Source organism: Ischnura elegans, chromosome X, assembly GCF_921293095.1.
Source record: "Ischnura elegans chromosome X, ioIscEleg1.1, whole genome shotgun sequence".
Taxonomy (NCBI): domain Eukaryota; kingdom Metazoa; phylum Arthropoda; class Insecta; order Odonata; family Coenagrionidae; genus Ischnura; species Ischnura elegans.
In genome coordinates this window covers 51,774,744-51,907,736 of record NC_060259.1, presented here as the reverse complement: position 1 = coordinate 51,907,736, position 132,993 = coordinate 51,774,744, and the positions used below count along the sequence as shown (strand labels likewise).

Here is a 132,993-nt window from a genome sequence, read left to right as displayed (position 1 = left end):
TCTGCCCCCCTTTATCGCTCGGTCCAGATAACCTTTAATCTTATAAGGTGACAGTACAGTAGTATTGCTCCGTGTAGTATTGGAGCAAGTTGATGGGAAAGCAAGCATCCACGCGAGCATCTACGATTCACTGTGTAGAACGACTAATACGTGTAGTGGGGCACCTAACGATTTGCAAGCTAGACAGGGCCGGATCAAAGGGAGGCCCAACGGGCCCGAGCCCTGGGCCACCCACCAATCATGAGCCTTCCGCCTATAGCGGTAAATCTCACAAAATCGGAAAAACAGAAAAAAAACTCGCATAAGGGTATTCGAAGTGAAGCAGGGTTGTTTTGTTAAATGCAGTCGTCAACGTGGCATCATCGCCGAATTTGCAGCACGAAAATCAAGAGAAGTTCCTGGATTGTAATTCATTAGCTATAAGTATATATTGCTAATAACTTTGCTGAAAATTGTGTTACTTACATAGGGGCGCAGCTAGGAATTAAGGCTGGGGGGTTTAGATGCAACTAAAACCGGGGTGTGTGGGGGTATGGAATACCCACCAGGATAAGCGGTAGGTGCGAGATTAATAAATTGCAGAACTTTAAGATAAATGGTTCAAAATGGTGAGCTTTACGGCTTTCTGCGAGATATTTTATTAATCCTTACACTATTCTATTAGTAACATCTGTCCAATTAAGTAAAATGGATTAAACTTAAAAATTTCTCTGAGCTCGGGGGGGATTTTATCTCCCAAAACCCCCCTCGCTTCGCCACTGACTTGCATATCCTGTTATTACATAAAGAATTGAAGAAACCTTGAAACAGGGGGCCTCCCATCAAAATGGGTCCCTAGCGACCCACATCCTAAAGCCGGCCCTTAAGGTAGACCTTTGGGACGGGTCTTACCGACACTATTTGAACTAAACCCAGGCGTTACATGAGAGTGCGGGCTTTGCGTGCGTTTTCTTCAGTGGCGGATAAAGAAAAAACTCAAGGGGGGGGGGGGGGGGGGCGCAACATATCTTGAGTTGTCTTTACTTTTATCGTAATAAAATATGATCAAGTCACAGGCAAAGTCTATGAAAATTTTATTTAAAGTGATTATAAACATGTAAATGACAATGTCATCTTATGATATAAAAAAGCTACAATTGTGGTTTTGCAATGTTCGGCAATACAGGCGGACCCGCAAGGGCGGGGGGGGGCGCGCCCCCTGCGCCCCCCATCTGTATCCGCCACTGGTTTTCTTGCATCTCACCCTGCATCATCGTGCAGAGGAAAATATCTGCGTTGGGAGTTTATGGATTCTTGCTTTCATCAGAATAAATGTTGACAAAAGCGCTCAACAAATTGAATACGCAGTAGCTGAAATTCGAGGCCAAGATTGTAATCCCCAAATTAACCTACCCCATGGTTGGGCCTGGACTAGGAAATTGTCATTGGAGGCATAGATCAGTTTTCCGCTCCCCCTCCCCTGATCTCTTTTCACTCTCTCCCCCCAAAAAATATAATAAATACCCATAAACTATATTTTTTAGATGCGATAGTTGAAATTACCCACTGTATGTTTGCTTCAATTTTTAAAATTAATATTATCGTTTAATAAATTGTAAATTAATAATTATTGACAAACAATTTATTAACACTTTTTTGAGTAAAATTTTCTAATTTTGCCACCCCTTGAAATCTGTCACCGAGGCCACGTGCCCCCTCTACCTCGCACTAGTTCTGCACCTGGCCATCAGGAATGGTAAACGTTCATAAATGAAGTACTATAAGATAAATTTTATTATAAAGTAATCATTTCTTTTTCTGTCAGGATTAAGTTTACCGAGAATAAAATTTACAATCGAGATACATTACAAGTCAGCAGAAGCTTTAATCGGAGACAGTCCCATCAGAACATCACGTGATCTCGGATTTTGGCATTTCAATCCTGATCTCATGTGGAGAAGATGAAAATCAATTGTGTTTTTATTCACTCTGAGCCTGTACACCACGAATAATACAGTAGAGGATTTTTCACACAACCTCTAATTGTGTCAATCAGCGCGAGTTTAAATGTGTTTACAAAATCGCCACTCGCGTCTCTGACAGACATGGTGATCCGTTAAAACTGGGCCTGTTAACCAAAATTAATATTTTTTATATTTTAACATAACATACATTACTTTTCAATTTTTTCCCTCGCGATTGAATATTCCATAGTTTAGGCATTGAAATTAAACGGATCACTCTCATTGGTTAAACGGATCGCTCATGCACTCATCGCCGCGGTGTGGACATGTTTGAAAACAGATTAAAACGCGTCCGCCGTGGCAACATGAATCAATCTAAGTTTAGGCATTTGGAGGAGGCGACCGACAGCTGAGGACATTTACACCGTAAGGGAATGGTAGGTAAGGAAGGGTGAAGAGAAACCTAGCGTCGGCATTACCTGCTCTAAACTAAAGGCGCCAAGGGAACCACCGACGGACGGAGTGTTGCGCTTGAAATGTCCTCCACACACTATTCTAGCAGTGATCTGACACCAGTGGCGCATCGAAGGGGGGTTTTTGGGGATAAAACCCCCCCAGAGCTGGGAGAAACTTTTAAGTTTAATCCATTGTACTTAATTTGAGTAATATATTTATAGAAGAGTGTAAGGATTAATAAAATATCCCTCAGAAATCTATAAAACTCACCATTTTGAACCATTATCTTAAAAAATTTCTGGGGGAGGGCTCCCGCTCCTCCTGCTTATCCTGGCGGATATACCACACGCCCCAGGTGTAGTTGCGCCTAAAACCCCCCTAGTCTAAAATCCTACCTGCGCCCCTGTCGGACACTATCTGTAAATTCTGTGCCACCGCCGGGATTTCAGCCCCAGCCCAACAGGGGGGAAGAAAATACTGCAGCCACCACACCTACCCTATCCCCAACTTGAATCAAGCTTCTACGGGACCGACAGGGCCCCTAGATGTGCACATACCACCATATTCGAAGCCACTTCGGTATGCCTGGATGACTCCTACTTTTTTCGTGGAGATGCTAATGCCTGAATCGGAGGCGCAACTACGGGCAATGGAAAGGGAGCACTGCTCCACAGAAGGCGATTGATCGGAGTAATCACCTAATTATGGGCACAGATTGCAAAATTGCTTGCATCTTCATCGCTAGTAGGTAACTCCGCTCCTAATTTGAAAGAAGCGCGAAATTTTACGTCGATAAGATGCAACTTCCCCTCCTCATCCCCTTGGCTGCCTTGTACAGCAGACCAGAGAAGTAAGTGCTCACCTGCGACGAGCCACTCAGAGCTAGAACAATCCGCTTCAAATTCGCTTTCTTTGTTTGGCAATGTTTTTGAAAGTAGTCGTAGCAAGAGGTGGATTGAGAAGGAGTGACCGGGAGAAATTCGGATGTAAGAACACGGGGTATGGTGAAGTGGGCATTACATGGAATTGAATCGACTCATCGAAGGAACTGATAGCTTCTGTGTAAAGCCTTGGGATTTAATGTCTCCCAGTAGCACCTCTTGGGTAGAAAGGGTTAACATACTCGCGATATGAGCCAAAATAACTATTACTAATTTAAAAAGCTACAATATTTCAGTAGCCATCTGCCATTCGAATTCTAGGTATTTAGTGGCTCGAGCCTTCTCGCGAGATCTTCTCACGATCGTATGTACTCGAGTATGTCAACAGGCAATCGAAGCAATTAAATCTGTCTCTTTCATGGTTAAAAATGCTGGAATGATCGAAGAAGGTATTTAACTGCAAAGGTCGCGGGCGGCGGTGCTCGTTCGTCGGTAATCTGTAATAATATCTAAATTAAAAATACATCTCCGTTCGAAAAAAATCTATCTTATTTTACAGTTTCCCCCGGACCTGAGGTTGTAACATTACGCTCACTATATCCATGTGAAAGAAATCTGATTTTATTTGCTCAAGGAATCTAAAACTAGCGCGTAGTCTCCGAGTCTCTAAGGCCCTCACGCATAATTCGCGAGAAGCTGTGTTTTGCACTCTGCTCACTAGTTGCAGTTTTTGACGAATCGCTCCGCTTTCCTTTGTACATATTTGAATTAGCCCACGGATTAAATCTTTCTGCCCCGGACTCAAGGTTGATTCTCCTCCCTTGGCCCTGCTATCTCACTTGCGGTTCTCCGTATCAATTTGAATTGAATAATAGGAGAAGATTGGGAATTGTGTGGCACCACACGCCAAAGAAGTCCCCGGTGAATAAGCCATGTTAGTAAGCACTATGATTAGTTTTAAGCATACCGGGACTAGTCACAGTGATAACTTTTACGGGAGTTACCCGCAATCGGGAGATCGGGGGATCCGGGTTCGAATCCTGGTCAAGGCGAATGCTTTTTTCTCTGTGGATTTTTCACGCAAGCACTTTGATACCGGGAGGAATACAAGGAGTAAAATTTAGGGTGAGATTACTTGCCTTAGTAATGGTATAAATGGAGGGCTGTCTTATACCAATATTAGCATTGCAGCAGTATAATTAAATGAATCGACTCTTAACTGGAAAAATAATATTATGCCTAAAATAATAAAAATTCCCCCTCCCCCCCAAAGCCAATTAATTTTAACAGAAAAATATTAACCTATAAAACAAATTTATTCTACTCTAAAAATATGTTTTAGCAAAATAGCTCCCCGACGACCCATCAATTGTGAAATTTTAAGTGCCAAAATAGAATAAAATGTGATTTCTAGAGATAAAAATTCTCACAGTTCACATTCTCCCAGAAAAGGGTTCCATCCCTCCTTGCCCCCGAGTCGTCCCCCAACACATCCTACTGGCCATAGGCAGATTTGGGGAGGCACGGGGGCAAGTGCCCCCCCCTCCCCCAGACGCTTAAAAAATAGATATTTTTTACACGATTATCATTACATTCGTTTTGTGTTTTGCATAACGGAGCACCAATCATTTAATTTCATATTGATAACTTTCATATCAAAATAAAGATACTATCTCGAACGGTAATTGTTGTATCTTTTTTTTCATCTCAAGTATGAGAAGATCGTTTGCCTGTCAGACCCTTGAGCCCCCCCCCCCCCAGAAAAATATCCTGGATCCGCCCCTGGTCCTGGCTACGCCCCTTACTGAGTTCATAGACGAACATGCATCTCAACGCTCCCAGCAATGGAGACAATCTCTTCACATGGTGGCTCACCAAATAGACAATGGAACCCGGCATCCACATAGATCTGTAGGGTCTATGGGTTCCCAGGGTAGGGCCTTAAGGGATACCCCTTGCGAGTTCGAGCATTAGTCCGACACTTTTAGCACCTATGTACCGTAGAGGGGGGGAGGACAAAAGGAAGGCAAAAGGGCGTAGGCGCCGCGCTGCCGCAATAGGAACCCGACGGCGACTTCGAGGTAAGGATAGGGTAGGAAGGGTTTGGGATGGGTGAATCCCGATGCCAACATTTAGGCGACGCAGGCTACCACTAGCGAAACCGAATTCGATGTATCTAGAGAAATGGAAGATGTTTATGAGAAGAATCATCCAGAAAATTTTCCCTAGATAGCTCTCAGAAAATACATTAGGACACAATCAAAGCAACCAATAGGTATCTTCCTGATGCAATACCAGTAGATAGCAATTAATTAGAAGTAGATTGTTTTTTATGGTGAAATTCACGGTAAGGCCGTCCCCGTAATAAAGGAATTTTGTAACTTTCGGAACCCAAAGCCAAAGATTCGATTTTGTTTCAACATACAGTTAAATGTAGCCCTCTCTCCTAAAGTAGCCTTCTGTTAACAGGCTTGATGTGGGAAGGGTATGCTGAAACGATTCTTCAAGTAAATACTTGGTGCCCATGGGGGAGTTCCAAGGCTTAAAGAACACCATTGACGGAAGAGGTAAGGAGCTCGAGAAAAAGTATTTCTAAAGGGTGCAAAAATATAAGTAATGCAACCAACGACTTCATAAAAATGTCATTAAAAATGGGCAAAAAAGGCACCTGATATTAAAAGGGCGCAAAGTCTGTATGTACTCCCACTCGTTTCTGCTTTTTTCTTGGCACATCATTTGCTTAAAATTTACGCTGTCAGCTTGAAATTTTCGGGGTATGTGGAGAAGGATCTTATCAAAATCTCCCTTTAAATTAAATGCAAAAATTTTACCACGATATTTCTGGAAAGTATTATTTTTTAAGTATGGGCGGATGTTAAAAATAGTTTATTCTCTGTATCCAGAATATTTTCTAGATAATAGCATCATATTTTAACAAGTAGTGTATCACGAGAAGCAGAAGCCCTGAGGTCTCGGGCAAAAGGAGGAGAAGGGTCGGCCATTTGAAACAAGGAAGTGGGGAAATTCCAAAACTGCTATGACAGAATCTTTGATTATCCAAGCTGGATGTAAGGAATCGACATCAATGGAGGGGGTGAGAAGCCAAGGGGTAAAATATCACTATAAAACGGCGGACGGAGAGAGCCTCCAGGCGAGAAATTCTAGTTTGGTCGACGGGCGACAAACGCTATCCTGATCGACGCAGAAAGGGATTGATGACGTGCCAGACTGGTCGTCATTTTTCTGGGTGTACCCAAAGAGTGCAGTTAGCGGGACGAGATTGTCTACGGAGGTAGCCAGCAGCGGAGAGCAACATTGCAGACGAGCGACAGAAAAGGACCAACGCCCAGAGGTCGGGAGGAAGATAGCCCCCGATCCCACGGACATTTGGGGTCCAACGTGTCGCATCATCGACGCTCCTACTGCTCAAGGCTCCGAGAAACCGTAAGAACGTCGCAGTCAGCGACCCGTCCCCGTGCTCGTTCGCCCAGACCCGATTTAATCCCCAAACTGTGTATCCAAATTATTTGGGTTTTTTCTCTCTATCCCGGTGCGCCGCATGTAATCATCAAACTGTTGACTCCTTGTCAGAAATCTGATTCAGTGTTACCACGAGAGCAGCCTAAAAACTTAATTTGGGCAAATTGTAAACTCGGCCCACGAATTCTACCAATCACAAATTGTTGCTTTTTTTGTATTTCTTTTGGAGGGGGGGCAATCGAACCATATCATCTTGTGCACTTTTCATTCACCTCATTCTCATCAGGGTATTTAATTTCAATAAGTGTGTGTGTATGCTATGTTCAAAGTGGAAAATATATTTTTTTTATGTTTCAATGTACTCAATAATCGTTCGATCATTCCGTACTCGGGACCATTGATGCCCTCCCCACCCAGTAAAATAGGTGGCGTTTTCATGTTCCGCCACAATATGTTTCCTCTATCAATGGCTATACCTAACTCTGTTTAGAAAACAAATAACTTGTACCCCTAGGCTTCTCATCCCCTCAATGGATGGTGCTCTTGCACTGAGCGAACAATAATTTTGATGTCTTGTAATAGTGTGTGATCAACAATTGGAGGTAAAGTACATAGCACATATTATACGTTTTTTCATAATACCCTATCAAATTATTCCATTGTTAATTAAAATTTAAGAACAATTTTACATGGATGTTAAGATTTTCAACATATTAATCCAGCCATTTCAGTCACAGAAAACTGGTGGTCGTAACAAGCGGTGCAGCGAGGGGGGGTTTTGGGGGATAAAATCCCCCCCTGAGCTCAGAGAAACTTTTAAAGTTTAATCCATTTTACTTAATTGGATTAAGATTACTTATAGAATAGAGTTAGTATTAATCAAATATCCCTTAGAAAGCCGTAAAACTCGCCATTTTGAACCATTAATCTAAAAATTTTTCTTGAGGAGGGCCCCCGCAAATCCCACTTACCCTGGCGGGTATGCAATACACCCCACACCCCTTAGTATTAGTTGCGCCTAAAACCCCCCCAGCCTTAATTCTTAGCTGTACCCCTGGCCATAACTATGGAGCTTCACAAAAGCAGTAGAAGGAAAAGAATTCTGTGTGTTATGTGGGTTGCACACTTTAATGGCTGAATTGTCACCCTCAAAATCTTTTCCCATCTTTTGCAAAATACGTGAAAGGATGAAATTTTATATCCCCTTTAGTAACACAAGGGAATGCGAGATTATAAATGTTGAGATTTGAGTTCACTTCAAATCTTTAAATATAAATTAATATGTTTAATTCATACTAATTAAATATTTAATTAAATTTAATAATACAGTGGATATGTTTTCTTTCCACGTCAGCACCCCAGGTTTATTTTTATAATAATTGAAAAAGAAAGTTAAAATTATACCCCCTTATGCTTTTCATATCATCTAAACTGTCCCGGTACCATAGACCTGAAGAAATGTGTGAAGTCAGGTACTAATTGCCACGGATGCTCAATTTCTCATTCACAAACAATGCCTTGCATATATATAACAATTGCATTGCAAGTGCTTCGACCCAAAGACTGGCTTGGATTCATACATCTATGACAAACTGAAAGCTCTGCTCGAAATAAATATCCTTTAAGCAACCACATGTATTCATGGCACAGCATCCACCTTTCCGTCGACCTGTACTTTGCTATACACTACACCACTGGCGTAACTAGGAACATGCTTTGGGGGGGTGGAGACGCCTGGGGGGTGACCCACCCCCCATGCAACTTGGGTTCCAGGAAAATTTTCGTAAAATGACATGCCTGGAAATACATTTTACATAATTTTGACACTTAAAATTTAACTTTAAGCAGGTACAGTCTTTATATGTAAAAACTATATAACAGAATTTAATATTTATTTTTTGGGAATCGGGTCGGTGTGGTGGTTAGTGTGTTGGCTTCCCACCCTGTGGGCTTGGGTTCAAATCCTGGAAGTGGCAGAGAATTTTCAGAGACTGCCCCATCCCTGCTTCAATGGTGTGTGGAGGACTTTCCAAGCACAATACTCATCTGTCGGATGACACGTTAAGATGTGGTCTCCTTGGCACCTTTCCTTATGAGCAGGCTAATGCCGACGCCGAGTTTCTCCCTACCCTTCCGGCCCAACTCTTCCCTCATGGTGCAAATGACCTTAGCTGTTGGTCCCTTCCTTCAAATAACATACCTTAAGACTTTGCTTACTATGGGCGTAATATTACGCCACGTGAAATCCTTCAATTTTTGCTACAGGCGTAGTATTACGCCATCCGTGTCTTTAAAAAATCATATTTTGCATTGTTCAACAAAGTGGTACTATTGTCTAAATAAACAAGTGGAAAAAAACAAAAGCAATATTCATTTTTATTAAATGATACCAAACACCTATTCCTTGCATTAAAGGCTGGTGGTTACGAAATAACACAAAAGTATTGAAAATGGCCAGCACTTGGGTACAGATCTACAGTAATAAGGTCAGCACGGTAAGTGTTAATATTTTTTTCATTTCTCGGAGGCTTTGGGGAGGATCTATCCCCCCCCCAGTTACACCACTGCACTACACCATAGCACTGCTTTATGGGTGTTTAATTGCTAAATTACTATATGAAGGACTCCTTAAGGATATAAGGAAATTATTGGACAGTTCTGCTCTTATACTGCAGAATTACAATTTTACAATTAAACACTAAAGATCTAATACATGCTAATGCTGAACTTATAAGCAGGAGTATGAAATAGTAGCCACTATTAAACTGGTTCTGAATCTAGTACTAATAGCTCGCTGAGATGCTGACTTTGCAAGGCATGTATAGGAAATTCTTATGTCCTATACTCACATAGCATGAGGGGGCAAAGACTAATGCTGTTCAAGAGGATTCTCTGTTTTTCATTTACTGTTCCTTGATTTTTGGCATCCTATTTTTATTAGTTATCGAATGTTTTTTTGTCAAGAGGTTGTTAAACCCTTTCCCCACCAATGACAAAAATATACAGTGGGACGTTTCTTGACCCGGGAGATGAAAGCCGCAAACTTTCGTCAGAGATTTTTCCACGCAGGAAGATTGAATGCCGAAAATATATGTTTCCTTACTCTGCCCCTTTTATGACGGTCCCGGGTTTGCGAAGTCTTGTTTTCAGGACCTAACAAGGCGGGACATGGTCCCTACCCTTGAAATCCGGGAAAGCAGGTACATACCCGGAACCCTCGTCTTATTTTACCCCTCTTTGTCGTAAGGGACCTCAGTCATTCAATTGTTCATTCAGTTTTTGAAATAAATATTTGTTTCTTTCTCAAAAAATATATTCTAGGAATTGAATTCTTTGTCTTTAGTGCAGCATTTACAATTTTTGAACGAAATTCTACAATGAATATCAACTTATATCTCGATTTCAGAACCTATAAACATCAACATGGAAATTGTTGCTGCATTGAATGCATTAATATTGACAGCAGAGCTTTGTTCAAAATATGACCATTCTTAGAATTAAAACGAGAATAAAAAGAATTCAATTCAAAGTCTGCAATTTACGTGCAAGCAACAATTATCCATATAGCTAATTCATACAAACAAAGCATGATTGACCATGAACCATTGCCACTGGTAGGGTTATAAACTCCGAAAGGAGGGAGACCAACTACCCTCGGAGTCCGAAATAATACGGTGTCCCCGCTAGGAAGGGTCGAAAAAGGCTGGTGCTGAGTGTGTGATTATCTGCGGCACCCTTCTTAACAAATGTCCTGCAAAAATGCTCCGCACAGTGGGGATGTAAGAGTCTCTTAGGGCTCTGTACATTAGTCATGCTAAAGAGAGAACTCCACCATCTTGGAAGGGTTAAAAAGGAGCACGGCAATTGTTGTTAGGGAGACGAGTGAGAGAGACTTGAGAATGCATCAACATCTAATTAAAATGTGTCTGAAGATTTAGGTAAGTAAGTGCTTATTTTTTTAAAGTCACAACATCACACTTTTTACATCTTTATACATATGTACAGCCAAAACATCATGCAGAATTCACACAGAATTTTTGCCAATGCAGGGATAAAACCGAGCATGAGTCAAGATAGATTATGCAAAAACAGGTCTCTCATGGGTACTTCTTATTTCCTACTGTAATTGATGACATAAAAAGTATGCAACACAAACATGATTCTTATAGAAAAATCATTCCAGACTTGATAAGGTGAGTAGCATAGCAAATATTAGTAAAAAAAATAAAAATCAGCCATCCACTTCATATTTGTAACATTTGACACTATCTCTATTGCATATTCTCTTGAGTAAAGTACCTATAGTATTTGGTTAGTAAACAATATTAGTTTGCAGTTCTTTGAAATAGATCTTAAAGATACATCAGTATAAATAATTCATATAATTGATTATAGAGTACCTTGCTCAGCTATGACATTCAAATGTTCTCATTGACAGAATTTCATAGTGTACAAAAATTGTACTTCCAGCATTACAGTTGGATAATTCCATATCTGATATCCTTCACAGATAAAAATATTCACATCACAAAACTATTATCTTGAACTATATTTTAATTTATGCCAAATTTATATAAGATTATGTGCCCATTACATTACTAAAAGTTTTCTAGCAATTATAGAAAGCATTTCAGTTTAATATCCAGCCACCAAAATTTTCAGGAAATAACAAGCATTAACACATGTTATTGAATTTGTCCCATAAAGATTCACTATGGTATGAAGGGTTAAAATTAAATATGTATTGGTATGACCATGAGCAAGATAAATAAATATTATGAGGCATGTAACATGAAAGGTTTATTTTATCAAAGCTTAAGCAAAGCAGAAATTAGAATATTAATCAATTTAAGTAAATACGGTTGAATAAAACATACGGTCATGAAAGCATAGGAGGCATATATCAATAACTGAATACTGATTACAAACACAGAAATATTTTAAAATATATTATGCCTTTACCAAAACATTTTGACAGTAGCTCAGTATGAAAATGATGTCTTTTTCTTGTGGTTCAATATGAAATATACAACGACGTCTATGCATCTTACAACAGATAGGAACAGTCCACAACTATGTATCTCACCCAAATCATTTCACATGCTGAAGTTAGTTCATAACCTAAAACCACTACACTACACTTGGCTCCTTCCACCTGGATATAGCGAAACAGTACTCCAATGATTGAGATGAAGCTGGTGTTAGTGCTCCCCAGTACAAGTATTGCAGTTTGAGGTAGAGTTGAAAGGTATATTGAACAGAAATACTTTACTGCTGCTTCAGAAGAACATATTATTTTAGAATTTCCTACTCCAACAGATTTCCATTATCACACAAGGTTATGTTTGCAGCGAAATAATTATTTTCAATTTGATGAAAGAGTTTTGTGCATATACTAGTTACAAGTTGAAAAAGAAGCTTATGGTTAACATAAGCTAACAAAATATCACACACCACTACAAGCTATGTAACTACAAATATATAAAAAAATATGCTGCATACTTTCTTAGTAATAAATGTATAGAAAGGTGGTGTATAGATAAATACAAAAGCTATCATATTGAACACTATTTACAAATTCCAATTGCAATTTTAGTTGCTACTTGTTTTAGACTGTGGTATGGCCAAATTTTATTTCTCAATACTGAACATCCCAATGTCCTGTGGGAGAAAAATATCCAGACAGAGTTAAAACTTGTTCTTTATCAACAGAAATTTTATTCATAACAGCAAATTGATAGCACACAAAATTAAAATATGGACTTGAAATCAATAACAAAATTAAAGATATTGCCAACTTCCATCCTTCATGTTGGTTACCTAATATTGACCCCAAAGGAAGGACGAAAGTACATAATAAGATTGAGTAGAAACATTGGATCTTAAGGGTAAAAAATATTTATATAGCCTAGCATTGATGTGATGAAATGAAATGCTGCAATTATTGCTTAGTGTTAATTAGAGATTAATACTACATATTTTCACTTCACTGAACCATATCATACACATTCAAACATTGCATTTCAACTACCTAGAGAATAGGATGAAGAAGATGTAATTAAATTTTTCAACCACAGACATTTAGCGGCCAGGAGACACCTTTCTAAAAGTAAGGAGAGAAATTCCTCATTTTTAGATGCAACAAATTCTCAATTGGATTCATCATCAAATAAATTAGATGGAGCAAAAATGCACATCATCAAATAATTTTCAACAAACATAGGCTAACTTCATTCACCTAAGTTTGGTTGCAAATGTAGGTATCTGGAATAATTTTTGGTTCATGTGACTCTCCCAAAGAGTACTACAATAGAGCAGCAGGTGATTTTTCTGGCAGTGACAAATAATGAAAATATTCTGTTGTTTTTTTTTCAATCTCATTTTTCCTTCATTAAATATGATTCATATTTTCTGAACATGCATGCACATGTACGAAATATGCTTAGAAAATAAATTGAGTTCCAGGAGGTACTCCATCTCCAAGATATATGGTCAAAATAGGAAGACCAGGATTTGCTGATCGTGAAATAGGCATTAAGAATAATATATGATAGCTTCAGATTTGAGACCAGTTTGTTTGCAGACTGATAGTGGTGGCACAAAATTTGTTGCAATACTTTAATTCCCCATTGAGCCTCTTCCACATAGACTTGATCATATTTTTTTGAAAAAAAAAAAACTATTTAATTCAGACCTGAAAAAATGAAATTGCCTAAACGTAACTTGATATTTTCCCTGACCTTAAAAGTTCACCCAGAAACAGCCTCTGAAAATTATAACATTGAAAAACTAAATTAAGTTTATAAATTAAATAAAGGGGCCCTCCACGGAGTCACATATTGATGAAGAGAGTGATGGTATGATCAATGAAAGGGATGTGCGAGTACTCGAAAATTCAAGTCGAGTCGAGTATGTAATTGGTACTTGACTCAAGTGATTCGTTTAGTATTACGAATGCCAAGTCAAGTAGTTTTGGTTACAGAGCTTTCGAGGCCACTAAGTTCAGAAATCTGCCGACAGAAAGCGCTATGATGAAACTCGTGTTGAAATATCATTTATATAAAGTCGTTCTAATGCCTTGGCCTAGGAGTTTCAGCTTTTGCATACATAGCAGTCAACCACTACAGTAGTCGCTGTGGGTGCCGAATACCTTTTCGTCAACCGTCTGACGGTCTTCCAACCCGGTAGCATATTCAGAGTAATTGGAGAGGACCACAGCATTGCTCACACTTTCTTTTGCGATACTTTTATGCCCTAACATACTTTCTTTACTCAAGCACCGAGGGAATCTGTAAAAATTGTTAGGATTTCTTAGGAAAAATGCAACTTTTACGTTTCAGCGGGCAATGCCGGTTTTTCCCGGTGTTTGACGTCACAAGTGGTGCCATGTCTTAGCCTTTTTGAGCACTAAGTACGTCCAATGTTAATTTTTGTTTATTCCTTTGTAACCAGTGGCAGTTGGGGGAGTGTCAGGGGGATCCGGACCCCCCCAAACTATAAAAACATAATTATTTTCCTTCAAAAAAGAAAACGAAATATTGAAAATTCGTGGATTAAAAAAAATATTTACATATTTAACAAATGAAGTTTTTTCCATTTTTAAAACAGTTAAAATTTGTTTAAAAACCATGACTTTGTACTCTGTTTTTCAAACATTTTCCCCCATGCCTTTGGGCCCCCCCCTCCCCCCGAACGAAGTTGCTGGCTGTGCCACTGTTTGTAGCGTTTAATTTCCCTCTTGAACTAACAGAAAATAGTCTATGGTTGATTAAACGAAGTAAGAAATAAAGAAAACTTCTTTTTTGATCTACAAAGCTAAAGCTAAGTCGTTTACTACGTTCGCTTCGTCCACTAAAATTCGATGAAGATTCAATATCCATATAAATCATTGATGTAACTTTTAATAAAACTTCCCAAGGTTCCCAAACCTAGTAACTTTGGAAAGAAAGTACCTACTTGTCCAGCTACACAAGTGTGTTGTGGAAGACATTTTTCTGGAGGCAGTAATACTGTAACGTGGAGACGTCAAAACCTGCTGCCTGAGCATGTAGAACGAATAGTTATTCTGCAAGAGAATTTGAGAGGTTCAAATATTACATGATACAGTTACGTATACAATCTTAATTACAATTGTACAATGAGGGTTCTTCTGAGCAGTATGGATATATACATTGATGACATATTACTAGAGGTTAATTCATTTCAATTGTGCTTATGGAACTGTTTAAGACACATTAATTTTCATTCATCTCCTGATTGTGACTCATTTACCATCAACGTTCCTCTTTCTCTTTCCAGTTTTACATCAAGCTAAGCATTCAAAGTAGAAAATTCGCAAGGGGATTGCAAAAAATGAGAATATGTTGGAGTATGCATTGCTGTATTGCCTAGGTCAAGAATTACCATACTCGACTCGACTTGATACTCGCGAGTAGTTTACAACTCGACTCTAGATCAACAAGTACTACTTGGACATCCCTAATCAATGAGTTTCGAGGAAACGAGATGGTGATAGGCAGTAACCATGGAAAAATGAGATCATTTATCCATTTCAATTAATGTAATTCCAAAAAATATAATGTGGTAAGGGTATTTGGTAACTAAAGTGTAAAAGAGCATCGTTAAAAGAAGGAAAAATTCATTCCTTTCACAGTAAATTTACAAATGCAAGGGCATGATTAATTTCATTGAGTGCACGGAAATGCAGACAGACTTGAAGATTGGAAAAATAACAAGAAGAGGAGTAATGTGTGGGTGAGTAATGCCTCAGTACAGTTCTCGCTAAATTTGATGCCTTCAGATGTGCATGATAACGGGGGTGAATTGAGGTGTAAGAAAGATGGGGGAAGTGAGCATAAGGCAGGCAGAATGGCAGCACAGAACATCTCGGAACATGTACGGAATTAAAAGTCGCAGTTAACATTTCGACTATGTACCTGTGGAGTATGGAGGGAAGGAAAATGCCACCTGGGAAAACTACAAATGACTCTTAGCTTCTCAAATTTGTATGAAAATTGGTTCACTCATTTACCTATTGCATAAAAAAAACCGTTCAACGTGTTTTTCAAACATTGAAAACAGCTAATTGATGGGTACATGCATACAGCATTGTGGTTTTCATGAACATTTGATGTACATTCAGCCAGTCAACTAATTATGATGAAATCAAGTTGATACTAAATAACATCAGCAGTGGTAAGTTCTTAATTCCATACTAATGATGGATAGAAAATTTTCTGTAGACGCTGTTGGGGGAGTGGAACTTATAAGGTGAAAAGTCACAGAAAGAAAACAAGGAGAAGCTCAGGGTATGAATGAGATGGTAGGACAAAAATGAAGATAAGTACGGTCAATGAAATGTCCACAATAAACAGAGATAGTTATACCAGCTGTACACCAATTCAAAAAAGCAGAAAACAACATGGTATTATTGATTCCTGACATGCATAAATATTGTCGCAAAGGAATCTGAAATGAATTTCACTCTGTTTTGAAGCACTGCAGTCATTACGACAATTTTGATCACGATCCTTGCCCAAACAATCAGTCCATCCCCTTACAATGGTAGTCCCTATGACCAGCATGATGGTCATCAAGTTAGCTGCATACTTGAAAATTGAAAATTAATAGCAAACAGACAAAACTTTTGCAATGAAGAAGCTTCAAATAAAAACAATTTGACACACAACGTAATCAAATCAACCCCATAGACAACCCATTCACAGCCAAGCCTACTGATCATCAGGCTGAGCAGGTACCTTCACCCAGGAGCAGAGTCCATGGGCAGGCTTAAAATTTGAAGACTTTCATACATCATTTTCCTAGAATGTAAAATTTTGGCTCTGAAGCAAACATGTGCAAAGACTTATTTTCTACCAAAGATAATGTTTTTTTATGAAGAAAATATTTCGTAACTTCCAAGAAATGACATGTAATACTGTAACAGTATGAATCATAGATTAATAAGTTTCTTAGATGTAGCATGTAGTTCAAAACATCATTAGGAGAAAAAAACAATTGCCAACAAAAAGCAGCTTTCAATTGGCATTGAATAGCATACAAATTGAAAATTTAAGTCTTGAAATAAATAATTATTAAGGAAACCTATTCATGCCAAGCACATTTTCCCCTAAAAAAGTGCAAACAGCAACTTCAAACAGGTATGAACTGAAATTCCCACAAGTACTTATTAACAAATCCTGATATTGACAGGTGAAGAACTTAGCTTCTAATTGAAAGATGAACCTGCTCCTCTCCATAATTAGAATGAAAAATAATACCATCTTCTGTTAATGCAAATACAGTAATTCCCCAGCAACACAATCATGCATTTCATTAACAGAACACATATATTTACACGTAAGGCTAAGTGATGCTCCAAATTGACACTTGAACAATGATTAAACTCTTTCCTCACAAGGTAGGTAGTACTCAGTACTTACAAAATACAATTCCCAACTGAATAAGCAAAACAATAGATGTCTCTTTTATAGTTAATTTACAGTCAAGGCAATCATGCAAGCACAAAGTTCCAAATTACAATGGCTTCAATAAACATGCAGCACCTCTGACTATTCATGTTGAGATGGAATAGTCGCAGCAATAAATCCCAAGTTGTAATGGATTTAACAGAACATAGTCTTGTACATTTTTAAGGCAGAGAGGTATAAAATGGATCGAGTTTCTAAAACATGCCTGTCAACATTACATTACAGAACTAGTCATGATTCTAGTGCTAGATGAGTCTAGTGCCACGATACTTATTAATTATATTCAACCAAGACAAACAATGTATGCATTGTGAAGCCATAAGGTGCCATCGTACATTAGATTTTTGCTTGGATTTTCATGAGGTAATCTCTTGGCTTCATTTATGAGTTTTCTAAGTAACTCAAAATGTACCTACAACAGCCAACAATGTTCATTCATCTGTGAGAGAAAGCACTGGTAGCACACATTCAGAGCTGGTGCATGGATGAAATAAATTTAGCTAACCTTCAATGCCCACTCACATTAAAGGAGGAACGTGAAAATGCATGAGATGCAAATTTTATTTTTGACAACCTTAATAGGAACAGCCCAATTTATCCTTTTCTTTCATACACCTAAATGATATTCAGCTAGCAGTGCCTGGTTTGTGCCATGATTCAATCATATTATGCTCATCATAAGTAATCTGATCACATACTAAAAAGCAAAATGTGAATTAAGATTTCTGAGGTCCCTATTCATTGTAAGGTGTCATACCTTTTGAAAACCTTGAGAGCCACAAACATTAAGAAAAATTAGACAAGAGCCATGAAAATTTACAGAGCATCCTTTCAAATATATTAAAACTGTAGAAGTTGAGATGATACGCTAAAAAATTCATGCATTTGGCAATCTCAAAATCAATACATATTGGCATTTGATAGAAGATTCAATTTTCCTTCAAAGCTAGTGAAATGCCTCCACCCCACGCTATCTGTCATCTCTGCATACATGTCTTACATATAGAATAATTTATAAGTTTAAAAGTTCACTATAGAGTATTTCTAAATGGAGCCCACACGTGGATTTTGCCACAGGGGATTGTGTAATTACAGAGGTTAGTAACAGGAGATTTTAAAATGGCATTTAAAAGAGTTAACTGGATAAAATTACTGGGTATTCTTAAGAAAATAGGTACGATTGTATGGACAGACAACTCATACAGTATATATTCTGAACATGGGGGAACATATTCTGAACAAGACAATATGGACTAGAAACTTCAGGTAACGCAAACTGCATATATCACATTGCTGCGCCATTGCCCCTTCGCTTTGAAGGCAACACGTCACATCATCGATCGGACTTGTTCTTCCCTTACTCCTTCCCTCGTAGCCTTGTTGCTTGAAAGATGGAGGGAGTGCGCTCCTTCCCCTCGACCTCTCCTTCAGCACTCTTCATTTATAAGCATTTCCAATTTCTTCTATCTACCATTTAGTCCAACAATGTACACACTCGTTCGAATTTTTTAACCCCAGGTTTTGACACCAATATAATTTTCAGTTGCAATAATCCTTATAATAGTGTCGGAAGATGATTTTTGAAAAATCAGGTCCTTAGTGTAATAGAAATTACTCGGAAAGATAGATGTTGACTATTAACCAGGCATTGTCCTTCAAAACTATGCATTTCTCTGTTTGATATGCGATTAATATTTGCAGTATAAATGCTGTGGGATGCCCACTTGTGGCAGTAAATATAGCGTGCCCTCCGGAGCGTAAAACCCCACGCGATCTTTTCCATGTTCACCTCTGAGGTACCAATGTGACGGCACGATGCTTGCAAGTAAGAAAAACAAACAGGAACATTTCGCAAACACGCCACTAAGGGAGAGACTCCCCTGCCTGCCGCTTGTTTTTGACCTAGGGTTTCAGATGACTGACTCATGCTGAAAACCAAGGCCAATCAGTTCCCCTTGGACTTTGGACCGGTGAAGGGGAGGGGAGAAGATAAGAAGTTTGTGTAAGAGACGCACCCCCATTTTCGGCTGCAATTTCTGGGAAAAAAGGTGCACATCTTACACGTGCTTATGCAGTAATTTTACCCGACCCACAATACTGCTGGGAGGTTACCCCCTGCTTAGACCCCCCTTGTCCCTATCCAGGATCCCCCACTACATGAGCAGCAATATTACAATTATTTGTGATATTTTCTTCTAAGAAGCAGGGCACTTTGCTCTTTATGGGGCAAGAAAAACCAACAATCATATTTCACAGAACTTTTACTTAACAATCTAAGCTTCAAGTCATCTTTAGCTGCTTCATATCATAGGTCAAAAATATATTCAGCTACCTTTATCACACTTCCATTCATGTGATTAATGCTCTGGACACCCTGAAACTCTTATTTCACTCAAAAATCCAATCCCACATCTCATACGGCATTTTAATCTGGGGAAATGACGAACTTTCCCAAAAGATTTTTTCCCTTCAAAAACAGGCCATTAACGCAATGCTTCGCCTCCCTCTCCGTACCTCTGGCAGATCTTTATTCAAGAACCATACCATCCACACACTTCCCTCCCTTTATATACTTAATTGTGCCTTATTTGTCAAACAAAACACCCAAATATTCTCCTCTCACCATGATGTGCACCCTTTACCACACAGGAAATAATATGTGCTGACATCTACCTATCCCAAGCCTCTACTTCCCTTTCTCTACATAGTCCACATCATTCAGCCTCAATCATCTATAAAAAATTACCATCTGATATTAAATCACTTACTTCTCTGCCAGTGTTCAAAAACCGTGTAAAGAATTAACTTCTTGAAAAAGCGTATTATTGCATTTCTGAATTCTTGGTATTAAACTGTGACTGTTGTCATACTTGAACTTATTGTGCTTGTTTTTTTACTGAGTCCTGTTATGTTTTCTTTATTTTCTGATATTTAACCAATGCTGTTTGCTATTATCTATCATTTTTGTTTTTTCCCCTTTGATGATTTCTATGTTACTTGCTAACCAATAGAAATAAAAATCATCATCAATATTATTATTACCTATGACTTTACCCAGGAAATGATTTCATTACAACAAGCACCACTCATTCTTCGCCATGTAAATACGTACTTTATTTTGGATTATTAAAGGAATATGTATACACATATTAAAAGCTTTAAATGTTGATGATTTCTTGCGACAAATAATTCTCAATGGCTACTTCAACGCAAGTTTTTGAGAGCACCATCTTTCATAGAACTGTGGCTTAATCTAGGGTGAACTCTACCCCTACCTATCCAGAACAACCTACGGGTCGAATAAATGAAAATAATTAGAAGAAAAATGGATTGTTTCAGCCTCCTCATTCATATTTACAAGTTCACCATCACATCATACTGGGACCACGTTTCACAAAAAACATAGAAGACAGATATGAGGTAGGAATTTACAATGGATACAGAACTAAGAGTCGAACAAGGAATGCTTCAAAAGTTGGACAACTTGGCAATCTCATTTCCATTGCTTCTCATAGAAAATATATACAAGAACGCCCATAGAAGACAGGAATGGAATCACATTTCATGTCTTTTTTGACGAGATGGGATAGGCATACAGAAGAGTGGAATAAATTAATGCATAAAATGTTTTTATATTTACATAAAATATGACCTCTACAAAACAAAAAATATATAGTTATTAAATTTTATAAACTGAGCAAAATTTAGGTGGATTAAGTCTTACTTTTTGACTAGGACATTAATTTTTACAGGGCAATTTTATGAATACATATATTCTTCATTAGGAGGTATTACTGTAAAAAAGTCTACGGTTTTTACCCTTAATTATGAACTGAAAAATTCACAGTTATGCGATACTAGATAGAAATTTCTCAACTTATTATGAAAGGTAATCTTCATCTCCATAGATGCCCTTGCATAGCTGCTCAGGTGTAACAACAAACTGGTGTTGATTCCAGTATAACATTCAACAGAACAAACACCAGCACACAAAAATATACCCAGCATGCACAGCTATGACAGTACTAAAGGCCATGCTTTGCATCCAATTTATACCAATGATTAATCACATATCCAAGCTGCCAAAGAGAGACAAACCAATCAAATAATTCACAACTTACACTTCGAGGTGTTAAAATAATTGTGAAAATATAAATTATAAACACTTCAGATAGAATCCAAATGTCCAATTTCCAAGGCACTGCATAACACTAATTAATGTAGATATTTTGATCTGCCTTCTCCCTACTCAAATCAAGACGCATGATCACATCAGATTTAACAAACATCTAAAAGAGATGCACTTCTCTGGATTGGAAAAAAAAATCCTAGAAAGCAATCTCACCAACACCTTAGGAGCAACATAAAAAATAAACCACAACCAATTTCAAGCACTTAATACTCAACACATTTACGATAAAAGATGAGAAGATTCATGCATGGCTTGAGTTGAGACAGTACACTTTTAAAGTGTTTTCATAAAATTATGAAACATAACTACTATTCAACTGAGTTACTCAAAACTAAGTCACTTCCCTTGAATGATTCATCTCACTTTTGTCTGGCCTTTAGGAGGCACAATTGTCTTAACCAAGTACAACGTACAATGAGATCAAAGGTCAGCATCACTGCAAGTAAAGTCTCATCCAACAGTTGCTGTTTCATTGTATATGCTTCCCAGATATGCCAGAGCCAGGAGATTGAGAATTACCAAACTTCTCTGCATTAAAGTTTAAGCAACCGTCTGTTAGGATAAAATGAGAAAAATAAAAGAACGAAATGAAATGAGCAAGAATGTTAAAAAATCATTAAAACTAAAATTTATCAATGAAACTAGACTATTCTTCATGCAAATGAAAAAAATTGCAATTCAATATAAATTTATAACCTAAAGAAAAGTAGCTTGTTAACAAAAGTGAAACTGAACATCCAATGGGATGGTTATACATTTAAAAAATAATTTAAGTGCATTGTTAAGAAATCGTGAGTAAATTACTCACAACGGTATTAGAGTCTGTGATTAAATACAATTGTGAAGCCATACGTGTAAAAATTAACTTAGTCAGCACCAAGGAAGTTGGCGCTTTTCATGGCATAGCAAAATTAATTTGAGGCCATGACAAAGGAACTGCTCAGAGCATTTGCAAATGCACAAGGCTACCATGGAAAGGCCAGAAAACTGTTACAAAAAGTTAAACTGTTACAGGTTAATGAGCGCCAATGAAAAGTGATGGGCTCAAAGACTATCATGATGAGTGGAACACTGACAAATAAACATGCTAACAAAAATTCATACGCATTAGTGGGGTGAAATAGATATGTCCCTAGTATTCTACTAATTAGTTGAAAATACCACTCTCAGAAATGAAGCACGAAAAGATAGTATGTAAGCATTATTTTAAGAGCTCTTGGCCAGATAGTACAAAGTTGATACACAGATATCTCTGGGTACTACCTTTGAATATCCTCATGAAGTAATTCTAAGGTCTTCAAAATTCCATGGGGCATTGCCAGACATACAGGGAAAGGAATTTGCACCCAATGCCTAACTGCTGGAATTGCATATGCCAATGCCTAACTCAAATTAGCCACTATGCCCATGGCACTGGGTCAAAATTCCTAATATGTACCGCTTTTGGCACTAAGCAGCCATTAATTTTCAATTTCAATCCAGTTTACCAAAAATATCCCTCAATAAATTTAACAAATTTCTTTTGATACCAAGTAATAATAATATTCCTCAAGGCAAATCATCAGCCTGGATGCTAGCTAAAAAATTGTACCGTCAGTAACAAGATATTTCGGTAATTGTGAGATTCTGTATTTCTAACAATTGGACTGCCTAATTATAAATCAGGGCAATTATAATCAGTACTTAAGTTCTTCCAGGAAAAATTTAAACTTTAATTAATAAATGATAGAGGTAGTCCATCCTTGGAAGAGAAACACAGGTAAAATTGACACACATCATTTTTTCAGTTTCTACAAGTTCAGCTTTATACATAACCCTCAAACAAGTTTTGGCCTTGAATGACATGAACAGCAAAGAAGGCTAAAAATATCCAGTGCAACATAAGTGCACTCCTAAGTAGAGATAGAGTGAGAGGAAACAAACAGAAGTACTGTACATTAGGAAGTGATGGCTGGTTCACATACATGAGCTTACAGAAATTAGGCACAGTTCACCAAAAAGGGAAGGAGAGGCAACACAATTTCTTAACCTTTATTCTCATGCCATCACGTAATTTATGAATCTTTACCAAAAAGTAAAGCAAACATTTTCATGTTCTATGACAATAGAACTTTAAACCACAAAGCAGTATTTGAAAATATGAAACGAAGCTACAACCAGATAGGTAGTGTGAGAAGACTACTAGGCCAAGGGCAGCTATCATCTGACACTCAATTTCTCGACACACAGTGGTACCTTCAGATATGACTGCCCTAAAATACCATATATTTGAGATATGAGTCGTCGAGCTCGCAAAGTTTTGCCCTGAAATACGAGCGAATACACGGAACAGTCGCCTGTGGTGCTGCACACGGCCCACGAGGCTACTGTACCTCTGCATCCCCCATTATCTCACGGATCCCTCCAGTATGCTTGTTTACCTCGCTGTCGAAGCGTATTAGCTAAGTTTTTCCAGGGCTTAGCACTTTTTGTGCATTTTACATCTATACTTCATCACATTCTTTTTATAACCATGGGTCCAAAGAAAGCGAGTGGAAAGGTCAGTGCTCAGAAGAAGATCATGCCTATTGAACCAAAGTGGCAAATCATATCACTTTTGGGGCTGGAACCGATGTCATTTCAATTAATTTCAATGGGGAAGATTGCTTCGAGATATGACCAAATTGACATACAAACAATGTTACAGACCGCATTAAACTCGTATCTCGAGGTGTTCCTGTAGTAATATTTTATAATGTCTGCCAATAAACACTGACGAATTTAAGCATCATCACAATCAGCATAATGAGAACAAAATATGTATACCGCTGATTTTATAATATGTATGTTTTTCTGATCCATGTGAACAGAAAAAACTATATCAGCATAGGCAACCCACACACCACCCATACACCCCCATAAGCAAATTTCTGGCTATGTGGCTTGTTACGGCAAAGAAGAATGGAGATATAAGAAATTAGACGTAGGAGCCATGTGCTGAAGATCAAATGACTCATTTCCACAAAAATTGGGGAAGTCAACACATGAATGGGAAATGCACAACTTTCTATGTTAACTTGGGAGAGTGCCAACCTCAAGTGCACAGATTAGGGTATTCGATGGTGATAAAAACTACGATCAAGGAACGATATAGTGAACTTTTACGCAGTATTCTCTGTGACAAAAAGTAAAGTCTTACTGTAAGGTTATGATAAAACAAAGTTTTAAATTTTCTGGAATATATCTGCAGGCAATCATACTTTTTTATCTATTTATCTTAATTACCCCTAAAAAAGCACAAAGAGGCCTTTACTTAAAAGGGGTTTCAACAACTAACAATAAACAATCACTCACACCCAAATCCTGGATACCAGGCGGGACTCGAACCCACAACCTTTGGTATGGCAGGCGAGGATTTATCCTAGCTTCTACTGAGGCCAACATTGTTGCATGCTTTGGACCTGGATCTTTCATTAATAGAGATCCGTAAAATTCCTGAGACACGATATTGTGAAATAAAGCGAAATAACATGAAATATCCTGAAATCCATAAATAAAACAAGATTTCACCTTTTCAGCTAATGTTATTTAAATTAAAGAAAAAGTCGGATGAAATAAGTCATAATCAGCCCTTCATTGTTTAATGCAGCTGACATTCACTTGCTCTATCTCATTATGATTCAAAGTTCAATTAGCTTGCATTCCCTCGCACATATCCTATTTGCGTAAAATCACGCATTGTAGTGATGTCTCCGCCGGAATTTGCCTTTAAATTTATCATAGCCTCTATTCGATTCACATTTATCAATTCTAAAATTCTCGGAAATAACTAGAATAAAGTCCTTTTTCCCACGAAGAATTACATATTTTGTATCAATAATGAGTTGAAAGAAATTTAACACGGCTGCAGAAGTGCGGAAATACGCTTTCAGACGAGCCTACTTTTCACCACTCATAGGATCGCGCCGTGCTTTCCAAAGGTCCCTATGGATGTCTTCAAATGAGTTGAATCGCTCCGTTGATGGCACAGCACCCATTTCTATCTGGTCCAACGGCGGTGCACCGTCATTGGCATGAAATACACAGCGTTACATTGAAGCCGCTTTCAGATGAGATGGCTCTCTGCATTTCAGTGTCATAACTTGAACGGCGGCCGGCGGAAAGTTGTCTTGTCTGCTTAGCAGCTTAAGTTCACGTGCCCAGAACGCATCAATGTCGAACAGTAATTCTGGTAACTCACCGTGATGCGGTAGACAGCATTATTATTGAATGACTTGTAGCAGGAAAACCTTATGTGTGGGCCTAATGTAAGAATTTTGAAGACTTAAACACAGCCACTGACCGGAAGCACTAGCAGCTGGACTAAGGGGGAAAGGAACAGGGAGGATAGGAGGAGAAGGGTGCTACTTATTAGCAGACGTATCCTCTGATATTCGGCGCTACTCTGAGCTTCAATGGAAAAAAGGAGAAGACTGAAGTCAGAGAATGCTGAAATTCTCACGATAGTTGTATTTTTCTGGTATTTGTTTCTATTTTGCAGAAGTTTGGATCCATGGAATTCATCTCTGTATTTTTGCAGTTGAATAAGTCTAACTTGTTTCACAGATTTGCCCCTGATAAGCTTTTAATTGAAATGACAGTATTCACTGAAAGGCGTTTTTCTCCTCACATTGGTCCAAATTAATACTACAAAATTGAAAACAAAATTCAATAACATTTGATAATTTTTGCTATTGTCTTCCAAACAAACACAATTATTTAAGTGAAATGTTCAGTGCACCTTTTTTGCTCACCCTATGACATTAACGAACTTTAACCACTTCCTTCATTTGGTTTAATCAGAAATTCAACACAATTGAAATTGTATTAAATGTTACTCTTGGGAAGCAGTACTGGCATATGGGCACTAAATTTTTTTCTAAAACATTTCTAAACAAACGGTGGTAGGAAGTGCCACACAGAAAACCATACTGCCCAAAGAGCACAGACCAACCATCACTCTTTCATCTTTACAAAATATTTCACGGAAGTCATGCACATGCATATTAAAGGTCATCGAGGATGGAAATTTGATTGAAAATGTAAATATGTAGGTACTGGGATATGTACATATATCTTTTCAAAATACTGTCACCTAACTTCACCTAAACTGAAAATAAAATAATTAATTAAACACTCATATGCGTTAATTATGTCAAAAATATATTGTAATAATGAGTACATGAAGTTTAGCCTTATATATTAACATCATCAAATAAGAAAGCAAAAATATTACACAAATTTCACGTAAATCTATGCAAAAATGAAAGACAAGAGTCCATTCTGTAAAGAGAAGGTACATGACAGTATATTAACAGCATTATAAAAAAGGATATTTAATGCACAGAGGCTAGAAGTTTAATACATCATAGAAACTCTTGGTTAAATGCATACAAATATTAACATGAATTCATAAAATAATACTATATAATATGTAGTCATAGTGATTCACTTAATGACTAGATAGTATTGCTTTTCTAAAATTATAGCACATGAGAATAAAATTGAAGCATTATCACATAGTTAGCCTAATCTTTCTTGCTTTGCATTAGTGATTGAATACTTTTAAAAACTGAATGCTGGGAGATTCCATTAATTAGTACTCCAGAATACTAGAGAGAGATTTATTCGTTAATAATGTGAAATGTAATTGCTCTCCTTATAAATGGTTAAGAGCAAAAATACCAATTCTACCCCACTAACTGACTATGTTCCATACCCAATTCTTCAAGGAACACTCCCATGGGTGTCTTCTTCAATCCTATGCCTTCAATTTTGTTCACCAACTTATTTTTTATATTCCTGAGCCGCATTGATGCATGGATGAAAGTCACTGGAAATCAAAAAAAAAATGACTGATGAAAAATATTTAGCAGAAAACTCAACAAGGCTAAAATTAAGAGCATGACAAGATAAGTTGTTCATAAAACTGAAAATTATTATGCACTAACATGGATTAAATCCAAGATAAAACAAGATGAAATACAGACAAAATGCTAGCAAAAACCTTTCACGGTGTTGCATATTGCATGCATTATGATTTAAAACCACAGAAAGTTCTCTTTGGTAAAGAAAGAAGTTAAGTAAACCTCGGTCATTCTTAAAATCAAAACCAAGAGGAATCAGCATGAATTCCTGTTATTTAATAAAAAAATAACTGCCAAATGACATAAGAGCCTTGTTAGTACATTCCATGATTGCACACTTTCCTAAGTAACACATCACTCCACAAACCCAAGGCAAAGAGCATTTAAACTTTTCTATTTGGTACATTTTGGTTACCTATGATAGGTAGCACTTCGTACTAATAGAAGGGGTAGAAGTGAAAAATACCCAGTTACCTTCAAACTCTCCCCACGCCTATTTTCACATCACTCCTTCAGAACTGTCTCAAGCTTCACACACACAGACCCAGTATCTTTCCCAGGGATATTATATTTAAACATTGGAAAATAAGGGACTTAGTAATATAATGGAAATCAGTGATTGAGTTTTAAATACTGGCTGTAAATGGCTGCCTGATAATTATCACCTGACAATTATTTACTGGCAACAAAAATCAAAATATCATACCAAATAAAAATAATATATGTAGTAAAATACTGAAATATATCCTCTGAAAAATATCATCATCGGTTTTTCATCAGACATATCATTCATTTGTGGATCTCTTCATATTCAGAAAAATACAGTTATACTGCAAGATCAAGTCTTCCTTGACAACATTTACGATGTCCTTTTCTAAACTATAAACCTTTCTGCACCAATATTATTTGCAGCTGAATAGCTGCCAGTGATGAGGTGTACTGCCATCCAGATTATACTTATGTGTTACTTTTTGTAGGCAGACCTTCAGTTTCATGTTTACAAAGCATGTTGGCCATAAACTCCAGATAAATAAAAATTTCATTAGAAAGACCAGCACTTAATGTATCTAGTAATTTACACTAAACCTTGAATATCACCATAACTTCCAGCCATTTTCAACAACGATGGAGTTTAAAATAATTTTTTTTAAACTCCACAACATACCAAGGTACTACATATCTGCCGCATCAGTTATAACCAAATGAATTTTTAATTCAATCATGTAATATTATTATATTACTATTCCATACCATTAAACATTAGAATATTTCCCTTTACAACTTCCCCTTGGGAGGGGAAAGAGAAGGCTGCTAGGCCTCTTTGACCCCCTGGCTGAATATAAGCCAATTCAAGTCATAATGAAGTGCATGAAGCCAATGCCCTTGCAAACCCAGCATCTCAGCTTGCTGCACAGAGACAGTTAATGGACCACACTCCATTTACAAGAGCATACAATGTCCAACTGAGAAAATAGTCCAGTCATTGAAACTTTTCACCCACGAATCCTTTGAAACTAAACCAATTAACATGAAATTTTGTACATAGAGAAAGTGTCAACACATATTAGTAACACTGCCAACTGATGCTTCATGCCAAGGGTAGCTTTCCATCCCTTTTTATGGGGGAAAAATCTCCTGAAATCCCTTTAGAGAAATCCATCCCTACGCTGACCTGCCCACCCATGCCCTCACTGTATAAAAATGACACATTCTGCAAGGCATAACACATCTTCAGCTGTTTTTGGTAGACAAATGAGATGGAAAAAAGAAACATTAAGCAGTATGCTACGTACAAGTTTCACATCATTCAAATAATCCCTACTATCGATATTTACTAACAAAAAAAATATGGAGGTGATCTGAGTATCAGAGAATATAATGTAAAATATCATTACAATGTCCAAGTTATTTGAAAAAAAATTAAATTATGAGTTCATATATAAAATTAAATGACACATACAAAGCTGTTACAAAGAATTCATCCCACTCCAGCTTGGTTGTGTTGCTCAAAAATTCTCATCACACCATTTAACATGAGATGCTACGAAACTCTTTGAATACTCCCATTTGGGAAAATGCAAAACAAACACAGATGATCCGAGAAACTATCGTCCAAATACAACTTGGAAATATAAAATGGTAGCTCAACCCTTCAATTATACATGTTAAATATTCCAGTGGGGAGAGTGTGAGCAGAATTACGTTTGAAGTATTTCAAAGTGTGAGCAGAGTTACATTCATTCAGATTGAATATGCTTGGAATGTTCATAGAACGTGCAGAGGTCGTTCCTCCCTGCACTAACTTTGAACGTGCAAGGCGAACACTCTAAGCATATACACTGAACTAAGCTAGGGAACTACGGCAAGGATAGTTGATTTAGCACATTGTTTCACTGATGTCCACAGGTTGTATGACCCAAGATGCCAGTGGAGTGCAGAAAACTCCCACCCATTCACGCTAAGTTCAAAGACTATTTCATATTCTCCTAAAAATGTCTTTTTAACATGAGAGCAATGTTCTCATGAATACTAATGCCTCTATTACTTACTTAATGGAAATTCTAAATGCGAGTCTTTAAAAATTTCGGACCGCAACACTATAATCTTTGTTTTATACATGTATTTTTTATCTTTGCAAAAATTGCTCATTTTGCTTAACACAGAAATCGAAAAAAGGCGGTAGGATTTGAATCCACACCATGCAAAGCTGATGGTACGGAAGACACGGAGTGGAGGTCATAGAACGGTTTGGCGGAGGCCAACGAGTGGAGGTGATTGGGTGACTGGAGTGGTAAGAGGCGAGGAGCAATTGGAACAACACTGACTGATGATAAATTAAAGCTAACTAGCAACCAAAATTTTTTTTATTACGTATAACAGTGTGCCTACTGATATCCTTTTATTTCATTCCTTGACTTTTCCCTTATAATTAATTTACTGATCACCAAAAGATCACTCATAAGTAAAATATTTTTATTTTATTTTCACTGCATTGAATTTTTGAACACCTAAGAAAATATTTAAAACTTAAACCAATTCAGTGAAACCGAAGTACATCCTAATGAAAAATCATATAACAGGGGTATCGATTATGATCCTGCATCAGATTGAGATTACTCATGAAATAATAATCATATCAACAATTAATAACCATATTACTTGAACTGCGATCAATGAATTTAGTTTGACCATAGGAGCTCATGACATATAAAAACATACCATATAATACCCTGTTATGAGAGTAATACAAAGTGCTCATGTATTTGGACACTACATGGCAAATATCTTGAAAGGAACGTAGAAAAAGGGATACATCTCATTCAAAACTTAGTCTTGACCACCATAATAGCTCAAGCTAAGACCAATAAGAACAGAATAAGATTCATGATTTAGATAATTATGTCACATCAATCAGTCTATTTTGGCTATGACATATGTAATATCTTCTTACAAATTTTATGCCACCATGTAAAACACACTTTATTCAAATAAAAAATTGTTTTACATATATTGATGCACGATTTCGTGGCAAAAAAAGTTGCTGCACAAGCTTCACGGCACATATGAAAGGAAAAGGTGAAATGTTGGTAAGATAAGCAAAAAATCAAGATTTTTATCTGTACACCTCAGACTTAACTGGCCCATGAAATGACTATTCCATACATGCCAGCACAAACACAAGTTCTAGCTGGTGAAATATAGAGGGATGGAGGGATTAACATATGAGTGCACCAGTAGAAAAAGGACATACGTTTCCAATCTACTTTTCTCCCTCAGTTTAAAGAAAATTCCCCAGCTTTCCAGGAATTCAGAATTCTAGGTTTTCTCAGATAATCGCCACATTGATGAAGCACTTTGTACCCCGGAAGTACCAATCAATTGCTATGTGATGCAAGACGCATGACTGAGTGAACCTTTATGTTTCTGGTTTCCATAGGTTAACATCAGTGTGACTCCATTGCATGGAGCTGGGTCATACAACGCAACTACTCAGGCAACTTGTGCACAATGCAACTGTGTGGGACAGTGCCTGGGATATGGTTTCTACCACCACACAGTGGTTTGCTGTATCTCTGCTGACATAAAAACCAGATCCATGACCACGTTGCTATGCATCGCACATCATGCAGCCACGGATATGTTATTCTTTTTACTAAGCAGTTTACATAGTTTTTCAATATTTTTACTTCTTTTCACTGTAGCATTAATTTTCCTTTGAGCACTTGTTCATATCAAGCTTCCACTGTAATTAATTAATGAAGGCTTATCAAACAGGGTGTCCAGCCAATGAAAGCAGAAAAATTCATGCACAATAGGGTAGTTTCCTTCATCAAAGAAAACGAAAGGTATTGATTGCAATTCGTCACCCACCATTAGTGTATTCATAATATAAAAATTATTTGGTTTTATAAATCCTGGTTTAGATGAATGGCAATGGTCAATTTTATCCTCATTTGAAAAAGGCCAGATTGGCGCCCACGCGATGCCACTCCACGTGACGTCACAGGGACCTAGTTTCTATTCGAGTAGATAGGAGTTTTACATCGTCTGAGATTACCAATGCATGCATGAGACACAGAGCTCAGGGAAACATGTCCTAATAATCACCTATTAAAACTGGCTAAGGTCGGAAAGTTTTCTTGGTTTGATAAGGTATTAATAATCCTTATTTAAGCCAAGCGCTACCAGCTAGCAGGGTATTCTGCTACCTGCTAGCATCTTGCGCCGTATCAGCGCTCAAAGCCTTCCAAAGGTCACCTCATTTGCAGCAGCGGGAATCAAAACGACGTCACACGGAGTTTTCCCAACATTCATACTTAGCCGTCGTGTTTCCGCGCGGTTGAAAATTTTCACTTTTCATTAAATCGTGAAAAATAGATATTGTCATTTAAAAATATAAAAGTGTGAAATATGTACTCCAGGAGTAATAATCTTTCGATTTAGGCAATAAAAAAAATAATAGGAAACCACCCTATTCTCGGTTTTCCAGGGAAATTTGACAAAATTCCAGGTAAATCTTAAATGATTACTGTGATATATAAGAATTTTAAAACACCCAAAAGTAGTTCAATAATTTTAAAACATTATATTTTTTCAATTGCAAGGGCCAGGAATAGGTTATCTAGCACACATTGTATTTAAAATTTGAATTTATTCAATCCAAGCCAAAAGCTGCTTCGACCCCATAAGTGAATGTTGAAATCATCTGAAACTCCACTCTTTGTGTATTTGAATCTTACTTGAGTCAAAAGTGCTAGACATTTCAATTCCATTGTCCAGTTTGACATTCCACATTTTGATGAGGCTGTGAAAATTATACTAACATACTGCACTTAAAACTACGAAAAACACATTTTAGGCCAGAAAATGGTTGTTGAACTGGCAAAATTTTATCTGATATTAATTTGAAATAAAAGATTTTGAAATTCCAGGTTGGAGCAAAAATTCATGAATAATTTAAGCATAATTCCAGGTACTAAAAATTCACGCACAATTCCAGATTTTCCCAGGTGCTGGACACCCTATCAATATTAAGCATAGCAAATGCAGAGGGTAGCGCGAGGGGCCTGAGGCTTATCCACTGACAATTTTCCCCCAGATCTATTAGAAAGAGCAGGCACTAATAGAAGGCTTATCAAGTAGCCCACCCAGCTTCTTAGGTGCTGGGACCTTTTCAAAGTTGGTCCCTCCCCAGCAAAAATATCTATGATGCCCATCTTCCAAAGGGCTCATGATTAGGCATCAAATTTTGTCGCTAGGGAGGTTTTGGCTACGTTCGTGGAGAGTCACTTGCTATCCAGCAGATTCCACTCTCTCGTGCTCACTTCAAATTCTGTCTAGCAAGAACAGCAAGGATGTCCTAAAACTCAAGTGCGTCATTTACCTGTTCAACTTAGTTGCTGAATGCCAATGTTAAAAGTTGGACTTTTGTTAGCTTTGCGCTGTCAATTGAAGACAAGAGTCTGAAGTATAACACTCTCACATCCACAATTAGAGACTCCCAGATGCAAATGCATGTGCTGAACAGCCACTGAAGCTGGCCCTTGGAACCTTAGGTAATCACTGACCCAGCTCAAGTGGAAAAGAAGTTTTTTGCAATAAATTATCAGTAGCCACCGGAAGAAATGAGTGGTAAGCAAAACTTTACATGGAAAGATATGAAAATAAAAGGAATTCCTTGCTGTCAAACAATATAAAAATTATGCCACGATAACATGAATGGCTAGGACTGAAGCCCAACCGCAGTGTAAAAAAAACGTTATCAAACTTGCTCATCCCTGAAAGTTGCACAAGCCAGGCAGATTTGCCTCATGCACACTTACTCCTGCAACTTGAGCCTCCTTCGCTAGAATATCTAGGAGTTTACCCCCACCTATAATTCACCAGGGATTTTTATTTGACGCCCCATTATTGTTGGCCTCAAGCTGAACAAACACAGGTACTTATGGCAATGTTTGAAAAGCTCTAAGTGTTGTATCTTACTTGAGATATTCATAACATATTAGGTATGCACTAGCATTCACCCAATTATGAATACACATAATTTCATCCAGCTGCCACTATTTCCACACTAAATAAGTGACAGATGAAAGAATTCAGGCTCCAACAGTGCTCTACTTAGGGTACTGAACATGATGTGGAGCAGTCAAAGTTTGACACTCATTCATTGACAAATTTTTTCTCTGAGAATTCAGGGCTTAGTGACCAACGATAATAGCCTCTTCGGGAATAAATTCAAAAGAAGAGAGGACTGCAATCTGAGCCACAGGGTTTCAACGGAAGAGTCCCTCCTTCATAAATATTGATCTCCGGAGGATGGCTGTCAGGTGGCACAAGGAGGCATGGTCCTTCCAGATGGAAATTCTATTTATTCCATTCCATTCCAAAGTATGACAGCACATGCAATACACATGAGCAGGAGGCATTCCTACAACTTTCTAAAGTAACAGATACTTAAGGCTAACGATTCCCCTCAAAGTAGGCCATTTTACCACACAAACTTGACAGATAACAAGGATATAAGGACAGAAAATATAAAAAGAAATTTCCACGCTGGAAATACAAGACCAGAAGTAAAAATCTGATAGAATGGGTGTGCAACCATCTAACCCATTCCCAGATCTCACAAGATATACTTCATCCAAATTCTTTGTACAAATAAATCCAGAAAAGCAAGGGAATTTAATAATTATGAGGAAAAGAAATTTTCTCAGAGGTAAATCCATTAAGAAACAATTTACGTACCACAATCAATTCCATTTTACACTTATAAATTATATGAAACACTTTTAAAGTGAAAATAATCGGGAAATTCAGCAACCATACCAGAACATTCCATCAGGTGTAGGCGTTCCTAATGCAAAGCCTTTGAATTTCACACAAAAAGAGTTTCTTCTCCACAGCACACACATAAGCAATGCCTAATGTGCACAATATATGATACAAAATTCATGGGCAATGCTTGTAGAAACATAATGTCAAATGCACTAAAGATGTTATGCATGTACATCTATGTTTCATTATCGAATCAATAGTCCTGAGAAAAATTCATTGCTATTAACAAAACTGATAGCAGTAAGTAGAATTAAACATATGATTCATACATTGCTACGGTGTCCAAAAACAGAGATTAACAGCACCACTGAAGATAGGAAGATTGGCAAGTTAAAAAACAGCAGAGTGAATGAAGGAAGATGGGATCTGATTCATTATTCTCCATGCAAAAGGCATTTACTGGTTCAGAGTTCTGCGTCTCATTTCTCATAGACAGAGTACTTCGTAATTTGTCTCCATACAATGCCAGGCAATGATTGAGATGCGCTGATAGAAAAAAAATGCCCACCATCACTAGAATTTGAGGTTTCCCAGTACATATTTTCTCCTCAGCTACCCAAGGTGGAAGAGGGGACTTTCCAGTCTCAACCTCGCCCGAATAAAGGCATTTTATTACTATTATTATTATTTTGTTCTTTAATTTTCTTCAGTTTTCACTGAGTAGCTTTAGTGTTAAGAGCACGGGTTCTCACCAAGGTAACTCTTTACTGTTGAATTGGGTTGAGAAATTTTCTCGTGATATGACAGGTTGAAATTATTACAGCCTTTTGCAGTTTGATGTATGTATTTGGATGGAGGTTGAGTATTTTGAAACTATTTTGTATATGTTTTGGAATGATACCGGTAGCTGAGATGACAATTGGAGCTATATAAACCTGTTCCATATTCCATATTCTTTTTATTTCTATTGCCAATTCTTGGTACTTGTTAATTTTTCCTGTAATTGTCTTTTCGATGTTATGCGACAGTGGCACGGCAATATCAACTATGTAGCAAGTTCTATATTTCTTGTCAATCAACACTATATCTGGTCTATTATTAACTATAGTTTTATCTGTTTGTATAGGCAGATCGTAATAGATTTTAAATGCGCCGTTTTCAAGCACTGTTTCACTGTTTATTATTATTAGTATTAGACACGTGGGGGTTCAGTGAAATATTGCTCATCTTTCACTCCTATCCCACCATTAAGGGTGCTATACAACATTTCAGGGCTACTTAAAGGTAGAGGCTGGGGGGCAGTCTTTATGAGAGTCAATATTTTCACCACAGTGAAAATGTAAAACCACAAGCATTGCAACTGATGGGAAGCATTAAGCCAGTAACCAAAAAACATGACATCATTGGTGATCAAAGAAAGGATCTCTGAAGAAACATGCTCAAGATTTGAAAACAAGTTATCAGCAATCTATTATGAAAAAAATAACCTTTCAACACAACATTAGGAGTTCACTTTGCCAAAGATTTGATGAAAATATGTACATATTTTGCCACAGCAAACACCACAAGGGATATAATGGGTCCCAAAATGTCAAATACAGTGGAACTTAGTTAGTAGATTCCTCCATAGCATGTTTTTCTCCTAAGTACAGTAATTTCTCTCAGTCCTGGTACCATCCAAGCAAAATACAGGTAAAACTATTTGGTTAGTAAACCTAAAATAGCGGTGCTTCCCTAGGTAGTACGCTCAATTATTTGCCATGAAGCAACCCGCAAGTCTTTTCCTAGTATATTCTGAGGGTTTAAACCTCCAAATTCATTGTTTATTTTATTATTATCAGCCATTGACCTTCTTACATTCATCCTACATCTTTCTTTCTATGACGGTGATGCATGCAAATCCATTTCTCAATGCGAGGAGTATGCACGTCATTACTTCATTTGTGTTGCAGGAGCAGATGATGCTTTGGATCTACACGCGAAACTTAATGCAAAAATACTTGATCTTGGCACAAGAAATAGTTAGCAGACAACATTGGACAAATATTTTATGATAATTTAAACTGAAGAATATAAAAATCTACTGATAACAATCTTTAAATGTCTTATCAATATCAATCGATATACATATACATCGATATGGGTTCATTCCAAGAGTCTGTACGGCTGTTGCCGGGATTTATGGTAAAGGAAATGTTGGCCAATTTTTATGATTTTTTTAGAAAAACCAATTGATATAGGTCAGGGTTTTCGTTATTTTCTATGAGTAATCCGTGAGAAAGAAGAAATGACATACCTTAACTTGTCCTGTGAATACATATATGACATATCACAGGAGAATTACAACTTTTAATGTTTTATCCTCTGGGAAATCTATGAAAACAATGTGATTTTAATTCGCATGGTAGTTTTTTGGCAGTTTAGTGCTAATTCTTGATTTTAAATGTGAAAAGAGTTTGGGAAGGTGATCCTACAAGAACTTCAGACAATAATAGTAATTATGACGACTTTTCCACGGATTGCAATTGCCCCAATTGCTATTACTGACTTCCCTGGTCAGCACGTTTTTGTGAATAGCACGCTCATTTTTTGTGGTCCCTTCAAAAATGTACTAAAGAATTTCTACTGTATATGAAATTTATAGGTATGTACTAGAACATGGGGTAAACAGGGTATCAAATGTGTAGCAATCCAAGAATTCCTTTGGAATTCCAGACTTTCCAGGGAAATTGCTTTCCCGGAGTGCTATCCAGTCCTAAACATTGCTCGCTAAATATAGCTCATGAAGTAAGAAATATCTGTCCCGAGCACAACTCAGATATTAATACACAAGTAAAACAATATCACATTATCTTGATATTTACAAAAATGCCAAGGTACTTTTTACTACCTCCACCAAAAGATGCCTAAAGCCGATGTCCCACGGTCAAATTTGCGTCAAAATATTTTGATCAAAATTTGATGCAACTGACGCGCACCCTGTCCCACGGTCAAAATTTTGTCCAACTGGCTTTTGGTCCTATCGTTTGTACAAATCACCGATTTGTACAAATGGATAGGACAGGTTCTAAATTTTCATCCAATTGGATGAAACCAACCAATCACAGGGCCTTTGACAAAAAAGCATCGCCAAGCGCTGACACACAGGCCAAATACGTTTATCGTCTGCATGAGTATTTTAATTAATAATTATGTATATTATGGACACAAAAATAAACTTTGTTGTATTCCACACAGTATGCATTAAAAACCCAACCGGTTTCCACCTTTTCAGGTCATTATCTTAATCGTAAACCTCTAGATAAGGACCTGAAAAGATCGAAACCGGTTGAGTTTTTTCATTAGTATTGTATGGAATACTAAAAGGTTTAGTTTTAAATTTAAAATATCACCATACCACGAAGTGAATTCACAAAACATTATTTCAAATATATATATACGTTCGTGATCGTCTATTTCATCGCCTGGTGTGGCCCTAAAGGTAAATATGAGCAAAAATTTGTCTTAGTGATAGGCGATGGAAGCTCTCAACTAGGAAATCCGTAATAATCTGTTGATCTTAAATAGAAAGGAAGCGATCTTTAGAATCGCAATACCAGGAGGGATGTTTTGGAAATAATAAAAGATTTACTTAAGTTATCGAGGCCGAATTTTACGCTTTATGGAAGGCATACAATGCGAGCGAGCAGCTGGAGAAATGACTAGTATGAACTGACGATTGTACCTGTGAAACACTACAGCTGCCCGTTTCTATTACTATGATTATAGGATAAGGACCTTATTTTAGAAACTGCTAGATTAGGAGAGAAAAATGTGATTTAAATGCACGCTTACAGCACTATTCATAACATCTCCTCAACCACAATGTCCATCATTTATTAATAACATTTTCCTCGCGGGAATAAACTGCCTCACGTTTGTATCCTGGCGTTTTATTCTGCCCTCAACCTTGCTGATAAGGTACATGAAAATATCCTGACTTGTCGTCAATTATTATCGATAATAAACGGGAACATCGGCGAAACTCCTTCTCCAACATGTTTAGCATGCTTATTCCAACGCTTTCATACCCCTTTTCCAGCCAAGGCCAAGTTCAGCATTCCTTCTGTTTTCTTTTTTTCGCATCTTTAATGTTCAAGAGGCCTGTTCAAACAATTTCGCCTGCTTAAAAAGAAAGAATCCTCCACCTCCACAGGTTTCCTAGTTGTTTACATAAATATCGTCTTTCGTTTGTTTTTGATCAAAATGAGATGCATCGTGGGACACCCCCAGTCCAGTTGCATCAAAATATTTGCATCAAAATTTTTGAACAAAAATTTTGATCAAAATATTTTGACGCAAATTTGACCGTGGGACATCGGCTTAATTTAAATGCCCTCCACATGGCAGAGAATTTACCACCATGAAATACCCCAGATGAGGCATGAAGCCAGAAATTTTCTTCCTTGGGAGCTTGAGTGATACTGAAGTTGTCTATACAGATGTTTTGAAGTCAATTCACACCCATAGGAATACCATACATTCCATCAAGTTATCTATGCATTTCATTTGCATAATGCTTTATGTTTAATTTATTGCTAGTTATTGGTAACCATCATGAAGTACAACTATATAAAAAAATGGAGTGTTAGAGGATAGATTGCCCTAGGCTAGTGGTCTCTTTGGGGAGAGGGGATAGGGAGTTGGGTGAGAGGGAAGGAGGGGCTGATGGCTCCAAAGGTACATGCCTACCCTTTGAAAATGATTAAGCTCAAGCATGATTATTATTCTATGTTTAAATCAGATTTAAATTCTGCGAACAATAACTTCCTATTATCAACTCAGATATAATCTCCAGTTACGTAGGGATAAAGTCCAGCAACCAAACAGTTCTACCAACTATAGAGCGTTCCACATTTAGTTGACAGTACGGGCCTTATGGATAACAGTGTTGCCAAGCTTCCGCTCCGCCGGCAGGCATCCTAACAGCGTATGCAACCACACAAAATAGAGCGCCAAAATGGTTTAGTTCAAAAAGGAGTTCGGGATCGCACGAAAGACGACGTAAATTAAGGAATTTTTTAGCGTAAATTACAATACCTTTGCTGCAATATAAGAGGAAAAGTCTTTTGTTATTTTATGCACGTACTTGTTCAATGCACAAGCTGAATAATGAATAATCTGTAATGTAAAAAATAATAAATTGAAGGATAATAAAAATTATCGCCACTCCTGAATGAGACAAAATTTCTATTCCTTCCATATTATGCAATATTTTTTGGCTCTGGCTAGTATTACATGAAAGGTGATGTTGTATAAGACATCATCAATCTTTAATTTTTCAAAATTTTCCCGTACTTGGTTTATTGTAAATTAAAGATCTCTTTTCAAGCTGACATCTTCAAAGCTAATTTCCTTAATGTTCTCTTTCCTCCACCTTAAAGTAGGCAAGGATTCCAATTTCCTTAAGTAATAAGAGGCATTATCTACCACTATAATTGATCCTTCGGGTAAGTTTGCAAGAAGTGAGTGCTCAAACCATCTCTCGCAACACTCGCGATCCACTTCTTCATGATCATCCATTGAGTTCTTTTTGTACAGAAACACATGCGATGCTCCTTTTATGAATCCTTTTTCCGTTCCTGCGTGTATAATTGCAATTCGTCCTCCTCGGGAAGTGGGGGCCAAGCCCAGTATTTAGTCCAGCAAGGAAATCTTGATGCGGATTTTCTAATTGTTTGTTTCGCAAACTAATGTTCACTATTTGTCCAACATTAATCCAACTTTCGCCTGTGAATACACTCGTCCTGAGTTCGCGACGATATTTTTTTAGCTGCCTTAAATAATTAATTGTGCCACCAACGAATAATATCATCTCTTTCGATAAGGATGATTATTTTCCCCTGCGTTCGTACACGAAGGCTATGTCCAAAAGAAGACTATATAGTGTTGTCCTTTTGTAATCTGGGAGAATACTATCCATATTTACCGAGTTTAAGATGGATTTTAAAGTCGGAGGAATATTTTTCATGAAGGATTCATGTACCTTCCTTCTAATTCCCGATCTTACCAAACCGTCGAAAATCACTGCTCTCGAATTTTTGTAAGGCTGTCTAATTTCTTTAGTTTTTGAAGGAGTTACCAATGGACCCCGGGAGCTTTCGTTTCTCACTCTGTAAATAGTGAACTCCAACACCCAGTAGCCTTCGAAGCTTCTCGGCAGGCCTCACTAATACTGAGAGATTTCCTTAAGTACGAGAAGACTTTGAGCACCAACTGTCTTTCGCGGCTTATGAGCTCCTCACCTTTTCTCCTCTTCTTTGTATCGGACATATTGATTCGGCGTGTTACAGCAAAGATAAGTGTAAAAGACACTTCACAATTCTCAAATTCAGCAGACCAAACAACACTTGTTCACTCCAAAAATATGCAATGACAAACTGAACGCCTTTGTAAATTATTCCCACGGCCCCTTCGGCTTGGGTCGATTTTGGTGTAGGTTTTATAGTACCCTATGAAAGGAACTCAGAAAAAACCCAACCCCCTTTTGTAAAAGGCGTGCACTGGATGGGGTAGTGTTTCGCACAGATTATGAGATATTCTTTTTCTTGGTTTCCACGATGGGACCTAAACACCCAAGGCGAAAGCGTCTTATTTCCAAGCCGCTTGCTTACTTTCGTGTATCAATGTATTCAGATGAAAACACTGCTGTTACGACGTATGAGTATTCTCTGTTTAGGATATCAAATGAATAGATAAATACATTTGATAGTATGCATTGACAAAAAACTCCTTTTCCACCTGAGAATTTTCCCTCTCCGCGCAAGAAAAAGCAAGAAGCCCGGCCCAGCGGCACCGTAATATTTTTTCTTAAGATCAAAACCTTGTAACTCACTTCTGAATTGATGTAAGTTAATGATTTTTTCACCAAAAATGACCTTGTAGTTTTCTCCACATTTGATATGCAGCATATAGGGACCTACGACGTAAGAAACGTAAGTTAGTAAGCGACTACTTTTTACCTTGCAAAAATAAAAATTTTATTCTCCTAAAGGGTGTTACGTCTGCATAACAACATTTTAACTCAATGTTTGTACAATTGGTGAAGACATTCAAGGAGAAAATAGTGTGCAGAATTTTGTGCAGATGATTCAATTCAATACAGACAACGGTCAGGCAGAAATTGCGAGAAGAAGATAAAGTAAAAAAATACACGTTTCTTACGGAAATTTTAGGAAATGTTTTTTATAGCTTTTGTTATAATTTTTATCGAAAAAATATTGGCACGAATGAATGCAACATCTCTTTCTACATTAGAATGCAATTTTTTATTAGTGCATAACGCAACATTAATTTTCGTGCTGTTATTGACAATACCGCACTCCCGGCCTTATGGAGATTAACATAGGAAACGATTCTCCATAAGAGCCCATACTGTCAACTAAATGTGGAACGCTCTTTAGTTTCCAAAAGCAAGATGTATCTATGTGAGTAAGTGGAGAATTTTAAATTCAAAATAACAAATTCTTTTAACGAAAAGTTATTCAAAGAGGAACTTCCATTTAAGGGATTTTGATTTTAATATCAGTCAGAAAAAATTACTAATAAAAATTATGCTTAATATTGCTTTGGTTGCACCGCAAGATTTCTATGCATAAGGCAAGCTACTTTAGCTGAAAGTGTTGACAAATGATTTTTCCAGGACACTCATAGATTTCCCTTAGTATTTCCAGAAGATCGAGGTCCCAGGTTTTCCCAGTTTTTCAAGTTCGCGGACACCCATGGCAAAGTATCCAAAATACAAAAATGGGTTTCAAAAAAGCCAAACGTCTACAAAAGTGATACATGAAATCTATTATTGGATCAGAAACATACAGGTCTACACATATCGGCCACTGTTATGCTGGATATCAATAATTTTAGTCCATGCTAGTATACAAGGCAATCTAATCCAGTTTGCAAGAGAAATTCCTGATTGGTCTGAAATCAGATAAAGGGTATGCATGCATTAGGCTTAGGTGGCCATCACCTTAGGTTTTTTGTGCCGTAGGGAAGGATGGGGAAGGAAGACATTGGTCCGCTCTTAACTAAAGGTGCCAAGAGAAACATGGCTCAACCTTCCATCTGACAAATGGAGTGGTGCTCTTGAAGTGCCCTTAACACAGCACTCAAGCATGTATCAGGCTATTTCTGATAAATATCCATCACCAAAGGGATTCAAAGCTCGGGCTAACAGGGTGGAAAGCCAACACCTTAGCCAACACAACCTAATTACCCTTCAGATTGATTTGAAATCGAATGATGATCACATTGTATGAAAAAAAAGGCTTCTGCTAATGCTGGAAAATGAAACCAGGGCTTCCCAGTTAGTCACTAGCCACAACTCCAAACATTTCCATGAGCAAGGGGCAAGCCGCTTGGACATACTAATTCCTGTACAGTGACCCAGGCCCAGGCAAGGGCTGGATGGACATGGGTCAACATTCATGTACAAACAGCAGGGCTCCTTTCCCCTGCCTACAAGTTGCATGAAGGCCAAACACTGGATTGACATGATGAATCAAGGACTTTCAAATGCCCCTGCTCCTACAACCCCTCAACCATTCAATCTAAACTACCATATTTAACAGCATATAAGATGCACCCTCATTTTAGAAGGGCATGCACTACAAAAAAGTCCGTGCGAAGGTGCGGCACCACAACAGCTTCAGTAACTCCTTTTAGATCTCATACTATCGCTTAAATCCAAGCAAAATATCATATGAGCTTGATCGTTTAAATATGATATAGCCTGTTCAAAATCTCACTCCCAACCACGGATATGATCTGATATGAAACTTTACGTTTCGTGCCTGATCTGATAAGGCACGAAACGATCCGATTCATTTCAGACCACGCTGGCACAAAACTTATCACTTTTAAAGTAACGGATCACATACACTTTACTTATCACATAGTTTCATGCTGAGTGGCACAAAATTATCCGAAAAAGTGGATAAATAGCCTGATTGTGCGTATGTGCGGTGCTGGCTGAACGAAGTGACCGCTGAGGACACAATAAGTGCAGCTACATAAAATTCAAAGCTCGGGCTAACAGGGTGGGAAGCCAAGAAGTTATGATATTATTTCCGTGATCACTGATACAGAAAAGTGGTTAGCATGAATGCTTTAAAACCACTGCTTGACGTCGGAAACTACACTGTCAGGCACCACCCCATGTGGTTACCTCTTGCACAAATTGCCCAGGTGGCAACTGCTGAAGGACAGATATCCGTGATCACAAGAGCATGGTCGCGTGCTGCTATGCTTGGAAAACAGGAACACGGTGCTGCCGTGAATGCAGCTAGCGCACGATCGCTTCCGTTTTACAAAAAGGATAATAACGGAAACAATAAGCCTGGTGTATCCTAGCATTAATGCAGTAATTCCAGTGATTTTACGTCCGAATTAATTTTTTTTTAAAGATTGCGGAAAATAATGAGGGACAATGAAAATCATACACCGATAATCCGCAACACGGATATACTGCAGCCGGATAATCGGGAGTCTGCTGTATATATTTATATTATTATCTGATCTTATTGTGTAATATACATGCTACTTTTCAAGCATACATATCTAATACCGTGGTTTACGATTTAAGTGAATTAAAAGAAGGAAAAGAGCTGCAAATGGCTACAGCGCAGTTTTACGCAAATGAAATCCATCCGACCCAGCGGTAATTTTTGCCATTAATTTAGCAGGTTTTCATGCTTATATTTCTATGAGCGCTCCCCATGACATCAGGGCAGTGTAATATCATGGTTCCATCATTCCCCAGACCCTTCCCTTCCATAAAAATGTCATATCTCAATTTGCATACTTCGTTTACTATGCATCTTCTCCTATCCCTAGCTGCTCACCTCTCGCGTTGGAAACCCTAACTCCCTCTCACTATCTCCACTCCTTCATTTTCACTTCTCATCTCTCCTTAACCCCTAGGTTTTTCCCTATCATTATCCCCAGCCCTTTCCCACTTCACATTACCTCTTAGCGCACAATTCAGGCCTTGAAATTTCTATTTCCCCTGTCCTGATTACCCTTTCACCCCATTCCCAAACCTTATTAAAAAAAACCCTATAGTCTTCCTTAAAGAGTGAACAACCCTGGCTTGTAGTTGCTCTATGGTAGAGTACCAAAAACCGACGCTCTTCTGACCCTTCTCTTTTTCTCCCGTAAGGAATTCCCCAGCTTGCTCCCTGGTACAAGTGGCCCATGACCTTTCCTTCTCTTTCCCTCCATTCCCTCTTTCCTAGAATCTGTATAGATAGGTGTTCATCTTCCCCAGCCCTTCTTTGCCTTTCAGTAAAATATTTTGCTCTTCTGCCACCAACAAATTTTACTGTTATAGCCTCCTCACATCTTTATTTCTCCCTTTATTTAGAGTTTGAGGTGGTTTTGTACCATCCCATTTCGCATCTTTTTGGTTCTGTGCCTTTTCGGTTTTGTGCCTTAAAGTGCCAGCAGTCCGAAACAATTGTATTTCGTACTTCAAAGTGCTTTTTCATATCGGATCATATGCCTGCTCCCAACTGCTTTGATATCGCAGAAGCGAGCCCAATGATAGTAGTATGTAATATAATAATAAACGATAAATAACATCACATTATAGCAAAGAGCTTAATGATAAAAATAGCAATTACAACTTTCTTCAACTGAATTACGAATACATATTAGTTAATACAATGGAGTCAGTACTGAAGATTAACCCATGGAGAATGAACCTTCATACATAAGATGCAGGTGAAATTTTTATGCCATTATTTCAGAAAAAAAGGTGCGTATTATATGCCGACAAATACGGTTATTTTATCCTTTTAGTCTTTAAGATAAGTACACGTGAAGCTCTAAATAGCGAGGGCTCTTGGGAACTATCAAATCACTCGCTGTATAGAACTCTTGTTTTCACTGCAGATGATAAAATATTCAGTCTGTAGTCAATCCCAGGAGTATTTTTGTAAGAGGCAAAAATATTCTATATGATACCAATTTGGGTACAATCCCTACTACATACATTTGCCACACACTGACAGGCAACCTCTTCATAAATGTCATGCAAGGATATGAACAGCAAAATGAAAGAATGCTTCAATTTTGAAAGTTACAAATCTATGAGATTCATCTTCAAACCACAAATATCAAAAAATGGAACATCATCTAGTTGCGTGATGCATTCCATAGGTGAATGAGAATGACAGAAATGTAGAAAATCAAATATTGGACTTTTTACAATCTATCAAAATGCACCTCATCCCATTTGATTTCAACACCAGGTGCAATCATCAATGTCCTTATCAAAACTAAAGTACATTACCATTAACGCCGAGTAGAAAAATCACCAAGTATTTTTCATTCTAAGTGCAATAGCACCTGATGGGGTAGGATGAATGTAATTGCACAAAATGAAACTTGTATAACCCCTTCATTCGTTACTCCTAAAGTAAATATTCTTTCATGAGGATAAAATAAAATGTTTAACTTCCACACACTTTTTTATTAACAAACTACCGACCTGGTTTCGACACGTAGTGTCATTACCTTGATAATGACAGTACGCGTCGAAACCGGGTCGGTAGTTTGTTAATAAAAAAGTGTGTGGAAGTTAACCATTTTATTTTATCCTCATGAATATAAAACATTTCCACTATATATCGCCGGACACTGTGAATTATAAATATTCTTTTCACTATATATGAGAAAAAATTCCCCTGGACTGGGAATCGAATCACAGACCTTTGGCTTTCCAGGCCACTGTGAAGACCAATACGCTATCCAGGTTCCTGATTTCCAATGGCAATTGTACCAAGGCTAGTGATACAAGATGTTCGGCCCTAGTGGTCCATCAAAGATGGCAAAGTAAGGGAGAAAGGACTTCAATGAAGCCACAACCAGTTGAGAGCCTCAAACCAGTGCTAAAGGTCTGTGGTTCGATTTTCGGCCCAGGGGAATTTTTCTTATGGCAATTCATGTATATTTCACCCCTGTTCATGTGGCAGACTTTGAGATATTACATTCATTTCTATGTCAGAAGCATGTTCACAATATTTCCCCTGACTACCGAACATGGGCAAAATGCAAGTTGAGTACCTGCAAATGGTAGGAGAATCCCAAAGAGGAAGACAACCACAGATCCAAGCATGTAGACAATGAAGTATCCACCCAATATTATGAGCAGCAAACTAATGAAAGGGTGATCTTTCTTGAATCTTGTAGCAGTTCTCTTTGTGTTGGTGAAGTAGTAGAACAGCCCAAAAGCCACCCCAATAGCCAACATTCCAGACAGCATTTTAACGGGATGAATGATCCTGTGGAATAAAAAATATCTGAATTGAGATAGTTATTTTAGAAAATAACTACCAACCAACCAGTGGTGTACCTTTAAGAAGCCGCCCACAAGTGTATAGAATGTGCTGAAATTCCACACAGGAAAAATTACTTGACTTGACCCACATTCAAACTCAAGACACCCCTAACTTGTATCAGATAGTTAGACCACTTTGACATCATCTTTCGATGTGGACTTCTGGTGGCTTTAGAGAGTAAGGTGGCATATGCTACAAGATATGCTGGCTGAGAACTGGGATACAATGCAAAGGGAATTTTATGAGAATTCACAGAAATGACTTTTCCCTAACTTCACCAGAATTTTAAAATTCTGGGATGATTAAAGGCTTTCCCTGATGCTCACCACCCTGCATAAGGAATTTTTAAACTGTGAATTTCTGATTGCTACAGTTCCTTTAAGCTGTCTCATTACTACTGAAGGTTACTATATAGTTCCCACAATTTACTCAATTTTTTTCTAGGCCTGGTGTTAACTGCCGACATGTAATACATATTTTGACTTACATTTAGATTATATATATTTTTATTTCACTTTTTTTTAGGGATGGACAGATCCTGGATTTTTTCGCATCCAGATCTATGATTTCAGGTGTCGGATCTTCGGATCCAAATGCTTTTTTAATTGCCAGCTAAAAAATGAAGTATATAATTATTCAAGTCTCTTCAGGGTAAATACAATGAAAGGAATGCTATTTTGATTGCCATACACATTTTAATATTTTCAAATTTTCTTCACGTCTCCCAAATTTTGTCATTCCCAGGAATTGCTCAGCGTTTTGCCCATTCTTCCTTTCTGCTGACAGCGATTTTTTTCAGCACCGGCCACATCGCATGCCCAGCTAGATCAGTTCGTCATAATCGTGAGACAAAGCACAATTATGACGCAGTGTTACATTCTGCAGGACAACCGCCATCCTCGATACCTTGCATAGGTTTATCAACTTACGAACAAGGTCTCGGAACGCATCTTGTTAGTATATTGAGGACTTAATGTAATTGGGAAGATATCAACCCCCGATTGTGTAATGCTGCATACTTCTACTGATAAAATGAAACAAATTTGCTTGTTTTTATATATTTGAGCGTAATTAAATCACAAATCTTACATACTATGCTTTTTTTCAACAATTCCTAAAAGGATCGTTCATTCGAACTTCGTTGTTACAAACCTCCGGTTTTTCCATCCTGAGAACTTTGTTATAACGAGAGTCTACTGTATCCTATAGTGCTGAGCCTCACACTTTGATAGTTCAATCGCCACTGGGTCAGGAAGTCCATAACTGCTGACGTTTCGATGTCCGACTCAGTCATCGAAATGTCGGCAGTTATGGAGTTCCTGACCCGGTGGCGATCCCGAGAACTCTTCACTGAATTATACAATAAACTACCAGCTGAGCTCAAGGCTCATAGAAGTGTAGCTGCGTTTAAGAGCAACCTGCTAAGGTACTTGAAACTAAAAACGTATTACCCAATTGATGAGTTTTAGCTAGTAATGTAGATATGCATTCAGTGAAATGCATGTTGTTGATCACTGTATGTTTATCCTGACGTGTCCTATACCGTTGTAACTATTGTAACATCCTGATCTCTGGACAAATAAAGTATTATTATTATAATAATTAAACCCCTTGATGTGAGCTTAATCGATGTATTCCAAAGGAAACAACAAACTCATATAAAGAGGAGCTCTCACTTGTCAACTTAAGATGGCCAAGGAACATGAATAAATAAATAAACAATCCTAAGCGACGACATGCGAAAGGAAGTAAGAAGGGCCAAGCTATCAATGACTATGTACTAACAACGATCATGATACTCTAGGTGACTACTGACTTGTCACACAGAAATGTTTCCATGATCTGGGCAGTGGCTGCAATTGAACAATCAAAGAACCAACTAAGAGAAAAATTTTCTTTCCGGCACAACTGAACGACGGAAACGTATCAAATACAATGCCATATTTCATCAAGCAATCTAAATTATCAAACAATGAATTAGTTGGGTACACATTGGAAGTGGTAGACTGAATTGTGTGAAAGGAATGCAAACAAACATAGACATCAAACAAGAATTCCCATTCAATACTCATCACCACAGATATTTCACTTAAATTCACCAACAGCCACATTCACCATAAATTTGACGGGCATTCGTGGATACGGGTAATTTTTATCGATGACTTCATTCGAGATGAGTCATCAGGTGACCTTTCCAAATAATTAAATTTACATCTAAAAGTTAAAGACAACCACTTCTTCATGAGCCTTACCCAACCACAAGGAAGATAACGACTGACATTAGAAAATAGTTCGTCTGATAGTACAAGAGGTTGTTCACAACCCTGTTTCCCCACTTCTCCATGTCTTTCACATTGGGAATTTGGAATCTTGCTGAATCCAGGATGAAGTCGTGAAGACTCCTTAATGGTGAAATTTCCAATTCCATATTCGTATAGTCTGCCACGTAAAGCAGTGAGTATTGAAGACGATACCTGATATCTTCACCTGAATGGAAAGCCTTATCACAACATTCACAAAATATCGGGTACCGACAGTCATTTACTTTTCTTGTATTTATTCTGATGACCACGGGTGTCGTATTGTCGAGCCAGGCGAACTTGGTCTCTCTCCTAATTTGGGCGCCGGAGGTAAATAGAAGTCAATGAAGTTATTATTTAACGTTATTACGAAGTGTTGACACGGGCAAATATAGCGATTGCAGTAAATAACGTACAAAGTTTTCATTAATAAGTTAACCGGTCATTTCCGTTGCTGTATTCTTTAAGTAACGTAACTTGTGGTGTATGTATTCATCTCAATGATAGATGGATTTATATAAGCGATTACACTATTTTGTTTCGATTTAAGAGAATGAATTGGTTGTAATGAACAGAAGTGCATGTTAATTATTCTAGGAACATTAGTTCGTTAGTGGAGATCATCGTCGGACTCATTTCTTGGGTATTCTTAGCTGTAAGTATTGGATGAATACAAATGATATCTCATCAGTATCGGTTAAAACTTCGAAAATGCGATTTATGTGTCATTTTTCAACTAGTTAACCATTTTTTTGTGATAACGGTCATCTCATCGACTTCCAGACATTTATTATGTTGAACCCGCGAACTTCGTATTGGCCATTGAAGTTAACTTGTTACCATCTCATGGGTGTCTCATGACTTGTTGAAAAGTTTTAATTCACTGTTGCCGCTGCCACGAAAAATCTTACTTCAGCCTTGAACTTACAGTATTTGATTTGTGATCACTTAAGTGACCCTGTTCCGTTTGCTAATGCAAGGTGACAGTATTAGGATAGTGGTCCCCAAATTTTCCATATGTGCATTATGCCCGTAGAAAGTCATTTTATCAGAATCGTGAGGAAACTGAAAGCCATTTTAGATTGTTATTTTAATTTTGAGAATATTTTATGAGTATTAGCCTACACTGTCATTTATACTCTGTCGCCTTCGTTTGTGCTCTCTTTTGACGCACCCCTTTCATTTATACATTTTTCGTCGTCATCAATAGCTATTGTATTTTTTATTTCAAATGCGATGAAGCAAAAGCAAATAGCGGAACTATCAATCATCGACATGAATTGATGGGAAAGTCTTCTCTTTAAAAATCCATGCCACACGAGGTGGCATGAGTATTTTCATTCAAATCATTCTCTTTAAGCTTTTGAAAACGTCCTTTGCTACGTGAGCCTATTACAGAGGTCATGAAAAAATATAACGGTGCTCTTGTCTAAACAAAGTTTTAGCGTGGAAGTTCACTAAGTTCTTGGGCGTAACACTTTCAGTAGGCGCCCATATTGTGCGATTATAGGATAGAGGCGTTGGATATGTTTAGAAAATGTTATTGACTACTCGCACAGTATCTTTACGTGCATACTCTCCTTGTTAGGTGAACATCTCTGGTTCTTCTGCGTCATTTCAAATCTGATGCAATTTTCCCGGGCTCGGTAGGTCATACGGATGTCTCGATTCATTTATTTTTAACTATTCATGTTGGTATTATTTGACTTAAGTAGATTCACGGCCGATGTGTGCAATGTTCTCTGAAAATACTGCTACACAGTCATGTTATGCGCATTGCGAATACTTTTGAACTATACATCTTTTTAATTGAAGCTATTAGATGGGATGATTTCGTGATGGGCGATTTATACTGATGGAGATGCTGGTGGTAAAATATTTTGACACTTCGGATATGGTGGGTGGTATCACTGGCATCAATCGCGCGGAGATTGAAAGCGGTGTAGACGCCCGTGGAATGTGTTTAGCTAGATGTAGGTTATTTTATAGATTTGATTTATGCTGGTACATTGCAGTATTTTATCGGGGAAGATTTTTTACTGTATTTTATTTAATTAATCACTATAAAAAGGAACCTATTGTGTAAAAATTTCAATTCTTCAATTTAGAAAGAATTTTGGGAAACGCCATATTTGATTTATTTCGAGATATGATAATTACTACCGTTTAATGGGACGCTAATTTTTTCTGCTAGTAATATACTGTGGCAAATGTTGTGTGTATAAATTCAGTATCATTTTTTTGTTTTTGATTTCAGGTTGCGTAAATCATATCATGGAATTTGGTGCTGGAGGTTAGTGGATCTTGAAAACTTAGTTGTGATTTGGAAACTAATCTTTACACTGTCTGAAACCTGGATTTGAAATTTAGTATTTGGATTATTTTTCATGCTTTATAATTTTCAGCATATCGAAATTAAATGTTGTTTACTCAATGCTCTTTACTGGTTGCTTCAACATATTTGCATATCAATTTTACTCTGTGTAGTTTGTAAAAGTTGGTTAAGTGTTGAAGCTTATGAATTAATCGATTGCTTATTTAAATTAAAAGAAAAAGGCAAAAGGGTTGTCAAGGGTTAGCAGTTGTTGATTGGGTACTGGATAAAAATGATCAGTCATAGAGGCAACATTGACGTGTATAAATAAAGATTAATTGGATTATTATTTACGTTAATACTCTGTCTAATAATTATTTATGGAGCAAGACAAGAACAAAATCCAATATGAAGGCCTCTCATTTAAAATATGCATGTATAGTTTCTGGGTTGGTATAATCATGGAATGAGGTTCTGTCTAACTGTAATGTTCATGAATATCTGTAGTTGTATTATAGTTTTCGGAGATGTTAGACCATTGTTTATGTGTTGACTACATTATTATTCCTTCATCCTTTTATTGTTAATTATTAAAGTGGCAGGAAGCGCTATCACGCTTCTGTCTCTCATGAAAAGTTCGAGTAGTACGAAAGTGCTCCTCCTGTAAATCAAAATTCATTATATTTTTATAGTAAATATTTTATTGAAATTATCACTGCACTAAAATTTTGTCTAATAAAAAACTGTCAGTTAATTCATTAGAAGGTGTAACCTTCTTCCATGGTGAAACCTCATGTAATAAAGTTTTCCTAGATTTTTTCATATTTACCTTCCCTTGTATTCGAGGCATAGTTTTTTCCTAAAATAATATAAAATCAGGAAAAATCCCTCTGCAATTTTAGCATAGTACCTAGAAACCTACCCCGTTGGCACTGAAAGGTTAGTTTAATTCAAAATTTCTCCCTTTCAGTGCCCTTTGGATTTTGAGTAAGCAGAAAGATATGTGCATAAAACTCAATGTTAGCAATCCTAGTGAAGCTGCTCATTTGCATTGCTAGAAAATTATTTTTAATGAGGTTCTTATAATGATTATATGTTATCCATTTGAAATTATTAAACTGTCTTTAATTTCAGATGGATCATCATACAGCTCACGATGGCAAAATATTAGAAAAATATTGAGAAGAGTTGGTCCTTTCTGTCATCCTGATTTTGATGCAGCCTCCAATACTTATGAATTTTTAAGAAAGGTTAAAGTGTTGGTGATTGGTGCTGGCGGCTTAGGATGTGAAATCCTCAAGAATCTGGCTTTAATGGGCTTTGGGAATTTGCATATCATAGACATGGACACAATAGATTTGTCCAACTTGAATAGACAATTCTTGTTTAGACTGAAAGATGTTGGACGCCCAAAAGCTGAGGTAGCTTCAGAGTTTATAATGAAGAGGGTAGCAGGCTGCTCTGTGAAGCCGTATCCTTTTATATATTTTTTATACTATAACGGTGCTAATGCAAAATGTTTGGAAATTCAATTGGATCAATTAGAGTTTGGTTTGATTTGATTCTAATTTATTGTTATGGGAAATGGAATTCTTGAGTTGAAGGAATTCATTACTTTTGTATGTGATCTTTTGAATGGCACCATGAAGTATGACACTAGATATTTGCTTTTTGATATGTGGTGTTATTTTTAATTGACCTATTTGTAAATGATTCAATTCCTTACTAAGCAATATCCAAAGTGTTCACTTTATATAGCTCTTTTTGCTTGAGAATTTATTCATTTAGGATTTAAATTTGGCTGAAAAATGGCTACTTCTTTTTTGCTTTGATAGTTTTATGAGACTGATTTTTGTTTGAATTTTTTAAAAACGTGTTCTCTTCCACATGTGTATACACCACCATGTGGCGTCTCACTTGACTTGAATTGCTATTTAGTGAGACTATACAGCATCTCATTATTACACTAGCTGCAAAAATGCATGGCAGGGTGGCAGCATGTCAGGGAAAATGCATAATGTCGGGGATTTTCGTGACTTGTCAGGGAAAATCCTCAAAAAAATTTTTTCACCATTGAAATGATGAAATTAACTCAATAAAACTACCGTAAAATATATAAAAATAATTATTTTAGCAGTCAAAAGTTTAATAGAAGGAATAAGATAATAGTTGAGGATTTGAAATATATAATATTTATATTTACTCTTTTGTTTAATTTTTTTTTGATTTTGATTAACCTCATATAAATGAAATAAATGACATCAACTCGGACCATGTTTTTCACTGCTTGTCACTACTGGTCATCTCACGTGGAAGGAAATCCTCTCTCTCTCAATCGCTGTTCATGAGTGTATGTGGTGCCTTCCTTGTGCTGGGCTCTCTGTACCCTGGCAGCATTGCTAGGGACCCAGGGCAGCGACCTCAGTCAGGTGATGGTGCTTAAAACTAGAAGCTCTATCATAAACCCTATAGTTACTGAGGTAATGTCAAAATGTGCGGATATTTTTTCAGGGAAAAATCATGTGAGGGAATTTTGATGAATGTCAGGGAATTACAAAATTTGACTTTGGCCATCCTGCATAGTAACTTCATCTATGGCTGGCAGGGAGTGTGTTAAGGAGATATGGGGGCTTATTACGTAAGTCATAACTCCGGAGCTATGGAGCTATAAGAGTTATGATGGCTGCCATAGCTCAATTTGCGATTACAGTAGTCAAAATAACTCCGATAGGAGTTGCGAACTGGAGCTATCTCGGGGCTGGAATAACGCAGGCTTCTGACCCGTCCTTATGATAACTCCAGCCCGATTTCCTTCGGTTCTCAACTGTCATTTGTTGATTTCTGCCGTCGGAAGGTCGGAATCTGAAGGATTTGGCAATGGATGGACCAATAAACATATATTTGGCGAAGGATGACGAGGGTGTTTGCGGAGTATACATATATGTAAGAAGAAGGAGGCATCTGACATTAGAAATGAGACGAATAAGGGGTTCCCACAATCCGATCGAATTAGATGAAGACCATTTTCGAATGTTTTTCAGAGTGTCGAAAAACACTTTTCAATATCTCTGCCGGTCTCTGGGACCCACACTAAGGAAACGCAGAATATCACTAAGCGTGGAAAAACAGATAAATATTATTGAAGAGTTTTCATTATATCACTATGGGCGTGTGTAATGTTGAATCTTCTTATTCTGCGTTTCCTTAGTGTGGGTCCCAGAGACCGGCAGAGATATTGAAAAATGTGTTTCGACACTCTGAAAAACATTGGAAAATGGTCTTCATCTAATTCGATCGGATTGTGGGAAACCCTTATTCGTCTCATTTCTAATGTCAGATGCCTCCTTCTTACATACTCCGCAAACACCCTCATCATCCTTCCCCAATATATGTTTATTGGTCGATCCATTGCCTTATCTTTCAGATTCCGACAGCAGACATCAACAAATGACAGATGAGAAGCGAAGGAAATCGGGCTGGAGTTTTCATAAGGCATTTTTATTTTCATTATTGGTATTAAAAAATATGTCGGTGTGTGTGCAAATATCTTCGTTCTTTGTAGGCATCTGTCAATCTCAGTAGCACATTTTTGTTAATTGTCGATGAAATATTAAGGTTAGTCACCCCACATTTTATTTATTGTTGCCTCCCCGTTTATTCCTTGGAATACGCCAAGGACAAAGCTTCTGTGGTCACTCATAAAATTAGTGAGCACCACATACTGCTTCCTGCTCATTTTCTCCGACCTTTGCCGGTATCTAAAATTGTATTCATTGCCATAATAGCAACATGGGCAGAGAATAGGTTTGGATTCGACGATAAATGAATGACTGCATACATTGGATGACATATAACTGTATATGAATAAGCTTTAAAGTATAAACATTTCAACAATGTAGTTTATATTAATTATTTCACGGATTTCACGTTAAATTACGAAATACAAGTTTGGGACTCCATTCCGAAATTCACGTTAAACCCGTCTGCTCAGAAACATCGGATACCTAAGCTCCTATTGGTTGACTCATTTCTGGAGATTTGCTTTCCGAATTTTCCATAGCCACTGTAGCTCCGCATTCTTTCGGAGACTTCTCGTAACTCCTGCCGGTACGTAATAGGGTTGGAGCTACAAATCAAAACAAATCCGGGCGGAGTTACAGATAGCTCTAGCTCCGAGTAAAAGTTACGTAATAGGCCCCATGGCTTGAGTTGGAATAATAGTGATATCATATTAGAAGAAAGTAGATGTTGGTAACTTTTCTCTACTTTCATTGATTTACCTTGGACTGATTTCAACTCTAGTGTGTTTTTATCAAGGGTGGAAACTCCTTGGGAGTGACATGATGACTAGGCAGTTTTGAAACTAGATGGATATTAAGAAATTAGATGAAAGTATGATGTGCATCTTTCTCTTAACATGAAAATACTTTAATGGGATAGTAATAATTCATACTCATATTTTTTAAGATGGAATCTATTGAGCCACTGTGGTTTGCTTGAACGTTGAGCCAGAGATCATTTGAGGTCTATATTCCTTAGGTTTCCATCTTTGTTAGTTCATTCAGCATTTTACTCAAGACTGATCTAGTTTTTTTTTTATTTGACTTACTCTGGCTTACACATTGCGCTTGGCCAGGGTGACCTGTGGCTCCTATCTGAGAGGTAGTTGAAGACGACAAAAATTACATCCTCTATTAACCTTTGATATATGTTGATTTGCTTTCATAGCAGTGATTAGGGGAAATGAAGGTTAATGATAATGTAGTTGCCTAAGAGAACGGATTTAGGGTACTCAAAATCTATACAAATATGAATTGCATTGGTTTTAGTCATTGCAGAAGAAATATTCACTTTCTTAAAATTTAATTTTAACTTTAAGGTGGCTATTGTAACAAACGTAATCACCTCCTCATTTCTGAGGCTTGCATTGACAATGTTAAATGTAGCTATTGTACATTCAGGTGAAAAAATACCCACATCACATCATAAGCAGGATAAATACACTGGTAATTCTGGGTGTTTCTGGTTGTACAATCTTTTCAAAGGTGTCTGGATGAGTTGCAGCTGTTAGGATATCAATTTATCATGAAAATAATTGCATTTCTTTCTGTATGGCACTATGGGCTGCATTTTGTGAGATTTTAAGCTTTAAATTTCCTCATAAGTTGTTTTATGATCTGCTACTAGGCCCATTCCATTTCTTTCAATACTGATTCTCTCAGATCAATTCCCGATTCTTCCATTAACTCTTGTACATATTATTTGTAAGTTGTTTAGTTTTGAATGCAATATGATAGCAAAGAAAGTCACTCAAAAAGTGTATATATTTACAAATATAAATGCTCAGTGGACCTGCACTTCACTATGGGTTCAACACATGGATTTGGTATTTGATCTGAGCTGATTTAGCTCATTTTTTTTAGAATTTGAAATTCCTCCTGCTTTATTTGAAGTTGCTCAATACATATGTCATCAAACACATAATTCTATGCCTTTTTCATTTAGGAAACACATTTTTTACTACATGAACTTGTGCTGCTACCCTTACAACTTATTCCTCATGTGGAAATAATGCAGATTTAACCTTTTCCACGTTAAAGACGGAAATATGCATTTGGACATTTCTTGACCCGGGAGACACAAATTTTCATCGGAGATTTTCCCATGTGGGTGAACGAATGCCTATGTAGATACGTTTCCAAGCTCTCCCCCTTTTACAATGGTCATTGGTGTGCGATGTCTTTGTTTCGGGACCCTACACACGGGCCTTAGGCTTTATCCTTCAAATCTGGGTGCAGGTACCCGGACCCCTCGTCTTATACTACCCCTCCTAGCGGTAAGGGACCGCGGTCATACAATTGTGCATCCAGTCATTTTGTAATATAAATATTTGTTCCTTTCTCAAAAAATATAAAGTAAGAATTGAATTATTTGTCTTTTGATCATCGTTTAAAATTTTTAAACGAAATTTACCATAAATATTAACTTATATCTCGATTTCAGCATACACATCAACATGGAAATTGTTGCTGTAATGAATGTGTTAATATTGACGGCAGAGCTTCGTTCAAAATATGACGATTCTCAGAATAAAATGAGGAATTCAATTTGAAGTCTGCAATTTACATTCAAGCTACAATTATCTATGTAGCTAATTCATATAAACAAAGCATGATTTACCGTGAACCAATGCCGTTGGTAGGGTTATAAACCCTGATAGGAGGGAGCCCAACTACCCTCGGAGTCTGAGATAATGCGTAGTCCCTGCTAGGAAGGGTCGAAAAACGTTGGTGCTGAGAGTGTACGATTATCCACCACACCCTTCTTCACGAATGTCCTGCAAAATTGCTCCTTACGGAGAGGACGGAAGAGTCTCTCGGGGCTCAGTACAGCAATCATGCCAGTGGCGGCACGTGCATATGCACATGTTAGCAAGTGCACACCCAAAGATGAATGAATTTGAAAAGAAAACTATTCCTTTGTAACGAGAAGGATAATAATCCTGTCTACATATGTAAGAAACATGAGCCTCCGAATGCTACAGCTATCTCCTTTTCGAATTCACCGCTCTACAAGTGTGCGATCCTATGGCATCGCACTGGTTGCATATTCGGGGGGGGGGGGGTATGCACTGTTCAAATGGGTGATGGGAGCAGACTCAAAACGATGCGAGTGCGCACGTGCATATTTTTGGTGAGTGACTCGCAGGTAGTGTAGTGGTGTAGCCGCCACCTACACTACCTGTGCCCAGGATCCTAGTCAAGGTTGGTAAAATCCTAGTCCGTCTGCAACAGAGTCATCTGTATGGCCGTTTTCTACACTACTTCCTTATAGGGTGTAACTCATTTTGAAACTTGAAATAATTTACATGCGCCAGGACTTCCGGAAAGTCTCTAGTGTCGTTGCTTTACTAGTATTCATTGTTGACAATAACATTCAAAACACATTCAGTGAAACAAACTACTGAAAATTCTGGTGACAATTCCGATGACAACCAGTGAAGCAGAGAGGTGTTTTTCAACCCTCAAGTGTGTTAAAACATTTTTACGCAGCATATGTAGTATATGACCCAAACACTTCATCTCCGTCTATTGTTGAGATAATAATTCATGAAGTAGTGAAATTGCATGCTTTGGCCAAAATGAAAAGTTCTGCAATTGGTCTTAAATTGGTTTCTCGGCGTATCATTTAAAAAATTACATTTTTGAAAAATCAATTTTTGACTCTCAAATGCCCCCAAAAAGTAAAGGCCTAGAAGCAGTTGGCAATGTCATCGATAGAAAATAGAAAATTCAGTGTTCCAACACTTTTTCCTGCGGTTTCAGACTATTTTAATGGGAATTGTTTCTATGACTTTTTGTTGTATCTCATCTTGTTTACACCAAACATTTGTATGAGTGAGTGAGTAAGTCAGTGAGTGGTCAGGAGTGGATTTTATGGTATATAGATTAGAAATTAGTAAATAACAGTGCAAAGAGTTTTCAATAAGGGTTAATTTGATTGAATATTTTTTTAGTGAACTTATCTCATTTATCTTATTGAGTCTTTATTTGTTACAAATTAATTTCATTGTATTTTCCTATAATTGAGTTTAGATATTATAATAAAATTCAAGACTTTGACCAAGAATTTTACCAGTCTTTTAATCTAGTGATATGTGGCTTAGACTCAATAGCTGCGAGAAGGTGGGTTAATGGAATGCTCATCTCAGTTCTGTCATGTGATGGCATGGACAATGAGATTGACGTTTCATCTGTGATACCATTTGTGGATGGAGGTACTGAAGGGTTTAAAGGAAACTGCAGAGTCATACTGCCTGGACTCACTCCCTGTATTGACTGCACTATTGATTTGTATCCACCTCAGGTATTTGTGATTTCCTATAACTTTTTTTATGCTTTCAATTCTTGACTTGGTTTTGAGGGTATTTGAGGCAAGTAAGGATTATGCAAAACCAGACCTGGGAAACAAGTCATTCTCTTGCAATCAAAGTTGATAGAATTTTAGGTACACATCTTTAGCTGTAAAAGTTGTTGGTTCTAGTTTGATGAAATGTTAAATAGCTTTGAACTCATGAAAATTGTTCTTTTGTACTTTGACGGTGGTTTGAAATATGCATAGTCCCTAAACAGGACAAGGGAATGTTGTGACTATGCTAATATTAGTGTCAGCTAAATCTATATGCATTTTTCTTTATTCAAGACAACCTATCCATTGTGTACTTTGGCAAATACCCCAAGACTACCTGAACATTGTGTGGAGTATGTGAAACTGGTGCTTTGGCCTAAGGAAAATCCTTGGGATAAAAATGTTGCTCTGGATGGTGATGACCCAATGCATGTCAGCTGGGTGTATGAAAAATCAGTGGAAAGGGCCCTTCAATATGGTAATACTCTAATGGTTAATTGTAATAACCAGTAATATTTTGAATTCTCTGTTATTTTCAATGTAGTGGTTGTGGTGGGATGTGGCTTATTTTTCATTTTTCCCTTGACTTATAATGTCAGCCTTTTAATACATGCTTGATCTTTGACTGAGGATGTATTTGCTTAAACAATGATGCCTGGAATTTGGAGATACCTCAAGAACCCAATATGCAACAATGATTAATTTTTTTGAATGGAGAAGAAGACATGTATTTGAGTAAAAGATATTGCTACAGTTTTTAAGAGCCAAAATTCACCATCCATCTGTGAAGACAACCGCTTTCCATTAGCTAAAAATTTTAGCATAGATTCTGTCCTGTTAAGTTACTCAGGTATCCTGCTGGGTGATTGGTGTCATGGTTATCCAAGTTTTGAAACTTTTGGCCTCAAATTTCAAAACTTAAAACGGTCCATCTTTCACCAAATCAGGGACGTTACTCTTCTTCTAAATCCTTGGTCCCGTTATCTCAGGGCACCAAGGGTCCTCTGTTTGTCTCCCTCCAGGAAGGGCTGCCTTTTGGTGGTAGCATGCATTAAATAAATGCTATGGGTTCTGCCACTACACCACCCTTTTACCAGTGACAGGGATCTGGAACGATGGATTGAAAGAAAAAAAAACTCAGTTTTCACTTTTTCAGGCAGGGAGTTGAACCATTATGAGATGTGCCGTGACCCAAAAATGTTACCACTTGTTGGGCGAACACACACTTAGATGGGTTAATAACAATGCCATATTGATTAAGACTTGTGAATGTGAACACTTGGTGGAGGTGCTCTCCATGACTTCTTCGGATGCGGAAGCAACCAGAATGTTGTCGACGTCGGCAAAGGAAAGTTCCAATCCCTGAAGCACCTCATCCATGAACCGCTGGAATGTCTGGACAGTGCTATGTAGGCCAAACGTCATTTATATTTAAATTCAGAGCCTGAGCGCAGTTTTTATGGTGGTTTTTGGGATATCCTCGGGGGTAAGGGTCAGGTCATCTTATGGGTGGTTGCGGTGTGGTGCATAAGTGGTGCTCAGTAGAATGGGATGTCTGTCTGGGTGCACCATAAAGATGGATCACATTAGGGAACTCAGCCCAGATGGTATAATACTTGGTTCTGCCGCATATGGCCATTATGTGGGGGAGAGGGTTTTGTGCTATGCCGCCGCTTACATTCAGTACATTGCCCAGAGCTGGATGGGGGATGGGAGTTCGCATGGGAGCATGCACATTGTCTGTCAAGGCAGCAAGGGTATTCAAATAGTTGTCCCATTGTATCATTAGGATGACATAGACATGGGTGGGTAGCCAATTGAGCCATAGCATTTGCAGAAATGTATCTGGAATTGATGTGCTGGTGAAGGATCGGAGATGGTGCAAAAATTGAAAGGGTTTGCGATCTCCTATCTCCTCGTGTTTGAGGAGAAGTCAAATCTGCTCTTCTTGGGATGCCGTGAGACGGTGTATAAGCTCCTCCTTCAGCCGCATACACTTTCCTTCAGGAGGGGGTGAAGTATTAATGTCACTAACTTCCGTGCCATAGTTCTGCTCCAACTGAGACTTCACATTATAAAATTTAGGGGCATCTTAAGTGATGCCATTAAGATGGAATTGCCCCTCAACCTAAGTAAACCACCCTGCCAAGTCTTCAGGCTAAAAAAGAGGCTCATGTACAGCTCTTTGTTCGACACGGCTCCCGGAGTCTGCCATAATGGCGAACACAACACACAAATACAAAACACAATCGATAAATTAATACTTGTGTGGTCCTAAGAATATCACGTCAACATGGTCACCACTTTAGTCTATGCAAGTTTACGGGTGAGTATTGCATGAAATAACTGTGTGATGAATGTAAACGTAGCATGTTTATTGCAAGTTAATTTACAACCGGTGTAGCACTTGACAAACTCAGTAAAATAAATGATGGCCGTGGATTCTGGACACCTTCGCTCTAACCATCTGGTCTGTCTCTCTCCAAATCAGGGATGCTACTCTTCTCCTAAGGGTGCCAAATCCTTGGTCAGGTTATATCACGGTGCTAAGGGTCCTCCGCTTATCTCCCTCCAGGCAGTGCTGCCTTTCGGTGGTAGCACGTTAAATAAATGCGATGGGTTCTGCTGCTATAGCCACCGTCATATCTCAGCATAGGAATGAGGGAAATTGGGTGATATGATTAGACATGAGCATTGAGAAGAACCCTTTCTTATCTTCCCTCTCCCTGTTTTATCGAAGGAGAGACCATACACTCTCAACAATGGTGAATAGCTTGGGGATTCAAATTAATTGAAGACTTATTGCAAATTTCAAAGTTTGCATCTATAATTGTAAGCAAAACCATACTGAGGTGCTACCCGCCCACTTGTGGCATCAGGTTCTGAGGGATTAAGATTCTTCCACTCCAAAATATTTCACCGTATAGTTGCCTTAGTTCTCATTAGCAGTGTGTATATCTATCTTTATCTTTATGACAATTTATCTCAGAATTTTACAATTTACCTTACCCTTTTAGTTCCATAATGCTAATCCGTATGTAAGAACAGTTCTAGCACCCTCTTAACCCTTTCACCGCCATTGGGCCAATATATTGGCCCTCGCTGGTTGTGCGAAAACTGTCACTGGCCAATTTATTGACCCACCTTATTTGACTTTTTTATTTCGTGATTGTGGCCTTTTCAACGGCTGCCGTCTCATTTATACATGTGTGCTTTATCTCTGCTGCTTACTAAGATGGTAACCATTAATAATAAAATTAAGTAGCTGAAATAGTTTAAAATCCGAAATCTTGCAAATTCCGGAAAATAGCCATGGCAGTCTTTGCACATCCTACCCGAAATGGGCTGGCAGGAAAAGGGTTAAATTTTGCAGGGTAGGATAAGGGCATTGGTGGATGTAAAATTATTCATTATCCTTTTACTGGAAAGTTGAAGAAGCTTGAAAAGAATCTGTTTTTCCTTGAAAATATTTTGGATTTTTGTCATTTTTAATTGCTTATTTATGCATTGTTTTTCTCTATACTCCCTATGTTTCTTCTTTTTATGAAAGGGTCCACTGCCTAGTGTATCATGGTTTCAAAAATATTTTAGGTGGTTACAGTTGCACCAGTGTAAAACATTCATCTATTGCCTGTGTTTCCTTTTGCTCATAATTATCATTTAATATATTGTTTCCTTATTTATTTGTGTTCCTTTTTGGTATATTCATTAACTCTTGCCTTAATGAAGCATATTTTCTCTAGTTGATGTTTTCACTGGAGGCATAATATGCAAATACATAATTGTGGCTGAAATGACTCTTATTCTTTGTGTACCTTTTTTATTTTTAAAGGAATTACTGGGCTTAATTACCGACTAGTGCAAGGGATTGTGAAAAATATCATCCCTGCTGTTGCATCTACAAATGCAGTTATAGCAGCTGCATGCACCTCTGAAGCTTTCAAAATTGTAACAAATTGCTGTATCCCATTGTCAAATCAAATGATTTACAATGATGTAGATGGCATTTACTGCTATTCATATTCCATGGATCTTAAGGTATATTTATTGATTGAATCCAAGGGTTGCAAGTCTTCATCATGAGTAAAAATGTATGTATTTTCAATGTTTAGTATAGTTCCCTGAAATTCCTAATTTTTATCCCCAATCATAATTTAGGAGGACTGTGTCTCGTGCAGCAGCCATCCAAAGGAAGTTGAAGTTAAGCCAAATATTACACTTAGTGATCTAATAAAGTACCTTTGTGAATATCCAAGTTATCAGTTTTTATCACCTGCTGTGATGGCCAATGTTGGAGGGAAGACAAAAACATTATACATGCCCAATGTACCAAGCATTGAAGCAGCAACAAGAGGAAATTTGAAGAAGACTCTTTCTGGTAATTATTGAAGGGTATTTTGCATTGATTTGGAGGTAGAATTTAACCCTATCGAGACGGTGGATTCTCGTCTTAGCATGACCACTGTACAGAGCCCCAAGAGAGGCTTCCATCCCCTCCATATGGAGCATTTTTCAGGACATTTCGTTAAAATGGGTGTTGCAGATAATCACACACTCTCAGCACCAACGTTTTTCGATCCTTCCTAGCAGGGACTACGCATTATCTCGGACTCCGAGGGTAGTTGGGCTCCCTCCTATCGGGGTTTATAACCCTACCAGTAGCATTGGTTCACGGTCAATCATGCTTTGTTTATAATAATAATAATAATAATTTTTATTCACTTTAGGCAAGAACATTTGCATAGTTTCGTCAAATTGAATCAAATTAAATTTACAGAATTACAGCATATCAAATGAATTAGCGACATGGATAATTGTTGCTTGAACGTAAATTGCAGACTTTGAATTGAATTCCTTGTTTGATTCTGAGAATTGTCAAATTTTCAACGAAGCTCTACCGTCAATATTAACGCATTTAATGCAGCAAAAATTTCCATGTTGATGTTTATACTGAAATAGCGATGTATACATAATATATTCTGCGATAAATATTAGTTGATATTTATCGCAGAATTTCATTTAAAAATTGTGTTTGATGCTCAAAAGACAAATAATTGAATTCTTAGTTTACATTTTTTGAGAAAGGAACAAATATTTATTTCACAAAATGACTGGATGCACAATTGTATGACTGCGGTCCCTTACCGCTAGGAGGGGTAGTATAAGACGAGGGGTCCGGGTACCTGCACCCGGATTTCAAGGGTAAAGCCTAAGCCCCATGTGTAGGGTCCCCAAACAAAGACATCGCACAACCATGGCCATCGTAAAAGGGGGAGAGCTGGGAAACGTATTTACATATTCGGCATTCGTTCACCTGCGTAGGATAATCTCCGACGAAAATTTGCAGCTTTGGTCTCCTGGGTCAAGAAACGTTCAGACGCACATTTTCGTCTTTAAAAGGGAAAAGGTTAATTTTTTCTTCTATCTCTGTCAGTATAGTTGTTGATTTTTGGATAGATAGTCATGGTATAGACCCTTAGATATTCCATGGGGGCCTTTCACTTGGAAAAGTACATACATATTTTCAAAATACAAATATGTATACAATTTTCTTGGAGAGAAATAAACAGTAAAAAATACATTGTGATACACAGACTGTTGCTAAAATAGGAGAAACAAAAAAATGCTCTTAATAATTTGCTATAAATATCCATTGTGATTGGAAAGTCATGAGAAAATGACAAAAAATATCCAAAAGTATTGGTATAACTAATGGCTTTGGGGCTGACAATACTGGCTGCCCTCTCACAAAACAGCCGGGCAATACCAATGGGACCCCTCATATCTCCTCGCCTTTTCTCTGTAGATGGAAGGCAGTACAGAATTATAAGATATCTGGAATTAAATCATATTTCATTCACAAAGGATACAATTAAGTTTTCTTAGCATCATTTCAAACTATGGTGGACTGTTACGTCATCTCCCTATGAATACATGGTTTTGTCTGCTAAGGTATAAAAGGAACTACGTACCAACATTGGAAATAGTGTGCTAGTGTTAAATGTTTACTTTTTAAATTAACCAAATATCAAGGTTTTTGTGGAAAATGAACTACATATCACCTGGTGCAATGTAACAAAAAGTTTGGAACGTGTTGAAGAGGCTTCATACTATCCATCCCAATTTTGGCTGCCATAGCAGCAGCAATACTCTAAGGAGTAACTACATGCGATAAGGCTGTAGAGAGAAACTTCAACTTAGAACTCAACTTTCATTAAAAAATAATTAATTTTAAGATGTAGCATACCTTAACCTTCAGCCAATAACCCGTCTTCGCCTTTTTTATTGCCTGTAAAGTGCTTCTTCCTGCTCGGTTACATGAATTTTCTATGGTTCTCTATCATTTTCTTTAAGTCCATGTCTCTCTTCAATTTATTGGTGTGTTCTATGAAATAGACAATTGATAAACATGAGCAGACCACTGCAGTTATGAAAGTATAAGGAAATTTCTATTGAGCTCCATTACAAGAAACTCTGTCAACTTACCAGTAAATGCCAGGTTTTCCCTCCATGCTCCTCCCTGTTGTGGAATAATGTATTTCATAGTTAATGCCAACCCTCCTTTTCTTGCCCTTCATGAATGCCTCCATATGTACGGTTAAGTAAGTTTCATCCTTACAGATGAAAAGATCTATCAGCCCACTACGCGTCCACTTGGAATTTCTTGAATAAGTAAGTAATATAGATTTGTTTATATCTTCAGAATATTCCACCATGCTGTCTATAACTAGTATTCACAGGCTTAGTAGCAATCTGGCAAAGATATTGGACTAGCGATGACAACAATGATGGCATACTAACAAAAATCCTGAAGGGTTTATTCCCAATGAGAAGGGCATCACAATCCTTTCACTATTGGTAGACTGCACTAAAACATTGCCCGAGAAGAGGAATTCAGCAAACCACAGCAACCAAAATATTAGTCCTAAAAAGGAACTCAAAAGAGATGTCTCTCAGTTTTATTAAGAAAGAACTCCTTGAGAAAATGTGAGGCACAAAAAGTCCTGGAGCTAGTAGTCAGACCTTTTTAATGTCTCACACTTTCCTCGGACTTCATGGTGCAGATCTTTTTAGTTTTTTATATTTTTCTCATGAAATCTTTCTTTGTCTCATAAAATTCTTAATCTTAGACCTTTTTTATTGTATCTATTTTTCTTGTAGAACTTGGACTGACACATGGCAGTGAAATAGCTGTGGCTGACAAGACATCACCCAATACAGTTACTTTCTCATTAAGATATGCTGGGAAATAATATGTCTATAAAGGTTTTTTCTTCAGGTAATCATTAATTTACTCTTTAGTTAAGGACCTCGTATGTATTAATTTTTTAAAGCATACTTGTGTATTTTTGTATGTTGTGAGCCCTATGGTGTTTTTTGTATTGTATGATGTTATATAGGCTTTATTAACCCTTTTGTGCCTTATGCCGCACATTTGCGGTGAGGATTTCCTCTGCAAAAGAACAAAAGCCACACATTCACGGCATCAGTTTTGTGACGCAAACGCACGAAAGCCACGCACATGTGGTGTGGGGTGGAAGGCTGACCGCCGCGGACTCAATAGACCCAGCTACTTGTTCGATCCTCGAGACCCAGCTTAGCGCAAGCCCAAGCCCTTCCTTGGCCGCTCGGATGGACCCTTTCCCATCCCCTCAGCATGGTCACCCAATGCTATTTGCAGTGTTTATTCCAACAAAATATTTGTTGCTTATCTTATAAATCTAAAGTTGGAAATGGATTCTTCTTTTTTTTCTTATCACATAGACATTTCGTCAGGAGTTCTAGCATATATATCAACAGAGGTCTGTTCAATTCCAAATTAGTTGATATGGAATAGAAATTCACAAAATCCGTCAATATGAACGTTAGAGCTTCTCTTAAAATTTCTTCACACTCGGAAAAACACAGGGAATTCAATTTAAAAATTGAAACAATTGATGGGAACAACAAATATTTTTATTTAAAACATGGCTATTTCACTCAGTTGACCGTGGGGTCACCCTATGAAGGAATCTTTATTCCGTCTATGGTCTCATACGGTGGCCAAGAAAATGGATCGGCCTACCACTAAGATGGGTCCAAACTAGGGATGGACAGATCCAGGATTTTTTTCGGACCCAGATCCGGATCGAATCCTAGATTTTTGGAGCCTGATCTTTGGATTTTTTGGATCCTAATGCATTTTCAGTTGTCTTCTTTAAAATGAAGTAATTATTCAAGTTTCTTCTGGGTACATACTACCAAAGGAATGCTATTTAGATTTACATAAACGTTTTGATTTCTTTACTGATTAAATATCATTTTGCATATGACCTTCAGTTGCGGTTAGGTGAATTTTGCACTGTTTTAATTGTGTTTAAAACAATATTAATGTCATATGAAACAATTGCGGGAACAGTACGAGACGACCGCTCAGCGAGAGGAAGGGGTGGGCAGCAGAAGCGCGTAAAGGAGAGGTGGAGGGGAAGGAGCGCACTCCCCCCAACTTTCAAGCAATGAGGCTACGAGTGAGGGAGTCAAGGACGAACATATCAGATCTTGCTATTTTTTGACCTTGTTGCCTTTAAAGTGAAGTTGAGTGACTTATTTGATGTATACAGTTGGCATTTCCAGGCCGTGTATTGTTGTTTGATGGCACTGATGCTATGCCTGCTTCTTTGAAAATTGTGCTGTTTGGACAATGTTGAACATTTATATTGTCTTGTTGTTAGTAAAAAAATCTTTTTTCAATCAATTTGAGCTTAAAAAACCAAAATATGCGACGTGTTTGATCTCATTCTTTTTTGAATCTTGTGCACGTCATCCAATTGCCGAAAACTATCGAGACATCTTCGGTTCTAGTAAGTCACTCACCTAGCATTTGTTCTCCAGAAATAGATAATTGAAGCAGTTAAGATGAAAAAGGTCAGTGGGTGAGAAGGGGTAGGGATGAAACACACTTCCATTGTTTTCGTGTAACTTGATGTTTCCCTTCCAAATTATGTAATGATTTATGGACTGTGTGGCCTCAGAAAGGAATAAAAACATCAGAGGCATGCTGTGATGGAGGACCGAGGGTGTTTTTTTTAAATCTGGGATGTAGTCACTTTTGATGTGGTTGTTATCCTATGGCATTGAGATTCTCCTGAAGTTTGTTCAATCTCTGTGTTAGAGTCGCACCATATGCCTGTTGTATTTTGCCGTAAGAATTTCCGCAGCTGAAATTCTGTTGTGTAACCCCTATGAGAGTTTTAAAACCAAATGGTTCATGATAAGGGAAAGCATCGCAGTGCAACGGTGCATGCAAAGGTAGGATCGGAACTCTTTCCACTCCCTTGTACAGGACACTGCATTCACTGAAGCGTAAATTTAAAATTTTGGATGCCTTCAGCAAATTTGGATCCAAAGTATCAGATGAAAGGCAATATCCGCGGATATTTGGATCCGAGGTGTCTGATCCGACCATCCTTAGTCCAAACTATTGGACGGGTGTGAACCTCTGCTTTCCATCGATGCGAGAGAGATTTGTACCGGGGAGTGCAAAAAATTTTCAAGGGACTGGTAATGTGGAAGAGTTTCCCTACACGAGTCTTGGGTACAAAACGGTTGACTGTCTTAGTGTTGGCTTATTTTTTGAGATATTGGATAGAAACTCAGCATGTAAATCACAAAAATCAAACCATATCATATCAAATCGTACCATATGAAAATTTGGCTTCATGAAATTATTGCTTTAAGTACCTATCTACAGCAGACTCCCGATTATCCGGCTATTGTATATCCATGTTGCTGATTATCCGAGCATAATTTTCACTCTTGCTCAATATTTCCCGCAACCTTAATAAAAAAATTAATCTGACCGCAAAATCACCAGAATTACTGCATTTTAATGCTAGGATACACCGGACTATTTATTTCCATTAGTATCCCCTTCGTAAAACAGAAGCAATCGCATGCTAGCTGCATTCACGGGAGCTCTGTGTTCCCGATCTCCAAGTCTTGCAGCACGCGACCATGCTCAGTGATCACAGATACACATCCCGCAGCAGTTGCAACCCGTGCAACTTGTGCGAGATGTGACTACATGGCGTGGTGCCTGACAGTGTAGTTTCCGATGTCGTGCAGTGTTTTTGAAGCATTTGTGCAAACAACTTTTTTGTGTCCGTGATCACGTACCCACGAATGCGTAGTTTTCAAAACCAGATCTTATATGGAGCAGTAATAGTACGAGTGGTATCATGTTATTGCCGCTAAAAAAATTGCGGACTAGCAAAGAAAGCTCTCAATGAGTCAGAGCACTCTAAAATAATAATAACTGCGTAAATAATAATGTATTGTTTGTTTTATGTAAATTATGAACATTACAAGACATTTTAGTGAAAGTTTTGTTTCCGTGTTTTCTGACTATTCGTGCCATCTCTCCCCATCATTAGCCCAGATAATCGGGTGTGTGCTTTATTTGTTTTAATTCTATTTAATTTTTCTTGTATTAATTTAGGATGAAACATCTTATTTAGGTACCTCTAAAAGTTAATTATATTGTAGCAGTTTGAAAAAGTTGAAGAACAATGCATGCATAGTTTTTTTTAGCCTGCCAGTATATTGATTCACTGTGCATGTAGCCTGAAATCATTATAGCTAATATTTTAGCTCTTCACACAATAAGGGCTTTAAGGGTAAAATTTAATGATGAATTCAAACTTATATTTATTTTTTGCCCCAATGAGCATGATGAATATTATATGAGAACATCAAAATGCTTTAAATTACATTTCATAGTGAATGTTGGTTTCCATTTCAGATTCTCTTTGAAAATCTTTTGAAGATGATTGAAAGACAGCTTTGTAAGGATGTGTGATATTAAGTGGTAGGTGCAAATTAGGTGGAAATGATTGCATCCATTTAAGAGCCACTTATACTTCATTTGCCTTTTTTATATGCATATATTTATTTGACGAACATGCAAGATTTTGTAACTAGCATGGAGGTCAGAGGTGTTACTGCTTCCTTGTTCCATACACCTTATAGAGTGGAGCAAAAACAATGCATATGCAATACTGAATATTGATAAAATTACTGTAAAGATCAATATATTACCTCTTATTCTTGTAGAAAATATTGTTATCAGAGTTAACCTGTTCTTAGTCTATTTCACTTCGCCTGTGATATCTTTATATGCCTCTGGTATTGTTCTTTTCTCTGCTATGTTTTAAAATTTGTATCTACTGATGCATTTATCATGATGATTGGAATATCATCTGGTCACTGTGACATATTTGATCTGAGGTTGCTTATAACCATAGGGGCAGACATGCATTTCATAGGCCAGACCTCTATCCACTTTGACCTGCTATCTATCAAGATCATGAATGACCATTGCTCAAACACAAAGAAATCCGAATGAACCTTTGAGAGTGCATCAGCATGTGGCCAGCCAAGTGTTCAGTTAGAATCAGGTCTGAAATTTACGTACTGACATAGTTCACAGGATAGCACAATTCCTTCCATGTCACATGATATAGAAAGCCACCAAACTCTTGATCTGCCGTGGGCATTTATCTAAGCAATTCTGTTTATCTAAACAATTTTGTTCCAGGGTCGATTCAAGGCGCAGTTTGAAATAAGAGAGTATGGTAGGATAAGATACATGACTAGGCCAACCATTTAGGGTAAGTTAGATGGCTCTTTTTGGGCTGCACCTTCTGTTGAATCTTGAGCAATTTTTAGGTATGTCAGAGGTAAGCCTTCACATTTGAAAAGAAATTTTGATATCCCACCAATTCCCTCCAGGCAGGTAAGCGGGACATAGCATCGGCATGCATCATTTCAGAAGCTTTGTTGTACTGTGTTGAGTTGGAGGAGTGTACCTTCCTTTCAGATTGAACGTTAGTTTCCCCATGACATTTAATCGGGATGAATGAGTCGAAGTTCTGTTCACATAAATAGTTTGCCGTTCAGCCATCACGGCTTATAGAAACCGTGCTGTTGGTCGATGGGCAGGCAATGCACCTCCGCAATCACTCTTTTTAAGAATTTCCAAAGGAAACCAGTAGGGTTTCCTCGGGTTCCACAACCAACGCCCTTACGTTCTAACGAATGCAATGGATGGAAAGAAGATTAGCAATCTTGGCAGCAAAATTATAATTACCAGCATCTTTTCTGTCATTACATTTGATGACTTTAAAGCAATTTTCCCACCTGGCATCACCTTCAACATACCTACAGTTCACTTATCCCGCATGGTGTCACCTCCATTAAGAAAAGGAATATGAAAAAAATACCCTTTGTGGCACACATTGTCACCTTCAATGCAAAATAAACTCTTTTGGTATGGCGTCACCACTCAAGTACACACAAAAATACCCTTTTCCCACATAGCATCACCTTCAAGTATAGGAAAAAATACTCTTTTCCCAGTAATTAAACTTTATCTTAAGTCCACTAAGTTTGATGGATAGCTGGCAGTCTTAAAATGCAGGAGCTTGTGATCTCAGAGACTAGTCCAGAGATTCCCAATGAATGAAGCCAACCACAAAAGCCAGCTAATTGAGTCAGGGACCAACATCAGTCAAGAGAGGGGAGCAACGGGACGGGAGGAATAGTGTGTGGCGATAGGGATTCTAACAAATTTTTGCGGGCGAAATCTCATCTTTCAGAGATCTTATATGCTAATGCAGGGTAGTGGCAGCGATTACGATGAGCAGCTTGTGATGACCCGCAACACTTCGTAGCCCTTTTAAGAAACCCCGAATTTCGGGAGAAGTTTCGCATGAGCCTTGGCTTTCTCCACCTCTCTCCTTATTTCTCGACAGTTGGTCCATTTCTTGCCTCCAACTCCTTTTGCAGATGATAATCTCAGTTCGCTCTGGCATAATGCTCACACTAGCAGTGCTCAACCAGCAATGTGTCTCCTGGCAATCTGTCCAAGTGTGTGCTCAAGAGTGTTCTCTCCTTGGTCTGGGGTGAGCAATATACATATGCTTCTTTTCTTCCACCCAGAATGCCCCTCTGTGTGCCATCTGCACTATTTTGATGGTCTTTTAAACCAGGATTATTGAAACAAGGTTCACAGCATTCACTCTATCACTCATATTGTTCACTTATATTCACAAATAAACTTTAATTTAATTAACTCAAGTAAATAAATACATTGTCTTGCATGGTTCTGCTGCCTGAACTGCAGGCCTCCCTCTATCAGCGGAATAAAAAAATTTGATGGAAACCACAAATCTGTCCGTGGGCCATCATAGTATACTATAATTATATCCTGATATTAAAAAAAACCCATCTTTGAAGGTGAGCTGCTGCTGAATGAGGGATGCTTTTACTTGGGGAAAAGATAGTTTTCAAGGCAAATTATCTGATTGCAAAGTGAAGTGCCTCCCCAGAATTATTTGTGTAATCTTTTCACAGCAAAAAAGATAGCTATAGTTTCACCCTCAATTTGAGAGTAATTCTACTCAGCCTGGGATAATTTGCTAGAAGCTAAGAGTACTGGTCTTTGCTGACCTACCACAACATGACTTAAAACACACCCAACCCCATAGGTAGATACATCAGCAGCAGCCAAAATGGAGAGGCTAGAATGATAATGCACAAGAAGTTTGTTTGACTCCATTAATTCCTTGCTTTTTTCAAATGCTTTAATTTACTCGTCGTTAAAATTCCATTGTATATTCTTTTCAGTCAAAGCATGCAAAGGCTTTAAAAGGGTTGACAAATTGGGTAAAAATTTATTGTAGAATTGACAAACCCACATGTGACCAATGGAAACTGACTCACATTCTAGGGAATGTTTGCATTAGCAACAGCTTGTTTTTTTATGCAAGAAGCTTTATTCCTTCACCATCAATGCAGTGCTCTAAACAATCTACCGACTGACACAAAAAGGTACAAACTTGAACTGCGCATTGAACTCATTCTACCAACAAAATACTGCCATAATGTTTGCCTCACTCACTGACTCAACCTTATCTAGATAGCAGGAGACCTTGAGCAAGCCCCCCCCCAAGGTCTGCTGCATTACGTCTTGAAAGATAGCTGGCAAACTAGACAACCCTGGATCAACCTATTGTGTTGAAAAAGCCCCACATGGAGTATTGACAGTCACTAGGTGAGAATTTGGAAGATATTTTGGGAGGGTCGATTATCAGTGTCTAAAAAGAGTTCAAGGATAATTTATCATGTTTATTTCTGTTAATTTGAATTGTACGAGCAGAGATATTTTTTGTCAAGTGAGTTTGAAGAAGAATTTGTAAAAATCTGGAATCTCGAGCTGGGTTTGAGGAAGACCAGTGTTTTTCTTTGGATTTCTGGTTACTTTTATCAATAAATGAGTTATATTCTTTCAATGCCAAACGTTTGCCATTTATTTACTGGTATTGCCAAGATGTAGACATTTGCAGTACATATGTAGAATTTTATGCTTAAAATAATGAACGGTATAAATATATCTATTTTAGTATATCGGTCGCAGTAAAGAGTGGTTGCAAAACTTTTGAAATGTTACAAGGAATCCATACGTACTACAATTAATAAATAATTATATTAGATCTATATGTTTATGCAATTCAAAAGGTTCTAAGTATTAAAGTCTAAGGTGCACTTGTACTGAACACATTTTCCTTTGAATAATGATAAAATGGACATGAAATAGAATGTTGGAAGGAAAAAAAGGTTGGATTGGAAATTGCTATTCAATACTCCCAAAGGCTCCTTAATGCAGATAATGTCAATCTTAGCCCAATATTCTTGTAGGAACTAGTTCATGAAAAACTTGGTTTTATGTGTATCCAATGAAAAATAATCCTTGTTGAGCTCTGTTTAATATTTCATATGATATTCCAGGATTAGCAGCACAGTTTAAAATGGGTTTAAGGTTGTGATCATGTAAAGTGCTTCTGGAAAATGTGCTGAGAAAAATGATAAAGTAATTTTCCTTTGCATCAATTCTTTTCAGAATTTCCACTGGTTTAAATTGTTGTGTATTATCTACATTTCAATTGATAACTCTTCTGTTGGATGAATCACCCAGATGACTATTGACGAGTCATTAATTGGTGATGTATAATGATTAAAACTGGTGGAAACTCTGAAAATATATCATGCAAATAATTTCCTGGGAAAGAATTGCATTATATGCATTAATTTTCCCTGGTATACAATGCACTGTATATCTCATCTATGTTGGATCTACGAATGCCGGTGACCACGTAAACAGCTAATAATACGGAAAATATTAGGAAAAAAGTCCTTATTTGCTTTAGCTAATGTGCGAGTCATGTATTTCCTACTCCCTGTAAGCGTAACCGAGTGCCGGGTGCAAGTTCGAAAAATCAGCATAATTTCAGCATACCTAGGAGATCATTCTTCAGAAATTTCTTTAGAACACTAAAAAATTCCTGATATGAATTAGTTTACGTATTTATTTAAAAAATACTTTTATTCTAATTTTCATGAAAAGTGGTATGCAATTGATGTCTAGCCTGTTTTGTAATGTAAGGACACTCATAGCCAGTACTTACTCTACCGGAAACCCACTCACACTGACCTTCACTTAAACGGATGGAGTCACCACCACCCCACCACCACACCACCACCACCACCACACTGAACATTAGCCACTCCAAACCCACTCGCACATAGTGCACTGCCGGCCACGGCGTGCCAGGACCAGAAGCTGGGGAGAGTGGGGTGGTGAATGGGAAAATAGGATAGGGGGAAAAAAAAGTAGGGTGGGATTGGGAGGAAAGGTTAGTGGACCCAGGCCATCACATAGCCCCTCCGTAAACTGTGGAGACGGTCTTTAAATGGAAGGAAGATTCCATAATTTATCAATGCCAACAAATAAGGAACAGTTACAGAAAAGGTACAATAAAAAATAAGCGCTACCCGCGTTAACTTCAAAAAATAAATAACAACAAATAACCAATACCGCGAAACCTACTCCAGTATTGGTTTGTGGTAAAGTTTCAAATTGCCAAAAGTCTGTATCCCAATCTCTTTGTTGCTGTCATCCTTCAGACAGCAAGCATTTGGGCCTGATAATTTGGAAATCGTAAAGGATCCGGTATACAAATGGAAGGCTTTGTGAAACAAGTTTAGGCGCAAGTCGAATAAGCGATTCTTTCTCAAAAGTACGTGGTCACCAACTTGAAACTTTACCCTTTCTGATTACTTTTGCGCTTACACCCTTCACTTCCCAGTCTTTTTAGGCGAGGATGAATAACCTCTTGAGGCTTATCCAGTTGATCTTCCTGACCGGGAATGCTTATACCGTCATCCTACCACTAACGGATACAGGAAATACTTAAGAGGTGGCGCAAAAGGTATTTTGAGCTACCTATACTTTTATCGTTATGTAAAATAATCAAGTTACATGCTAAGTTTAAGATATTTTTTATTTAAAATGATTATATGGATAAACTAGGCAAAAATATCTTCTGAGATAAAAAAAGTTACAATAGGGTGGTTCTCTATTATTTTTTTTGTTGCCTAATTCGAAAGATTATTACTCCTGGAGTACGTTTTTAATGCTTTTAGATTTTTTAATGACGATATCTATTTTTCCGCGATTATATGAAAATTGAAAATTTTCAAGCGCGCGAAAACGCGACGGGTAAGTATGAATGCCGGGTAAACTCCATGTGACGTCGTTCTGGTTCCCGCTGCCGCAAGTGAGGTGACCTTGGGGCGAGGCTCTAAGCGCTGATACGACGCAGAATGCTAGCAGGTAGCAGAGTACCATGCTGGCTGATAGCGCTTGGCTTAAATAAGCATTATTTATACCTTATCAAACGAAGAAAACTTTCCGACCTTAGCCAGTTTTAATAGGTGATTATTAAGAAATGTTTCCCTGAGCTCCGTGCCTCGTGCATGCACTGGTAACCTCAGGCGATGTAAAACTCCTATCTAATCGTATAGAAACTAGGTCCCTGTGACTTCACGTGGAGTGGCATCGTATGGGCGCCAATCTGGCCTTTTTCAAATGAGGAGAAAATTGACCCTTGCCATTCGTCTAAACCGGTATTTCTAAAACCAAATAATTTGTATATTATGAATACACTAATGGTGGGTAATGAATCGCAATCAATGCCTTTCGTTTTCTTTGATGAAGGAAACTACCCTATTGTGGTTCTGCAATGTTCGGCTATGCGGTCAGCCCCACAAGGGGGGGGGGGGGCGCGCCCCCTTCGCTCCCCATGTGTATGCGCCACTGCATCCTACTCTCGACTGGCCTTGTGACCGAAATGAACTTCTGCTGGAGTGAATCCTGTACTGTCGCGGGTGATTGCGTCAAAACACCGATTAACCCAAGGCAGCCATTCGACTCACCTTACATGATCATCCGAACAGTAAAATCGGAACTAACGAAATAACTCCCCCAAGACCATTTCACTAGGATTCAATTGGATTGCGGGTGCCTAAAAGATGAATATCCGAGCGTAATGCGTATCTCCTCGAGTTCCAATTTCCACCGATCACATCATAAATTCAGTCCCGTGATCGGATAAAATTTCTTAGGGGTACTCCGCATAACGGAAAATGTTTGTCTTTCAAGATTTTTAGTCAAAGCCGAACAGTGGGTTTGTTTATAGGATATACCTGTACGAATATCGAAAACACGTGGATCACAACGTATACGTGTTTATTTTTAAAATTTCCCATAGGAAGAGGTCCGTAAATGTCAACCACACACAATTCCCATGGTTTACATGGGGTTATATTTTCCATGGACCCCTCAGACTTCCTCTTAGGGTATTTCGTCCGCTAACACAAGTCGCATGAACTTAAGGTCGTTCTAACATTCCGACCCATATTTTCCAATAGAACTTTTCCCGCAGTGACTCTACTTCTATATTACCTTCACAATGCCAATAACTGGTTTGCACGCGCTAGAATACTTTGACCCTAAGGTTTTCAGGAACGGTAACTCGGAAAACGTCTCGGCTCCTAACGACCAGGGCAAGAAGGATATTTTCATTCATCTTATATTTCCTGGCTGGGGTAACCAGGGCAACATCTCAGGATATTCTGCATCGTCATCGGGAAGCTTTTCGCTCCAGTTTCGGTATACTCCACCAGGGGGGCAGCTAGGAATTAAGGCTAGGGGGGTTTTGGGCGCGACTAAACCTAGGGTGTCTGGTACTCCCGCCAGCATATGCGGGGGGTGCGGCCCCCCCAGAAATTTTGTGAGATAAATGGTTCAAAATGGTGAGTTTTATGGCGTTCTGAGGGATATTTTATTAATTCCAACACTCTTCTATAAGTATATTAATCAAATGAAGAAAAATGGATTAAACTTCAAAATTTCTCTGAGCTTTGGGGGGGGGGGGGGGAAGGGGTTTCCCCCGAAACCCGACCCTCGCTGCGCCACTGTACTCCACCCAATTGTGTGTCGTTTCGCCGTAATGCGCCCAGTTTCTCGATAGCTCCTCGGGGAACTCCGCAATATTCTAGTCCAAAAAAACTAATGCAAAATGGCCGTGCGGGGGTTCTACCTCCGATAATGGGTCGTCTACGACACTGCTGAGCCAATCAGGCACCATATAACCCTTTATCGATATGCATTGGATGTCCAAACAAAATTCCTGGAGCGCCTATACCCACCTCGAAAACTGGCTATTATATAAATTACATCGTTTCAGGAAAGTGAAAGCCTTGTGATCGGATACAATCGTCAGTTTATACCCTAATACGACCTTTCGCAGTTTTTTCAGGGCCACGCATAGCGAGGGCGTGCTTTTCAGTCGTAGTAGAAGATAATTCGGCGCCTTTGAGGGTTCTGGACACTAGCGCAAGCATGTGACGCCCACAAAGCATATTTTAAAAGGTTAAAATAAAAAATCCTAGAAGGAATTTTAAATAAAAATAGAACCCATCCTACTGCAAACCCTTTAAATTGTCCTCCTTTGCTTAGACGCAGTTTTAGCGTAGCTTGGATGGAAGATCTTTCTGATTTCCCATATCCTCAACCCTTTCCTGCCGGCACCCAAGAGAGAAAATATTATACATGCTACAAGTAGCATGAGAATCTTTTAAACCTCTCTCTACGGAAGTCTCGTTTTGGATGGAGTTACCCTGGTATTCTCGTCTCTCCAATTTGGGACCAAACTCAAAGGGAACGCCGGCTATTAACCCAGACGCTGGACAACTGTGGCGCAGTCCCCCCAAAACCCCCCCCCCCCCCCCCCCAGAGCTCAGAGAAAATTTTAAGTTTGATTCATTTTACGTAATTTGATTGATATTACTAATATAATAGTGTAAGCATTAACAAAATATCCCTCAGAAAGCCATAAAACTCACCATTTTGAATCATTTATCTTAAAATTCCGCAATTTATTAATCTCGCACCAACCGCTTATCCTGGTGGGTATTCCATGCCCCCACACACCCCGGTATATAGTTGCACCTATACCCCTACCAGCCTTAATTCCTAGCTGCGCCCCTGCTGGACAAGACCCATTAACCCTTTCTCAGTACCAGTCCACGGTCAACTTATTGCATTATAACTGCTTTCTAAGCAAATGCAACTTTTTATTTTCAATAATTTACTCTTGCATAAGAATAACTAATATTTTTAACCCTCCGCCAGTCGCGTCAAATTTTGAAATGCTTTTTGTCGCGTGGCGTCTCACAGACACCATTTTTTAATTGTTCAACAAAGTGCGTGAAAGTATAAATAACTGTTTTAGCTAAGATAAATCATTCATTGGATACCTTATTTCATGAATGGACAAGAAAATTATGCATAATAGTGATGGAGATATTTGTGTTAGTAAAAGACTGAATACTACATATTTTGACGTTTCTTACAGTTTTTCTTTCATTGAAATTATATCAGCATGTTTGATTTGAGCAGAAGATTCAAACATGTTCTTCACAGTACGGATTTAATTATAACCTAACAAATTATTTTGACTGCAGGGGGAATAATAGATTTTGTGACATTTTATACTGATAGAGCGTTCAGTTGAACTTGAAAAAAATATATCCTATCAAATTGGAAAGTTATAATTCAATACAACCAAAAAATTGTTATTTGTATGTTTACGGTTAATGTCATGTATCTACATGAATGTAATAAGCCACCATAAACGTATGTAGAAGAGGGGAAAGCGGTGTATTATACGCCAAAGTTCACTCAAATAATGTGAGAACCATAGTAGGTTATTCGCAATAGTAGTTTTCATCATGTGTTAGATTTATTGCAATAAAAAATCCAAATAAGACTCATATCTAAAATTCAATGCTTTACATACAAGTAGTTAGTTTAAATTATAAATGTATTTTAAAACTTTGCGATGAATATCACGAAGCTATTAGAATGTTACGTATTGTAACGCAAGCTCTCATGTGGCGTCTACAAGACTCCAAAAACCAAAATATCAAAATTAATTCTATAATTACAAAGTTCACGGAAAATAAAAATATTACCTAAGGGAATTTACAAAAGATATTAATATTACAAAAGATGTGAGTTATCTCTTACCTTCTTCAAATATATCTTAAAAGAGTCTTGCAAGGGTGACGAAGACATTATTGTAGCGTGGTTGTACGAGTTTAAGATACTGTTTCAGTTATTTTGAATTCGAAGATGATGTTAAACTGTAATTTCATGTAAATACATAGATGACTTGAGATATGTGATTTAAAAACTTCATGGAGCTTATGGAAAATTTATGTTTCCCATAACAAAAGAAATACAATATCTGCTCACAGGAATTTTGCATCTCATATGTACTAGTGGCGGATACAGAAAAAACTCAAGGGGGGACGCAGTAGATACCTTTAGATACTTTTACTTTTATCGTACATTGCCATCCTTTGATACAAAAAGGTTACAATTGTGATTTTGCAATGTTCGGCATGCCCCCCACATGTATTTGCCACTGATAAGTATTTCTTGAAAATAATTGCGTTGAGGTAGTAGTATCAGCGCAGTGTCTATGAGCAATATTTGGTAAACTGGAATTGATCGATCGATACATGAACAGCAAAAGTAGGACTTTATCTAATGTAATTCAAGCCTTTAATTGTACATTAGGTTGTCAACGTATTACGAGGGAAAGTAGAGTTATAGAGTATTATAAATAATGGTAGAAAATATGTCAACGTAAGGAGCCAAAATTTTGGTTGAACAATCGAAGTAACGAAAAATGGCTGCTTATGACTGTAGATTATTACCTGATAGTAGGTCTCCGGAACAGATGGTAGATGAAGTAGAAACGAAGTATTGCGGAAAATGATGGATAAAGGAAAAGGCAATGGAAAGTATTGACAGTTCATATAAGTTTGCGTGAAATGAAATAGACGGCTCCAGATGAATGAGAAGACAAATTTTTTTGGAGCTTCGTCATTCCCGATTTTTTCTAATAAGAATTCTAATTTTGAGAACGAGGCTGAAATAAAATGCATCGATCAATTATCTATCAGCACAAATACAGGTGTCGAGCAGAAAGCTACGTGTTATACGTGTAACGTAATTACGTATAAAACAATTATGTTGAGCTTACACAACGACCAAAAAGCAGTTGAACTGTATTAAGACGATGGACATTGCGTTTTGATTTTTCCTTCGGCAATATTCTGGAGGCTATATCTTTTCTCTAAATCTTCTTACAAGAGAATAATGGTGCGATTTTTTCTTCGTTATGGAGCAGTTGTCGAAATGGAAATCAACCACAGAACTATGAAATTAGATGAATTTGGAAATGGTCATTTCAAATGTTCCACCTAGACACTAAGTAAATGTTATCGCCGGAAAAATATCAATACGTGACATTCTTATTGTGTTCCACGAGCCATTGTAAAAATTGGAGATTTGTCTTATGACACTCTTATAAATTGACATTTTATTTAAAGATAGAAGAACTTCCGTGGGCTCAAATGGAATTTATTACCTATTCCCTGTGCATTAAAAAAGAATGTTCATAGATTAGAAAAGCAAGATAGGTCATACCATGAGAGACGCAGTTCTGTAAACAAACTAAAAAGTACTTATACAACGTAATCAGTTGATGGTATATTTGTGCTGTGAATGGATTGAAAGACGTTAAAAGAATGAAAATCATGATTTATTGAACTCAAACTGCTACAGAACATCTTAATCATATATATCTTCGCTAATTTTTTTTTAATAATAAGAGTTCTAATTTTGATTATGAGGCTGAAATTAAATGCATAAGTCTATTATTTATCAACACAAATACAGGTTATGAGCAGAAAAAATCGTGTTCAACGTATAATGTAATTACATATAAAATAATTAAGTTGAACTTCCGCAAAGAAAGATAAATATAGCTACACTAATATGACATTTATATGTAATACATTCAACAATGAACAACATTCTGAATTTTAACATGCGAGGATTGTCCATGTGAAAATGTTATTTTTTTAAACTGCATACAATCTAATTTAGTCTTTTTTTGACTCCTGTATTTTTGGCGAAACCTCTTTAGTAAGGCACCCATGGAGATGGCCACTATTTGTTCTCATAGCCATAATCGCGCAGCTTTTTCTCAATGATCGCCATTTTGGCATCCGCCCATTCCATAAGATCGTCATCTAGAACATGCTGATACTCCTGATACCAGACGAGCATTTTTTGCCAGAAAAAGAGGAAGATTTCAACGTTTGGGTTTCCGCTGCTGCTGCTATCACTCTCGTCCGGCACGCTGTCGTACTCGCTGGCTTGCAGATCCTCCACTGCCGCGTATATGTTGGACGAGTCGGAATGGTGGGAGGAGTTCCCCAGCGGAGGGCGCCCGGGTTGAAGCCTGGAGGCCATCGGGGCGAACGGGATATTCTGGTAGGCTGGAGTCAGGGTGGGCAGAGACCTAGCCGGGGTGATTTGCCTCTCGCGGACTGGGCCCCGGTACTCCGGAGGCGAGAATCGCTCGAAGCGGAGGGATGGGTAGGAGTCAGGCGAGAATGTTACGCGCGGTCTTGGCGGGTTGTATTCTTGCATGGGCATGGTTCTCAGCTGGTACAACGGGCGAGTCGGCTGACATGGAGGGCTCTCGGGAAGTCCCATGCGACGTGCGAAGGCGTACGGAGTGAAGTCGTGGCTCGCGTCCGAGTCGCCTTCGGAGCCGCTGGCGTTCGGGCAGCCGCAGCATTTGAAGAGCAGGCCCCTGAGCGTGGAGAACATGTCGTCACACCTGGGAACAAAGGACGAATTTAATGAGGAAATTCGGATCGTGCTGCTATTTGAAGCTATATTTTCCAAAAACGACCCTAAGGTAGTTGGCGGAAGCGAAGTCGCCCCGTGGGTAAAGGGTTGGGTTGATTTTGGTATGGTTGGCTTTTGAACTTGTTGAAACTAGCCAAGCCTAAAAATTACGTTTAGTTTCACAATTTAGTCGTAGTTTTTGGTGGCCTCAAAGGTACTAGAAGCCTAATTGAGCCATTGATAAAATACGAGACATTGTGGTATGAAAATGTGGAATCAATCCTCTATTTCTGCGTAGGGATTTGCAAGTGTCATAGTCCGAATTTGATGGGAAAATAAATTTTAATGATTTCATTTTCCACAAATATTGTACTCGAGTTCTTTCGAATTTGTTGAAAATAGCTTAGTGTGGAGATTCTATTTAGTTTTACAATTAAGTTTTACGAGAACGAACTCAAAGGCGTAATTTATCTCTTTGCATGCTCTAGCTAAAAATATGCGCTAACGGCTGGAAAAGACTGCCTACTTATCCTTACAGCCTTAGCTTGTACTTATGAATGCTCTCAAATCCTAATTCTCCATTTCCGTACTCCGTCGTTTGCATGTCATAAAATGAATTCGTTGCGGTGCACTTTTTATTTAATACTGTTATTTGTGTTGTTGATATGTCTGTGAATGCTTCGAGGAATCCTTATTTCCCCATTAATATTCCAAGAGCATTTGGAAGCACATTGGCTCCATATGAAAGACTGTGATTGTGTGATCACTCTTTCAAATCAGTTCCATGTATGAAAGTGTTGATTCCTTGATAATGTCCTGTAATATTCGCTGTGGCATTTTAGAAACAAAATTATCAGCTCCTTTGCTTGTTTATATAATTTTCATAAGTTGTCATGAGAAAATAAAATGAGTAGATATTTAGTCGTCCTATTCTACTTATGCTAGAGTTTTTAATATGATACGTTGATGTCATTCCCATTGACTTTATTAAATACCGTATTAAGTGACGTTAAATTGTCGCGGCGGATTTTTTCGGCTTTCGGTGCGATAAAAACGCCCTGAGCTCTAATTCTGGAATAGAAATTATTTAAATGTAGGCGGGAGTCTGGCTTTTATAGAGATTATCCTTGAGGTGGCGGGTATGGGAATGCCTGCGGGATAGAGGTGGTGGGAGGGCAATGAAATACGTTTCACAAACCAAGAGGTTAGAGGAAGAAAACAGCGAAAAAAATTCCTCGCCCTCAAAGTTAGGGGTTGGTGCAATAGGCTATTTCCTCATTCGCCGGGAGAAAATGCTAAAAAAAACATGGCCACGGAAAGGTGGGATATATGATAAGCGACAGAGAAGCAGCCGAATGATAACGATCATTAAACGCTGGAATATTGGAGGATATACAACCGGAGTGGAGATTTTTACTTACTGATATAGCAAGGGATAAAACGTGCGTAGTTTTCCTCACAGAGACGAAGGAGGAGGGAAGGAGTGACAAAAAACTTGAGAAGTACGTTCGCATATGGAGTGACGTCCCAAATATGCTAGAGCAGATGAATCGATTATGGAGAAAATGGAATGGATATAGTGCATAATGTATTGATGAATGGCTCATTTAGCTGGAAATGAAAAGTTTTGAATGGGAAGTAGTAATTATGGGCACTTATGTTAGAGAGAAGAAGCATTCTCGGCTGCACTTGGAGGCAAAATAGAAAACAATCTAGTAGGTAGGGAAATAATGATAATGGGTGATATGAATGGAAGAGTAGGAAAAAATTGGCATGTAAAGTTACAGGAGGGTGTGGTTACTTAATGAAAACGTTCAAGAAGTAAAATAATATGTAGCCAGTTTAATCTAACGGTTATCAATACCTTCTCCGAAAATAAGGATATTAGTAAATATATAAATATGGGTCCAAGGCACTGTACAGTAGGCCGGCCCTTATTTTTCAGAATTGAGAAAAGTTATGTTTACCTAGTCTCAAAATGGTCCAAATGAGGTTCATATTCACGTGTTAAAATTTGGTTACTTTAAAATGACGGCAACCCGTGCCCCAAGGGCCCTAAGTACTGAGGACCCTCAATTGAGATTTTTAGGGCCAAAAAAGAGGGGAGGGAGGGGGTGGAGGGGAAGTCTCCAGTACTTAAGTGGTGCGGGCCGTACCTCAGCGGCGCCGCGGTGCGGGGTAGCGCCCTGGGGGGTGGATTGCATTACGACGGACGATATCTCGTAAACGCTTAGAGTTAGGTCAAAAAAAAAACAGAAAAACGGCCCTGAAGCACTTTACTTTTACGTTTTACATAGAAATAGCTCTTTTTTGGCCCCAAAAATCTCAATTGAGGGTCCTCAGTACTTAGGGCCCTTGGGGCACGGGTTGCCGTTATTTTAAAGTAACCAAATTTTAACACGTGAATATGAACCTCATTTGGACCATTTTGAGACTAGGAAAACATAACTTTTCTCAATTCTGAAAAATAAGGGCCGGCCTACTGTACAGTTTCAACCAATAATCGACCACATAATCTTGAAACAAGAAAGCTGATTTAAGATACTGGATATTAGTGTGTACATGGGATAAGAGCAACTCGGTCTTTAAAAGCACGGAAACTTTCAAAAATGAGATACTTTTGGCCAGGAAGAGCACAAAATGGGTGAAAAATAAATAGAGATAATAAAGTCGGATTTCGAAGTAATGGAATTAATGAGGGATTTTTCTGCATATAAGGATGAGAGAGTAAGATCCTTATTTGCACAGAGGATAAACAGCGAAGTGGACGAAGTATTTGAATAAACGTCTAGAGAAAGATATTAATATATTAAAAATGTCATTGAAAAAGTGAGCTTAGAAGTCCTGGACGTGATAAAAACAAGAAACCTAACTGCATGGAATTGACCGAGGTAGCTGCGAAAAAAACTGAAGATAAGAATCAAACACACCAGCGATAGATAAACTCAAAATCAGGGGAACATTGGAAGGAATCACTACCTGATGGCCTGGTTCTACGGAACATTAACCCGCACGAGTTAATGTTTAAATGCATGAACGCGTGAATGAACGCAAAAATGCATCTAGTAAACACCCAAATTGTGCGGATGAATCTACAGAAAATAGATCCTGTATTAATTGGGTTCATGCAATCGTTCATTTTCTGTTCCGGTCCACCTACGTCATTAATGATTTAGACATTAGCTCGTACAGATAAATGTATTGTGTAATCATGCCATAAGGAGTAAGGCACGAGTGAAGGAAGCAATAAGGTTCCAAATTTACCACACCCCTTCACAACCTTCAAAAAAGTTTATCAAGGATGTTGCGTATGGCCGTTATCAGTAGCGTAACTATGAGGGGGGGTTAAGGGGATAGATCCCCCTAAAGCCTCTTAGAATATTATATTATCCTATTGTTTTTCCTGCTGTGATGAATTCCCACGGAATTACGGGTGAACCCCAAATTTTAAGTGACAAAATGATGTAAAATGTATTTTCGGCCATGCCATTTTTTTTAAATTTCCCGTTGCATGGGGGGTTACTATTTAAAATATAAATGGACAAATGTCGATAAGAATTGACAAAAATTTGGACGCGTGGGCTTTTCTCTTTATGTTAATGAAATACATTCAAATATACTTCCCCTTACGACCAGGTCATAATTTCTCATAGGATCTTGAAGACAAGAATTATATTTGCAAGGCACTCATGGGCGAGTATAAGAAAGTTGCCCAAAAAATAAGCCCGAAGAAAATCCTGCACTTTAACTGCGGCAGTGGTGATGCATTGATTGACGGAAATAACAAGGAAAAAGTCTTCTATTTCAAGTCTTTAATGGTACAGACCGATGGATCCTCGAAATTACAGGTGGAGACCCGTATATAACAGAACATGAGGGTTATTGGAATGTTAAGCCCGATACTTTGGAGCAATAATATCAGAACAAGAACGAAAAAATGTATGTATTTGACCATAGCATAAACCGTAATTCTTTATGAAGCAGAAACTTGGACCATAGACGAGAGAGAAATAATAAATTATTAACCATAGAAATAAAATTTTGGTGAGGATATGCTGGAAAGTTTAGAACAGAAGGAATAAGAAATGGGGGAATAGTAAAAATCATGGATATTAGAGATGATATGGTGGAAATTCTGAAAGATAGAATTAGGACACGTCCAATAGGATGGTAGAGGAAATAATTACAAAGTTATTCTCAAATGGATATCGGGAAGCAGAAGAAAAAGAGGAAGACCGAAGGAGTCATGGTGGGAGGGATTGAGGAAAGAAATGGATAGGAGGGGGTTGGATGTGGGAGATGTATTTGATGGTGGAGATGGAAATTTTAATTTTGCGGACAATGCGAAGCACTTTTAACATCGGAAGATGGATATGCTGTTTGGTTCGGGAAAACTACTACTATGAGGTACGTCTTAGTAAAAAAAGGATATGACCCTAGATTTACCTTCTCGTTCAGGGATTTTTGTAACCTCTGGGCTTGCTTATAAAATTTTATGGAAATAATCATTTTTGGTGCATTTCAAATTTAAAAACTGGTATTTTCCACGAAAAATGTTTTTCAGGGACTCGAAAATCGAACATTACATGGTTGTGGCACTAGTTTCTGAAAAGATGGTTATTTTTTATGCCAGAAAATATTTTTTACATGAATATTTACTGTTACTTTTATTTTTAAATGGACGTAGAATAGTTCCACAAAATTCAGCTTAATCCGCTTTATTATGTATTTTTCTGCTGTGTAACGATTATATATAATGGTTACACAATGCTGTATTACATGAAAGTTTGATTAGTATTCTTAACATGGCGTGAAACATGAATTTGAGATAGTATAGCTTTTGTGGAATGGGCACTATCACTTTTTCTATCGTTATTTATTATCGTTCAAACCCTTGAAGGTAGCAAAGCACAATATATTACCGTATTTGTTACAATACTTTGCATTTTAATATTATTTGAAAATAAGCATATTTGGGCCCATTAATCACCCTCAAACTTGTGAATCATTACTTACACTAGTTGTATATACACTGGTTTGTAAGTTCAGCCGACATGATAAATTATACGTAAAAGTAGAGTCACTGACGATATTGCTGTCTTAAGGCCGTTTTACACGGTACACGGAATTGCGCAGTCTGACGTACGTGTGAAGGCGCAATCAAAATTGCGTCGTGTAAAGCGGTGAATTGCTAGAACACATGCGAGAATGCGTGGATGCGAGACGGCAAAATAGCCCCTGTTCTAATTTCGTTCATGCATTCGCGCAATTCCACGCCATTTTAGAAATTAATTCAGCTCTAACCTGCGCAATTACGTGTACCGTGTAGAACGGCCTTTAGAGGAGAACTCAAATACATAATCTCTCTTTTCCTTCAATGACTATTGGCATCACATTACCTGAGTCGTTCGATCTGGTTCACTTCCTCAGGATCTTAGAGAGTCGTCAGGATATAATGCTAGCCTCAGGAGCAAGATACTCAGAAGCTTGCAATTGAAGCTATCTAGGAAGAGACTCAGAAGGTAGTCTTCCAAGCCTTTTTCCAGAATGATTCCTGAAAGTTAATGAATTATACTATTATCGTAAGTGATAGAGGATTTTCTTTGTTCAATAATCGATACAACTCTTAATTCGATCGATACCAAATACGCTCTCATATTTCTTGGCATGCATGAAAAGGTTTAAAAATATATAATGTTATCTTGCAAGAAATTATCTCCTCATTTAAAGAATTGCATCAATACTTTAAAAAATTATCAATTTAAAAATTCTATATGTTATGCATTTCAATAATCAATTTCAAAATTCTAAACTCTTTACGTAATCCATAACTATCAATAATTTATGATTATGTATGGTGGAAATCTGAATTATGGCTGTTAGCTCTGAATGTATTGAAAACATTGATTTATCACCCCATTGATTTCTCATGTTCTTCCATTCTAATTTGAGCCCTTTGCACATTGTTATGCACAAGTCCTCTACAAATTGGAAGGTAGAAAAAATACCTTTATGAGCAACCTATCAAATATAATAGCAAGCCATATTCCCAAGTAAAATTTTCGAACGGTCTTTTATAATTCGAATGCAACCAGTCCATTATTTATCTGCAATAAATATGTCGCTGGTTATATGCGTACTGCATCTTGACTTTTCGCTCCCTATGTCTTCAACGGGTTCTTCTAATAAAACATAAGTGCTGCATTTTAAATTCATAATTTTCGAGTGAAAATATCAATTTCTAGCGGGTAATTATTTAATAATGGCAATGACTCACTCAATTGCTCACTATTTCGACCCATAGAATGATTTCAATATGCATGGGTAGAGTACATCCCAGACTAAGCCACAATCGTGTGAATTCAACGAGAAGATTTCAATCGGGGTTTCCAAAGGCTTTATCCCGGAATTACCCCAGCGACCCCACGGTATGGCATTTGAAGGGGCAATCGACAGATGAGATTATTTGCTCTATGAGGGAATGGTATGGAAGGAAGGGTGGAGAGAAACCCGTCGTCGGCATTTGCCTGCTCTTGACGAAAGGCGTCAAGGGGACTACGTCTTAACGTACCATCCGACGAAAGGAGTATAGCGCTGGAAATGTCCTCCACACACCATTGAAACAGGGACCGGGCTTTGAAAATTTTCCGCCACCGCCGGGATTTGAACCCGAGGCCACGGGGTGGGTAGCCGTCACTCTAGCCACCACACCAACGAGATCCCTACCAGCGGCCTTAAGATCAGTATATAGGAGCTCTAACTTTAACGTTACCAGGTTTCCATGTAGTGACATGAAAATTTAATATGTAATATTTTATTTCCTCAATCATTCCTGCTTGGCCAAAGTATATTGTACCCGATCGGAGAAAATGTATTTATTGCAACGGTCAGCCTGATCACCAATCAAGGAGAGAAATATCTTATAAAGACAACATCTTATAAAGAAGTCAACTCCTGTATGACGAGGGTTCCCTGTGCCTATAACCATTTTTTAGCTGAGGTTTTCGTGAACGTGAATCAAAATGAGGACTTATTTTTTCCATTCGAAAACATACCTGCCGCGGGCGGAAAAAATACCCAAAATTTTATTTCAATTCTTTTTTCTACTCCATGCATTGGAAAGTTTTCTTAATAATTTGGAAATAATTCTTGGTGCATCGAGCTTTTTTGTGACGGTCGAATAACGCGAAAAATGTATAAATAGGTCAAAAAACGAGAGTGAAAAACTTCCGCAGACAATAAAAGAAATTTTATAAACATCTGACTTGCATGAAGGGTCAGACATTTTTCTATAACTAATGAACAAATACATTAATGTTAGCATTGGCTGAGCATTTGTCCTTTCAAACTTCGAGAAGGTTTCTTAGTTTTTATATTTTCAGCGTATTTATTCATGTACTCCTGAGTTAATTGAACATGTTCTGTAGTTTCATGGTCTTCAATTGTTTGTTAAGGTTTGACACCCTCATTTTCACGTGGAGTTTTAAGAGCTCTGAAACTATCACTGATGTAAGTTAAATCGCATTATATCTTTTTTGTCTTCCATTGACTGCTCTACCGGGAAGGATTTGACTAATGAATTATCTAACATTCTGGAAAACACCGCCATTGGCCACCTCTTTGTCTTTTGGTAGAATAATGTGCTGCAGGGGATTTTTTCCATTTTTTTCCGACTCGCGTAATAAAATGCTATTATTTCTACTTATGCTAACTATATTGCTACTCACTCTACATATCATTGATTTAACCCAACCGGCCAATTTGTTTTGGGGGCATGACAAATGAAAGTCATACTGGCCGAGAATCCACTCGGTGAAGAGCCCACTATGTGAGCAATGGATGGCGAAAAATCATAAGGTATTTTGGATCGTATGAGCCACAGCGTTATCGAAATGGAGATTTAAAAGAAGTAGAGTAAACCTCTGCCTCGGTGTCACTGAATGGAACATTTTCCTGCCTGCGCCACCTAAGGAAAAAAAAACTACGGCAAATGTCTTCAATACTGGATTAAAACATTGCAGAAGCTAAAAGGCCAAAAACGGCATTCAATTATATTAAATCAAATTACTGAAACCATGACCTGCTATCCCTTTTGTACTTCTCACTTATCAGTTGAAGCTTAGTATGTTGTCCAATGCAGTATCAACATCAGCATACCTTCATCAAAAATCTTTGTTAATGTTTGTCTGTGGGCTCAACGTCCTTACCTAGCCAAACTATTCGATCTTTCATATTAGATTTCTCAGTCACGATTCTGTGCAGAATTGTACGAATCATCCTCTTTCGATCTCTGAATGACTTACTACAGTTATTTCTTCCGTGAAAAGATCTTTGCTTGATGAAATCACCTTTCACATCATCACTTCTATCATATTCTATACTCCCCACTTCACTATCATAAAAACCATTTCACGATAATATAGTCCTCTTCAATGCTGCTTTTCACTTTACTATGACCTTCTACCCTTCCCCTTCATCATTAGCAACAGCGCCCAAGAAAGAAGAAAAAAAATACCAAGAAAATGTGGAAGAAGAAGGCAGCCATAAATATAGGGTCGTGGAATGAGAGGACAATGATGAGGACGGTGAAGTTAGAAACTATCAAAAGGGAAATGGAGGATACATGTCTTAGGATTTAGCTAAGTTAGGTATAAGAATGGTGGGGACTATTGAAGTGATGGGTATAGGGTTATATATAGTAGTAGTGAGGAAAGTCAACAAGGGGTAGCTTTAGTGTTAAACGGAAAGATGGGTAAGCGAGTGGTAGGTATACACCAAGTGAACGATAGGATTCTGGCAGTAAAAATTGCGGCACAACTCAACAACCTTGTGTTGATTCAAGTTTACATGCCAACTACTGATCATAGGTTGGAAGAAGTAGATGAGGTGTATGAACAGCTCGAGGGAATAATTAGAGAAACTCCAGGTAAGAAAAATCTTTTGGTGATGGAGGACCGGAATGCCTTAGTCGGGGAAGGGAGGGATGGATACGAAATAGGAGAACTTGTATTGGGAATACAGAACGACAGAGGGTAGAGAGCAGCAGAATTTTGCAGGAGAAAAAAGTAATTTATCACAAACACGTGGTTCAATCATCACAAAGAGCAAAATAACTTAAGAAAAAGCCCATGAGATATGGGGAGATATTCGAAAGACTACATTATGGTAAGACAGAGGTTAAGAAATAGTGTGAAAAACACGCGCAGTTTCCCTACAGCGGATGCGGATTCAGTTCAAAAGCTTTTTCAGAAAGCGGATTCAGATCAATGCTTATGAAATGCAACTTAAGATTCAAAAGACTTATGAACATTAGAGAGGCAAGGAAATGGAATGTTTGAAGCTGTGAAGGGAACTATCAGGGTAGAATATTAGGAACTGATGGAAAATAGCATACGGAAGATTGAAAATACTTAGACTGTGGAGAGAGGGTGGGATAATATTAAAATTGGAATGGTCAAAGCGGCGGATATGTCAATTAGCTACGTTGCCAGTATAAGGATAAAGAAGCCGTGGATTACGGGGGAAATGGTAAAAGAAATGGAGGGGAGAAGGAAGTGGAAGAACGTGGGCATAGAGTTGGGAAAAATAATATAAAGGGAAATAAATAATCGATTACGGCGTGAAACTAAGAGGGCATGGGAGGCTTGGCGGAAAAGGAAGCGTGAGAAAATGGAGGAGTGTGAGAAGGGAGAAGAAATAGGCGCGTTTTACGCCAAGGTCGCTATCGGGCGGCAAAAGATCCATATAAAAAATGAGGGCTAAGGATGGCAGGATACTAACCGAGCGAGAAGAGGTTCACATCAGATGGATGGAATACGTGTAGGATCTGTATGACGGAAGAAACAGGCCGGAGATTTTAAATTTAGAGGAAGGAAGTGTAGTGGAGGCGGATAATTTTGGGCCCGGGATCTGAGACGCGGGAATTAAGAGAGCCCTTAGGGATATGAAGATTAAGAAAGCAGTGGGCGTGGACAATATTCCGTGTGAGCTGCTGAAGAATCTTAGGAGGCATGGTAAGAGAATACTTTTCAAGCTAGTACACAGGATCTATGAAGAGAGATTTTCCCGGAGGATTTCATGCAAATGGTTCTAATTCCGCTACCAAAGTAGAAAATAGCTGTAGAATGCGGACATTATAGGACTATTGGCCTAATATCGTACGCGGCGAAGGTAGTACTGAAGATTTTGAATAGGTGAATCTAAGGGAGGGAAAACTAGTATTTGGGCGAAGATCAGTTTAGTTTCAGAAAAGAAAAGGGAACTCGTATTGCAATAGCAGTAATGAGGTACCTGGTGGAGAGGAACCTAAAATATTACCAGGAAGTGTATGCCTTTTTTTAGTTGGAATGAAGGGGAGTAGACCTAATTTTGAACTGTTGACGGAAGAAAGGAGATGCTGTCAGAATGCTTGTTAGGTATTCCATGGCAACTTACGAAATCAGTAGAATACTTTGGTAACAATCACCTTCTACAATGTATTTACATACCTCTTCCGCAAAACGCGATTCTTCTTGTCGTAGTTTTTTAGAAGGACCAGGTTTATAATTCGGAATTTCAGAGAAAATTCAGAAGATTATGAGGTCTGATATGCATTGACATGTGACCTTTAGATATTCATGAATAATTTTTAAACATTTTTGCGTACATACTGCTCGCTAAGGTGGCGAAAGTAAAACTTTAATTTGAGATCCGCCAATGGTATCGCCATCTTTTCAATTTTTCGAGAAATTATGGAGGGAGGAGGCTCCTTGGTTCTTAATCCACCACTGATAACGCAGGCGGAAGTTATCCAAAATTTTGCATTATTTCCAAAATTATGCACTCAAAGGTTCTTCAAATTGTTAATTAGGGTTTTTGTGCAGAAAAAAACAGGCGAAGGATAGTCTATAATAGGACAGAACGGATTTGTGGACGTAACGAAACTTACATTTTGAAGATTTAATGCGCATTTTTTTCCAGAACCTTTTCATTTCTTTTGTGGCTGAAACTCATTTATTTGATGCCATGAACGCAAAAAATTGACAAGAAACCGACTGCCAAAAGAAAAACGCAGATTAAAGTTACACTCGATATGTGGGCACTCAATTTCTAGGAGTACGGGACATTAACCACTTATGCTTGTAATATTTTATGAAAAATATTTAAAGAACCATTAGCGCGACATTAAAAAATATAAATTATTTTACTTTGGGAGTGCCTTTCGTATCGACTGGATTAGCCCTTTTTTATTCCATGATGGAAACTATAGAACAATAAATAAATTAACTTCCCCCGTAATGAGTTCATAAATTTTTTCAACAAAAAGTTATTTATTCTTTTATTCGAACTACTACTTATGAATATTTAGCCACTTTTGGAATCATACCTCTGCTAATTTTCTAATTTAGGGACGTGGGCTCTGAGACCAACAGAAGTATTTACAACCTTTTTAGAGAGAAGTAAAATATGTATCTTATATAGGTGTGTGCAAAATCCTTAACGAAAATAGGAAAGCAAATAGAACAACGGAAAGGTTAAATATTTCAATTTGAGAATATTCTTAATTTTAAAACTCGCAGTGGTCTCTCAGACCACACGTCACCGGTTAACGCTTAATTCGGAAGAAAAATCAGCGAGCTAAATTTTAAAAATTTGTGTTAAACCTGTATTCATAGAAAAATGATCAAAAAAAAAAAAGCCTTTGCGAAAGTTATATTCCTTATTATGCGAGACAGACCCTAGTAGCCTTGGTTGCTCATTAAAAGGTGGAGTGCAATTAAAAAATACTGGGTACAAGAGTGAGAAAATATATGGAATTATGATAACTTTAATTCAGGAGCACTGAGAAAGAATACTGATATCGATAGAGTGAATAAATCAATTAAGTTAATTATATATTTTGAAGATTAATTTACCTCAGCTCCCAAAAAAATCGATACGCAATTACACCTATAATAAGGAGGCAAGATAACACAGATCACATTATTTAGCTGCCACTGCTAAATATTATTTCTATAACATTACAAAATATTATGAATTATGCTCCATAATAATTGACCTCACAACTTACGTCTGGAGTCTTACAAGTCAATCTTTCAATTTTATGGAAAAATTACGCATTGTATCCACGGAGGAAAATTCTGGATGACAAATTGTAGATTTAGCATGAACATTTGAAACTTATTTTTATTTCGCCATATCCTGAAAGGCATTCCTTTTGACATCACTTAAATGGAACACAGTTCATTTTACACTTGCGTTTTAAGTTCTCTGGTGGGGAAGGGGAAGTAAATGAATGCGATTAACGCCATTCCAAATCTACAAGGTTCCCTCAGAGGTAAATTCCAGATTTTGGCAACATTTGGCAAATCATAGTTTTTTTGCAAGTCAAAACCCTGATGCCAATTTACTTTAAATGCAGTTATTCATGTCATTGTAATAATGTAATTTTCACGTTCGACATAATCAAAACCTAAGAGAAATACATTTCCTAGCATATAAAGGAATTTCCTTTCGCCATGGATAATGAATTAAACGTAAATGCCTGCCCATTTGAAAAAGGAGCTAATTTTAACATTCAGTATGAAAAAAGCATAAATATATAACTTTAATACAATTTTCACCCTGTTATTCATAAACGTCCACTTGACATAATAGAAGGCTAACGGCAAGGTGACGTTCTTTCCACAACATATTTTTTATTGGCATTAGAATAAGCCATTAGACAGCCGTGAAAAATAGCTCAGGAGGAATGATTTTTAATATGATTATATAATTGATCGCATGTGTTGACGAGCTGGCGATGCTGTTAGAAAGTAGCCGATTAAACGGAGAAATATTCGTAGGTCTCTTTAAAGTAGCTGAAACTGTACGTTGGCATGTTAACGAGAAAAATTCAAGGGTATAAAGTCATCCAATAAATGACTTTGGAATAGGCCAAGACAAAGATAAATTATTCAACTTAAATGAGAAATCAGAGCGCTCTAAATGTTTGGGGAAAATGGGTACAAATGATAACTTAATTGAAACAAGGGTAGCAGCAGAAAATTGCGTATTCTATTCTTTGCAGAAAGTTTTAAAATAAAAAAAATGCTAGTTGAAACACAAAGAAAAATATCTATAAACCATCAGTCACTTATGGTTCGGAGGCATGGAAGCTGAGGGCAAGAAAAGTCTTTGTTATGTTGGGTAACAAACAATCTTCGGATGATCTATAAATTGACATTCGAATGAGAAATATGGAGGATTAAGAGGATTGAGGAATCACAGCAGATAGATTTCCTCGACGCGTGAAAAGAATGGGTGGGGAAAAATAGGTAAAAGTTTTGCGAAAGAATACCAAGGAGTAGAAGGGGTATAGAAAGACCAAGAGAAATATGGGTACCATGCTCCTGTGTTTTTTACTGATGGAATAAGTACATGTATCCTATGTCAGGAGGTAAGTTTTTTATGTTTTTAATGCAGAATTTTACTCCCAAATGAAAACTACTCTCCAAATTGTACCGTCACCCAGTTCTTCAGTGCTGGCATTTTTAAAAATATTTCTTTAAATTTACTCGTTGAAATAGATCAGAGCTGGGATAAGGAGTACCATGATTATTAGATATGGAAGTTATTTTAATACATCATTTTATGGTGAATCCAATAATGCATTCCAAAAGACTACGCTATCAGCGTATTATTATTGTCTCTCAAAAAGTATTGCTATGGATCATCGCAATAATATTATTGATAAATATAAAAATAATCTCAGGTGAAGCCTTCGGACGCCTCTAAGTTATACTTTCGAATTGCGAGACGGCTAAGGGTAATGGTCTGACCCCCAAGCTCTGAATCTGTGATTTTTCACACGCCTATGGCTCTGGCGCTCTATCTAGATCCAGACTAATGTTAGGGCTCAATCTCTCAACGAGTGATAGGAAAAGTACGATGGTGCCGCCACTGGAAATTTTTCTATGCTCATGTTTTATCGTTTTTACCTGAAATCAAAACAATATTCCATATACTAAATTTAATTAAGACATCCCATGTACTGAGGGACCGGTGGGAAAAATCTCTATACAACACGATAGGATTACTAAACAACTTCAATCGATGAAAAACAGTAAATCTCAGGGACCGGAGGGAATACACGCGCGTCTCCTCAAGGAGTTAAACGCACCTTACTTAGAGATAATTTTCAAGAAGTCACTATCTGAAGGAAAGTTACCACTTGACTCGAAAATTACAACCGTTACCGATATTCAAAAAGAGAATCAGGCATGAACCAGGCAACTATCGTACAATCTCACTAACATCGGTTATAGGCAAGATACCTGAGCATATCGTCGTTAGTAATATCTTGATTTTCTTGGACAGTCGTAACTTCCTCTATGGCTATCACCACGGATTACGAAAAGGTAGATCATGCGATACACTGCTCTTTCTTCACGACGGTCTCAAATCTTGTGAATCGAAAAGACAAGTTGACGCATTATTTCTAGAATTTTCGAAAGCTTTCGAAACGGTGCCTCACAACAAACTTTATACCAATTGCAGTTATGCGGATTAACAAAACAGTGGAAAACAGGTACGCGACTTTCTGAATGATCGCAAACAAAAAGCGGTTGACGGAATTAGCTCTGATGTAGTTACAGTGACATCAGGTGTTTCACAAGAAAGCGTAATTGGCCCCCTTATGTTCACTATATACATTAATGACCTCTGCTACCGAATTACTGGTAAAATGCGTTTATTTGCTGACCACGCTGTCATCTATCGCAAAATTAGTGATCACTTTGACTATGAAATTCTATCATCGGATGTAAACAAGTTTCATTTGAGGAGCCAAGAGTGGGGACTCGAACTTAATCCGAGCAAATGCATGTCGGTGCATTTTTTGTACAGTTCGTCCAACTATAACTATGTTTATGCTGTGGATGGTATTAACATAAAGGCAACAGACGAACTGAAGTACCTAGGAGCTGCGATAACCTCGAACCTCTCGAGGGGAACACATATGAGTGGGTGAAAAGCGAAGGGGTACAAGTATTTCTGCTTTTAAACAGAGTTAGGCACAGAAATTAGCGATAGGAAACAAACGAGATCAATTACATACTTAGTAGTGCATTTGATTTTCCACTCGATGTCTGCACAGAACAGAGACTCACTTGTAACCCTTGGCAACCACGTTTTTGTGCATTTCTTCTTACAATTAACTTTACCTAACTCTGTTGAGAAAAAAATCACTTGTACCCCTTGGCTTCTCACCCCCTCATTTATGAGAAATATTTGCGGCGTAGCCCTGAAGAAAGTAGGATTCGTCAAGCGTATCGTGGGATGATTTTCGGATGAGAAAGTAAAAGAAAGGTGCTATTTTGCGCTCGTTCGACTGCACCTTGAATATTTAGCGAAGATATGGGATCCGGTGCAGAAAGACTTAATTTGCGAACTGAATAAAATACAAAGGAAGGCCGCGCGGCTCGTCAAAAACTGCTACGGGCGTTACCCAGATGTTAGCAAATTTATTATTATATCCCTTAAAGGTATCACCGTGTTCCACCTGAGCAGCGTTACCCAGATGTTAGCAAATTAGGCCGGGAGCCGCTGGAAACTCGGAGGTTGCCCGCTAGGCTTAAAGTACTTGAAAAAGTGAGAATGGATATCTTAAAGAGCGACACTGAGAACATAAACTTAGAGCCCCACTACATTTCGAGATAAATTAAGAGAGACATTTGGCCGAACGGATAGATCTATGATTTCCTTTCCCCCCGAACTGTAAAGGAATTTGGTGAATGCTAGTCGTAATTTCGTTAGACCATTTCCTTTTTATGTGCAAATGGCTGGTGTCCCAACACTCCCTGCCACACGCCTTTTAGACGGCTCGCGGGGTAGTATGTAGATCTTAAGCTCCAAACTTCAACCGATGATACTTTCGCCTCAAATGTGGTACATTTTATTATATCCCTTAAAGGTATCACCGTGTTCCACCTGAGCAGCCGTTGAAAAATTCCATGACAAAAATCTCGGGGTAAATGGAACATATAGATTGCAGCTCTGGTTTAAATCAGGCTATTGGAAAACGAGGAAACCAACGTAGGTTAAAATATAAGTTATAAAGTTCACAAAATGGACCTAGTTCCGCTGTCTGTTTGAAATATTTATTTCAAAATAAAATTGAATGAATGAAAATGAAATTGAAAATATGTTTTGTTGATGGAAAAATTTGGAATGGAGTTTTGAGATCAGCGTACAAGTTATATAACCAGATAAAACCTACGTGTACCACAAATAATATTTTTTTTGAAATCCCTCAAAAACACCACTTAGTACTGGTAAGAAACCCCTGAAAAATAACGTTGCCAAAAATGAGGTGACAGTAAAATGTGGAATGTTTAAGCTAAGCCAATCACGAGAAATATCTTTGCGCAGAAAATATATTTAATTTTACAATGCACAAAATTACACCGTTACACGTTAAAAATATAAAAATCTTTTAGAAATATCCGTTGGTGGGGGAAACATTTAGAACAATTGGCAAAATAAATGACTAAAAAAGTGACAATGAAAAATATCAGTCTATGAAAGAAAATATCAGACCGAACTTCGGAGATAAGCATTGAAAGGATGCTTACCTCAAACCATCAAATACACTCACATATTTTAACAAGATGATATTTACATGTACCGTGCAATATAGTTTGCATAGGCTTCAAATCTATCGCCGAGCCCTGTCATTTTAACGCTCAGAAAATTACGTTGCGATAAAACTGGGTGATCGAAAAATTTGGAATGAATGTCGAGGTTGGCACACAATTAAAGTCCCATGTTCCAAAATCTTAGTTGATCAGTAAAATGTATAAAATCAAAAAGGTGAACGGCTGGGGTCCTAACACCCCCTGACAAACATTAGGAATTCCCTCATTCACTCCCGATGAAAGCACTGCGTGAATTAATTACTTATAAAACAATATTTAAGTATCCATCACTGCTGGAGGCCGCTACAAATATGTAATGGAAGTTACCATCATGATATGAGTAAAATCTGACAGGTGTCCTAACGTCCCCTGCCACACCTCCCCCGTTCACTTCCGATGAAAGCACTGAGTGAATAAATTAATAATAAAACAATACTTAAGTATCCACAACTTTGGAGACCGCGACATATATATAATGGAAGTAACCACTAATGTGTAAAATCTAACTGGGAAACAGCTGGTGTCCTAACACCCCCTGCCACACCTCCCCCGTTCACATGCGGTGAAAGCACTGTGTGAATAAATTAATTATACAACACTATTGAAGTATCCACCACTTTGGAGACCGCGACAAATATGTGATTGGAAGTAACCACTATGATATGAGTAAAATCTAACTGGTAAACAGCTGTTGTCCTAACACCCCCTGCCACACCTCCCCCGTTCACATGCGGTGAAAGAACTGTGTGAATAAATTAATTATACAACACTATTGAAGTATCCACCACTTTGGAGACCGCGACTAATATATAATGGAAGTAACCATCATGATATGAATAAAATCTGACTGGTGTCCTAACGTCCGCTGCCAAACCTCTCTGATTCACTTTCGATGAAAACACTGAGTGAATAAATTACATATGAAACCCTATTGAAGTATCCACCACTATAGAGACTGCGGAAAAAAATACATTGGAAGTCTCAATGGGGAGAAAGAAAAGTTTTGCAAAACTCACCGATTTGCGGCTGGATGCGGTCCGGCGGGTGTGTGGGGAAGGCGTCCCGGCGGGTGTGTGGGGAAGGGGTCCTCCTTGCTTGAGTGTCGAGGCGAGAATGGAGATGGAGGCGTGACTGTCTCGTTCCAAGGAGGCACGCTTATGAAAAGAAAACCTCCTCCACCCGTCAACCCCCTCTCCCAGCCCCTCTCCGCCCCTGGAGGCAGATTATCCAAATCCGCTGACGGCTAGTCCTCGCCATGGACCCAATAAACAAGCATCGCCTCGATAATAACAAACGTGTGGTGATAACACGGTCAGTGGAGATGTTAAGCACTAATTAAAATGGGAGTCTGCCTAGTGGGTGGAGGAGTGAACTAATGGCCGAAGGGTCACCGGTTCAAATCCCGGATTAATCGCTTGGGTAACCCCCTGCGTACATCCTCGATGAAATGAACAATTTAGGCTGATAATTTGTGGAAGTCCATTGTAGGACATGAAGTTAAGACACTTTCCTTTTTTCCACATAATTATTTATTCCTGTGGCACCATCAAGACTCAAACGTCTGCAGTGCAATGAAACATATTGCCTTTTTTATAATAAATATTCATGTGGATAGGTGCAAATTATCTTTACTTCATATTCTATAATTCCTCGAGTTGCAAGGTGTCTTAGGAAAGGGCATTAATCTTCCTAGTTACAATGCCTGACATTTACGTGTCTGTGGCTTGGTCTGAGGTGAACTTAGCCCTCATCTTTGTTTACTGTTAACTTTTGGGTTGACTCATTCAGTTAATGATAATAGGAGGAATCGGGTTGGTTCGGTGACTGTTGTGTCCAAAACTTAATTTAATTAAGCTTTATTGGTTATGATTCTCGGTGGTGGTTGAGGTTTGTTAGAGAAAACCCAATCCGTGCATTTATTTAGACCGGAGAGCACTACAAACAAAGTACTCTGTCTGCCGCATATGATGTCAATCCATGATGCAATCGCCTTCTTGTTAAGGGTTGGCTAACGTTGACGAACGAAGTAGAACTTGACGCATACAAGTTTGCCTTCTTCGGAATGGTTTACTTTAGCATAATTCGGTAGCGTCACATTGGAAATTAAGGTTTTTCCGGAGGATGACGATCATAGTGACTGAAAAATTAATGAGAAAGTTCATGGAAGAGTGGGAGAAGTGAAAAAATTCATAAACCCGAATAGAAAGACTTACTATCTTACTTATTCATTCTCATGATTTGAAAGGGTGTCCTGAAGAGAATAATTCCTGAAAATCAGTTGGGTGGAAATAATGGTGAAAAAATAATTTAATTAGATGAGTATTACTTGTTACTAATGATGTAAATGAAAATTAATGTGTGTTTAAAAGACTAACTGAAAATAAAATGGATCACAAATTTGCGTTAGACTCAAATTATGATGGTTGAGCGATGATGATGATCATGCGAATTCTTACTGAGTTACTCATCCGACCTCACAAATTGTGACTTCTCCTGGTTCCCTAAAATCTAAAAATGATTTAGCGAATGAAGATTTTTGAGATAATACCCAAAAGTGAGGCAAACGCAAGAAGGGAAGTGATACACATCACAAAAGAAGCTTTCTAGGAAAGTTTCTGAAATTAGAAACACAGTTGGGATTAGAATGAGCATCGGAGGAGGGATGACTTTATATGAGACCCAAATAACTTCGAAATAATAAAAACTTCGAAATAATGTATGTTTCGTTTGGTGACTTGATTTTATGCGTTGTCGAACAGCCCACGTATTGGGACCAATTTTGTATCCTTCTGGTCAAAACGTCAACATATCTAACTAAGCAAGTTAGCTAGTGGCGGAAAGGGTTGTTTCAGTTGTCTACCACCTGGTGGCTCTAGAAGATACGGGAGCAAGAACGAGAATATTATGCTTTCCATTATCTGCACCAGTATTCATGCTCTCGAGCGACTTCATTGGACACGCATTCCTGTTCATTAAGTGATACGTGCCCATTGACGTCGCACCAACTCTCGAAGCAAGCCATTTTCCCGAGAGTTTGCTCACTCAAGTCAAAACAGGTAATCCTGCCGGAGAGCGTGCGTGATTTACGGTGGATGTTTAAGGATGGTCGAGTCAGTTCCCATCGTATTATTCGTTATTTTTTTTGCGGACTCGGAAACAGAGCAGGCTAACTCCCCCATTGTTTTAAAAAAAGGCGAGGGGGAAATCTGCTTGAGGAAAGCAAGCGAGCCGGTTAGCGGTGGGGCGAAAAGGGTTTTTATGGCGCGTGGCGTGTACGTCGGAAGGCGGGAATGCTCGTTTAGCACGGAGAGAAGTATTCGTGAACCCTAGCAGAGCACTCTGCCGGGGGAGGAGCGTGGGAGAAGGGTCTGTCGGCGCGAAAGAAAACAGAACACCTGCTCGCGCCGCGGCTATGATCCGCGTCGACAACACTTGACTATGGGAAATTCCTCTATTCTTGTGGCAACTGGTAAAAATTAGCGAAAAGGACCTTAAATACAAGTTCTATTAACAAAAGATATGGTCTTTTTAATTATGTATTGCAAGCTATAGTGCCTATGCATGTATTGCAAGCCATAAATCAAAAAAGACTATTTTACCCTTTATAACCCCATGTTGCTTCTAAGCAACATCAAAAATGTTTAAACTTTCAGCTCTATTTAGGAGATATCTAAACTTAATATAATTTTGTAGAGTAAACTTTAATGATGAAATATTTAGCTGCCAGGATATTTATCATTGAGTGTAAAAATTTCAAGTGTTCAAAATGAAAAATCTTGAAATTTGATTTCTCCCAGAAGCAGCTCTGAGTTAAAAAGGGTTAAAAAGCTATGACCTTTTAAATAATATATTACCAGCTATAGTAAGCCATCAGTCCGATAAGGATTAGAAGCGTTTTAACAAAACTTTAGGACAGCGTAGGTTGAATTCGAAATAAGGTGGCTAAAGCCTCAAAATCGTTTTTTGGTATGAAGTTACTTCTCGAAAATATTCTCCAATAATTTGTGCAGGGAATAACGCATTTATTTATTCCCTGTTCCCGAGCGTTACCGCTACAATTATGCATGTGATCAATGTTGAACAAAATTTCGCGAAAAATGGCCAAAATTGGCATAAGATGGTAACTGATTTTCAGAATTACACAGTAGAAAGGGAATACGCCTGTTAAAATGTACGCAACTAGCCACAAGGAGGGCTCCGTTGTTCCATATAACGACATTTTCCTGCAGGCCTTCAAAAAGGTGTAGGAGCTTAAGGGAGTGGATTCCATGCAGCATCACCTTACATTTCGTGCCTGAGAAAGACAGCAGTCTTGCAAACGAAAGGAGAATATTTCCTTCCAGAAGCCAAAAATGCTCACCAATTGGATAAGATTGTCCTCAGTGTTTATTATAAGAACTGCGCAATGACTTATTTCAATCTTTATTTTATCTTTCATCTGGAAAACGCAGATTCCTCTCGCTTTGACGCAATGGACGACACTGGCGCGCCCGAGTCCGCACGCACGATAAAAAAGATTTAAAATATGGGTTGGCATGCGCATGATTTTACTGCAGGCTCACAATCTAGAAACATAAAATGGGACGATAGATGTTACAGGGTGACATTTAGTGGCTTAATCTACTCTTCTCTGTGCTATGTAGAAAAGCAGCTGAAAATAGCATCCGCCATTTTGTTATGTGGCTGTGGTTAATCACTAATAAAAACCTATGATACCAACAAATATAAGAAAACACTGCACAAAGATTATGTGATATTTTCTTCGAAAAGAAAATTATTTATTTGTTCAATCTTGGCCCGATATAAATTATCATGGCACAGACAAACAAATGAGGCATGATGTACGCAGATTATTTGGCAATATTTATGCGAACTTTTAACTTCCTTGCTAAAAAAAACTTTTTGACATTTTATCCAGATTTTTTCGATTTCAGTCCCCTAAGCCGCTTTGAGATTTGAATTACTCTAATACCAATTAAAGTATATTATTTTCCATTCAATGATGGATTATCCCCTCATTCTGTAATGGATCATTCCCCTAGTTTTATCATTTCATTATTATTTCGGACCTACCATTTTTAACTGCGGTTATTTTAACCGCATGTTTGATTGGTTTTCTTTAGAAAGAGAGTTTTAAAATAAACAAATATAATTATGTATGTCATATCAAAAGTATTTATTTATATTATATAATTTTTATGTTACGTAGTGTATGAAAATACCGTATTGAGAATAATGAGCCATCCCACTGAAACGTCTGGGAAATATTAAGTGAGTGTTCATTTTTCTGTGTCTCTATGTTTAGTTATGTATTTATTTAATTACACATGTTACATAATTATTTATCAATCATATATCTATTTCTAAAAATGTAACTTCATTAAAATATTTAAATTATCTCTCTTTCTCATGGAAATCGTTTAGGGTTGTAAAAGTAGAAAAGGTTTTTCCGCAAGATGTAGCGGTAAAGATCCAAAAGTAATGATGGCAACAATACGCGGATCCGAGTGAAAACGACCCCTCGCAGATACTTTTGTCACGTTCTCTTTCAAGATTATTTGGTTCCGCCGGAGGCCGGATCTCCTAGGTTGCCGAAGACTTAAACCTGTTAACCGTCGGACAATACGCCCCATTTGTTCGCTGACGCAAGATAGAACCCGAGACCGCCATTAAAGGGCTCATTGGTGCTATCGCTCGCGATTACCGGGCTCGACGCTCTGAAATAAAATTCGCTTCTTCCTCCAAGTGCGGTGATATGATAAAAATTTCACGGACCCCTTCAGTTGGATGCTAAGGCTAAAAATAGAGGCGAATTCCATTAAGATGATAACGTAGGCTAGCTGAGCGAAAGCTGCAATGCAATCGCAAAATTTGCTTACAGAAACGAAAGTCAAAAGAAAACCGTCGCGTTAGAAGGATAACAAACTCGTATGTTATTAAAACATATGCCAACATGCTCGGCTAGGCAAAATATTTAATTATAAATGTCTCAGCCTCGGATAGCGGAATAAAGATCAAAAATTAGTTAAAGTTCACGAAAAAATTGATTATTATATTAGAGGTATTTTTTTAGGAGTTGGTAACACAACACAAACTATCAAGTTGGTCAACACTAGATGATTTTTTTGTATTAACCAATTTAATGACTGAGCGTCATAGTTAAAACATATTTAAAATATTAAAATGACATTAAAATCATTTAATTCAAGCTAAGCCCAGCTCGAATTGAAATGTCAACTAACACATCTGTACCGTGTGCGTAAAAAATCTCCAAGCAATTGCTGACTAACAGTAATGGCCGTGAACCTGTCGACGAATCGAGCGGATTGATTTTATTTCCTCGGAAGTTATGCAATTTCGTATCATCGAAAGGTGAGCTTATCAAAATAGTGTTCACGAGCATGATTGATAAGCATAAAAATCACAAATGGTTGACTGAGCTAGCAATTTTGGCGGCTACGAACGAAGATGTGGATGACTGAAACTTGGTAAATCAGGATCAAACAGTTTGTACTCTGCATTAGTTAAAATCTACTGACTGTGTAATAAACAAAGACGAAGTAACCTTCTAGCCATCTGAATTTTTAATGTCCTTAGATGTCTTACCATGGCACAATTTACAGCTGAAGGTAGGGTCGGTGCCCACGATGCTTCGAAACGCAAACCAACCAAAACTATGCAAAGAAACGCGTTTGGTGATTAAAAAAACTGATAATCAATGTGATTCATGCGAATATACTCCATGGAAAATTCAAAGATGAGGAAGTACTCGTTCCGAGGATTCCTAACCGATATGCCCTTGTCTCGAGGGACCTGTCCTTGAAGCCTTCGCTCCATTTCGTTTCCCACGCAAATTTATATCCCACCTTATGGGCAGTCCACCGCGCTCTCATTTGGACAAAGGGTCTCCACACTAAGCACTCTTCTCCTGTTCTTCTGCCTTACTCCTCGCAATAATCCTTACCGTTCATTTTATCTTGAGCATCCTACGTGGCGGCCTCCATAATGTTGGGTACTGGAATAGATAGCTAAAATTTCTGTTTATTTTTCCCCGGCCAACGGGAAGTGTAGATTTATTGGATGTCACACCGGGAAATATTTTCCATCTCTTCTACCTAGTTGTCTATGAGTGACTCGCCCATCGTGTACAAGGATTCAGGAATCCAAGTTTGCATCGAAAAATTGGAAGGAGAATTGAAAATTCTCGCCCTATGTGAAACCCAGGAAGTACTCACCACCGTTGTATATAGATTTTTATATTGATACTGTCCTATAAAGTCATTTAATCAGTGCTTTAATTGGAATTTAGGTATCATCAGGTGATCTTTATCGCGTAATCCCATTTAACACGTATTTGGAAGACTCCAGGGTCTTTTCTGCCAAGGGTGTCTTTTGCTTCAGCGGCACTAACGCCTCTTTTTCTAAAAATAAACTTGTTCCAGATGAAGGTACTAATGAATTGTTTCCTTGCATCTATTTCTGCATTTCCAGCTCTAAGCGGTAATCTATTTTTACATTATCCTTTTCACCATTGCTCTCCCAATGATTATTTTTACCTCGTTTACCTATCCTTTTCCATGAAGTTGGCTAGGAGCAGGTGAATATGAAGGGGTATCTTAACAACCTTGTCTAGCTCCAGTCGGATTTATTGAACCGCTGCTCGGAGTGATGACAAACCGGTTAGCCAAAAGATGCTAGGCGTGCGATGAGAATGAAGATGATGGCGAAATTTGAGACAATTATGGGTGATTTTATCGTTTTGTGCAACTTAGCAGGAAAGCAAATTGGCAAGGAAGAGATGACTTCGCGTAGCGAAGTTGGTCAAGTTTTTTGATCCGTTACGGAGATCCTCTCCGTAGAGGCGTCGTATTTCTTAGTTCAAGCTGTCGCGAATCATACCAGCTGTATTTAGAGCTTTTAAGTATACCCCGCGTACTGTAGATGTACGGAGTTTGTATATTTACATACGAACGAACATACATCTTTGGGACGAAATGGTCCTGCTTTCCTCTCCTACAGCTCTCTAAAGAAACTATATTATTTTTTTAATAGATACAGACACAAAATATCTGAGATTGGAAAAATAAAAAAATGTTAAAACACATCATAGGTCTCAGTTACTTGGTCAAAGAGCTAAGGCGGTCATCTATCCCATAAAAAATGAAATAATCCTACGATTAGAGGATGAGAAGTAGTGGGAGAAGAGGATAAAAAGATTCATAGTATATTACTAAAAAAATCTCAATAAGGAGATGAAGATGAGAATACTGAAAAAGATAAAAGGCAATACCGAAAACAAAGCTCATAAATTATCATCACAGATAAAATAAATGATAAAATTAAACGCCAAGTAAGCTGGAAGGAGGTATGCCGGGATTCCTGGTTAAAAAATACTTCCTGCTAAAGTAAATACTGGGTTTACCGCTGGATATGCTATGTAACTCTCCCATTTGTTTGACCCATTATGCCTAAGATTATGTAGGGCTTTAAATTCGGTTTTTTCGTATTATCCCGTTTATACTGGCCTGCTTAAGATGTATTTCGAATAAAAAAAATATTTTCATCATAATAAATGCTCTTCATAATGTTGCTCCGGTAAATAAAATTTATAAAACATGTTTTTGTTGTATCTGAAATACAAAGATACAACCTGTGTTGTATCTTTTATTTTTCACAGTGATTTGAACACTCAATATCTTTGACAGGAGTTACCTGTATTCCTTTGGATGAAATACCTTATTCTGTCTTGACGGACATGCTGGGGTATGTCCTTTTTCCTGGGGCTATGTGCGGACCGATTTTTATGCCAGACTTCATCAGTTGTAAACATCTTTCTGCCTCAATGAAATTGTTAAGATCTCAGACCTAACTGAGAAATTGCTTTGCCGGTGGCCAATGAGTAAAATCGCCACGCATTCACCAGTGCCCTATCAATCCCATTTATGGATATAGCCCACCACCATTCTTTGCCTCTACTCTGGGAACCGTAACATGCCACTGAGGTATTTTGTAAATCCTCCCCTACCATTCCCTAAAAGTAATCATTGATAAAATTTCATCGCGGAATCAGATTACTTTTCTTTAGCCTCCGTTTGTAGTGCCTCTTCGTCCTTACTATGGGTTCAATATTTTCGTAGTTTGAAGCAATGGTGACGACGCGACGGACTTATCGAACTAAGAGAATATTTTTTGACTTGAACTGTAAATGGTGAAGACTTTATTGACATACACGGCATAATTTTTTGGACACTTACAAAAATTCAACAAATTTAGAGCAACCCCTTCTCCAAGTGGTAATGAACAATCGCTTCCTGGCTCGGTCCCTCCATATGGCAAAAACTGATGGAGATAGCCTGTAAATGAGGCTAGACACCACAATTTATAGCCAAGTCTAATTGTTTTCCCACGGATTAGCATTTTAGCTGAGTGTCGCCCGAAATATGGAAACAGTTGGTCATCAATGGACAATTTGTTATAAATAAATCCAAAGCGAATGGAATATTGATTCAGTCTATTCAGAAAAGGCCTGAATTTTGAAAATTTATCATTTATGTCTATCTGACAATTATCAGAGGGCGTAGATATTTTTATCTCATCATATCCATTCCACGTTATACATAACATCACAATTGGGACAGACATATACTCTCGGTTTGTCCTGTACAACTTAATGCATGGTAAGTAATGTGTGGTACCCCGAAAATATTAGGATCCCAGTGAATTTTATTAGATCTTCCATACTCAGAGTAAACATATGGTTATTTTTCTCCTTAGCGTAGTTATTTGATTTGTTACAAATTAATTCCAGTAATTCTCCGCTGAGAAATAAGTGAAAGATCTCAATTGGTGAATTACCTTCGTTCTGAGTAATGAGTGTTTCTATTGCTTTTTTCCTTTCAACAATTTGAGGCTCGAACGGTAGTAAGCTATTTTTCCCGTTATCTTTCTCCTTATTTTCTCTGGAAGTGCGCCTTTATTTGATTATTCCTTCCGATTCTGCTATAGTAAACTGTGCCTTGTGTTGTAGCGCGTGTGAATGTATTTCAGAAGTCCCGAAATGCCTGAAGGCAGGGGAATATCGCCGTCATTTATGACTTTTTACGATATTTTCTTTGTCGGTGAGGTTTTTAGGGGGAGGTATCACTGCATTGACCTCATCACTTCCTTCGCCAAGTTCCACCAGTGCATCCAGTATTTCAGTGGTGCACCTCCTGAAATCAGCCATATCTGAAATACGGAGATGATGTAATCTTCATTGCAGTTTCCAAGTCTAGAAAAAATTAAAAACGATCTCTCTTGTCAATTATTATTCAGTTACCTTCTTGACGCTTGTAAAGTATTGTAAAGTATCTAAAGTAAACTTCTGAGGTGTAGAAATAAGGTATAACATTTTCCTCACTTCTCCAGCTGGATGATCTGTGTGAATTTCTTACAACAAGCCGAGAAAATTATATTGCAGTATTATCGATATAATTGCTGTAAGAGAGATAAAGAGGAATTTTGGAGGACTATTTAACTGATATCTACCTATCTGAAGCTAATTTCTTAGCCTTGTACCACCTAAGCGCTATTAGATAGCAGTAAGAAGGATAGCATGTACTTACGATTGCACTGAGCAAACTTCAAGGATCGACTAGAGGAACACTCCACCTTCTGTCATAACCCTGTTTCAACTACTGCGTTTCTCAATCTCTCACTCTATCGTCTCCAAAATTTTTTCATCGTAAGCTGAATTCAATGTCTACTTAGTAAGACTTCCATTCAACGACTTGGGAATGGCCTGTCCCGATATCGGTTCCACATTGGCTCGCATCGGTTTGAATCCACGAAGTAATAACTCGTAAACATGGCCATCATGAAAAAAAGTTTCCTGGATATCATAAAATTACTTATATCACTTACTTTTATCAGAGGGCGACCCGGGTTTCAATGAATTATAAATATTCAATAATTTAAATATATAATTCTTCATGCGCAAATTATAAATGTATAAATTATAATTTAAATAATTTGCGCCTGAAGATGATGATGATTATTCATTGAAATCCGGGTCGCGCTCTGATAAAAATAAGTGGAATAAGTAATTGTCCGATATCCAGGAAAACTCATAATAGAATACCACAAAGTAAATCAAGTGTTAGTGAATTTTTTTCATCATGAAAATTGAAAATGCCATTCACCGATTACTTTGTTTATTCACAACCTGTGAGTAGCAAAAATCCAGCTAAACTGCCACCAGAAGACTACGTTGTCCAATTTAAAAGCCATATTGACGAGCTGCTTTTGCTAAGAGAAAGCCCCGTGGTCCACCAGAGAATTCCCATTGTTGCGTGAATGCAACATTATTTTCAACCACTACATTTTTCCCAGCAACGATAAAAGTGAATGATAAAAATAAACATGAATAAGGCAACTTAGAGCTAAGATAAAACATTACCGATAGCAAAATTCCTCAAGAAATCTAAGTGAAAAATCATCTACAAGTTATAGTGCTTCAAATCCGTGAAAAAGGCAAATTTTGAAGTTGAAAAATATAATTATATTTATGAAATTGTTAGTGAAAATGACATAATAAGTACAAGAGACATATCTAAAAGTCAGTTACCTGAAGAAAAAATTATTCTAAAGCAAAGGTTTGTTCTGAGAATTAGGATTAAATAATGTTACGCTTACGCAACGCTTGGGATTAATGGGTTAATCAGACGGTTAGTGTGGATTGGTGATGGTAGAACTCTCCACTGGCTAAGTCTAAGACGCATAACTGCTTCAATTCTACAGTAGGAATTTTCTTTCCTCAGGCCGCCTGCCCCTTCTAGGATTTGATTTGGAGGTGAGAAGGTTTCACCCAGGTCCGGAACTAAGATTTTTGTCACGGGGGGGGGGGGGGGGGGGGTAAAGATCAGTTTGCCACCCTCCCATCTTCCCTTGCTTCTTTTCTTCCCCCTCCCCCACCAATAAAATATAATATATCCGTAAGCTATTTTTTGAGACGCGGTAGTTGAAATTACAAACCGTATGTTTGCAATTAAGAAGTTTTTGTAATATAATTGTCTAAAAATTAAAATTAAATAATTTTTGTAATTAATTATATTGTTATATATATTACTTACATTACGTAATAATATAATTAATTAATATTATACAATCATATAAAATAATATATTAAAATATTGCATTATAATATATTATATTACATTACACTATATTATTGTTATTAATAGTTAAATAGCTTTTTAGTAAACTTTTTTAATTTTGCCGCCCCTGAAATCTGCCTCCAGGGGCACATGCCTTCTCTGCCCCACCCTAGTAGCGAGCCTAGTTTCTACAAATTTTTGGTGCCTCAACACCCTACGCTCTCGGTCACCATGCTCTGGGTCACCACGCTCCCGATATAACCTTCACGAGGATTGAAAAGTGTTATCTGTTGGTTTGTGGAGAAGGAACGTGGAAGATGTGCCAGACTTCTTGCCGACCTCACCCAAGCATAAAAGGATGCTGTACCACTTGTATTCTCCGCAGCCCACTGCCCGCATCGTCTCCCAGCCTCCCTTATCTGTCTGATACTGCGGGGCGCGTGTTGGGGAATGCGGAGACGCCAACTGTGGGAAAGAAAAAAGGTGATTAACGAAGTATAAGATATAAGAAAAGAAGTGGGGTGAAAATTGAGCAACTGATATCGCAATATTTATGTGCAATCGAATTTGGATTTGAAAAACCAAGTAGCGGAAAGGACGTTAATAAATAAAAATGGCCGTCGTGGGACTGCCGTTAGAAGTGAAAACTTTTTGTTTAAAAATTTGGGGCGTTGATTGACGATATTTTTAAAAGGGTTATATGGTTATCTTCATTATTTTGGAATTAATAATTTCATTAAAATATATTAAGCTAAATATTTTTCTTAATTTGAAAATTGTAACAATTATTATTTAAACAGGTAATACATACAAACTAAAAAATGAACAAGAAGCCGATAATACTAAATAAACGTAATGTAATTATATATTTTCAGTATTAACAACATCTCATTCTTCTCATCTTCATCAGTAATTTCAATTATTCTTCTTTTTCTATCATTGTCTTTATCTGTATGTTCAAAAACTGATGCTATAGGCTCATGGTAACTGAGGTGAGAAACAGACAATTTTGACTCGAATGCATCCAAATGCCTTGTAAGAACGGCATCTATTGTAGCTTTGTATCTTGTGGTGTTTTAAGTCGATAATTTGACATGGTTAATCCAAAAAGTGTATTGTTTTTTAGTTTAGAGATCCAATCTCGCATTCTTATTTTAATGTAATTTTACGTAATGTAACGTTAATATAATGTAACGTTTTCATGATTGTTTGTAAGAGTTTTGCTCCAACCTTTCTTATTCCATTGATAAATCTTCACGATAAGTTTTCGACCTCTTTTGATTTGCTGATGCTTACCTCTTGTGTTCATTTGCATCGGCGCGCTCAAGAATTGATTACTAATACTTTTACAGCTATAATTACCAACTGTGGTGAAGAGGCTACTACCGTTAGCAAAATGCAAACAGTGCATTTTTTTTAGTTTAGAGATCCAATCTCGCATTCCTTATTTTATGTAATTTTCCTGCACTTTACGTTGTAAATAACACTTACACTTCGAGGTGATGTATGGCTAACAGAACTTATAAAGCACACTACGCTAAATCTATTTCATTCTATATGTTCATCGTTCGGCGAAGCGATGAACATCAGTAGGATTTATATTCTCTCTTGGAACCAAAAACTCTACCCTCATGGAATATCTCTTCCTCGTCAAAACAATAGCCACATCTCGCCCATCAATCTAATTGCAAAACGATTTTGGGAGTTGGGAGCCTACAGCGCAGACTCAGGCCAGTAAGGAAAGCCCGACGAGGTGCGACCATTACAAATTCATGAATTCCCTTGTAATGGTGATAAAGTTACAATTCTTTCACCAAAAATAATTTTATAGTTTTATTCAAATTTCATACGCAGCATATATGACCTCTATCGTATGGAACTATAGCTAGTAGGCGACTGCTTCCCACCCATACATAAATGGGTAATTTAGGCCCAAAGGTACTTAACTGAATATAGCTTCGTCGAAACTCAGCTAATACATAAAAAGGTTTACCTATATAAGAAATTAGGCATCAAAATCTTTCCATGAAGTTTTTATGATAGTGTTGAGAACTGTTAGCCGATAGTTGAATGAAAAATCCACGAAAAACTGCCGCGAAATAACAAGCGGCTGAAGTAATGGTGCCGTAAAACTGTTTGACAAAATCAAAAATTCATAACTCCTTTCGTGCACAAGATAAAGTAATACTTTTTTCACCAATAATACATTTATAGTTTTCTCCAAAATTTGTATACAGCATATATGGATCTATATCGTAAGATACGAAAGTTAGCAGGCGATTGATTTGAACCATGCAAAATTCCACATTTTTCGTCCAAAGGATATATAAACAATCATAACAACGTGTAAACTGAGTTGAGAGCAAAATTAAAGTTGTCCAGAATGGAAAAAATGCACAAAATACATCTCCTGCAAGTTTCAACTTAACACTAAGAACAGTCTGCCAGCAACTGGATTAGGAATACAAACTCGTAAAAGCCAAGTTACCCGACGAAATTCAAGAAAATATTTTTTATAACTATAGTTATGAACAAAATTGACTAACTATTATCAACACTAAACGTGGCGACCCTTTCTGTTCCAGAATATATTTTCATACACGAGGAACGAGCAAATTAAAAAATCTTTCTGTCTTTATTTTCCTCACCTTCGGTAACCGCTAGACGATGACGATTCTGAGGTGACACTCACGAGAGTTCAGAGTTTACTACCCATCTGTAAAAAAGCGCCTACCGCGCAGTAAGAATTTTTCACTTAAAAAAATAAGTTCAACGAAACTATTTTCACTCGATTATATGTCTTTTAGACCCAACTTAAGTTTTATAACCACGCTTTTAGGTAATTCAATGGTATTTGGAGGCGTGGACGGAGAGGTTTGTGAATAGCCATTTCCGTGAATAACCAGTAAGAAATCAGAATCATGAAGAATACTTGTTTTCTTCCGCGGTATAATCAATTTAACAAAGGGAAGACTAGAGAGGTGATAATATATGGATTGTTTTCTCCCGTATTGACCACATATCCTACCGAGGGAGTTCCTTCATCAGTGAAAAGATGATACTTAAAACCCCTATTTCAAGTTGTTTTGCTTTAGCAGTTGCTTTGGCCGAAGTATTAAGATCTCACATAGAGGAAATATGTGTATGTTTCATTACACCATCTGATTACTATTTTTGTAAAAAATACGATATTAACATGACTTCCACACTCGATCTAAATGACTGTAAGATGTCAAATTTAATGCCATCAAATGAAATATATCAAGAGATACTGCATCCTTTCCAATCAAAATACGGAAAATCAATGAAAAATGTTTCACAAAAGGAGAAAAATCTAATAAAACTCGTATCAATTAAAATATTAAATGATGACTTATACACTTAAACAGCTATCGTTCGTCTCATTTAATAGAATGGAAATAATTTAGAAACTCAGTATTAACCCATTGTTAGAAATGAGTCATAGCCGTAAGATTAACTCGTGATTGTTTCAAAGACTATTTACTACTTGATAAAAAGATTGTTACAAAGGTAATTGGATGGTTTAAGGATACTTTAAGTGATACCTAAAGGATGCTTTAAGTGATACCTAAGGAAAAATGTGGATGTGTCTTAACGGTCAATTCTGGGACCGATATTGTTTTTGTACATGTTGTTTGTGTACATGATATGCCTGAATATAAAAAAGATAGTGAGCTACTTTTGTGCTGATGACACCGTCCTAACATCAGACTACGTAAACTTTAACAAAGCTATGATTTACATGTAAAATGACCTCGATGATTAGCTTAAGTATTAACATGATAATGAAATAATTTTAATGAGAAAGTGCAAGACAGTGGACGTAACTTATTTCGCTTACAAAAAAAAACCAACTGGTATTAACCCACAATGTCATGAATGTTTACACACTAATATGCAAACATGTGATTGTAATAATCTTCAAAAAGTCTCTGAAAATGTATACTTTGGTATGGCAATTGATTACAATTTTAATTTATATTCTTACTTGTCTAAAGTGAACTATAAGCTTTGACGTATTATGTACCAGTTTTATAACATGGAGGGCTTTGCTACGACATATGCATGTAATCACCATGCCCTTAAAATGTGGGGAAAGTCTGACTTAACTAGTGTAAAAATGATTATGTCTATCCAGAAAAATACCCTTAAAATAATCCAACCCTCTCAATGGCAGGAAAATGATAAAACTATGTATAGGGTACATTTTAGAAAGAGTTTGTCATTATGACTGTTGAAAATATTTTAAAATATGTTCTAATCATTTAAATTATTTTATTAATAAATATTCAAGGAAGAGGGCGATCAATCCAAGTACTAAACTGAGAGTTGAAAAGTAGTACCATCTTCAAAGGTGCTAAACGCATAAGGTTTTAAGACGCTTAAGTGCATTTGTTCCTAAAACATTAATAATTAAACTAATAACTTGAAAGATGACTTGAAAAGAGAGAAATTTATGGGAGAGTGTAAGAATAAAATAAAGAAATGGAGAAATAAATAAACTGTCAGAAGTAACACCTTGCATAAAATTTTAATGCCGAAGATTTTATAACTGAGGTACGGTCATGTATGTTAATATATCACTAATTTCATATGTTTTGAAGATGGTATGGTTTATTAAGTAAATAAGCACCTGATAATAAGCAAGTTACGACTCAGCAAGCCATAACATCTTTAGATCAAAATGGTTTAATATCGTATAGTGATAATTAGCTTATATGTGAGTTTAAAAAGTGCACATCGCAATACAAGTTCTGTATATAAATGAAGATTAAATAATTTTTCCATAGTATTTATTTGTAACGACCTGCGGAAAATGTGAGGTAAAAAAGTATGCTCTGTGACAAAGTGATTAAGAGCGTCAGTTGGGAATCGGTCTTACATGCGGAAAGGATAACATATTTTCTGTCTAGGTGAGTAAATTTGTGCTGAACATATTAAAACTTATGGAAATTATGAAATTGAATACTGACAGTAGCAGAATTTAATCCTTTTTTGGGAACTGCATTAGTATAAAAATAAATGTTATTAATTTTCGCTTCACGGTGAAAATGAATCCAAACATCGCGGGGCATGTTTGCGCATTGACATCGGGACACCTTTAGAAACGTTCTTACTACGTTAACGCAACCCTGGTGCTTTTTTGATTCGTAAAGTCTCAAGCCTTGTCGATATTTTCCGGAAATTTAGTTTGGCAAATCGTCATTTATTATTTAACTGAGTAAAGATATTTGTATCGTACATTTTTCAATATAGGTTATAACATAAAAGTTCAAGCATTAATTTTAAAAGATACGCGTAAACGTGCCACGGTGTACCCTACTCGAACGCTACAAAGCAAGAGAGGTTTAAAGGTCATAACCAGTTTTTATTCACAACAGGGTGGTTTCCTATTTTTTTTAAATTGTCTAAATCGAAAGATTACACCTCCTGGATTACGTATTTCACGCTTTTGGATTTTTAAACGGCGCTATATATTTTTCGCGATTAAATGAAAAGTGAAAAATTTCAAGCGCCTGAAAACGCGACGGCTAAGCATGAATGCTGGGAAAAGCCCGCATGACGTCATTCTGGTTCCAGCTGTCGCCGAGTGAGGCCACATTGGTGCGAGGCTGTGAGCGCCGATACGATGCAGGCTGCCAGCAGGTAGGAGAGTACTCTGCTAGCAGGTAGCGCTTGGCTTAAATAAGGATTATTAATACCCTATCAAATGAAGGAAACTTTCCGACCACCGGAAATTTTAATAGGTAATTATAAAGAAATGTTTCCCCGAGCTATATGCCTCAAGCATTGCTAGATTGGCGCCCATGTGATGTCACTCTTTTTCAACGTTTTTTCAAATGAGGTTCAAATTGACCATTAAGAATCGTCTAAACTGGGATTTCTAAAACTAAATAATTTGTATATTATGAATACAGTAATGGTGGGTAATGAATCGCAATCAATGCCTTTCGTTTTCTTTGATAAAGGAAACTACCCAATTGTAACTTATCTCTTAGCATAAAGCAGTATTGTAAATTAATTCATTTCACATTATGAATACAGTAAAGAAAGATAATCTGCCTCTAAAATCTATGGAAAATTTCAGACAGTTAATGAGCCGTTTATTTATAGCTTCAGATGTTCATTTACGGTAGGATTTTAAATTATTTAATGTGCATATTCGTTCAAAATTTTGTCTAAGGTCTCTTAAAAGCTTGGTTCGCTAACCCTATAGCTTGTATAACCTCACTAATGCAACAGAAAAAGATGAAAGTTTAGTAATAAGCAGTTAATAACCACAACTACACAAAAAATTACTACCGTCAGAAAGTAGGTATCAAGTAAAATTCATACGAATTCTATGAACTATAGAACCTTTCTATGACTAATAGACAAGAAGCGGAGATGGGCATGCAGATGGGCTGTGCCAAATACACTCCGATGCGGGAAATCCAAGTAACCAGACGATGACCTACACAAATAATTTAGTGCACTTGTATTCATTTTCGTAGTAGAGAATTCAGAAGGATATATAACAGCTTTGACGATTCTACAAATGCCTCCCGACCTAATTCAAACACGTAAATGCCTGTGTGCATGGGCGTACCCAGCGAGGGACAGGGGGGCATGTGCTCCCCCCTAGAAGCTAAAATCGTAGAAGTCTTTAAGCAAAATCAGTACTGAATTGAAACGAAAGTATCCAACAAATTTTCTTTAAACTCACGAAAAATGATATGTATTAGTATAAGGTATGTAACTAAAATAAAACTATTTTTTCAAGGAGATTATATCATAAACTAATAAAGCGCTATTATAACTTTCTTAAAATGTTGGTTTCATTCACCTTTTCCATGCTAAAATATCACAACTTGGCTTGCCCCTCCCCCTAGACCATGGCTTGCCCCCCTAGTTATAATCCTGGGCACGCCCTTGACTGTGTGAGCAATTTATTACCTCGATGAACATAACATGAGTGCCTGGGTGAACTCCTTTATTGGGCGGATCATCTATAACCCGGAGCAACCTTCACTGCCAGCTAGGACAAGTGCCGGTGGCGCATCAATTATGGGCCTAATGACTCTGTCGCCGCTCTAATGACGACTGTCATTAGACTTTAGTTTTTAAATGCCATACCTTTTATTTAAAGCCAAAGCATCACAATGATATAACCGCAAGCAAGTCATAAAGTGATGTGCCAGGAACGAAGAGACCAATCAGCTGGTACTGCATTAGTAGGTACTGCATGTTTTCTTCGATAGCATGCAGAGTGATGATAATTCAATATAAAAAACCAGCACGCGGCATGATGCTAACCCTTCGCGTGGTTTACAAGGAGAATAAAAGTGAATTTGAATGAAGAAACATGCACTACAATAAAGTTTCCTGGAACGTGAATCCGCTCATCACAGCAGTATCGCAAATGATTTTACCACTGAGTTACGGGAAATCATCAACGCGGTTACGATATATAGGCTCTGTTTATGAAGTTGACTACAGGTACAATAAGTTCTAGAAGCAAAAATGTATTAATTGAAATCTGTACGAAAGAAATGTTTCCGCAAATGTTTTTGGGAATTTATTCGCAACAAATATTCCAATAAGCCGCTCCCCACTATCGTTAGGCCTTTCAATTATTTTAAAATGAAAAGACACGCATATAGCCCAAGTTTTACATTCCCCAACGAACGAAATATTCATGAAACTGAGAAAAAAATGTCAAAAACACGAAAAATAAAATAATCTCTTTTAGGAGGTCAAGGTTAGTGTGTGCCCCCCTTTGTGAGCCATGAAATGACAAAAAAATCAGATGAACAAACGATCCATTCCTTTTTTCGAGGAGATTTTCCTAATGAAAAGAGTATTTGAACCGCTATAATTCCGATTTTTCTCGCTCTCCATGTTGCCTCGTAAATACCACGCCTCTTCGCTTTCTCGACGGCTCTCGGAAGCAGAGCGGCGTCGACTGCAGGGCAGCGCGGGAGGTCGTAAAATTCCAGGCGAGGCGCACGGCGAAGGACTGCGAGAGGGGGGCCGCAATAGAGAATAGTAAAATATAACAGAGTATGAGTAAGAGACATAGGCAAGAAACTGGACCAAACAGCTCTTTTTCTATGAGATCTTAGTAAGGGGCGTATGTATCTGGTGAAATCATGTGCAATGGTGATCATGTGCAATGTGAAATAGGATGACCATCTAGGCTATAGATTTCTGTTTAAATAAATAGTAACGAGGGACTCCAAGAGAATATTTTCTAAGGGAATATTTCGTCAATACTACAAGAAACCTACTTTAATCGGTAGAATTCCTTAATGACCCGAAAGAATTTAGTGGTATATTACCTTTCGGTATTGAATGATCTCAAAGCCTATCTTTTCTCAGTGTAGATGCTCAAGCAGTGCTTCTTGCAACAAATCTAGTTTATTGGTTTTGCAATTGTTTACAGCTTCAATATCGTCTTTTGTTGGAAGGTTTAAGGTAAAACGTATAGTTAGCCTCCGTGACCGTCTGAGAATTGTGCTTAAGGCCGAATATTTACTGCAGTAGTAAATATGATTGAGTTCTCTAGCATTAGATGCTCAATAATAGTTGCGTGTGAACAAATCTAGTACTATGATTTTGCTCTTAATTACAATGTACACGTTTCCATGATAGTTTCCACAGCTCTACGAAAATTTGTTAGGCGAAGCTTTCCAAGACACCACATATACCGTATATAAGTATTATGGGCCGTTTTTTATATTGAGCGCATAATGCACCAAGGGAATTCTGTCGTAATGCCTAAACTAATATTAATACTATCTTGGTTTATATTATATATATATGTCTTCTTTATTAACAGTTTTAGATTTTTTCTTACATTTTATTATAACAAATTTAAATCAGTCGCGGACAATATCCCACGTGATGTTTTGAAGAGTCCAGAAAGAGTTGAAAAGAGAAAGTATTTCGAACAGATTTTTTTACTGAAATGACCAAACCTCTCCGTCAACGCCTCCAGATACCATTACATAACCTAAAAACGTGGTTATAAAACTTAAGTTTGGTCTAAAGGACATAGAATAGAGGAAAAATAGTTCGGTTTAAATTATTTTTAAAAATCAATTTCCTTTCCGCTAAATGGAGTAGTTTTCTTCATCAAAGAAAACGAAATGCATTGATTGCGATTCATTACTCACCATTAGTGTATTCATAATATACAAATTATTTGGTTTTAGAAATCCCAGTTTAGACGAATGGCAACGGTCAATTTTAAGCTCATTTGAAAAAGGCCAGATTGGCGCCTATGCGATTCCGCTGCACGTGACATCACAGGGACCTAGTTTCTATACGAGTAGATAGGAGTTTTACATTGTCTGAGATTACTACTGCATGCATGAGGTACAGAGCTCAGGGAAACATCTCTTAATAATCACACATTAAAAGTACCTAAGTTCAGAAAATTTCCTTCGTTTGATAGAGGAATAATAATCCTTATTTAAGCCAAGCTCTACCTGCTAGCAGGGTACTCAGCTACCTGCTGACAGCCTGCGTCGTATCAGCGCTCAAGCCTCGCCCCAAGGTCACCCCCACGCCGTCAGCTGGAACCAGAAATACGTCACACGGCCTTTTCACATCATTCCTACTTAACCGTCGCGTTTTCGCGCGCTTGAAAATTTTCACTTTTCGTTTAATCGCGAAAAATAGATATCGTCATTCGAAAATCTACTAGCATGAAATGCGCACTCCAGGAGTAGTGATCTTTCGATTTAGGCAATAAAAAAATAATGGGAAACCACCCTATTGGTTTTTCATTTCCAAATTAGAATGCTCATAAATATTGCGATGTCAGTTGAAGTCCTGCTCAGTTTTTGCCCCCACGTCTTTGGCGATACTTCGTCACTCACCTTTATTTCTTTCCCATAGCCGGCGTCTCCGCATTCTCCAACATGTGGCCCGCCGTATTAGACAGATAAGGGAGGCTGGGAGTCGTTGTTGATAGTGGTCTCGGAGAATACAAGTGAGACAGCATCCATTGATGCTTGCTGGAGGCCGGCGGAAAGTCTGGCACATCTTCCACGTTCATTCTCCACAAACCAAATGATAAAATTTTCAGTCCTCGTGAAAGGTGTAGCGGGAGCGTGGTGAACCAGAGCGTGGTGACCGAGAGCATAGTGTGTTATGGTACCAAAATTTGTGGAAAACAGATTCGGAACTAGGGCGGGGCAGAGAGGGCACGTACCCCTGGAGGCAGATTTTAGGGGGCGGAAAATTAAAAAATTTTACAAAACAGCTATTTTATTTTATTTACAATAATAAAATAAAATTAAATAAATTAAAATATATTATAACATAACATAATATAATATATAGCAACATTTTAATATATTATTATTCATAATTGTATAATAATAATGAATTATATTAATACGTAATATTGATAATATACATGCTAATTTAATTTATAAAGATTATTATTAAATTTAAATTATTAAAAAATTATATTAACAAAACTTCTTAATAGCAAAAGTTTGTATTTTCAACTACCGCATCTCAAGAAATAGCTCAAGGATATATATAACATTTTATTTGCGGGGAAGGGGGAAAAAGGAGCAAGGGAAGATTAGCGGGTGGCTGATATTTACTCCCCCTCCTGGCAAAACTCCTGGTTCCGAACCTGGGTGAACCTTTCTTTCACCTCCAAATCAAATCGTAAAAGGGGCAGGTGGCCTGGGGAAAGAAAATTCCGGCTGTGTAAATTGAAGCAGTTATTTTTCTGAGGCTTAGCTAGTGGAGAGTTCTACCCTCACCAAACTTTGCTAACCGTCTGTTTAAACCAATTTGAGAAATGCATGGTGTATCCCGTGGTAAACCCAGCATTTATTACAGCAGGAAATATATTTTATGCAGGAATTCTAGCACACCTCCTTTCTGCTTTCTTGGTGTTTAATTTTATCACTTATTTTATCTATGATCGTAGTTGAAGAGCTATGTGATCGCTAGTGACTTTTATTTTTTCATTATTTTCACGTCCATCTCCTTCTTGGGATTTTTCTTACTAATTAACTATCAATATTTTGACCCTCTGATTACTTTTCTGTCTACTCCTTCTATTTCTCATCCTCAAATCATAGATTTGTCCTCTATTATGGGCTAGATGGCCATCTTAGCTCTTAGACTAAGTAACAGAGACCTATGATGCGTTGTGATTTTTTTTACGTTTCCAATCTAAGTTATCTTGTGACAGTATCTAGTAAAAAAATAACATTTTTTTAGAGAGCCAACAGTGGGAGGGAGAAGCAGGACCATTTCGTTCCAACAATGTACGAGTTCGTTTGTTCGTACGAGTTCGCTCGTATGCTCGTTTGTGTGTAAATCTACGAACTACGTACGTCTACAGTACGCGTGGTATACTTAAAAGCTCTAAATACAGCTGGTATTATCCGCGACAGCTTGAACTAAGAAATACGACACCTCTACGGCGAGGATCTCCGTACCGGATCAAAAAACTTGGCCAACTTCACTGCCCCTCTCTTCCCAGCCAATTTGCCTTCCTGTAAAGTTGCACAAAATGAACAAATCACACCGAGTTTTCTCAAAGTTCACTATCATCTTCATTCCCACTGTACGCCTAGCATCTTTTGGCAAACCAGTTTGTCATCACTCCGAGCAGCGGTTTAATACATCCGACGGGAGCTAGACAAGGTTGGTAAGATACCTCTTCATATTCACCTGCACCCAGCCAACTTTATGGAAAAGGAAGACTTGAATCGCCTGAATGAAAAGAAAGCAACCCAGATGAAATTTATTGCAGGGACCAAAAGAAAAACATAGCCAAAATAACTTCTTTCCTTCTTGGCGCAAATGACCGCAGATTTTGGTCGCCTTCTCCAGATACTTTACCATACTATAATTGTGAAGCTGTCAATAATTTTGATTCTTTCATTTTTATTAGTTTTCCCTTCCTTGTGTTTTATTATTCTTGGCTACATCGTCTTTTTAATGTTTTACTGATAAACTATGCATCTTTTAAACCAGTAATTACTTTTGTGTCTTTTACCTTTATTCTCATCATACAATCATAATTTCTCATTGATGTGGGCTAGAGGCCCATCTTAGTAGCGTTATTCTTCTATTTATTTATTTTATTTCCTGGTCTAGTATACTAAACTTCACATGCTTATACTTGCACTTTTCCGCCATACAGTCCGCGGAAAATTGTAAGTATTTCTATATTGAAAAATTACACTTCATCACGATTGAGTCTTCGGGTTTTTATTAATAAATGCCCTATTATTTATTCTTACTATGCTTCATCAAGTCATTATATATTTTTTTGAAACATCTACACTTGTGGTCATATTTTCTTATCCCTATTCTTTTTACCTCACATTTATAATCTCATATATTTTTATTTATAACTTCTCTTCTCAATTATTTCTCTCGCTTTTCACCGTGCAGCAAAGTAATAATTTTTTCGTAAGTCTTATATCTTTTTCTTTAAAAATATTTGTTGCCTTGCAGCCACTCACTATGTATCCTGTCATCTTTCTGTTATTCATTTCATTGTTATAACTTTTCTTTCCCATCAACATTTCAATTGTAAAAATATATTCTTATTTTTCATCTAATATAATCTGTTATTCTTTATAGTCGACTTAAATTGATAAATTAAAATTGATGCTCAAAACATATATTCTCTCAATAATAAATTCGGGTGTTGACTTATGCATGCCGTCTTATTGTTGAATGTTGCAAATACTTAAAAAATATGGGGGAGGGTTGTTAACAGGTTAATTGCGAAGAAATTGCTAAATTTGTGGAAACTTGTTTCTTTTTTCTACATATTTCAATCAATATATTTTTATTACAAGTGATTATTATAATGAATATTAAGCCTGCAAAACCCACTTTTATAAGAATTTCAGAAATTTTGAGCTTTTTGTGATTTATGAATTATGAATCGATACGTCCACTGCACAAACGCTCAAAAATCGCCCACCGAATCAAATTCGCGAATATAGTAGCCGTATTTGTACTAAATGAGCGGGTTTGATTCGGTGGGCGATTGTTGAGCTTTTGTGCAGTGGAGGTATCGAAATGATACTTAAAAAAATTATCTTGGCCTTCCGGTGTCTTTACTCATTCTCATATCCTAACATATTTACAATTAGCATTAAAAATTACTATACTAATTCATATCATTTTTCGATATTGACTATGCGTTCGCGCATATTCGCGCGGAGTTCCTGTATGAGAAACTGTTGGATTTGTATTAGTTGAGTCTTTATTTGTTGCAGTTCCCACAATAATTATTTCCTTCCCCAAATGAATGAATGCCTGTCTCCATCGAGCTTCAACTGTCTCGTGCTCTCTGAAAAGCGAATGGAGGTGGAATATTTGACTGATAGGGTTATCGCAGATTTAGACCCCCCGAGAGGCGATAAATCTCGTAGGCTTCGAGATATCCTCGCTAATGAATGCCGCCCTTCACCGTTCCTCGCCTTGTCTCAGGAATAGGAGTGAGTAAACAGGGCTCGAAGAACTTTGGCGGGAAGATTTCTTTATCTTCCCCCTGAGTTTTGCCCGCAGTGGTGGAGGTGGAGTCCAACCCTCTGCTCTTCTTTTTCTCTCCTAGTGAGGAAAATGCGGTGCAGCCGAGGGTGAGTCACTCGCAGTGTTGCCGGTCGGGGCGGAATGAGCATGCGCGTAAACGGGAAGAGGTTTATGATTGCTGGATAGCGGTTACCACGGTGTTTCTGCCGCTTTTGCTATAAATATAGCGATCATTTATACAAACGTAAAAAAAGGAGGCACAAAAAAGAAGAGGGAAATAATTATTCATTCTATGATGATTGACAAGAGTTTTTCAACCCTTCATGCGGGATATTTTTTTAGGTTGTCAATTTTTGTATCTTATTTGCCCTGGCTCTGAACCATAGATCATGCAGGCAATGCATTTAGACCCAGACAATAGATCATGCATTTCAAAAGTTTGGCGTATATGCTTCGTAAAGGTAAAGGTAAAGGTAAAATACAGGTAAAGGTAAAATACAGCCGCATATGACTGAATTATTGTCTTATAAAACACGAAAACGCGTGATGAAAATGCAATGCGAAGTAAACATTAATGTCATTACTGCCGTTTTTCTGGTTTATAGCTGATTCACTTTTACATATCACTGTTTTTTTTAGCGCCAGGAGAATATTTATTTTGCTGATCCTTTGGATTCAGAACGCTCTGGCAGAGGGATTTAGGAGCAATAAATACATGCAACACTGCCTAGTGTCCTGCCCGTATCGTCTGTCGCTAGACCTCACACCTCCGAATGCCTGGGTATCTTTCCCCCATACCTTAGCTGAGGATAAACACCGCTCTGGTCGCAAAAAGGGGGACTGTCGCGTCTCCTCACTTTTCTTGGTTGAGAGCGCCTCACCACAGAAACGCACTTACAATTAGTTCAAGAACGTGTCCATTACTAAGAAAACTGTGCATTCCTTTTCATTTAAACATTTATTAGTTATAAACCTTATATTTTTTAAACATTCATTACCAGGTAGTGTTTCAGATGTGGCTACGAAATTTCAAAAGTGAAACGTATTAAATTGTTTTAAATTTATTCGTTTAAACTCCGGAAAATTTGACTAAAGAAAAGGAGCGTCCTCGGACAGTAATTATTGTAAACTAATATCCTTTTTGTACCAAAGCGGGATATCAGGGCTATCGACTTTTATTCAGGCCAGGGGTCTCCAAAATACGGCTCGCGGGCCGGACCCGGCACGCGGAGGGCTTTCATTCGGCCCGCGCATTCGTTACAAGTAGCGCGCGATTCTCGTTCGTTTAACTCTATGAGACGCCGCTAGGAGCATTGCAGCGCTGTACTGCACGTCAAAGTCGCCTTCAACTGTTCGTAAATAAGAAATACGCCAACGGATACTTCAGTAGACGTTGGTATCGAATACTTCAGTCATCGGCAAATTGCTATCTGGCCCGCGGGGCGATTCGGAACTTGGAATGTGGCCCTCGTGGCCTAGTAAATTAGAGACCCCTGATTTAGACGATTAGGGCAACCGTACATATCAGAATAATGGATCCTTTTATCTTGATCGAAAATGCCTATGGTTTTTTGTCATTGATTATGTCAATTTATTAGTTAAATATACAATAGTTATAATAAAATTAAATTTTAACGTTGATAAAACAACCGACATTGGGCCGATTTGGTGGTTTCGGGCCGCTTTAGCAGTGAGTCACGGAGTGGAAGAGCTGGCAACACTGTCTAGTGTTCTGGCTGCGTCGTCTCGTCCACCTACTGACAAGTGTGAGTGGTCGTTCCCCATCCCCTTTCCTGTGTCTTTATCCTATTCCTTAGCGGCAGCGCTCTGGTCTCGAAAGGATTTGCACGCTCTGCTACATACTCCCGTTTGGTGCTCGCATTGGTCTTTTTCAAGTCAAGCGTCTGGAACCTTGGAATGAGGCTGCGTTGGTTTTCTTCGAGAAAGACGCCACGCTCTAGCCAAAGGCGGGAACGAACTGGAACTTGGTCACCACAGAATAGAAAAAAACTAATCCAATATCACCAGTCATTTACTGAAAACTGAAGATTCGTTCGCAGAATTGATTCAAAAAAGCAATTATTTATAAGGTCAAATCATTAATAATGTATGGGTTTTCATCCTGATAATGAAAAAAGATAAATTTTTCTCTGGCTATCTCGCTGCTTCTATCAATTTTGTGTAGTTTTATTATTCATTAATATAGGTTTTTGAATCTATTGTAAAATTATCACTTCATTCCTACGTAATATTTCGGCCAATGCATAACCTCCAAGATTGGTTAAGTTTTTTTTTAAGGATAGGTATTATGGTGAATAAAAGAAACTTACGCCGCAAAGGCCCATCGACCATATTTTGATTAGACTTCAAAACAAACAATTGTTGCTGCGAAATTATGATTTTTTTTATAGAGGCTACGTATTGTGCACACGACAATATATGTGTTTATTCATTTATTCCTCTACCACCGAAAACAGCACTTTTGGCCTTTATATCGATGCTTTTTACTTAATAACCGAATATGAATGAACTTGACTTTTGGATATGCCGATAATCAGGATTCGATGATATCGCGACTCATGACGAAGGCCTTCTATTAGTCTCTCTCGTATTCGTTTTTCTCTCCTATCTCGATCTCCACAAGGTGGTCCTTCGTTGCTCTTTTTTTTCCACTATCTACGACTGGCCGTATCTGGGATTCGGCAGAGACGTGGGGGTGACCACGGTCTCGCCAGAGACAGCGGCCAGGCGTCTGCTCTTCTCTGGTTGATTACTCGAGGATTTTCCGGAGAAAGTCAATTAATCCCCGAACAAGACTATTGCTAAGAACGGAAAATTTTGTTTTTTTATCGTATTCTATTATTTAATCAATATTTGCTGAATCGGTTCTTACTGCTTGAAATTAAAAATGCTGAACGCGTCGTCGTATTATTTCACAATTTCAAGCAAGAAGGCATAGCTGTATTGTCAGCAAGGTATTAGTTACGAAAAAGTTTTCTTATATATTTTAAACATAATGTGCTACGGTAAGCCAAGATTTATTTTTTATCGGGATTCTTTTAAGATAAGGAACTGTATTATATATTGATGGGTTTTATGTCCTAACATGGTATGCTAACATTTTTTCTCGACTTAGCCTAGCATCCCCATTACTGCGTACAAAAAAGTAGAAATTGAAACTTTTTCCAGAAAATGAAGCACGGAAAGCCTAATTTTCCTCGTAGAAGTAGATGAACTATCGGTTATCACTTGGGAAGCATCACTGTTCCCAAATTTCATGGAAATAATATTTCCGATTCTTATCGGAGTGCTGCACAATGCTATCGCTTATATCGATATATTCTTCGCTTATTTAACTGTAGAGGCATTTGGAGATCAGTCGTGCATTTTATTTTACCATCACTTCTCCACACCAACCTCACACTCCCCTCCCAATCATGCCGTCTATCACTTATCTGCAGTTTCCAGTATCACCCTTGCATTCTCCAGTTGGATCCCCAAGGGTAAAGGATTGCACCTCTTTTATCGCAAAACACTTAACGAACAAAGGGCTTTCTTCTTAAGCACCGCCTTGGCGAAAGGCGCCGTGAGACTAGGACTTTCTTCCTCTCTAATTGAAACCAGATGCTCTCCAGAACATTTCACGTGGGCGGAGGTCTTGTTATCGTGCTCTGCTACGTGATAAAGCTCCTAGCCTTCGAAGTCTTGTGTTTTTCCACCCCCAGATCTCACTCTTCCTGTATTTTTTTTTTGCGATTAGCTCTACAGCAGACTCGTGCGTTGATTCGATATCGTAGATGATGACTCGAGATTGACTTACGAAGTTGGCTGATATTTCATTCAAAATTTAACAACTGATGCGGTAAACTCGTGCATGTGAGCAGTTATGCAAAGTTCTGCAACTAGAATGTGATTCGATTGATTGATCTATTTGCGAATTTTATTGTGGTTCGACTTTGAACACAGTAGGAGTCAATAAAAATAGCTATATCGTAAGCAGTAATGTTTAATTAAATATGCAAGTACATAATGTAGCTACAGCTTCCTGTTTTATTACTAATGAGGGAATTACTGGAAACTAAACAATTTTCACAAAACCCTGACGAGGAAAAATATTTCTCTATCACTAAAGGCATTTTTTTCTTCTGCCTTATACGCCATCCATCATTTTGCAATTTGGCACGGAACGCTTCTGTGCTTAATAAAAAATTTCAGGATAAAGGATGGTGTTAAAGAATAAGATACCAGGATATCGTTTTAGCGGTACTGTCATCTCAGAAAACGAACCCAGATTTGGTCTCCCCGTTATGATAAACAGCAACAATCGTGATGAATCCGTTGAGAGCAATTAGTCGATGGCATTCACCACTACCTAGGGAATGTTATGTCCGACTCACCGATAGAAATGCTAAATCCAGTGGCGTAACTATGGGGGGTGGGGATGAGGAGATAGATGAAGCCACAGACAAATAAAAAAACTAATGTCTAGTTTTGATGCATAATAACTACACTTGATTAAAGTCAAATTTTGAGCGCCAAAATGATGTAAAATATATATCCATTCATGGTGTTTTCCAAAAATTTTCCCTGACTCCTGTTGCCTGGGGGAGGGGTCCGCGAAATTTTTCCATCCCACCTTAAGCATATACCTAGTAACGCCGTTGGCTTAAATGATATTTTTTTAATAAGTTAGAGAAAATCTTCCCTAATATTTTCATCGGAACTATTCTAGTTTCCACTTAAACGCCTCAAAAAATTATCAGATGAGACATTTTCCATCTATCATCGAGATTCTTCGCTCATCATATGCGCCTAATCTGATGATCGACGAAATCTATGTGGATTAAAACTTGTCTAGTACATAAGTTTTTCTCTAATAATCTGCAAGCGAAATCGGTCGTTAGAAAAGCCCTGTCTAATATGTTGCTGCAGCTGATGTAGTACTGTTTCGACATGGGTCGCGCGACCTCTGCCTTGTTTGAAATCTAACGATCTGATCGTTGGATTATTCTTCCTTATACTCAGAATAATCCTCCAAGATCGTTAGAACACTATTTGCTTATGCTTGGTTTCGCTATTTAGTAGGCCTTCTTCGTTTCTATAGCGTTGAAGTGTTTTTCCCCTTCCCGTCCCTTCCGCACCTTTCCTCTCCCAGAGGCGTCGTCGGGCTCCTACCGCGGCGGCGCCTCTTTCCTTTTCCCTTCCTCTGCTCCCCCTCCCCGGGTGATCGGGCGTATAAGCCACTGGCTTGGTTCCCGGCCCCGGTGCGTTGTATCCTCGAAGGGCTCCCCTGAGCCCTCACACGTTGCCTTGTTTGAAGCACGTGTTCATGATGAATGGTCTTGCTAGAGAACTTCGCTCACACTGGTTCAGCGGACAGACACTGCTTAGGACCAGTGCTTTAGCCAATCAAAGGTCCTTTTATCTCTTTTGATGCTGACTCACTCAAAAGGCAGTGCTGAACTACTCATAAGTATGAGGTTATAGTAAGTGTGTTATCGAGTGCGTTCCTTGCAATTTAGATTTCCCTAGTTCGATTTTTATGTTGAAGAATATTTTAGAAAATTTCTTCGCCCCTAGATTGCGACTTTAAATCTAGGTGATCCGTTCATGGGCGTACCCAGCGAGGGGCGGGGGGCGGCTGGCCCCCCCTAGAAGCAAAAATTGCAAAATTTCTTCAAGCAAAATCAGTACTGAATTGAAACGAAAGTATTCAACAATTTTTCTTTAAACCCACGAATAATGATATGCATTAGTATAAGATATGTAGGTAACTAGAATAAAACTATTTTCTCAAGGAAAAAATCTCATAAACTAATAAAGCGCTGATATAATTTTCTTAAAATATTGGTTTCATTCACCTTTTCCATGCTATAATGTCACAACTTGGCTTGCCCTCCCCTAGACCATGGCTTTCCCACCCCTAGATATGATCCTGGTACGCCCTTGAATCCGTTTGCGACATTTCGTGTTTAATAAATAATTAAATTGAAGATTGACTACTTCGTGGTAGTCACTCCCCATTGCTAATATCTATTGAAGTCTTTTATTTTCATGGCCGTCGGGGAGAAGTCCAATATAGGCATAAAATCAGATTTCAAGAAATAATGATAAAAATAGTCTTGCATGTTTTGATCAACGCGTTTCAAGACTCAACTCTCCAGTGATTGCCAGTGTATTCGAATTATGGAAGCGAAAGGATCAAAGGCAGGCCTTTGAAAAATATTTTTTCACCGTATATTATTTTTTACCGTGTTTTACATTTTATTCACCGTAGCCTCCCCCGGCTAAAATTTCAATTGCAATTTTCCCTACGCCTCAGGACGTAAGTCGGAATTCACCTCGTGAATAGCGGACTTGAGAAAAATTGCGCCGCTCAGTAATAAGCATTCGGGAATGGGGTGCTCTCATAAAATTAAAAAGGTAATTTTTTACAAGCTTAGATAAGTAAGTTAAAGTTATTAACGTGTGCAAAATATGAGTTCATAATTCTCAATATTCTTGTTTCTAGAGAGCTTCAAAGTTCGCAAAAATTACTAAATTCTTTCGCGCCACAAAAACGCCCTGTGACGTCAGAATGCGAGTAAGCAGACTCGCTTCATGGCAGTAACAAAACAGTAACGACAATAACCACCATCTACGACTATACTGATTCATAACGTGAAGGGTGTGTGAAAAACAGATGTATATAGTTTAAAAGTTTTTACGGTACTTGCATTGCGCAATGGTTGACTACGACTTCGTAAAGACGCATTCTGGGAACATTCTGAAGGTAGAGTAATTCAAGGCCACTTATTTCTTCTCCAGTAATGAAGATTTCTCGGCGCGGAGTTGAGAAGCCGCGAAATCAAAATGTACCTAACATAAATTAAATCAATAATCTCGTTCACTAGTAATCTAAAGCTTGGTTTGTCTCTCATTTAACTACTGTCATTTGCTCATTGCTTTTAATGCGTAATTGGTGCAATATTGGAATACGTGAAGTTAACGTTTTGGAAAAATACAACAGATCATATTTTACGCCGATTTACTAAGCATTCATAAGGCCTGGAAGAGAGACATCCGGTGTTTCAGCAGTTTCTTAGGTTCAAGTGTTAATAAATTCGAGCGTTTGCACTGTTGGTGCTAAGGTGACACCAGAACATTAAGTGAGAACAATTATCTCACACTGTGGAAATCGCCGTGGATGAGGAGGATGAAAAAAGTAATAAACGCTATTTGTCAAGATTGTGCTGCATCTTCCAGCATGCGTACATTCTTTAAACCTGTCAATTATTCAGGATAAATATTTCACATGACTGATGATGGGATTAACATATAAAAAATTAATTTTATAGAGAGATACAAAGGGTTTTTCTAAAAATGGGACAAATAGTCTACTGGCACCACGTAAACGTATTGTTTACTGGACTCTAACGTCACGCTCAGCCAACATGGCGATGGGTCGTTTAGAGCGCAAGATTAATATACAATTTTCAAATAGGGTAGTTTCCTTCATCTAAGAAAACGAAATCCATTGATTGCGATTCGTTACCCAGCATTCCAGATTCATAATAAGGCCATATTCATAATATACAAATTATTTGGTTTTAGAAATACCGGTTTAGACGAATGGCAAGGGTCAATTTTATCCTCATTTGAAAAAGGCCAGATTGGCGCCCATGCGATGCCACTCCACGTGACATCAAAGGGACCTAGTTTCTATACGAATAGATAGGAGTTTTACATCGTCTGAGGTTACCAATGCATTCATGAGGCACTGAGCTCAGGGAAACATATCTTAATAATTACCTATTAAAACTGGCTAAGGTCGGAAAGTTTTCTTCGTTTGATAAGGTATTAATAATCCTTATTTAAGCCAAGCGCTACCAGCTAACAGGGTACTCTGCTACCTGCTAGCATCCTGCGTCGTATCAGCAGGTCGCCGACTCATAAAAAATATTGGGGGGGCCCATATCGGAGGTCTTGCCCCGGGAAGAGGTTAAATTCAAAGTGTGTCGCAGCACCGA

The 132,993-nt window shown here is 37.8% G+C and overlaps 3 protein-coding genes across 8 annotated transcripts; 1 reads left to right on the top strand and 2 right to left on the bottom strand.

Moving 5' to 3' along the window:
* Positions 1-11,545: 11,545 nt before the first annotated feature.
* On the bottom strand, positions 11,546-49,512 carry LOC124171481 (PRA1 family protein 3). Of its 3 annotated transcripts, XR_006867740.1 has the most exons (5): positions 49,235-49,494; positions 46,708-46,925; positions 27,180-27,293; positions 21,856-21,994; positions 11,546-12,421 (listed from the first exon to the last, which is right to left on the bottom strand). XR_006867740.1 is itself a non-coding variant. In XM_046550661.1 (4 exons), exons 1-4 carry the CDS (start codon positions 49,408-49,410, stop codon positions 12,399-12,401), a joined length of 531 nt encoding a protein of 176 aa, XP_046406617.1. In that variant the 5' UTR covers positions 49,411-49,496; the 3' UTR covers positions 11,546-12,398. The 3 variants fall into 3 exon arrangements, 2 of the variants coding, with proteins under 2 accessions (XP_046406617.1, XP_046406618.1); XM_046550661.1 differs by lacking the exon at positions 21,856-21,994 and having other exon boundaries at positions 49,235-49,496; XM_046550662.1 differs by lacking the exon at positions 11,546-12,421 and having other exon boundaries at positions 20,352-21,994; positions 49,235-49,512.
* LOC124171480 (NEDD8-activating enzyme E1 catalytic subunit-like) lies at positions 49,474-73,841 on the top strand. Of its 4 annotated transcripts, XM_046550660.1 has the most exons (10): positions 49,628-49,766; positions 49,880-49,937; positions 51,540-51,575; positions 52,731-53,067; positions 59,192-59,462; positions 59,799-59,982; positions 63,337-63,542; positions 63,663-63,882; positions 66,666-66,783; positions 70,285-73,841. In XM_046550660.1, exons 3-9 carry the CDS (start codon positions 51,557-51,559, stop codon positions 66,755-66,757), a joined length of 1,329 nt encoding a protein of 442 aa, XP_046406616.1. In that variant the 5' UTR covers positions 49,628-49,766; positions 49,880-49,937; positions 51,540-51,556; the 3' UTR covers positions 66,758-66,783; positions 70,285-73,841. The 4 variants fall into 4 exon arrangements, with proteins under 4 accessions (XP_046406613.1, XP_046406616.1, XP_046406615.1 ...); XM_046550657.1 differs by lacking the exons at positions 49,628-49,766; positions 49,880-49,937 and adding an exon at positions 49,474-49,612; XM_046550659.1 differs by having other exon boundaries at positions 49,628-49,937.
* A 7,802-nt stretch (positions 73,842-81,643) lies between these two features.
* LOC124171654 lies at positions 81,644-100,412 on the bottom strand. Its single transcript, XM_046550877.1, has 3 exons — positions 100,331-100,412; positions 88,059-88,213; positions 81,644-82,648 (listed from the first exon to the last, which is right to left on the bottom strand). Exon 3 carries the CDS (start codon positions 82,636-82,638, stop codon positions 81,970-81,972), a length of 669 nt encoding a protein of 222 aa, XP_046406833.1. The 5' UTR covers positions 82,639-82,648; positions 88,059-88,213; positions 100,331-100,412; the 3' UTR covers positions 81,644-81,969.
* Between the last annotated feature and the right edge of the window lie 32,581 nt (positions 100,413-132,993).

Bases quoted from the DNA above. Each gene is read 5' to 3' on its own strand.
- LOC124171480 (XM_046550657.1), top strand. From the start codon at position 49,474: ATGGAAAGCCTTATCACAACATTCACAAAATATCGGGTACCGACAGTC. The intron at 53,068-59,191 runs GTATCCTTTTAT...AATTGAGTTTAG, and splicing joins GCAGGCTGCTCTGTGAAGCC to ATATTATAATAAAATTCAAG. The intron at 63,543-63,662 runs GTATATTTATTG...ATCATAATTTAG, and splicing joins CATATTCCATGGATCTTAAG to GAGGACTGTGTCTCGTGCAG.
- LOC124171481 (XM_046550662.1), bottom strand. From the start codon at position 49,410: ATGGAATTGGAAATTTCACCATTAAGGAGTCTTCACGACTTCATCCTG. The intron at 46,926-49,234 runs GTAAGGCTCATG...TTTATTCCACAG, and splicing joins GTTATCTTCCTTGTGGTTGG to GATCATTCATCCCGTTAAAA. The intron at 27,294-46,707 runs GTACTCAACTTG...TTTGATTTCCAG, and splicing joins GATTCTCCTACCATTTGCAG to TGACTTTCATCCATGCATCA.
- LOC124171654 (XM_046550877.1), bottom strand. From the start codon at position 82,638: ATGTTCTCCACGCTCAGGGGCCTGCTCTTCAAATGCTGCGGCTGCCCG.